The 127,884-nt window shown below is 38.3% G+C and overlaps 2 protein-coding genes and 1 pseudogene across 2 annotated transcripts; all 3 read right to left on the bottom strand.

Annotated features, from left to right (window-relative positions):
• Positions 1-14,654: 14,654 nt before the first annotated feature.
• On the bottom strand, positions 14,655-88,077 carry LOC139444902 (sacsin-like). The gene is made up of 8 exons (XM_071225908.1): positions 88,009-88,077; positions 86,862-86,929; positions 49,314-49,420; positions 47,169-47,288; positions 42,826-42,973; positions 39,490-41,010; positions 19,694-30,588; positions 14,655-15,343 (listed from the first exon to the last, which is right to left on the bottom strand). The coding sequence occupies exons 2-8, from the start codon at positions 86,869-86,871 to the stop codon at positions 15,044-15,046; spliced, it is 13,101 nt and encodes a 4,366-aa protein (XP_071082009.1). The 5' UTR covers positions 86,872-86,929; positions 88,009-88,077; the 3' UTR covers positions 14,655-15,043.
• Positions 52,389-54,530, bottom strand: LOC139444677 (uncharacterized). Its single transcript, XM_071225609.1, has one exon. The coding sequence runs from the start codon at positions 54,528-54,530 to the stop codon at positions 52,389-52,391; it is 2,142 nt and encodes a 713-aa protein (XP_071081710.1).
• LOC139445918 (uncharacterized) lies at positions 58,720-60,859 on the bottom strand (annotated as a pseudogene).
• Positions 88,078-127,884: the final 39,807 nt, after the last annotated feature.

The raw sequence follows: 127,884 nt of genomic DNA, 5'->3' as shown, positions 1-127,884 counted from the left end.
ATTACTTAATTATGGTGCACGTTTGTGGTTGGTGATTGTTCAGTAATGTCATATGTGTATGTTGCATCAATAATATGTAGGTATGATCTCCGATAATTAAGTAATTAGCCAATAACACTTTTGTCCGCCCGACTTTTAGGCAATGCCCTCAACTATTAACTATTGAACTGCATGGCAAGTATTTATAAAACGACCGAAGTTTGTGTGTGTGTGTGTGTGGGGGGGGGGGGGGGGGGGGGGGGGGGGGAGGGAGGGAGAGGAAATTTTCTGGGGGGAGATTTTACTTCGTAGGTGGGGGGAGAGTTTATTTCGAGAGGGGCGGAACTGTACCGGTATAAATTCGCCGGGGGGAGATTTTATTCTGGGGGCGAATATATTTCCTGACACCGGCAACAGTGTTCCTTAGAATAACACACCACTTCTACCCTAATTGTATCTAGACGTGTGATAGAATGGGCCTGATTCTATCAATCAGCTGGTCATGTCATGCCCTGTGCATATAATATGTTGCGCAAAATGTTGGTATTTTGAAATTGTTCTTGGCCAAACAAAACGTTTCATTTTAACTTTCTATTATGCGCCATACATTCTTAATTTTAATAAAGAGAGGATAGTTCATTTCGACAGTGAGATATGGCGGATCTGTCACTCGACAGGTCAGATCAGCCTTTTGTCACTGACGAAATGAAATGTTTTATTTATTATATATTTATTTAGTAGGGTAAGTGTTGTTGTTGTTTTTTTATTTTGTTGTTGTGTATTTGAGGTAAATCAGCGAATCTAAAATCTTCCAACTGTCTTCAGTAACAATACGTCACGTTGCTAGTTGAAACACACTTTGCTAGTTGATTTCTATCAGGTCTGCACTGTAAACTTGAACGGCAGTCGTTCTCCTTATCATGGTTGCAGTGACATATCACTTTTCTGTCATCGAGAATCCTCAGTCTCTCACTGCCAAGTATATTATAAAGTATATTTACAGCGTATATAGCGCATATATCTGCGTGCTCATGGCGTTTCTTGCCCCGATCAGATCTAGAGGTCCGTATATTTTGTATTCCAGAACTTCACAGCTACATGTGAAATATGCAACCAAAGCTGCCTGTCAGGCGCTAGAAGGTTACCCATTCACATTACCATTACCACATTAACTCCTTGGTACCCATTTACTGTTTGTGGACAGAGGCATGCCTGAACAAGATCACTTCTGATCGCCGCAAGTTTTTCAACTCGTGTTTCAGTGGAAGATATATGATTCCAACACACCATTAATCACTGCATTGTAGAAAATCACTGACGTGAAGTATTTACTAGTATCCAGCAACAATTCATAAATAAGTTCTCTGGCATGAATAACAAGTGGTAAGTCGGAATCGTCTATGTTTTCAAAACTAAACTTGTTCTACAGGATTCCTAAAAGCTTGTTTTCAAATAAGACACGTTTCACTCCAATTTCTCTGTCAAATATGGCATGCAAGAAGTTTGCTTTTGCCATTGCTGTTTGATCAATGTTTGTTAAATGGTGCAGTAGGTTATCTTTATTAATACTGCATTGAAAAATCTGAGGGATATAGGGGAAATTCTGCTATATAGCCATACTTCCCCCTTGTGTTAAGGGGGGAAATCTGACTCTAAAGCGGAAATATGGCTATGTAGTCATTTTTCCACGGGGGAAATTAGGCTATATAGCCCCTTTTCCAGGGGGAATTTAGGCTAGGGGGAAAATCCCACTCTCTGACACCGTCACAACTGCCTATATTGTCTGCCAGACTGAGTGAGTGAGTGAGTAAGGTTTTACGCCGCTTTTAGCAATATTCCAGCATTATCACGGCGGGGGACACCAGAAACGGGCTTCACACATTGTACCCATGTCGGGAATTGAACCCAGGTCTTCAACGTGCCGAGCGAACGCTTTAACCACAAGGCTACCCGACCGCCCCCTGCCAGACTGATCTGACATGGGTCAAGTGTATTCAACCCATCCCATCCGCTTCATTGGAAAAAACAGCTGTGCCAACTTCGTGACACCCCCCAAACCAAATGTAGAGATTGTCGGGTCTCAGACACCAGAACTGGTACCTGAACCAGAATCAGAAATTGTTCATTCAACAACGAAAATATTTTGTAATTAAGACAAAGGTAGGAACGAGAGCAGCTGCAAACACCACCACAAAAAAGCCTCTCTTTCATTGAAGTCCCCATACAGGTCCATCTCCACATAACACAAATAGGTGTAATACAAAGTCTTCCTCACGTTTGCATAATAAATCCACAAAACATTAAACCATGTAATTGTAGGAGTATTACGTAGATATGTAATTAAATACAGCTATTGATTCAAGATTTTATTGTGTTTTTTTGTCTCCAAGAAACCTACCGAAAAAACACAGATCAATTTGAGATACATCAGTTCAATCATTTATTTTCCCCTTCGGGTGATAAACAGGAGGTTCTTCTAGCCTGGTGGGGCAGGGCATAATCCATAGCGCTGTTCCATTTAACGGTTATCTTCAAACTGTTGCTGTCCGTTTAACTTTGTATATTGTGTTACATTATCTGTTGTTACAGAATACTAAATACAGGTCTGGAATGTCTGTAACATCTGGGGTTTGTATGACATGGATATTTGACAATGACTGGGTCACACATATCGGCAGGAGGTAATGAGGTTTAAATTATATTTATTTAGGAAAAAGTAATCCAAAATAGTTACATTAACAGACAACTAAATAGCTATATCACCCTTTAAAATAATTTGTATCGAATGGGGCCGAGGGCAGCTGGTGGGTTATTGTACCCAAACAGGATGATAATCATGAAAAGCTAGTCACAGATAGTTAATTGTTAATTGTTACAATAGCAAAATCAAAGGTGACGTTTCAAACATTTAGAAAAGTATGATTTATGACATCACTTCCTAAGTGAGTGAGTATGGTTTCACGCCGCTTTTAGCAATATTCCAGCAATATCACGGCGGGGGCCACCAGAAATGGGCTTCACACATTGTACCCATGTCGGAAATCGAACCCGGGTCTTCGGCGTGACGAGCGAACGCTTTAACCACTAGGCTACCCGACCGCCCCACTTCCTAAGAAAAGCTATGGGGACGATGTGTTCCATGTTCAAGGGTAGTTACCACAATAAAAGGGCAATAGAATACACTGGACAATCGTGTTTGGTAGTGAGTGAGTGGTAGTATTCGTAGTTTATACAAAAATATCGCGATTCTAGCGTAGAATGGAACCTTGCATTGGATTGTTCAGTGAAGGAAGGTGAAAATGGGTTGAACGTCGCACTTATATATCGACGTGCATGCACGTGTGTGTTTGTGTGTGTGTTTGTGTGTTTGTGTGTGTGTGTGTGTGTGTGTATGTGTGCATGTGGCTGCTTGTACTTTTACAGATGCTGATTCATAGTGCTAGCCCACTGAGATACAATGCCGCAGTTTAACATGAATACCCCACTCAGACACATTATACTGACTGTGAGCCGACCAGTCCTCGTTTTAGCCCCAGACAGGGTAACAGGGTCTGCCGAGCGCCAGGCAGGGTAACAACAAGTGCCATCTTTTAACGTCTTTTGGTATGACGCGGCCGGGGATCGAACTCCGCACCTTCTGCTCTCCTGGCGGACGATCTACCTCTAGACCACGGAGGCGGTTTGTTTGTTTGGTATTGCTGGCAGGTTGTACCATCTATGATCAACATAAAATGCAAATGAGAAGCAACATGCAAGTAGGGCCTGCCACATTCACACAACTGAAAACAACTGAAAATGACTCCATTTTGTTCACATGTTTGTAATGTGTAATTACTTCTCTTACCAAGGATATGTGTCATTTGCCTCAAACACACACTTGTTACCAAAAGAAGTAACTTTGTGCTCGACAGGTTTTAAAAGCTGCATTCATATTGAATGAGGTTAAATTTTGCATATCATCTTTCATCGGAAAAGGTACAGAATAGTACAGAGTTCAGCATACATGAGGTCAATGACATTATAGTCAGTATCTTGGCAAACCAGTGTTTGATATCATTTCCAATCCATGCCACACAATCAACCAGGTCAAACATTCTGACCCCACCCTTCTCCCCCAACTTATTCTCCCCAAAATACCAACATGGCCTTGTGGTTAATGCCTACTAAGCATACCCTCCATGGAAACAATGTATGTAGCCCATCCTTGGGCATCGCTCACTATAACTGAATAAAGCTAAAATTGCGTAAAAGGCACTCATTTCTTAGAAAGCTGTTTGATGTTTAATGCCGCACATAGCAACATGTAAACATACAAGGGTGGACAAGACAACCCTGTTGATTGATATTATGAGCAACATTCTATCCTATCGAGGACACCCAATCAGTAACGTCATGGAATCAGTGTACTCCCGATTGAAAAATGGACATATGGGAAATGAAACCCAGCCAGGCGAACCCTGCAACTGTTACGCTACCCTACCTCCCCTTAGTGCAATGTGATCATATAACAATATTGAGAAGACAAATAACAAAGATAAAAGCAAGTTTATAAACTTTTAATGAACAATAGGCTACAGAAAGAAAAATCAAACACAATACACTTAAAGTAAGAGTTAGAATGAATTACTTTACAATACATGTATGAATCTAGCTGTAACAAAATGCGCCAAGGCACCGTTGCCCATCAGATACATCCAACTGGGCTGAATGTTATATGAAGTGAAAAATGTAGCCACCTATTCGTCATGTAAAGAAAGGGTGGCCATCTTATGAAGGCTGTATGATTCCAATGGAATATTCTTTATGAATTTAAAGTCTTTAAAGAACATTGCAATGGTAACAAAACATCCATGTGCAGTATTGCTGCATTTTGGAAAAAACAATTTCTGAAAGTTAATATACAATATACAGAGAGGCGGGCGACACACCATGCCATAAGCTCAGTAGGATCTTTGGACCAAGTGTGAAATCTGACCATAATAGTCAAAATGACCTTTTGTTTACCGGGCAACAATGTGATCATCTTCAAAATATTAATTCAGTGATTAGTTATTAAAAAAACACAAAATCAACTCCAAAGACATGAAGCTATTGTGACCTACATCAAGATGCTGATGTTCATGCATGGTATCCCACAATAAACCCAATGACCCTGAGTGTGTAAGTGAGAATACATGACAACAATGACACGATTCACAATGGATTTCAATTTTTTGTTTTGTTAATCTCGAAATGAACCCTGTCCTTATCAGTATATCAAGTGCATTATATTCACATTCTAATATGATACATACCCTGGACCCATTCGCCACCTTAGCTTCGATTTGAGTTGGAAGGACACGATGCTAAATGTTCCCTTCAAATTAGTGACCGACCATTCGAAATCCGGGGGGTGGGCAGATGCTATTATGAGACATTCAGGTAAAGTGTCAAAACCATGAGCCAGATGTTTTTTAACAAAGACCATGAGCCTACGAACCTTGCAACAATGTCATTTTTGTTACAGAAAAAACCCTTGTAGCATGAATATTTTTACGAGCATTCTCCAGTACTCCACTGTTTTTGTTGCCCGTCACATAAATTTGATAATCTTTCTGAATACTTGTGAAATCATTTAGTCCATTGTTTCCATTGTAAGTCTCCCGATTTGATTAAAATATATCGAGGGCTCCCTCGGACGGAATCAGATGTATGCCGAATATTTTGGTTGTTGATATCAAGCTCATGATTGAGAGAAATTCTGTGCTGTGTTAGAGGTAGGAATAGGAGACTGAGATGTTACATTACTTCCCAAAAGAATACATGTATAATACACTAGGAAATCAGGATGTGATTGATACTACATTGTCTAACTGTCTTATTATCACACCAAAGAAAATAATCAACCACAAGATGGAATGTCAAAATGATAATAAACTATGCATCCCGCAATATTTTCTTTACATTAAGTCTAAACAGTAGTACACTGGTACTCTTCTTTTCCAGCTCTAATTATTATTACCTAGAACAGAGTTTTACAAGACCTACATGTAAATCTGTCAACAATAAAAATTCCAATGGTATGGACGTTTTCAATAATTAATCAAGAAAAGTATAGATTCCTGTGAGAATAACATATTACACTGCCTGACAATACAACCCAAGCTGCCTATTTGGTGCAGAAGGTTTCAATTCTACCAGGGATGAGTGTGTATTTGCTGCAGGATGAATGGAAGTAAGGAGACACCATGTGGTTATAACCTGTGTTTGCATGTGTGGCAGGACTGAGCCCTGCAACCTACTCACTGCTGCTGGTTCTGCAACTTCATGTAGATACTTCACTCTTTAACGTTACAAATAACATTCATATATGTTTAAAAAGCTTTAAATATAATACAAATACTTTAATATGCAACTACTTTAATATGTACATGTGGTTGGAGCTGATTGACTTAATTAAATCAACTTCATTGATATATATTAAGCTCACAATAAACAAGTGCAAAAGTGAGCGTGGCCAACTAATACCCCCGACCCGCCTAGTGTGTCAGTAGTTACAAATTAAATAGCTAGGATAGGGTTAGGCAGGGTTCCCCCTAGACTCCAATATCTGAGAGTCACCTTGACTAAGCCTATGAATTTTGGGGAGTTAAAAATAGTTTTTGAGAGTCAACTGTTTTATTGTATGATTAATGAAATTTAAAGTGTTCACTGTTAATGTTACACTTAAAGTAAAGTATCTTTTAAGTATTATATGTCTTTAGTTTAAGTTAACAAATGCTAATTAATGTTCTCAGCTGATTGTTCTGCAGAATAATAAAGGATATATGAATGAAAAACAAAGTTTGTTGGTTTTATTTTTCCACAATCTTTAATTACTTCACAGCCCATGAAACAATTTACAGTGACACTAATACAGGATGAATAAATAACCTCAGTCTCAACTGTGAGACATAAATTTTAATAATGGATGGATATTAAAATACAAATTTATGTAAGATTATAATTTAATACCACTAACTCATTTACATCTTTTATCTAGTTATCTTGTATTATCTATCAACAGTGAAGTTGAACTGAAGAATTGTGAACACTCGTAATATTTTCTGGTTGAATACAGTTTATTAGCAACAACAAACACGCTCAAAGCTTTACAATTCATATATACCATATTTATTCGTGTATAATACACACTCGTGTATAATACGCACCCCTAACTATGGGCAATTAAATCCTGAAAAAAGTACCCTTGTGTATAATACACACAGACTTTTCTTCAGTCTCATTTCAGGCTGTCATGACCCGTCATCGGAAATAGCATAACAAATCCGAATTGAATTACGCAAGTTAATCCTGTTGTTACACTATCTGGTAATAAAAATGTGTTCTCTGTATATCTGACCTTATGTTTGTCATCTATTTTATTAATTCTATTTAAAATTTCATTCAATAATGTTTACCTAAATTTCGGCAAAAACATGTGTCCCTCCGTTACTTACAACTTCCGTTTACCCCGTTCCATTGGTTCCGCTTAACCATATACCGTGACCGCGCCAAATCATATTATTTACCGCAACAATGATAATATTTTCTTTTGTTTCATTTTTTACGAGTCTAAACATCTAGATAAACATATGTTATGGTTAACTTTTAGAGAGAAGATATGCCGAAACGTGAAAATCTTTGTCCATTTGCGTAGTTTTCCTTTGTTTACATCACATGCTGTCATCAAAGCCACACAGAGTGTGAGAGTTACGATCACTTTGATGAATAAATATATTTTGTCTCGTAACTCACAGTTGCACAGTTTTAGTAGCTTATCTATATAATTATGCAAAACAATATGTAGAGCCCCCGGCTGTTCTGATGTTAGCGTTTGTTTTAAAACGAGAGAAAAGTCTGGTCATGTGACAAGCTATGCAAATTAGCCCGTGGCAGTAGTGTTATGCGGAAGTTATGTTACTTCTAAAAACGACGATTAATTAAAAACTAGACATAAATTTTAAGACGTTTGCATATATTGTCTTCGGAAAATGTTTATAAATTAAGCTGAGTAGTTGTAATATCATTCAAAAGCTGGTAAACAACAACATAGATATTTTGAAATTGCGTCAGTCATGACGCAGTCATTTATTTCTGGACGTATTTCCTTAATTGAGAGTCATATACACAAGAATCCTGCATCAGGGGAAACCCTGGTTAGGGTTTGAAAAATTCATAGAAAAATGGAAAATTCATAAAAACAAATTTGTTTCTTTGGACTGCACCTCTTCATATGACACAGATTATATGTACTAAGTTTGAGATGAATCCACTGAATAGTTTAAGACAAATCGCGCGGACTAAGTTTTCGGACGGACGTTAGGGTTTGAAAAAATCATAGAAAAAATGGAAAATTAATAAAAAAAATAATTTTCTTTTGACTGCACCCCTCCATATGACACAGATTATATGTACTAAGTTTGAAATGAATCCACTGAATAGTTTAAGACAAATCATGCGGACAAAGTTTTCAGACGGACGTTAGGGTTTGAAAAATTCATTAAAAAAATAGAAAATTAATAAAAACAGGTGTTACGCTTTTAACCGTATTCCAGCTATATCACGGCGTGTCAGCTTAATGTGGGAGGAAAGACTGAAGTGATGCAGGTCTTAGGCGTTTCCCACTTTGGTTAAACCCACGAGCACGGGTATGGTGCCGATAAACCAAGAAACATAATCGGAGCGAACTGGGATTCGAACCCACAATCATAGGTTTCTGGCATGCTCAAGGGACGCAACTCTGCATACGGAATCGCGGAGCCTTAGACGACTGGGCCACCCATGCCCCCTAAAATCTGGAAAAATGTCCACAATGTTAAATGCTTACTCCCCTCTATATTTACACACAAAATATACTTCTTCAATTCTTGAAACGCATACACAATGTTTTTAAAATTCTGAAAAATGTATGAATTGCTGAATGTTTAATTCAATTCTTATCTATAGTTATACACAATATATTATGTTTGCAAATACTCAACTATGTCCAAATTTAGGAATGTTTAATTCAATTCCTCTTGATATTAACACACAAGATACATTTTTCAAACCCTCAAATACATACACGTTTTAAATGTTTAATGTATATAAATTAGATGTTAATTCAGTGCCTCTACACAGGAGACAATATATCTACATAGATCAATAAATATTTGCAATTTTTATACACAAGATATAGTTTAAAGGAATGTTTAATTCAATTCCTCTAATTATTTACATGCATGTCACATGTTTCATATCCTCAAATACATACACATTGTATATATTTATTTCAATTCAAACATTTTTCTATACACAAAATACAATATTTGCATTTCCTGAAATATTTGCATGTTTTAAAGTTTAATCAAGTTCATAGCTCTATCAATACACATTTGATGTATTTAACAAATCCTAAAATACACAAATTGTTAAATGTTTCCATTTCTAAACTACAAGATGATTTTTTTGAAAACATGAAATATGTACACATTGTTGAAATGATATTCAAGTGTTTTCTATTTTTAAGACACAAGATTGTTTTCACATTTTTCAAATGTTAAAAATACGTATAAATTGTTACATATTTAATTCAATTCCTTTGTGTTTCTATGCAGCGGATAAGTCAAATAAATCAACAAATATTTACAATTTTAACAATGTCTAAACTTCAAATCGTATCTTTACATTTTTAAATTCTGAATTATGTACACATTGTTAAATGCTTAAAGCAATTCCTCTCTATTTTTATACACAAGACACGTTTTTCAAAGCCTGAAATACATGCACATTGTTAAATGTTAATTCAGTTCCTCTGTATTTCTGTACACAAGACACAATATTGGCAAATCCTGAAATACGTAAACATTTTATGATGTTTAATAAGGTTCAATATTTATTCATAATACCCTGTACATATGATTATTCCTAAAATGCATGGTTTATTTCACAAATCCTGAAATATACATAATTGGTTAATTGTTTGTTTCAATCTACAGGATGGTTGTTCCACATCCTGAAATATATATGTAATAATAATGATATGATAAATGTTTCATTCAATTCCTCTTTATATTTACACACGATACAATTTTTCAAATCCTGAAATACATAAACATTGTAAATGTTTAATTCAATTATTATCATCACATCTATTTCACAACACAAGATCAAATACGCAAATCTTGAAATATGTATACATTTTAAAATATTTAATCATGTTCATATCTTTATCAATACACATGATGTACTTTACAAATCCTGAAATTTAAATAGTTTTATTTCCTTCTACAAGAAGATTTATTTACACATTATGTATTTAATAAATCCTGAAATATATCAATTGGTTAATTGTTCCTGTTTCAATCTACAAGATGATTGTTTTCACATCCTTTAATATTTACACATTTTCTGATGTTGAATTTCAGTTCAAGTCTTACTGGGGATTTTTTCTACACAAGACAAATTGATTTGTTGAATGTTTAATTCAGTTCTTATCTATATCTATACACAATATGTTTGCAAATCCTCAACTATGTACACATATAAGAATGTTTAATTAAATTCCTCTTTATATTTACAGGCAAGATACATCAATATACGTATAAAAATCAACATGCATCATATACTTAAATGCTAAAATATATTCAAATGGTTAAATGTTTATTTCAATTCCCATCTTTACATTTTCTAATCCTGAATTATGTACACATTGTAAATACTTATTTCAATAACAATCTTATTCTATACAAAAAATAAAACATATGCACAGCCTGAAATATGTACACGTTTACATGTTCAATCAAGTTTATAGCCTTATCAATATATTTTATGCATTTAACAAATCCTAAAATATATACAAATGGTTAAATGTTTATTTCTCTTCCTACCTTTACATTTTTAAATATTCTGAATTATGTACACATTGTAAATACTTAATTCAATTACAATCTTATTCTATACATAAAATACAATATTTGCGTTGCCTGAAATATGTACAAATTTGAATGTTTAATTAAGTTCATAGCTTTATCAATACACTTTATGTACCGGGTATTTAACAAATCCTAAAATATATACAAATGGTTAAAATGTTTATTTCAATTCCCATCTTTACATTTTCTAATCCTGAATTATGTACACATTGTAAATACTTATTTCAATTACAATCTTATTCTATATACAAAATACAATATTTGCTTAGCCTGAAATTTGTTCGTTTGAATGTTTAATCAAGTTCATAGCTTTATCAATACACATTATGCATTTAACAAATCCTGAAATATATACAAATGGTTAAATGTTTATTTCAATTCTCATCTTTTCATTTTCTAAACCTGAGTTATGTACACATTGTAAATACGTATTTCAATTACAATCTTATTCTATACACAAAATACAATATATGCATAGCCTGAAATATGTACACATTTGAATGTTTAATCAAGTTAATAGCTGTACCAATACACATTATGTATTGAACAAATCCTAAAATATATACAAATGGTTAAATGTTTATTTCAATTTTCATCTTTACATTTTTGAAATCTCTACACATTGTAAATACTTAATTCAATTACAATCTTATTCTATACAAAAAAAACAACATATGCATAGCCTGAAATATGTACACATTTGAATGTTTAATCAAGTTCATAGCTTTATCAATATATTTTATGCATTAAATAAATCCTAAAATATATACAAATGTTGAAATGTTTTTTTTCTCTTCCTACCTTTACATTTTCAAAATACAGAATTATGTACACATTGTAAATACTTAATTCAATTACAATCTTATTCTATAAAAAAATTACAATATATGCATAGCCTGAAATATGTACACATTTGAATGTTTAATCAAGTTCATAGCTTTATCAATATAGTTTATGCTTTAAATAAATCCTAAAATATATACAAATGTTGAAATGTTTTTTTCTCTTCCTACCTTTACATTTAAAAAAATTCTGAATTATGTACACATTGTAAATACTTAATTCAATTAAATCTTATTCTATACAAAAATACAATATTTGCCTTGCCTGAAATATGTACACATTTGAATGTTTAATCAAGTTGATAGCTTTATCAATATATTTTATGCATTAAATAAATCCTAAAATATATACAAATGTTGAAATGTTTTTTTTTCTCTTCCTACCTTTACATTTAAAAAAATTCTGAATTATGTACACATTGTAAATACTTAATTCAATTAAATCTTATTCTATACACAAAATACAATATTTGCCTTGCCTGAAATATGTACATGTTAGCATGTTTGATCAAGTTTATAGCTTTATCAATATATTTTATGCATTAAATAAATCCTAATATATATACAAATGTTGAAATGTTTTTTTCTCTTCCTACCTTTACATTTTTAAAAACTCTGAATTATGTACACATTGTAAATACTTAATTCAATTACTGTCTTATTCTATACACAAAATACATTATTTGCCTCGCCTGAAATATGTACACATTTGAATGTTTAATCAAGTTCATAGCTTTATCAATACACATTATGTATTTAACAAATCCTGAAATATAAACAAATGGTTAAATGTTTATTTCTATTCTCATCTTTACATTTTCTAAACCTGAGTTATGTACACATTGTAAATACTTAATTCAATTACAATCTTATTCTATACACAAAATACAATATATGCCTTGCCTGAAATATGTACACGTTTGCGTGTTTAATCAAGTTCATAGCTTTATCAATACACATTATGCATTTAACAAATCCTAAAATATATACAAATGTTTTTTTCTCTTCCTACCTTTACATTTTTAAATATTCTTAATTATGTACATATTGTAAATACTTAATTCAATTACTGTCTTATTCTATACACAAAATACAATATTTTCCTTGCCTGAAATATGTACACGTTTGATTGTTTAATCAAGTTCATGGCTTCATCAATAGACATTATATATTTGACAAATCCTAAATACAAATTGTTGACCGTTTCGATTTCTAACAATTTTTTTTGAAAACATGAAATATGTACAAATAAATGAATTTTAATTCAAGTCTTATCTATTTTAATACACAAGATTCCTTTTAGATTTTTTTAGATTCTGAAATATGTATAAATCGTTAAATGTTTAATTTAATTCGTAACTATTTCTATACACAAGAAATGTTTAATAAATCAATATTTACATTTTTAGGAATGTGTTATTTCAATTACTATCTTTACATTTTTAAATCCTGAATTATGTACACACTGTTGAATGCAATTGATCTTTATATCTATACACAGGTCACGTTTTTTCAAATCCTGAAATACATACACATAGTTAAATGTTTAAATCCATTCCTCTCTATTTTTATACACAAGATACAATAAACGTAATTGCAAATCCTAGAATACATACACATGTTATTGTTTAATCAAGTTCATATTTTATTTATAATACACATGAATATTCATGATATACATGATGTATATAACAAATCCTGAATTATACACAAATGGTTAATAATTTCTGTTTCAATCTACAAGATGATTGTTTTCACATCCTGAAATATGTACATATAGATAAATGTTTAATTCAATTAAAATTTAAATTTACACACATAATACATTTTTCAAATATTATTATCACATCTATTTCTACACAAAAGATTAAATATTTGCAAATATGGAAATATGTACACATTCTGGAATATTTAGTCATGTTCATATCTTTATTAATAAATATGCTGTACTTTACAAATTTATTTCCACCTACAAGAAGAATTTTGTACAGTTCCTCTCTATTTTTAAACACAAGAAATGTGTACATCCAGAAATGTGTACACATTGTTATTCCTCTCTAATTTTATATACAAGACACATCTACAAATCTTGAAATATGTACACACTGTTTAATCTAAATATTTGCCATATTTCAATAATTCACATATTTAAAGATTCCATCATTGACATCTGTCATGCAGATAAATTTTAACTTTTTTATAGTTAAACCTAGACAATTACTGTATGGAATTAAGTTGTATGTAAATTCAAATGTACAATATTCAAGACTCATGATTTGGTAGTGATAATTTCACTAAAAAGGGTGTGAGCAGCTGCATTCTTGTAAAAATTCACACACACATTATTTGGCGGGTATGTCCGGATATCATGATGTCATAATGTTTCATGTGATGTCATTTGCTTGTCACATTACAACTTACACTGTTCAAACTTTCAAGTTGCCATATCACAATAAAATGGCATTCACATGATCAATCTATGGTATCTGTTCCACTGCTCGTGATATTTTTACATGCAAAGTATATTTTGTTTCAGATATAATCTTTTAAGGTATTAAAATTCATATGAGTTTCAATTTATACATATCCAAATATATATCCATGACATAATTAATTAAGTTAACTTTTTTTAGATCACACAAACAAATATATATCATGTTTCATTAAGTTATACTTGCACACACAGTTTAGTCATATCTCTAAAGGCAATAATGATATACATCATGCAATGCTGTTTCACTGGACAGAAATTTGTAAAATAGCTGTTGCCTTGACAGCTGGGTATATTTGTCCCAGTTGTACACTGCTGTAGCAGGGGACATGGAAATTGTGCAATAAACTTAAAAAAATTTACATGCAAGTAAAATTACCGCCCCCCCCCCCCAACCCCCCCCCCCCCGTTATTCCAGTCTTCACTATCGTGCAAGTAATGTACTTATTCTTAATGAAAAGGCTTTCAATGAAGATAAACACATTTTGTTCAATACGTATCATAGGTAACAATAACCTTCAGAACAACATTGTGAGACTAAATTGTTCATAAAGATTACAAAGTACTGATACTAGATATTATTCTAAAGCTACATCATCTGATCTTAATATTTACACACATAATAAGTGTCCTGGTAGGCATTTTGCAATTGTACTTAAGAAACATAACTTTTGAAAGAAATATATTTACAGTGAAACTGTTAAACAACAGGTTTCAAACTGTGACATGTTCAACATGTTTCACAGGCCTTGATGTAAAGATTTACAGGTGCATAAGAAACATCACAACAATTCACCTCACCACTGCATTTCACCCAGCAACTCTTTCACCAGATCAAGAATACTTTCTGCAATTTCACAAGCTTTCCCTGCAGTTCTCTCAGTGTATAATTCAGCAGGAATCTTTGGACAACTCAGTTTATCTGGGTAGTGCATTTGGTTGAAGTCACCAACAAGGTTTTGAAGCTCTGATACCAGCTCAGACAAACAGGAATTGTTTAGTCCTGCCTCTGTGTGGAAGAGGTTTTTACCTCGCAATGTGTCAGCCTTGTCAGCATTTCTGTTGTACCAGACTGATATGACAGCTTTCTCGGCAGCCTGGAACATGAATACTGGACTGTAAAAAGCTTGCTAGTGTCATTGCAAAATGTAGATTTGAATTATATGGGTCATAACTGAAAAGGTTCAACTCATGTTTGTTTTTGTCAGATATGCAATATTAGGAACAATCATAATTACTTTTACTAGGGGTGGTCAGGTAGCCTAGTGGTTAAAGCATATGCTCGTCACGCCGAAAACCTGGGTTCGATTCCCGAAATGGGTACAATGTGTGAAGCCCATTTCTGGTGTTCCCCGCTGTGATGTTGCTGGAATATTGCTAAAAGCGGCATAAAACCATATTCACTTACTCACTTGTAACTACCACATCTGTGTGAATTAACACATTCCATTCGTGACTTCAGTGGTAGTCAGAAATTGATATAATTGGGTTTTAAACCTAGCTTGTAGCAAAAAAACCAATATCACTGTACATAACCATACAATATAAAAAGGGCTGTAGAGCAACTTACAAACTCTGCCTATTATCATACTACAAATTTGTGAAACAATTACCTATGTACATACAAATTTAATAATCAATTCTTTTTCTTAAAATACAATAATTAAATTAATTATTATTATTAAAAAGTTCCTTTAAGGCTGAAACCTTTTGGTGGCAAAGTGAATACACTCAAGCAAAACATGCTTGACCATGTTGACTGTGAATCTCCAATCACAAAGGATACAAGACAGGGGACCCTCTCTTAAAATACATAATCATAATCATAGTATACCCAATACAACATCATCATAATATGACCTCTTCATATCTGACTGACAACCAAGTAGGTGTAACCAACAGTTGGTTTTGTTGCATGTACTTGTAATTTAATTATACCTCTTGGTTGTTCCACTTCTTTTGCATTAGATCCTTGATGTAACATCTAATGACAGGTTAATAATCACTGAATGGGATTAGAAGTGGTGTTACAGATTTGTGGGGTGCAGCATCAGCCATTGTGTTACTAACAATTCCAACATGGTTGGGTAACCAAAAAAAGACAATGTCACATTGGCCAGTAGCAAGATTATTATGTAGTTCAATGATATAAGTAAAATTGGATGCTGACACGAATTACATTAATAACCTGAAGACAGGACAGAGAGTCTGAAAAAATAATGAATTGGTCGTGTTTAGACTGCAACAGCGTCACCATCCTTAGATCTATCTGTAAACATAGATTTGTAAGTACTATTTTTACTTCTTAACTGATTATATTCCTGCTGATACTGTAACTGATTTGTTTATGATCTCTTTTGCTTGGTCAATGTCAGGTCCACCTGTGGCTTTAGGAAATTGCCAGGGAGGAGAAGATGGCAGGCGGAAAGGAGAAATGTTATTAAGTTCAATATTATCAGCAGAAATTAAAGGTTTCATTCTTTTTCCAAGAGGTGGAATAAGAAATGACTTCTTATTGTGAAGATCTTCATTAAGGGGATGAAGCACACAGTTGAATGCAGGGTTAGACAGGGTTAGAATATAACTTTGTGATGGACTGTAAAAAGAGTTTGATGAGGCGTTGTTTAAGAGATGGTTAAATGGCCTCAACATACAGATTGTCAACAGGAGATGTTCTGAAAGCTCCGAGACATAGCTTTAGACCTTTATGATGTATTGGATTAGGTAATTTAAGTTTGATTTTACATGTACAACCATCAATGATCAAGATTAGAACGGTAAAGTGATCTATACAAGTGAAGGGTGATCGACTGATCATCACCCAACATGGAATTAGAAGGGGGAGTGAGTTGGGTTTAACGCCACTTTTAACAGTATTCCAGTTATATTGCGGTGTGTCAGCTTAATGTTGGAGGAAAGCCCAAAGTGATGCAGGTCTCAGACATTTAACACTTCGGTGAAACTCACGAGCATGGGCATGGTGTTGACAAACCTAGAAACATAATCGGGGCCAACAGGGATTCGAACCCACAATCATAGGTTTAGGGTGTGCCCAAGGGACGTAACTGCACAGAGAATCGCGGCGCCCCAAACGACTGGGCCATCCATGCCCCCACATGGAATTAGAAACAACTTTTAACAAATCCAGTGCCTTCAGACATTAGCTTTAAAATATTTAATATGTGGTAAGAAAGTAAGATGATGATAAAAAACTATTATGATCAGGGTTTAGTTGTAATCTGTATAGAAATGTTCCAAACCTTTTCAAACCAAAGGCAAACTTGTGAAATGGACTTTTCGGATCAATGTTATTCAGTGATGTTTCATCCTATAGAAAACACTCCCATACCTGGTTGGCTGGTTTGTTGTTTAACACCGCACTTAGCAATATTCCAGCTATATGACGGCGGTCTGTAATAATGGACCAGACAATCCAGTGATTCATATCATAAGCATCGATCCACGCAATTGGGATCGATGACATGCATCAACCAAGTCAGTGAGCCTGACCACCCGATCCCGTTTGTCGCCTCTTACAACAAGCATAGTCGCCTTTTACGGCGAGCATGGGTTGCTGAAGAGCTATTCTATCTCCGATCTTCAAGGGTCAACTCCCATATCCACACACCTATAGGGGTGCATGGGTGGCCCAGTCATTTGAGCTGGTACAAGAGAAACTTCAATGGTCTTTGGTAGTGGTCAGTGCACAGCAAAACATATCTCCTTGCCATATGTTACTAATTACTTAATTACGTCACGGACACTGACACACTAAGAGATAGTGTAGACCCAGTTCTTTTACCAAACCATTGAAATAAATGTGAAACATTTTTTCGTTATGGCAATCTGTCATTTACCTAAAGCCAAAATTTAGATGTGTATGTAACATAAGATAAATCTGAAACTGGTCATATATACTCACATGCAAAAGAAACGCAAGTGGTTTTAAGCAAATAGGTAACAAACACGGAACCATAAATTGATACAAGTTTTAGCATGTAGTGAAGCCTGATGGTGTTATTAATATTTTTAATTGGCTGCATTTTGGAAGCCCCAAATAAAAATGCAACATAAAAAACGAATCGCCAAAACGCACCATTTCAATGAATATGTGGGTATCATGCACCCATTTCTCGCGAAATCGAAATGCACGAACTAAAACTGTGGCCTATTCTTGGACCTACCACTCCTTAGTCAACAATGCCACGCCTAACTCAAATTCAGAGAAACCAGACTATTGGACGTTTGGAAGCTGGAGAGTCTGTCCAAGATGTTGCCCGTCATTTTAACGTTAACATAACCACAATTTACCGTCTCCTGCATCGATACAATGCTACACAGACCACAGATGAACTTCCTCGGAGCGGTCGTCCTAGGCTCACCACACCTCGACAAGATCGGCAGATTACCTGTCAACACCAGTGACATCCGTTCCTAACTGCAAGTGAAAGGGCTTGACAGACCATAGGAACACATAATCGATACACATTAGCTGGGACACTGTGATCCGACGTCTCCGTTCCAACAACTTCAGATGTCGCCCACCAGCATGTCGTTCTGTTCTCCAACCACAGCATCGACAAGCACGACTTCAGTGGGCACAGGGTCATCACAATTGGCGTCATCGTGAGAGGAGGCGTGTCATCTTCTCTGATGAAAGTCGCTTTTTTGTCTCCCATGCAGACGGAAGAATCAGAATTTGGCGGCGTCAAGGTGATCGTTTCGCTGACAGAAACGTTGTGGAAAGGGATCCATGGGGTGGACCTAGCGTCATGATATGGGCAGGGAGTTAGACCCATGTGCTTTCTGAATGTTGGTCGAGGTCGGGGACACGGTGTCACTGCTCAGCTACCGGTATATCGACCAAGTGATCAGACCCCACATTGTTCCATTTTTTGCACAACATCAACAACACATTTGTCAGCAGGACAACGCTCGTCCCCATGTTGCCAGAGCTACCATGGCCTTTCTGCAACAACATAACATCCGTGTTCTACCGTGGCCAGCCCTCAGCCCTGAATTGAACCCCATCGAACACTTGTGGGATGAGGTTCGAAGGCGTCTGCACAATGTTCGCCCAGTCCCTACAACTGCCGATGAGCTACGCACAGCTGCTATGGATGTGTACAGGAGGACCCCTAGGGCCTTCACAAATCGTCTGATCCACCTAATGTACAGGAGATGTGTGGCAGTGATCACTGCTAATGGTGGTCACACCAGGTATTGACTGACATTTTGGGTATTGACCCGAAACTGTGTAAGCCCTTAACATTTGAAAAAAACAATTATGTCATCTGCCTTATAATCCATTAAACTGTCTTCAGTCCATTTTTTGTCAATCTTGCCTTATTAGTATTTCTTGTCTTTACAGTTGAAAATAAATAACATGTATACTGGATACTTGACTTGCGTTTCTTTTGCGTGTGAGTATAAAATATAAAACTTACCATGTGAGCTTTGAAGCACACCCAGTTAAAATCTCTATGCAGCTGAAGTGTGTCTCTGGCTGACCTTAAGTCACACATTGCCTGTCCAAGCCATCGTCTTGCTTCCTGTGGTTGAGAATGGGAATGATCTCTCGCAGAGTGATGGCAGTTTCTTTCTTCTTCATTCTTTTGTTGATACTGTTCATACTGAGCCCTTTCCTTTGAACATCTTCTGTTCATGTGTTCAAAGAAAGGTTGACGAGCTGCATACTCTGAAGTGCTTATGTCATCGTCACAATCAATACTCTGTCCAGCTTCAAGTTTAATAACATAGTTCCGAATGTGCTGACATACTTGAGTACAGAAGGCCTCCCTGCCAGGGTTCTTGTCTGGATGCCAAGAGAAGTACAACCTTTTCCTGATCCTGTTTCTCTCTTTCTGATGTGCACAGTTTGCCCATGCATCTTTCAAAATGTCTCGGATTCTCTTTAAAACCAAATTTATATCGTCATGCTCAGGCTGAAGACTGGGTTCATTTACTTTAGAATTTCTTCTTAGAATTTTGTACAGCATTGTTCCAGATATTTCCTTTTTTTGGCTCTCCCCCACATCCACAAGATACTTGCCTCTGATTGATAAGGAGTCCTTTATAACAACTTTCTTCACTATGGCATAAATGTATACAGGGATGGAATTTTTTACCCCACCAACCTGTGATTCTGTGTCCATGAGGGGATCAAAAACCTCCAGTCCAACATACTCCCCTTTATCAAATACATTGAAACTGTTGTCCAGAAGCCAGTACATATCTTCTGGAATGAATGATCCAGGTGGTGAAAATGCATTCTGTTCTTTCTCTGCCTCAGCTTTGCAATCATAATTATAAGGTCTTATTCCTTTCCGATCTAAGTAACTTTCATATGTTTCTGGTGTTGAATCCAGCAAATGATGGAGGTGAAGACTGGATGTCCTTAATTTGCCTGAGGTAAGACAATCAACCGTTGATACTAGACCACTATATAAATCACTTCCATGGATGTCATTGTCAATGTATATATAGACAAACCAAGTACTGGAACCTTTTCTATTATCCTGGTAATACATGCATTTGTTTTGACTCCCTTGAACCACATTTCCATCCATCCATAGTTCTGTTTGCATGTTCTCCACCTCTAGGATTTCTAATCTCGCAAGTTTTTCTTCTATGCTTTCCGCTTCAGATGTGTCCACACTTTCTTTTTTCAGTAAGTATGTTTCATGATTGACAAGTCTAACGACTGCCCTTACAAATTGTGGTCTTTTTAGAACATTCATGTACTTTTGGGCAACATCACCACTAATGGCTCTTGACTTACTTTCTGCAGCAATGTCTTCAACCACTAAAGATGTCAACAATTTCAGCTGATATTGTTCTGGCAATGCAGTTAAATTGGTTAGTGGATCTCTGTTGAAATGATCTAAGTTCAACATTTTGAATCCAAGAAAGTAGTGCAAATCCAGTGATTGGATCCTTTCATAGATTGGACAACTATCATTAAACACAAGTTGTCTTGACTCTCTTAATATCAAGTTCTTGTCAGGCAGATACAATGAAGGTACCTCTAGGGTGCAGTTATTTTCTTCTTTCTCCTTGTGTATATAACTGAACATCAGACTGATAGCCTTTTGTGCCACAGATAGTTCATTGTCATGCAGCTTTTGTCCATCAGCCTTTTTGTATAGTTTATCTAACACACAAGCATATAAGTTTGCGTGCACATACTCTGAGGCACCAAGTCCAAGAAAGACTGTGTGGAATTGTGCCAATTCATCTGGTAGTGCCCACAGATATCCTTTCACAACTTCATGTGGGTGAATGACTTTCACAACTTCTTCAGCTGGAACCATACATTTTTCAGCAGGTACATAGATTGTGCAAACATTTTTCAACTGCAGTTTCATCCAATCCCTAACTCCAACGCGCATTAAATATTTGTAGATTGAAGCCATGATCAACTGGACAATTTTATCCCATTTTGATAACTTCTCATTGTTCTGGTTTTGCAGTGTAAGAAGAGATAAGCATACATTGTCCATGTGCATTGCAACTAGTCGTGAGTCTGGGTCCATTTGAATGCCAAGAGAAGAGTACAAAACTTCAGTGGTGTTACTACTCTGCCAGTTACGTGGATCTGCAAACTCCTGAAACATGTGACAGCTTGTCCAAACACAGTTGCGTTGACGTGGGGCCAGTGATTCTGAGTAGGACACAAGATGTTGACCACCATCTCGTTGAGGACATATATCAGTTAAATACTTTCCCAAGTCTGTACCACTGACAACATGAGGTAACAGAAATTTAACCTTTCCAATCTGTGACAGTGCTGGTCTCCCAAAATGTTGATGATTATCAGCAAGAGCTTTTGTCAAAATCTCTGACTTTCTTTCAACATTTTCACCAATACCCTTGGACCCAATATGTTCAACTTTTTTGATAAATTTCAAAAACAGTTCTTCTGTCATATTTTTTTTCATACCAGCACACTCCAGGAATTTTTGCCACTCCTTTGTATCATACGGTGGTGGTGGGAAATCAGATGGGTTTAGCATCTCTTTGAAAACCTTATTATAGTTACTGTAAAAATGACTTGCACAACATAGTGTTCCATCAATGGCTTCAATGAATTGCAGTTTCTTCAACTCAACTATCAATAGCTTATTATGCAACAGATAGTTACGAATGTATCTCAGGTGCAATTGCTTTGCAGGAAGTGGAAAACATTGGAAGTATGGAAGAATTAAACTGACATACAATTCCTCACGGTTCTGTGTCTTAATGTTCAGATAGTCAAAAATCTTAAGACAAGATTCATGTTTCTTAAGACAAACTGTATCGGAAGCCTCAGTCAATTCTCGAAAACCATCATCAAAGTAAACCTGCCAGTGGTACTGAATTGCTACTACTTTAGGGCAGTTTTGTAAAGCAACCAGCTTTCCACACATTGACTCAAAAAGACAAATTCTTCTGAACAGCATTTGTGCTGTCTCAAATCCTAGTTCACCATTGATTTGGTCAAGATTAGTGCTACAGTACTCCAATAAAGCTTGACATTCAATGCTAGTTACAGTTTGATAAGCGCTGAAAGGTATGTTTGATAGCAACGTCATTATTGTGCCAGGATTCTGCCAGCTAGCGGCAATGTGTGAAGTTAATTCAAGACCACCTGAACAACGTTGAAACACTGATCTGTCAAGGATTGGAATTTCCAATTTCTTCAAAGCTGTTTTATGATCTTCCTTTAAAACAAACTTCATGTCGATGACACTTCTACTGTCCTTGATTGGATACAGAGTAAGAATACCGTCCTGTTGCCTGTTAGAAGGAAACAGTGACCAACCTTGCAGCTCAGTCAAAAACTTGTGAATGTCAAAATTCTGCTCTTTTCTTTCAGGTACTTGTGTAAAACAGTATTCCCAAAATCTCACTACCCATTGTTTTGATGGATATTCAGGTAATTCCTGCCAAATAACGTTACTACCAGTGTGAAAAATGTCAGCTTTCAGAGTTTTCCCTATCAAACATGCCAATGAACTTATGTCAAGTTTCTTCAAACATGGCGTGTCATCAACATGCTTTTCATACAAGTCAACTATATCCTCATGCATCACCAGATCAGGTGTGCCTGTAAGGAGATCTGTATACCTTGTGGCAATCAAGGGACTTTCTGCATGAAACTTGTTCAGTTTAAGGGATTTGGTCAGTGCAAGAGGCAAAGACTCCATTTCAGCACAAAATGCTTTATGCTTGCTGCAGAATCTTATCAGTAATTTCAGGGACTTGATATTCTTTAAAGCTGTATGCTGTAAGTTCAATGGCAATGAGCTGAGAGTGCAGCTGTCTTTAGTTTCAGAAGTATGCGATTTTAGAAAATGTATCACATTTTCTGGTGTCACATAATGCAACTCTTTGTGAACAGCTTTTGTATTGTCAAATATTCTAAATGGAACATCTATGACATGCATGTTCAAGTCTTTAAGAATCTCTGTTAAGTGCCATGCTATTGCATTTTCCTGTTTGAAGTCCTCTTTGATTTGTGGGAACAATACAGACACATGACCTTGTCCTTTCTCATCTGATTGTGAGAATGTCTTTTGGGTTTTTTCTAAGATGTTGAAAAAGCCAGGGAAACCTTTCAGACAAGTAGCTGGTACCCATATTACTTTACACCTCATATCTCCCACTTCTGTTCTGCTGACATTTGCAAACAGTCCTTCTCCTGGTTTCACTACCCCAAATAATCTTGTGTTGTTGTTTACTAAATCTAAGTAAAAGGAAACAACTACATCATGCCATACTTTATGATTTGTGCTGCTCTTGTCAGGAAAGAAACTGTAATAGTTGTTCAGAGATTCATAAATGCACCTTTTTGAGTTTTCCTGTGTTAATCCAATTCTTTTCTTCATTGAATGCATAGCCAAAATATAGGCTGGAGTTATGATGGCATCAATGATATGCCGATTCCAAACTGATCTGTAATCTTCATTCCCATGCCAAAGATGTCTTCTTGCTTCATGATCCAATGCAAAGTGGCCATTGACATGCACTGGTAGTCCCGTGGTGATTGGTAAAGGCAGAATACAAAATGCTTTACCCTGGAAATCTTTCATACCTTTCCCATCAGTTGTCAGTGGCACTGCAACACCGCCTCGTGGTAAAAGACAAATGTCCCCATCCTCCCAAGCTGATATGAGAGGTTCTGGAATGGGTGTTTTTTTAGAAAATCCAGAATGATGAAACACAATCCAATCCTGTTGTCTACCTTGAGAATCATTAACACTTAGCATTAATTCAGTTTCCAAGGGAGAAACGTCTTCAAGTCCAATACCAGCTGCAGGATCTTTAATCTTTTCACTCTGATTCTTCAAGTGAGATATAAATCCCTGATGTGCATTTTTATCTTTATCACTCACAGTTGCTTTAATACAATATTCTACATCGAGTCCATCTTTTTCTGTAATGCTGGCAATAGATACCTTTTTGAGATTGTGTAAGAATAGTAGACAGTCAAACAAATCAATCTGAAATTTCTTTAACAAAACTGTAACACAATGTTTTGTAATTTCACATGTTTTTATCTTTGATTGAGAAGCCATTTCTTTTGTTCTCAAAGGAAACCGAAACAGTGTTCCCTGTTTGTTAATTTTGACAATGTCTTCAAGATAGCCAGAAAACATATCTTTATAGCTTTCTCTCAAGTCATCAAGCTCTGATATCTGTGTTCCGTGTTTTGTAGGATTTTCCACAGGTACATACTTCATATGTGGGTCAAGGATATATATGGCTTTGTCCATCCCAGGACCAACATTGATGAAAGAGGGAACATCAGTGAGATGATAAACAGCATTAAACCCAACACCGTACTGCCCAGTCTTTACAGGATCGTCACTCTTACTTCCAACACCTAAGTTCTGAATACCTTCAATGTCACCTTCTGTAAAGAAACTATCATTGTAGACACATAGAGCTGGGCCTTGCAGTGAAGCCCATTCATCGCACATCAATTTTTCTGTTGGTAGATGTCTGAAATCCTTTATGAACATCAGTTCTGTTGCTCCAGCATCATCTGCATTCTGCAGCAGTTCTTTCATCAGTGAAGAATCACATGGGTATCCACTCAGAAGACGTTTCAGTCGGGTTGTCAATTTTTCACTTTGACCAAATTCAGAGAAATGAGAAATATGCGGTCTGAGATCAACATGTCGTTTTCCCACTGCACCTAAAAGTTTGGCTACCTTTGGATGAATATATGGGTGCACAAATCGCATTGATTGTTTTGAAATAACATGTCCATAATCATCAATACAAAGTGATGTTGCCTTGGTCATTTTTCCTTCAGCATCTGGAAGTGAAATATCAAAGTCTTCTGAAACAGAATAAGATGCATCAATCTCTAAAATATATTGAGAAGCTCTTCCAAACCATTTAAGCTGCTCTGCAGAAAGTGTGTTGGTCCCTACTTCTCTTGTGATGTCCTGCATAATTTCATTTACATCTGTCACTTGAAATCTGTCTCTCACCCCCATGGACTGAAAAAGTAGTTTGCAGCTGTTATTGGCTTTATCTGCTTCATACAAATAGGGTGATAAATCAGCTGGCAGATGAAAAGCAACTTGTTTGGGCCTTAACATCTGTTTTCCTTTTAGAACAGTCTCTTCATTTGCCAAAAGTTGATGTATTTCCTGTACATGTGTTGCATCCTTTTCACACCTACAGTTCATAAACCAGTATATATCTTGGCATATTCTTGCCAAATCAACAAATGATGATGAGTCCATGGTCAATGTATTAATGGCTCTGGAAACATACAACAACTGCCTTGCCACTACTTCAAGGTCAACATCTTCCTTGTTTTTAACACCAAGCCAGGAAAGAAGTTCCATGTCCTTTTGAAAGTATTTGTCAAAACGATGATCAAGAAGTAATTGTGAACAGGCTACAAAGGATGTAAGTTTATCATCATACAGTTCCTTTGTACAAGCAAATGGTTGTTCTCCATCTGCTTTCCACTCTAAAGGCCATTTAGGGGTGCGCTTCAGAACTGATAGAAAGGGTGTATTTTGCAATGTAGATCTAATGTTCACAGGACAAGTATGAAACCGTTTTTGAAACTGATAAATCAAGCTTCCACCAAGATACGTAAGGATCTGACCACCTCTCTCATGTGCGTTCGTGCTATCCTGTTCAGCTAATATTTTTACAGATTGTGCCCTCTCCACTAGGCGTTCCCATGGAAGATTGTCCTTGATCATCCCATGACAACAGAGAGTTTCCAATACTTGCCTTTCGCAGAACTCATTATCACCATGTTGAAATCCTTTTGGAAAGCACTGATCTTTCTCTGAAAACAAACCTGCACATTGACCCTTTGGATGAATTAACTCCCAGGGCATTTTCAGAATACCGAATGGCTCTGTTGGAATACATCTTGTACTTCTGATCAGATCATGGATGCTTTCATCCTGATATTTCAGGGCAAACAAAACCAAGATATCTCTCTCTGTAGGTGACCAGTAACTGTCATGAATGTTTGGGAAGAAAATTGTCTTGTAAAACTCTGATGTTGTGATAAGTACCGAATTAACTTCTTTCCCAAGCCCTGAAGAATAGAACTGCCTGAGAAGGTTTTGTGGAAGATCAAGAACTGTTTTATTGCTTGTACGTGTAAAGTGAGTTGTAGCTTTAAGAGCCATTGTTCCTATATCACCATTCCAGCGAAAGTTGGGTTCAAGAATACGTGTTCTTTGAAATGACAACCATTCCAGGTCACCATTGTCATCATGCAGAAACACATCATGGGCCTCATGTGTTATAAGCTCATAGAAACTTCGTACCATACAGTCCTGCCCACTTTGCATGGTAGGCCACAAGTCATAATATTGACCAACAGTGGAAGGGTCAGTGATCTCTAATTGTTCCAGACCAGCTACATATGCTCTACAAGTAGCATCTTTAAACAAAGCAGTGTTCCACTCAGCTTCAGAGTTTGTCTTGTCATCTTCTGTTTGTGTACACAGTTGTCTTCTGTCTGATGTCAAGGCAAATGGTGCATTGATATGTACTGGAAAAGGAATGTGCACTGGTAAAGGCAAAAAGCAAAAGTAATGTCCTTCTCTATAGAACCCTTCAGGACATTTGTCCATTTTATATATACATTGTCTTCCATCTTCCAAAGTCAGTGGAATTGCAACAGCTGCTAATGGAAGCAGCCCTTTAAGCTTTCCAGACCGAGCAAATTGCTCAGATTCTCCCTGACCAGTTACCCATGTTATGAGCCATGACACAATGGTCACACCAGCCTTTAGCTTTTGCATTCTAGTCATGTCTGTGTCACATATTTCAAGCTGTACATCACTTTTTTCACTTATTTTCAGGCACAGCCCTGTTTGCTTTTTCCATTCTTCCGCTGCATGTGACAGCACGTTAGGTCCATTAAGAAAGGAATTGGGAGGTGACAGGATTCTTTGGTCCCTTATTTCTTTTGCCACATGGATGAGAAGTTCTGGTTCATTTGGGTCTCCATTGTGTGGTAGATAGAAGAACTTCACGGATGACACATTCTGTGTGAAGAGGGTAAGATTTCCACATCCTTCTGCAAATTTTCGGAAAAAGTTCTCCATCTCATGCCTCGAATAGGACAAGTCTTTAATTTTACTTGCTGCAGCCTGTTCCGGTGTCCTCAAAGGGAACCTGAAAAGCGTTCCATGACATGTACTGTCACGTTCTCTCTTTTTCATGAACTGACAACCAAATATTCCCTCGAATGGTTTTAATTGTCCACTCATATTTCTCAACATCTTCTGATTTTTAACACTTTGGAGGTTTGCTTTCAGTCCAGGTCTCCCTAAGTATGACTTGTGCGGGTCAAATATCACCAAGGTATTTTCACTTATGAAGCTTGGAACATCAGTTAGATTGTAGACAGAATTGAATCCCAAACCAAACTTTCCCACCTTTGCTGTGTCTTCTTCTTTAGTGGCACCACTAAGTTTCTTTAAATTGGCAAAGTCACTTTGAGTAAAACTTGCATCATTGTAGGCCCAGAGGGCTGGACCTTGCAAACCAGCCATGTTCTCATTCATGAGGAAAGTTCTAGCATTCAGATTCTGTCTCTCATCATACATAAAGCAGACTTCTGTAGCACCAGCATCATCTGCATTTTGTATCAGCTCCTTTGGGACAGAAAATCCATCTGTGTACTCATGGAGCAAGTTTTTCAGTCTTCGTGTCAATGGCTCTGACTGATGATACTCCATATCAAAGTCTTCAGTGTCATCCATAACACGATCAGTCAGGGAATAAACTCCAAACTGTTGTGCAGTGTGCTCTGATATGTTAGCATGAACATAAAATATTTCCTGTTCTTCACCTTCTTCAGCACCAACAGAGATTTGATCCTGCAGCCAGTCTGCATTGCAGTAGGTGCAGTATTCTGCTGGCAACAAGAGAAGGAAATCATCAGATGCCTGGTGCACTGGCACCAACACATGATCAGGTCTCTGAGGGTGTTCTTGTAGTTCATTCAGTATCTGAAGAACAAGCTTCAGATCTTGTCGCACAACTGTTGGTTTCTTTAAGTTGGCAATTTTGAATTCATCATGCTTTTCTTTTATTTCTTCCAGGACAGTTGCTAACATGTCAGGTGTTTGTCTCTGGTGGCAGCCACAGCTACACAGTAATGAACCCCAGCCATGCAACAGAGATGGCAGCTGGTATCTGTAAGGCTTCAGGTCCAGGTCGGCATCAGATCTTTCACAATACACTGACCGGGGAGAGTGGAAACCTTCTTCTATTCCCACCCACACAGATTGTGATGACTCCATCATGTTCTTCTCTGTACTTGATACATCTTGAGAACTCAGGAAGCTGTAAATGTCCTTTAGTAAGTCCATACAAGGATTACATTCTCTACAGTCATAAGATGTCCCAAGATTATGAAGATGTTCCAGTACTGAACACACTTGAGGAACTCTATCAAGTCCTAAAATTGCTTCAACAGCAGTTGTTGTTTCTTTTGCAACTGGACTAACAGACCCAATGACAGATGAGTATCTTGAACTGAAAACCTTTCCTGATGATAAGATTTTGGGTCCTGATTCTCCTTTCCATGACAGAGACTTGGGATATCTGGATATTTTTTTCTGCATGCACGGGATGCATTGCACATGCTGAAGGTCAAATAGTTTGAGTGTATCCATTCTGTCTGTGCTCCTTTCCAGGAAAGTGATGAAAGCTGTTACTTTACGGCCTGCTTCAGATTCCATTCCCCTGATTACAAGCTCCTCAATTGTCTTTGCTGATGTTCTAACATCACTTTCTGAAACTTCTTTCTCTGTTTTAAGACCAATTGCTTCTAATCCTCTTCTCAGTCTGTCTGTTCGTGTGTGCCTGTCTGCTGGGAATTTGTCCTCTCCAAGAAACAACTCTCTCAGAGATGGATCATTTCTGCTAAACAGATCACAAGCTCTCTGTCCAGACAACCCTCCACTGGATGAAAGGAACCGTACCTCTGAAGCAATTTGCCTGGTCTCATTCACAATACGAAGGTGATTCTCCATGAGAAACTCCATAAAATCTACCATATGACTTTCTGTATATTTTCTTTTGTTGTGCAGCATCATTTGAAGGATTTGTTGACTGACATCAACAAATGGCCTTTCTGTTGCACCAAGTGTCATGGCCAGGTGTCTCACTGCAGCAGATGAACACTGGATGTACCTCTCTGGGTAGGGTACAGGTATTTGTTCATCAGGAGCCAGAGTACATAAGGTTTCCACTGAACAATCACTGTTGTCTGTCGCAGTAAATAGCTGTAACTTCCTCAACACTGCTTTACTTCCCTCGGACAACTGGCGCTGGCAGGTGCTCATGTAGGCCACCAAAGCAGACCTTTCCTGTTTGGAGGATTCGGAGTTGAACAGTTGTACAGCTGTGCTAAGGTTCCTGTATACTTTCTCTAATGCTCTTACAACACCAACTGGATTTGAGTACTGAATGATTGTCCCAAGTGTATGAGAATTTTTCAGCACAAAGTCAGGAACATACATTAAATGGACAATGCCTAGTTTCTGCAGCGCTGCACCTACATTTGGAGGTAAAGATTCAGAGTGCCTCACTGACTGAGCAATAAAGACATCATCGATGCGGTGGAGTCTTCCTCTGTCGAAAGCATCAATATCCGGCACAATGAGAAAACCACTGAACACAGATTCAACATCAAATCCATGGGCTGTAATATAGGTCCACACTTGCCTGAGCCAGCTGACATCCAAGGATGGGGAAGGGAGTTTAGCATTACCTTCTGGAAAATGCCTCAACAGACATTTCTGGAGCATGCCAGGGAAGGCAGCAGGTGACATCACGGAAAGGCCTTTCCATCCTAAAAGGAAAGCATTAAAAATCAGTCAAATCAGATCAGTGTCATCACACATAGAGCCTCAAAGCTGAGTGTAGTTTCACTGATTTCTTCTGGAATATGTGGAAGATCAGACCATGAAACAAGATTTCAAAATATGAACTAATGAACAATCAGTACTAGCAACATGTTTGCAAAATGTAATCTTCATTGGACTTGTGTCTCTACAGCAAACAGAATGCATATGGAGAGAATATCTTATGGGCACCAAAATGTTATGTTTGTTTGATTGTTGTTTAACGCCGCACTCAGCAATATTCCAGCTTTATGACGGCAGTCTTTAAATAATCGAGTCTGGACCAGACAATCAAGTGATTGATATCATGAGCATCGTTCCACACAATTGGGATCTATGACATGCATCAACCAAGCAGTGAGCCCGACCACCCGTTCCCGTTAGTCGCTTCTTCTGACAAGCACAGTCGTCCAACGTCCAAATGTTCAATATGGCATAAAATTTCGTATAGCTCAATTACATATTGCCTTGAACTACTGATTAAATTGGATGGAATGGAAACGAAACATGACAGACAACATTCAGTTCAGGTTAGCTAAAACTGGTAAAAAGTATCTCATAAAAGGTGGACAAAAACGACTGAATAATAAATAGGTTTTTCAATATGGCTGTGTGGTTGCAAAATTGAAAACTGTATTTGAATCTTTTGAACAATTTCAGTTGCCATCTTTGGTGGGATCAAGTTTCAGCATGCGTTAGTTTTTCGTTTTGATTTGTTTGTTGTTTCACGCCACATTCAGCAATATTCCAGATATTTGATAGCGGTATGTAAATAATCGAGTCTGGGGCAGACAATCCAGTGATTGACATCATGAGCATCGATCAATGCAATTGGTATACAATGTCATGTATGAGCCTGACCACCTGCTCCGGTTAGTCGCTTCTTTCGACAAGCATAGTCGCTTTTTACAGCAAGCCTGTGTAGCTGGATACCTATTCTGCCCCAGATCTTCATGGGTCACATGCTTAAGTACAAAGGTCAAAACAAAGATGTATACAGATAGAATAAGCAGTCTGCTCTGATTGCCTTCACGGATGTGAGACGTGCTGATTGCCAGAGCCGTGGTTCGTCAGTCGGCTGTGGCACGCCAAACATCTTGGCTAATTCACTATCTGAGTGAAGACATTGTGTTTTGAGTTATCATTACTTAGAATGTGTAAGAAAGCTACCAGTGTCTTGTTCTTGTGATTTTACTATTGTTCTTGGCTAGCTTCTCCTTTGTAGTATAGCCGATCATAACTCGTGACGCAGACTTCAAAACCAAGATGGTGGACACAGTCAACAAAATTGTAAATAATGTCCTATTTATGCATCAGTTTATGAAGAGGAGGATTAAGCAAGTCCTCAGTTACATTGGTCCGATTAAAAAAACTATGTGTGTTTAAAGTTTATGCGAATTAGTATCATTGAAATTTTCACCTGTGTATATCATGACATTTTTGGTTACATTGAATTATTAGTGAAGTATTCCATAATCTTCATGGGTTTTTAATCACGATTTCAAGAAAATCTACCAAACCAATTTTTTTCAGAAATAAGGATTTTAATAATTTTCATTCTACTGACAGAGAGTTGATTTTGGTTCATGTCAATTTTTCCGTCAAAACGTACAAATAAACACTTCATTTTTTTTACCTAGGTTCCAATTCTTACTGATCACCAATACCACCGATACCGATCCTTTTTCATATTTTTTTCAAAATAATATTTGTCATATTTTGATAAAAATTAGAAAAATCGAGATTACAAAGTGTTCTCTCCACAACATTTTGGCTCAATTCCTTGTACGGTTTCTTAAATGAATGTTTTTTTCCTACCTCACACAAATCTGGCTTTGCGTTTCTTTTGTTTAGGCGTTTATAATAAAATATAATTAATATGCTGAATACAATTTTAAAATATAGATCTATATGTGTGTTGTAATATTGTATACTATAATACATACTAAGATTGTTGTAGGAGATCATAAAATTTTCGCAATGTTATAAATGTTATACATCTGTAATAGTTTGGTAAAAATATAATTACATTTAGTACTAACTACTAAATGACTTTATCGCGCGTATCCAAACCATTGGCTAATTACGTCCGTAACCCAATCAACCCCGGGTCACCACTCTGCACCGTGCCCGGGGAATAAGCCCGTGCAAGCATCATCCCGCCTTTGTTTTTAAAGCCCGTCAATCGCGCACCGACCCTCTTCAAGTACACACGCGTTTCGCTGTATCTAATCGCTTTCGCTTTGTACGTTTCCTTTGCACCCAGTCACGACCGTTTCGCTGATTACGCTTGGAATAACATCTATTTCAACACTCGCCGTATCGCATTTATTTCGTTCTACGCCCGAACTTCATCCTCGGGACATTTTACACTTGTGGAATACCAACTCACCACCTCGACCTTTCGTGATGTCTCCCAAGAGAAGAGCAGCCGTCAACCACAAGCTTGTGAGGGGAGCCAAGCAGGCCAGGACAACCAGAAGACAAACCCCGGGAGTACACATTGTACAGGAGGCAACAGCTGATGGTGAGTCTTCCAATTACGGAAATATCGAAGGTGGCAACACAATTAAAGTGCAATCGGCGCAGCTCGTAAATGCCGCGCAGGCTGCCAACTCGGCTACCCAGGTAAACGAACAGCTGGAAAAAATACTCCAGTTGCTGGAAGTTGGAACATTCAGTGCCCGGCCGGTTAGCGCAAACCAACAGGTAAGGCTTGGTTTTAGTTCTCCCGCCATTTCGCCCAACATAGGGAGAATCCCCGATGCTCACAACGAGGCCGATGGTGACGCGGCTTGGCCAGCCAATCAGAATGCAGGATACGGGGATTCCCTATCTTTCCGTGCGGATGGAATAGACGCACACGTCAAACAACAGGTGAGGGAAAAAATCTGGCGTGGCGTGTTTGTCGACCTCGGCACATTCCTACCAAACACCGAGGGAAGTCACGAGGATGGTACGATTACCAGGTAATATAATTTTTAAACCAATAAAGCAGCAACCAAAGCGCCTGTCCCTGGCAAGCTGGACTTCAGCTTTCCACATTTTCATGTATATCTATGTTAGTAGGCACTCCGAGGTCCGCACGACCCAGGGGTTGCTGTCCTACATGGAAACCATAAGAACGGCGGCACTTTGATTCGAGGGGGAGGCCTGGTCAATCTACGACCAACAATTTCGACACAGAATGTCAAGGGACCCCTCACGACGCTGGGACAACATCGAGTTGTGGCTGAAGTACATGGTCACGCAGCCGGTTCGACAACCAGAATCAGGCGGACGGGGCGCAATGACACGCATACAGGGGGACATCACCAGTCAGGTATGCTGGGATTTCAATAAGTTTGGCTGTAGCAGGGTCAACTGTAAGTACACTCACAAATGGGGTAAGTGTGGTAAACATTCCCACAGCTCTAAGACCTGCTTTCGAGGGAATGGGGTCCAACCGACCCCATACAAGCCCAATCAGCCTTTCCCTAACAGAAAACCAGCCGTCAAGGCAGGTAAATTCAATGGCCCCTTCCCCTGTGGATCTCAATGAAATGGCACCCTGGTTAGGCCAATATGCTAGGGTCAATTACAGAGATGCAAATTATTTATGGGTAGGTTTTAGCTTTGGCTTTAAGCTCGAGTTCGCCTGGCACGAAACTTGCGATCAGCCACGCACCAAGACACGGCAGGCTACGTGAAACAAAAACTACAAAAGGAAGTCGACCTTGGCAGGATGGCAGGCCCCTTCAAGGCCACCCCCCTAGACAACCTCCAGTATCCCCAATAGGCCTGTTGCCCAAGAAGCAGCCAGGCTATGGTCAGCATCTGGGTAAGCATGCGGAGGAGTTCCGTCTAATTCACCATCTATCCTATCCCAGGGGTAAATCTATAAACGACTTCATAGACACAGAGGCCTATTCCGTTGTGTATGCCAGATTTGATGAAGCTACTCATATGGTTCAACAACTGGGGAAGGGAGCACTACTAGCAAAATTCGACATTCAGTCGGCCTTTAGAATTATACCAGTCCACCCATCCGATTTCGAGCTGCTAGGCATCAGATTCGAAGGTGAGTTCTATTTTGATAAATGCTTACCATTTGGCTGCTCCATATCTTGCAACATATTTGAAACGTTTAGTACCTTCTTGCAATGGTGCATGCAATCGCATCTTCCAACGTGTCCGATCATGCATTACCTGGATGACTTCCTAACGGGGGGCACAGCAGGCACTAGCCACTGCTCAGACAACCTCAATGGATGCGTGAATACACTAGAACAGCTTGGGGTCCCTATTGCGCACGACAAGACGGTAGGCCCCTCGACCAAACTGACATTCTTAGGGCTGGAAATTGACACCAATGCAATGCAGATCAGAATCCCAGAGTCCAAGATCAAGGAGGCGACAATGGAAATCCAAGACATCCTGTCAACTGGTAACATCAAGGTCACAAAAAGGGCCCTTCAGTCCCTCATAGGCAAGCTTAACTTTATGTGCAGGGCTATACCAATGGCAAGGGCATTCAGTCAAAGGCTAATCGATCTGTTTAGCAAAGCTCAGAAACCATTTCACCACATTAGGATTACCAGCTGGGTCAAGGAAGACCTACAAAGGTGGTTAATATTTCTTATGAGTTATAATGGCATTTCAGGACCAACTATGGGTAGACAGCGATTTCCTCCAGCTGTTTTCAGACGCAGCGGGTGGTGCCGGCTTTGGGGCCTACATGCAGGGCAAATGGTTTAACGGCGCATGGCCAACCCAGTGGGTGACGGATGGAACTACACGGGACTTGACGCTCCTGGAGTTGTTCCCCATCACACTGGCCATCCAACTTTGGGGCAAGCAACTCGCAAACAAAAAGGTCCTCTTTTACTGCGACAACCAAGCAATAATCAACAAACAGTCTACCAAGGCCCCCAGAGTGATGAACCTACTCCGTCGCCTAATCCTGCAGTTCCTCCGATATAATATCATGTTTAAGGCAAAGTATGTATGTTCCACTGCTAACACTATTGCCGATGCTCCAGCCGCGGCAAGCACCAGCCACGGACCAGAACCCCACACCTATCCCGTGCAACATATGGCCGATCTGAGGCAGGAAGCCAGCAGACTCCTACAACAATCTCTGTCTACAAATACATGGGCCACTTACCAAACTGGCATCAATGCCTTGCATCAGTTCCGGTCCACACACCAGCTACAAGAGGTGTGGCCAGTCCCGCTGGATCAGGTTGTAAACTTTATTGCTTATCTGTCAGTCACTCGCCACTCCCCTAACACAGTCAAGACTTACTAAGCTGTCTTCACAGCATAAATTCCGACTGTACAAACCATTTCCTGGTGGGCAAGATTTTAACAGGCTTACACAAATCAGCGGGCCGACCAGACACCAGAAAACCGATCACTGCAGATCTGCTGCAGGTAGTAACCAACAATCTGCCACATGTATGCTCATCAGCATATGAAGCCAGACTGTTCAAGGCAGTCTAATGCACAGCCTTCTTCAGTTTCTTTAGGATTAGCGAGCTGGTACAAACTGGACCCTCAAAAAAAGGAGGCGCCATCCAGAATTTAAGCTTCTCGGGCAACCCCCAGCAGCTTTCAATCCATCTACCACACCCAAAGTCTGATCAGTACAGGATGGGGACAACAGTTACAATGTCATCTATACCAGGTAATCCGCTATGTCCGGTAGTCGCCATCAACACTACCTGGAGGCTCGCCCCTCCGGCCGACAACATGCATTCGTTCATTTCGACCATTCCCCCGTTATAAGGTACCAATTCCAGGCACTCCTAAAAAAGGCCTTAGCACACAGCAACATAAACACGGCTTGCTATTCTTCACACTCCTTCCGCATTGGGGCAGCCACATCAGCAGCCATGAACGGGGTGCCGGAACACCTCATACAACAATACGGCAGGTGGAAATCAGATTGCTACAATGCTTTCATATGCTTACCCACAAATTTAATGCTGCACAATTAATTCAAATAGTCTTTCATGGTACTTACTACACTTCTTATTGTTTACAGTTTGGATGGTGGGATCCCGCTACATGGCCAGGGCACGTCAGTACTTGCTCCTGAACGGCACCAGTCTGAACCAACCGAGGATGCTATGGCTGGCACGAGGGGGGATGAGGTGGAAGGAGCTGGACACCATTCTGGATGCACAGGTCAAGGCGACACGGCGCAGCCCCAGAGCCCTCATCTTTCACCTGGGCTCCAACGATCTGTGCTCGGTCAAGGGCAGCCAACTCTACCTTGACATGGTGGCATCAATCTTTCGGATACAACTCCAGCTTCCTGACACCAAGATCATCGTATCCTCGATGCTGCCCAGGCGCTACTGGCACGATGCCAGGGATCCACTAAAGATCGAGGGGATGCGGAAGAATATCAACCGCCGACTGGCCAACCGAGTCAAAGAGCTCGGCGGTACAATAGTGCCACATCCCCAGATCCTGGCATCAGACAGGACATGGTACGCCTGGGAAGCCCCCACCTCAGTGACAAAGGACTGTGTGTGTTTACGGACAATTTATTGCATGCCATTTAACCCAATCTCATCTTCTGTTTTTATTATAGGCACGGGCATCCACGGCTCGGTGGCCCGTGCCTCTCTTGGCATATTGCGGGATAAATGGTAAAGGCCGAGATAAATCAAAATAAAATGAATATTCTGAAAACTTAAGTTCGAAATCTATATCTCTTTTCATATATATATATACTGAACAGCACTGAAAACGCACCAGGAATAAATCTTGAAATATTACAAAAACAACTTGAGCAATGACCGTATTTGATTAGAACAGACATAGACGGATTATTAAGAAAGACGACAAAGGAAACAGGAATACCACACAGTAATTACAGTGTAAGGAAGACACATAGGGTTAAACTGAAAAGTCAATATCTGGTATGTCCACCATTGACAGCAACACAGGCCATGCAATGTCTTCTCATTGATCGAATTAGTCTGCGAATAGTGTTCTGGGGCATTCCACTCTTGACGTAGTGTATCTTCAAGTTCTCTCAGGTTCTGTACTTGCGGACGATGTGAGAGGCGTTAACCCAGGTAATCCCATAGATGTTCAATTGGCGATAGATCGGTTGACAGGGCTGGCCATGGAAGCAGAGGCACATTATTGATCGCTAGGTACTGTGTTGAAACACGTGCTGTGTGCGCTCTTGCATTATCTTGCTGGAAGGTGTCCATATCCTGGTGCTGATGAAAGAGTGGGATGACATGATTTGCCAATATGTTATTCCTGTAGTAAAGGGCATTAACTCTTCCACGACAAACATTGAGCTCTGTTTGATGGTTATGACTGATGCCGCCCCACACCATGACACTACACCCCCCCACCCCACCCCAATCAATCTGTCTGTACAACGCAGTCATTGTGGTAACGTTCTCCACGTCGACGCCACACTCGCAGTCGACCGTCAGCATTCCGTAAATGAAAACGGGACTCATCAGAGAACAGCACACCATGCCACTGCCACAATCTCCAATGACGATGCCTTTTGGCCAAACGCAGACGTTCATTTCAATGTCGATCAGTGAGTATGGGTCCAACATATGGACGTCGAGCACGTAGCCCTGCTGAGCGGAGACGTCGACGTACGGTGTCAGCACTGATAAATTCCGTCGGCCTTGTATGGTTGCTGCTGTCCTGGTAGCCGGAAGTGTACGATCACGAAGATGCCGACAAACAATATGGCGATACTGACGTGGTGTAGGTACACGACGTTGACCCGGACGTGGTCGATCTCTGGTGGTTCTTGTCTGCTGGAATCTGCTCAGTAGCCTGAGGACTGTTGAATGATGGCATTAAAACTGTTCTGCAACGACTCTACTTGACGTACCAACTTGAAGCATGTCCAAGGCACCTTCACGTTCCTCTGCTGTTAATCTTTGCATTTCTTGTGTCAGTACCCTTTACATCTGCAGCAACAAGTGATGTGGCTTTTAAAAGTCTGTCTTTTATAGCCCTATTCTGCATGCTTCCCGTGAAACAAAACGTGTTTTCCATGATGTGGACGCAATTTGTTGCGTTTTGGCGATTTCGATCACAAAAAAATTAGGAATGTGTTTTTAACGAGCAGTTCTTCTTCATCCTTCGTCCATGACGTCGTATATTACTCATTCACTTATATATATTTTCATGTGACTTAAGCCCAGATAAAAATACATCCATTTTCATGGTGGTGCGTTTTCAATGCTGTTCAGTATATATTGTGAGTTGTGTTTTAACTACTGTTTGTTATCAGTTAATTAGTTATTAATTAATTAGTAATTTTTGTTGTTGGTGTTTTCATAACAGGCCATAAGAAAACTAGAAACACGTTTGCATTATATGGAAACACGACAATAGCCCCATCCCTACCTTTCCTGCAATGATCCAACATTTTCCACTTGAAACATGTATCCTAATCATTTGGACTTGGACCTCATGAATGTGTATCTATATCCTGGTCACTATTGTAGTCCTATGTATGGGATGTTGTATGAGTTAGGTCTGACAAGATCATTTTAAATGTTCGCATTTCCTTTTTAAATAATGTTGTCTTATTATTAGAATTTACAAATAATTGTACCATTGTCTTGCCACGCGTCATGCCATATCTGAGATGATGAAACCGTCAATGTACGATGAAATGATGGATTAATAGACATCAAATTATGCAAAGTGGAAAAAAACACACACCAACCTTCCATTCAAGAAAACCAAAATCTAAAGATTACCAAAGAAAACATGCCAGGATTTAAGCTACATGAATCTTTCTTTCAGGAGAACTAGAAACATCTACTGCTGTAATTGGTTGTATCAAGATAAAAGCAACCTACCGCCACCTGCCCGTTTCATCAGAACTTGTTGTAAATCTTCAGGAAGGTCCAGTGAAACCAACTGACTTTCCAGCCCTGGGAAGAGTTTGACATCCTCTGGCTGGTCACAGATGAACACAGCAGCAGGTGCTCCAAACGCCACAAAGTTGCCATCAGCCACTGGAAGAAGACACAGACCCCTCAGGTGCTTGTACTGATCAGATTCCAGGAGATATTTCAACAGCATGAGTTTCTTCTGTCTTGGTAATCTTGTAAAATGGCTGTTCAATCTCAGTGTGTCACAGACATCTTTAGGTGTCACTTCGTGAATGTGGGAGCTGAAATGTTTTTCTAAAGTTCTCATGAGTTTTGAAGGTACTGGGACGATGTATCTCTTGTAAAGAGTAAATATTTCAATGATTAACGAATAAGCGTCACTGGCCACATCCACAAGAAAGGCATCCTTCATCTTGATTCCCATCCTCTGGTCACTTGGTGTGAACAGTAAAGGTATGTTGTGTAGCTGCTTCAGCAATGTTGAAACAAGCGGCTTCCAATTCACATCAACATCATCAATGTCTGGTATCATTCTGTAGATTTGCTGAATGATGATAATTGAATTAGTATGCACCTTGCAACATTGAACAAGAGCATTTACAATGCTATAATACACCTCGGGCAGAACTTCACTCACAAGACACTTGTTCCACTCCATAGCCTTGTCGGTGTGAGCCTGATTTTGAAGCTGATCTGCTGTTGGCCACTTGACATGTCTCCGGTTCTGATTCAAAGCAAAGAAACCATTCACATGAACCTGCAGCCCTGTGGGACTGCGACTCTCCAGGGGGAGTGGGAGGAAACAAAACACATGACCTTTACACTGCTGACCCAGAGGAACAGCCAGACCGACATAAGGGGCGTAGGAAAGAGCTTTGTCACTGCAAAGATCTCTGAACCTTGGACTCATAGTTCCTCCTTTGTAGAAGTTGATGACAATCCATTGCTGTGAGGACTTAGGCCCTGCAACATCGCCTGTTTCCACAGTTAAAGTCAACTGACTCTCTACAGATGCTGCTGGTATTCCCCCCTGTGCCTGCTTCACTTTTCTCATGAAGTCTCGCTTCTCCATCCTCACATGCTGGAGACAGTCTTGAGACAGCTGCAGTGAGAACTGGACTTGTATCTTTCTTCTCAGTGTCTGGTACAATTGTATCTTCTCTATTGACTTCAGAAATAAGAGAGTGATGGACGCCTCAGACTTAAACGCTTGGAAAAGATCCTTGACTTTCTCCTCTGTGTAAAGGTTGTCCGACAGCTTTGAGATGTTGGTTCTGAGGGGGAACCAGAAGATGGTTCCACTGTAATAGCCCTTGTGTACCGTGTCTGATGTGAAATCAAAGATGCCACTGAAGACATTAAGGATCATCTTCTTGATCTCATTGGGAAGTTCTCTCAACTTCTTCATGTAGCAGACTCGGTCACTATTCTTCTCCTGAGGGTTGATGAACAACACAGTGTCCCCGCTTATGACACATGGGAAATCTGAAAAGTTATGTAAAAGAAAGTTGAATGATGAAATAATGTTTGTGATATCACTTGCATGGCAAATGTTCCACAACATAACAACTGAAAATTCAAATATCTGTAAGGAATCTTCCAAAATGTAAATGGCAACAGTTGTGGTAATAACTTCAAAAATATATTACAAGTGATTCTGTGGCATTCGATTGGCTAACGAAGCTATAAGTTTATGGGCGGCCATTCGGTCAAAAAATAAATGTATACTCGGACCCCATGGTACCGCGGCATTCATCGTATCGCGGCATTTGTGATTTCCGATAGTTCACGCGGCACACGCCTCTTATCGGCTGTCTATTAATGCAAATCGGTAACCAGGAAGTGTTACTTCGTAAACAATTTCAATTTCCACGGAATGTTCCATCTGCTGTAAGTAAGGAGTTATTAATCCGTTGATACACATTTCTGGCATCTGTTGTAATATTGCCTTACCCCCATCTATCAATGGCCAACGATATAACCCGCAGTTCCCCAAGTAAACTTTCTCTATCGACCTGAACTAGATCATCTGCATATTCATGGCGACTAATGAGGTAACGGAAGTTACGTAGTCCGCACATTTTTTTCCGCTCTGTGCCCAGAATCTATTGGGAGATCATAAGGGCCATAATGCCAAACTTAGAAATACGTTCTTCACTAGTAATCAATAGATAAATACATACTTTGGGCATACTAGAAGTGCTTTTTATATATTTATTGTTGACTTTTAACATTTTTCCATTTTGTGACAAATTATTGTCATGCAAATCTTTTTAGACAATCTTAAAATATCATTTCTGATATTTGTTGCTGACTTATAACAATATTTTTCTCTTACTTTTCGGTAAAAATGCATTGAATACCTATTGCTGAAAACACATTTAGAATTTTACTTGTGCTGTCTTTGCACTTGTTTGGACAAATCACTGATGTCTGGCATGATCATACCAAGTGGTTGGTAGAATTATGTCCTCTTTTTGTCCAATTCGGACCTCCATACACAACTTTTCTCTGTACCGCGATACGATGGAGTTCTCTCCCTTGTCAAACAGAGCGCGAGGCCCGGCTTTTACTTGGAGCTACTAAAGTAAATAATTAACTTTTATCAGTAAAATATGCATTTTTTGATAAAATAAATGATATCTGATACAGAGAGCACGAATAATCATAACGGTTAGTGAGTGCATTTTGTTCCGTTTAGTGTACATGACAAATACCGCGATACCCCGAGGTTGCAGGCTACACATTGTCCTTTCGTGCTCACTGACGTTCTTTATTGAAAACGTCCTTTCGTGCTCACTGATGTTCTTCATTGAAAACGTCCTTTCGTGATCACTGACGTTCTTTCGTACAGATTGTTCTTTCTTTTCTTGTTAAGACGTCTTTTCATAACATTTGACTATTAATATTGTATTTTGATCTTTAGTAGTTACATTTAGTGCTTTATTTGTCATATTTGACCTTAATTGCGTACTTTTGTCCTTTTTGCAACTTTGTATTTTTTGACCGAATGGCCAGCCATATAAGTTTGTGTTTATGTTTCAATAAACGGACAAGAATGAGGTTGCGCACGACTAACAGACAACTGAAATCTAAAAAGGAAACATTAAACTGTGTGAAAGCGAACAAGTTTAATCAGGACATAGTGTTCATGTTCATTTACTTGTCAAGAAGCCAATGACTTATCAAGTGACACTCATTTCATGCAAAGAACCTTCCAAAATCTAAATCCTAACATTTGTTTATGTTATCTTTCTCATTCCAACATCTGATCAAAGAAAACAATCACCAAGGTCTTACCAGTGACATGGAACACAGATTTAAATCCAAGCCCAAACCGTCCAACTTTGAGAGGTTCCTCTTCTTTGACGCTGTCATGTAGCATCTTGATTCCGCGCCAGTCCTTCTCCGTAAACAAGGCATCATTGTACACACACAGGGCTGGGGCCTGAAACATAGCAATATTCCAGTAATATCACGCCAGGGGACACCAGAAATGGGCTTCACACATTGTGCCCATGTCGGGAATCGAACCCGGGTCTTCGGCATGACGAGCGAACGCTTTAACCACTAGGCCCCACATTACTTGTGAACAAGGCAGCATTGTACACACGGGGTTGGGATCTGATACATAGCTCAGTACATTACTTGTGGACAAGGCAGCATTGTACACACACAGGGCTGGGGGCTGAAACATAGCTCAGTACATTACTTGTGAACAAGGCATCATTGTACACACACAGGGCTGGGGGCTGAAACATAACTTAGTACATTACTTGTGAACAAGGCATCATTACACACACACAGGGCTGGGGCCTGAAACATAGCTCAGTACATTAATTGTGAACAAGGCAGCATTGTACACACACAGGGCTGAAGCCTGAAAGATAATTCAGTACATTACTTGTAAACAAGGCAGCATTGTACACACAAAGGGCTGGGCCTGAAACATAACTCAGTACATTACTTGTGAACAAGGCAGCATTGTACACACACAGGGAGGGGCCTGAAACATAGCTCAGTACATCACTTGTGAACAAGGCAGCATTGTACACACACAGGGCTGGGGGCTGAAACATAGCTCAGTACATTACTTGTGAACGAGGCATCATTGTACACACACAAGGCTGAAGCTGAAACATAGCTCAGTACATTATTTGTGAACAAGGCAGCATTGTAGACACACAGGGCTGAACCTGAAACATAGTTCAGTCCATTACTTGTGAACAAGGCAGCATTGTACACACACAGGGCTGGGATCTCAAACATAACTCAGTACATTACTTGTGAACAAAGCACCATTGTAGACACACAGGGCTGGGGCCTGAAACAGAGCTCAGTACATCACTTGTGAACAAGGCAGCATTGTACACACACAGGGCTGAACCTGAAATATAACTCAGTACATTACTTGTGAACAAGGCAGCATTGTACACACAGAGGGCTGGGATCTGAAACATAGCTCAATACATTACTTGTGAACAAGGCAGCATTGTACACACACAGGGCTGGGATCTGAAACATAGCTTAGTACATCACTTGTGAACAAGGCATCATTGTAGACACACAGGGCTGGGGCCTGAAACATAAATCAGTACATTACTTGTGAACAAGGCACCATTGTACACACACAGGGCTGGGGCCTGAAACACAGTTCACTACATTACTTGTGAACAAGGGAGCATTGTAGACACACAGGGCTGGGATCTGAAACATAGCTCAGTACATTACTTGTGAACAAGGCAGCATTGTACACACACAGGGCTGAACCTGAAACATAGCTCAGTACATTACTTGTGAACAAGGCAGCATTGTACACACTCAGGGCTGGGATCTGAAACATTCTTCAGTACATTACTTGTGAACAAGGCACCATTGTAGACACACAGGGGTGGGGCCTGAAACATAGCTCAGTATTTTACATGTGAACAAGGCATCATTGTACACACACAGGGCTGGGATCTGAAACATAGCTCAGTACATTACTTGTGAACAAGGCAGCATTGTAGAAAAACAGGGCTGAACCTGAAACATAGGTCAGTTCATTACTTGTGGAGAAGGCAGCATTGTACAAACACAGGGCTGGGATCTGAAACATAGCTCAGTACATTACTTGTGAACAAGGCACCATTGTACACACACAGGGCTGGGGCGTGAAACACAGTTCACTACATTACTTGTGAACAAGGCAGCATTGTACACACTCAGGGCTGGGATCTGAAACATTCTTCAGTACATTACTTGTGAACAATGCAGCATTGTACACACACAGGGCTGGGATCTGAAACATAGCTCAGTACATTACTTGTGAACAAGGCAGCATTGTACACACTCAGGGCTGGGATCTGAAACATTCTTCAGTACATGACTTGTGAACAAGGCAGCATTGTACACACACAGGGCTGAACCTGAAACATAGCTCAGTACATTACTTGTGAACAAGGCAGCATTGTACACACACAGGGCTGAACCTGAAACATAACTCAGTACATTACTTGTGAACAAGGCACCATTGTAGACACACAGGGGTGGGGCCTGAAACATAGCTCAGTACATTACATGTGAACAAGGCATCATTGTAGAGAAACAGGGCTGGGATCTGAAACATAGCTCAGTACATTACTTGTGAACAAGCCAGCATTGTAGAAAAACAGGGCTGAACCTGAAACATAGGTCAGTTCATTACTTGTGAACAAGGCAGCATTGTACACACACAGGGCTGGGGCCTAAAACATAGCTGAGTTCATTACTTGTGAACAAGGCAGCATTGTAAACACACAGGGCTGGGGCCTAAAACATAGCTCAGTACATTACTTGTGAACAAGGCAGCATTGTACACACAGAGGGCTGGGATCTGAAACATTCTTCAGTACATTACTTGTGAACAATGCAGCATTGTACACACACAGGGCTGAACCTGAAACATAGGTCAGTTCATTACTTGTGAACAAGGCAGCATTGTAGACACACAGGGCTGGGGCCTAAAACATAGCTCAGTACATTACTTGTGAACAAGGCAGCATTGTACACACAGAGGGCTGGGATCTGAAACATTCTTCAGTACATTACTTGTGAACAAGGCAGCATTGTACACACACAGGGCTGGGATCTGAAACATAAATCAGTACATTACTTGTGAACAAGGCAGCATTGTACACACACAGGGCTGAACCTGAAACATAGCTCAGTCCATTACTTGTGAACAAGGCAGCATTGTACACACTCAGGGCTGGGATCTGAAACATTCTTCAGTACATTACTTGTGAACAAGGCAGCATTGTACACACACAGGGCTGAACCTGAAACATAACTCAGTTCATTACTTGTGAACAAGGCACCATTGTAGACACACAGGGGTGGGGCCTGAAACATAGCTCAGTACATTACATGTGAACAAGGCATCATTGTAGACACACAGGGGTGGGGCCTGAAACATAGGTCAGTACATTACTTGTGAACAAGGCATCATTGTACACACACAGGGCTGGGATCTGTAACATAGCTCAGTACATTACATGTGAACAAGGGAGCATTGTAGAAAAACAGGGCTGAACCTGAAACATAGGTCAGTTCATTACTTGTGAACAAGGCAGCATTGTACAAACACAGGGCTGGGATCTGAAACATAGCTCAGTACATTACTTGTGAACAAGGCAGCATTGTACACACACAGGGCTGGGGCCTAAAACATAGCTGAGTTCATTACTTGTGAACAAGGCATCATTGTACACACAGAGGGCTGGGATCTGAAACATTCTTCAGTACATTACTTGTGAACAAGGCGTTATTGTACACACACAGGGCTGAACCTGAAACATAGGTCAGCACATTACTTGTGAACAAGGCATCATTGTACACACAGAGGGCTGAACCTGAAATATAACCCAGTTCATTACTTGTGAACAAGGCAGCATTGTACACACACACGGCTGAACCTGAAAGATAGCTCAGTTCATTACTTGTGAACAAGGCAGCATTGTACACACAGAGGGCTGGGATCTGAAACATACTTTAGTACATTACTTGTGAACAAGGCACCATTGTACAAACACAGGGCTGAACCTGAAACATAGCTCAGCATATTACTTGTGAAAAGGCAGCATTGTACACACACACGGTTGGGGCCTGAAAAATAGCTCAGTACATCACTTGTGAACAAGGCAGCATTGTACACATACAGGGCTTGGGCCTGAAACATAATTCAGTACATTACTTGTGAACAAGGCAGCATTGTAGAAACACAGGGCTGAACCTGAAACATAGCTCAGTTAATTACTTGTGAACAAGGCAGCATTGTACACACACACGGCTGGGCCTGAAACATTGTTCAGTACATTACTTGTGAACAAGGCATTGATGGCAGTTTGTCTAGGGTCAGGGGTCATTCAACCATGAGAACTTAATATCTATTTCAGAGCAGTTATTAGTATCTGTCATATTTTAAAGCTTTTCATTTAACATCCATGTATAATTTAATAGGAATGTTTTCTTTTGAAACCGAAAACATTTATTCTTCTAATCCTGTAGTTAAATTTCCATCCATTTGGTTTTTAATGGCCAATAGGCGTATTCTCAAAAGCTGGTAAGAGCTACCCTATGGATTTAGTCTGATACTGCACTGACATTCTGTCAAGTAAGTTCACCTGTAATGAGGCTAGGTAACGCTTCTTCTTCAGTAGTCTGGAATCAGGGTCAATATGTCTGACATCATACAGTATTCTCATCTCACTGGCCTCGGCATCTTCAGCATTCTGGATCAACTCCTGGTAAAAATAACAAAGTCACACTCCATATTGATGTTGTAGAGACAGACATCTTTAAGGATAAATGCGTTTTAAAGTCTTAGGTGTGACAAGATTTGATTTTAGTCACATGAAGATGACATGTCATCTTAAAGTGTTAACTCATATTGAATATCTGTCCATCATCGGGGTACTGGTCCATCACTCACTCACCTTGAATATCTGCCCATCATCAGGGTACTGGTCAAGCACAGACTAACCTTAAGCATCTGTCCATCATCAGGGTACTGGTCCAGCATGGACTCACCTTGAGTATCTGTACATCATCTGGGTACTGGTCCAGCATGGACTCACTCACCTTGAGTATCTGCCCATCATCTGGGTACTGGTCCAGCATGGACTCACCTTGAGTATCTGTCCATCATCAGGGTACTGGTCCAGCATGGACTCACCTTGAGCATCTGTACATCATCTGGGTACTGGTCCAGCACAGACTCATCTTGAGTATCTGCCCATCATCTGGGTACTGGTCCACCACAGACTCACCTTGAGTATCTGTCCATCATCAGGGTACTGGTCCAGCACAGACTCACCTTGAGTATCTGCCCATCATCAGGGTACTGATCCAGCACTGACTCACCTTCAGTATCTGCCCATCATCTGGATACTTGTCCAGCACAGACTCACCTTCAGTATCTGCCCATCTGGGTACTGATCCAGCACAGACTCACCTTCAGTATATGCCCATCATCTGGGTACTGGTCCCGCACAGACTCACCTTGAGTATCTGCCCACCATCAGGGTACTGGTCCTGCACAGACTCACCTTGAGCATCTGCCACTCATCATGGTACTGGTCCAGCAGAGACTCACCTTGAGTATCTGTCCATCATCAGGGTACTGGTCCAGCACAGACTCACCTTGAGTATCGGCCCATCATCGGGGTACTGGTCCAGCATGGACTCACCTTGAGCATCTGTCCATCATCTGGGTACTGGTCCACCACAGACTCACCTTGAGTATATGTACATCATGTGGATACTGGTCCAGCACAGACTCACCTTGAGTATCTGTCCATCATCAGCGTACTGGTCCAGCACAGACTCACCTTGAGTATCTGTCCATCATCAGGGTACTGGTCCAGCATGGACTCACCTTCAGTATCTGTACATCATCTGGGTACTGGTCCAGCACAGACTCACCTTGAGTATCTGTCCATCATCAGGGTACTGGTCCAGCATGGACTCACCTTGATTATCTGTACATCATCAGGGTACTGGTCCAGCACGGACTCATCTTGAGTATCTGCCCATCATCGGGGTACTGGTCCAGCATGGACTCACCTTGAGTATCGGCCACTCATCAGGGTACTGGTCCAGCACAGACTCACCTTGAGTATCTGCCCATCATCGGGGTACTGGTCCAGCATGGACTCACCTTGAGTATCTGCCCATCATCGGGGTACTGGTCCAGCACAGACTCACCTTCAGTATCTGCCCATCATCAGGGTACTGGTCAAGCACAGACTCACCTTGAGTATCTGCCCATCATCAGGGTACTGGTCCAGCATGGACTCACTTGAGTATGTGCCCATCATCAGTGTACTGGTCCAGCACAGACTCACCTTGAGTATCTGTCCATCATCAGGGTACTGGTCAAGCACAGACTCACCTTGAGTATCTGCCCATCATCAGGGTACTGGTCCAGCATGGACTCACCTTCAGTATCTGTACATCATCTGGGTACTGGTCCAGCACAGACTCATCTTGAGTATCTGCCCATCATCGGGGTACTGGTCCAGCATGGACTCACGTTCAGTATCTGTCCATCATCAGTGTACTGGTCCAGCATGGACTCACCTTGAGTATCTGTACATCATCTGGGTACTGGTCCAGCATGGACTCATCTTGAGTATCTGCCCATCATCAGGGTACTGGTCCAGCATGGACTCACCTTGGGTATCTGCCCATCATCTGGGTACTGGTCCAGCACAGACTCACCTTGAGTATCTGCCCATCATCAGGGTACTGGTCCAGCACAGACTCACCTTGAGTATCTGCCCATCATCAGGGTACTGCTCCAGCACGGACTTGAGCTGCTTGATGAGGGTGGGCAGCTCCATGCACATATACCCATCATCATCAGACTCGGAGTCTGAAATATATACAAGTTAGAATAACATATTGACACTGTTGTGCTTTATTTCCAGTCATAAGTCATGTTTTTACAACAAATTCCCAACACTATTTGTCACAAGAGAAATGTTAGATAAATCAAGCATCATCATGTTTTTATTTAAATAGTTTCAATCATTGCAACACCCAACCTCTTTTGCATCCAATGGGACATGAATTGGATTGTAAGTATTTGTGGCCATAAGGATGAAAGTACTGATGATCCTGTAGATATCACCATCATTAAACAAATAGAAATGCTTTGAAATTAAATTTCACATTTTGATTTGTTAATAGTCAGTTGTGTACTTCCTTCAAAAAATAAATAAATGACAAGATTTAATCTTTGTCACAAACTGCATGACTTAAGAATGAAGCAGGTTGGACTGGAAAAACTTTTGAAATCAATTCACCAACCATTCCATTTGCAGACTTATCATTATGATCACAACCACAAGCTTCTTCGTCATCCCAAGGGCTTCTGAGTAGACTTGCACAAGTCTCTAGGGCAATAATTATTAGTTTGAATCATAAGTTCTAGATTATTAAAATAATAAGAACAAGTTGTCCCTATGGGAGACTGGAGTACATCTATATTTGCCTATTTGAGGAGGATGGAATTACTATGCATTCATCGACTTTTCTTTCAGTACAGCCTTGGAGCAAGGCTAGCTTGTGAGATGCAGTTGTAAATCTGAGAGAGGATGCAGAGCAAGGTGGAAGGATCTGTGTTGTGCCACCTTTGATTAGTATGCCACTTTGCAAATGTAGTGGCGACTGTGATCACATTTAATTGTCCCTTGCCAACCAAACAATTAGCCATATTTCAATAAATATAAAATTTGTTCTTTAAATATTCTGTTGTCACTGTGTTCAACATATGAGAATAAAGTATTGGAATAGATAATTGGCCTTGGTGAAGCATGTCTTAAAGAAATGCTGAAGAAGAAAGAAATGCATATTTTTTAAATTTCTTCACACGTTAGATTACCTATTATAATCAAGATACATAGTCTACTATGATAAGGTTATTTACTTAGTGTTATCTAGTGTTGGTTAAATACATTCCAGAATGTTCTTTTTTTCTTTATATATTTAGGTTGTGGATCATATTCATGCGAGATACAGGTTCTACTACATCAAATCAGAATCAGTTGTTCGACAAGCCATTTTTGTAGAGACTTCAGTGCAGATTGAATCATCTGGCAGCAGTGATTGGATGATTTTGTGTAAAGTTTTTATTTTCTAAATGCACATCCATACAGTAATTAACACTGACCATGTTTTTCTATATTTAGTGCTGTCTTTTGTAACATGATGACTTATGATAAATGTGACCAGAGATATTTTCAAGCAAGTGACATTTAGTGTGGAACTGGGGGTGGTGTGTTTAACTTCCTGTACTTGCAAAAGGAGCTGACAAAGCTGTTTTTGTTTTTATTGCTGCTTTAAGACCAGACTGTGCTCACATGTACGTGTAATAGCTGTTGAAGCCTCTGTTAGGTTAACCAAAAACATAACGTTACTATAGAAGCCTATGAAAAACTTTTGGTTGTGTGTTACCTATACTAGAATTTCATTCGATCGTGGTGGCCATATTGGATTTTAGGGGGCTGGCCCCCTTTCTAAAAATATTTTGTATGTCATTACTTACAACTGTGCCAAGTTTCATACTTTTATCACAAAGTGCACAACTGACCCTCAATCTGTCATGAAATGTCTGCACTAATCACAGCACTGCCAGTTAAAATCTGTCAGCCACATATCTCCAAAGGTATGCACATCTTTGCATATCAGTTTCATCTCCATCTTTTCATTTTCGTCAGATTTGTCTTTTGCTGACATGTTGTCCCTTGTTTTCATGCCAGCCATTATGCTTGTTGTCATGGGAACTACTGCTAAGGCCAACAAAACTATACAGCACCGAACATACAAGTCAGGCTTATCAATGCAAAGGTTAAAATAACCTCTTATGAACAATGCTAGTGATTGTCATACATCTCATGGGTTGCAGTTGATTATGCAATTTATCGCTATTTATTCACAACTGGTGATTATTTCACAGCCACAGTAATTGACAATCAATATTACCAACCATTGGGCAACACTTGACAAACAATATGTTGTGAAAGCCTAGTGATAGGGAAAGGTGCTTACCTTACAGCGTAAGCTTGATGAAGGGGAGATCGAGAACGTATAAGCTTCTGTGAGTTCTGTCCGTTCAGTTGGCTGTCTAGTCTCAATCTGTCGATTGTCACCTGTCAGATTTGGCGGGTAAGTTGATCACGTGCCTCGATCACACCCGGAAACATACGAGTAACATCGGGTGGCCAATCCAATGTAACCCAATATACGAGTGTGGAAGCACCAATCACTACATTCCTCCCTCTTTTCTGGACTTGCCCCCCCTTGTGGTCTCAGGACATGGAGGATCTAACAGGTGACCTTGCCAAAACATGAGAAAATCCCTGCAGGGTTGGGCAGCAGTTTTGTGCTATCAACCGAGACAGTTCGCGTAACTCATGGTTAAGATTAGTTATACGCCTTAAATAAGAAAATCCCCAACCAGATTGTTTGGTGGCAACCGAGTTGGTTCACGTAACTTAAATAGACGACAAAGCTGCTATGAGAATCCTAGAATCTAGACCGGATCGGTGGACTCAGTTCCAGTCCTGACCAAGTCAGATTAGGACAATGTTTCTATGAGAATCCTAGAATGTAGACCGGATCGGTGGACTCAGTTCCAGTCCTGACCAAGTCAGATTAGGACAATGTTTCTATGAGAATCCTAGAATCTAGACCGGATCGGTGGACTCAGTTCCAGTCCTGACCAAGTCAGATTAGGACAATGTTTCTATGAGAATCCTAGAATCTAGACCGGATCGGTGGACTCAGTTCCAGTCCTGACCAAGTCAGATTCAGAAATCCCATTCAGCTGGCGTGAATAATTATACTCTGTAGAGCTGCCTTGCGTTGACATAAGCACGCTCCAGGATGTTGGCGGTGGTACTCTGTCGGGCAGCGGCCACCATAGCTGCAACTTCACCCAGTAGTCTTGGGCTGTTAACTCCTCGGCGACCTGGGCGAGGCCACAGATATGGGGCATCAGTCTCCAAAAGGAAGCGCTTGGCGTTAAGGAACCGCAACGCTGATAGTTGTTGGTCGTCAAAGCTGGCAACCATCCCGGTGTATCCAAACCACGTCTCAGGGAAGTGCTTGGTCCACAGTGCCACTTCTTTAAATGACCCAGAGAAACAATGGAGATGGAATCTCTGGGTGGACGGTACTCCAGCAGCCTTGGCAATTTGTAGGCATTCCTGTAGTGGAGCCTGTTGGTAAGTGTCTGCGGTTGTGCCCCTGAGGTGGAGGATGATTGGCTTGGTTGATGGTGCCAGCTTGAAGAGCTGCCCTAGGACTTGCCCTTGCCGTTCCCAGTTTCCCACAGTGAAGTCCAGGCCAATTTCCCCGAAGGCGATTACATCCTGGGATGATAGCAGGTGCCTTAACTTGTAGAGTTGGTCGGGGTCCATGGCCTGCACATTCTTTGGGTGGAAACCGACAGCTGTCTTCCAAAACTGATGGAAAATTGGTTGTTGGGGCCAGGTTGGTGGGTCGCAAAAGATCTGTAGCGCCTTCTGAAGGTTGATGGTTACCTCTTTTGGCTGGCCGGCCTTGTCCAGGACCTCTTCCAGGGGTGTGGCAGCGTCCAGATGGAGCCTGCTGCGCATCCTATCGGAGTGGAAATGGGTGTCAAAACCCCTGGGAAGTCTCTCTGGATTCGGCGGCGCTGAGGATGGAGTTGGCCGAGTGGACGGTCCGGGAAGCTCTGCTGTTTGAGTGGCTTGCACAGATGGCGATGGTCCTGGCAGTGGCAGAGGGTTCCCGAAGTTCCTGAAATGGTTTCGGACTCCATCCGAGGTGACATCCAGAAGGGCTACCAAGATCCTCCAATGTATTAGACAGGCAGGGCTATCTGGCGACAGGTTGACAGAATCCAATGGTAGCGGCCATCCTTTGATGTTACACAACTCTTTAATATGCCCGTAGCAGCTTCCTCTTAGGGGTGTGTCTTTGGGAACAAGGCTATTCCTTAGGACGAACTGGTGTAATTCCGTCCAGGTAGCTCCTGCTTCCAAGATCTGCCGGGCAAGGTCTTCTATGGCCGATATCATGTCAACTGCCGTTTCTTGTGACGCTGGTACGGAGTCACGGAAACAGGAGGGGAGGTGAGCTCCGTAGGCATGGTGGCGCAGCGTCCTGGTTCTTTTACCGCACGTCCTTATTGGGCAGCTCGATCCCATTCCGTGGGGATGACTACTCTGGAATCGAGCTGCTATTTTCGGGGCGGCCTTGTTAATGACAGAGACGCTCAGCCCTTGGTTGATTGACCTGACTTGTCGTGAGGGAGAAGCCTGGTGCCTTGGCTCTGGGGCTTGCCTCCTTGACATAAGGCGTCGATCCCGTCTTGGGGAGACATGTCGTTCCTGCCTTGGAACTTTCCGTCTTGGGATAGGTCTATGTGGCGAAGGTCGTCGTTCCCGTCTTGGAGAGCCATGTCGCCGGGGTGAAGAGCGCCGTTCCTTTCTGGGAGAGGCTCGTCTTACAGGGGAAGAGTGCTGCCTGTGTCTTGCAGTGTTGTAATATACAGACACCTGACGACGGGGTGATTGCCTGCGTGATAGTCGGTAAGACGGGCGTGGTTGGACTTTTGGCTCATAGCTGGCAACAGGAAGATAGACGACAGAGGCCACCTGCCGTCTATCCGGGCTCTGACAGGCTCGCTTCCTGGAGGATTTGATGTGATCCTCAGGGCTTCGTTTCCTGGAGGGCGCGGCCCGGAGCTGATATCTACCATCCTTGGATGTTGGGGATAGGTCTGGTACATGTCCCAGGGATACCTCTGGTTGATCTGACATTGATCGTTCATGATGAGGGGCAGGGGACCTTCTTCCGGGAGATGTGGGAGCTCCTAGGCTGGTCTGGGAGCCCGAAGACGTAGATAACATGTCTCCAGCCCAGTAGGAAGTAGATGCATCCCTGTTCCTGGCTCCATGGCGTTCGCTGGAGCGTCCTCGTCTTTGGAATACCATTTTTCTGAAACATTAGAGTTTTCCCTCTAGGATACTCTGTCCTTTCCTGTGGTGCAGTGAGGACAGATGTATTCATCCAGAGTGTTTGCTGTTCTCTTGGTGATTCCAACGCAGGCTCCATGAAACCATTGGTCACATCGGTCACAGCCTATCATTAATCGTCCATCATCGGGTTTATTACAGATACAATAATTTGTTTGCTTCTTGAAGAGCCACTCCAAGTTGAGATCCTCTTGAGTATCAGAAGTACTCTTTGTCTTAGATAACCTCTGGATCCAACTTGGAATTACGCGATCTCGACAAGGCTTGAGGCGATCATGGTGATGTACTGATGTTGTCTTCCTTGTCCAGACTTCATATAGTGTATTGGAAATCCTGGTAGTGATTATCCCGGGTCCTTTCCAGGATGGAGACAACTTCTTGCACTTTCCTTGTATGGAGGCAGTGTCCAGTATATACACCATCTCTCCCTCTTCAAACTTTCGGGACAAAATCCTCAAATCGTAATCCCTCTTCATTTGGAGCTGGGTAGTTTGCAATTTATTACGGGCAAGGCGATGTACCTCACCAAGAGCTGAGGCTAGCTGATGCACATATGTGTCAGGGTTCAAGGATGGAGATTCCTCCTGCGTGGCGCTGAAGACTAGCTCTGCAGGTTGATTGATTTCCCTACCAAGCATCAGCATGTTGGCGGTATATCCCGTTTGCCGATTAACTGCAGACCTCAATGCTCCTGCCAGTTGTGGTAAAACTTCATCCCACCTGGACTGATTTGCATCTATGTGGCAGCGAATGGCTTGCAGGAGGGTGCGATTAAATCGCTCCACTTGTCCATTAGCAGAGGGACGATATGGGGTTGTCCTGGTTTTATGTATCTGTAGTAGGATGCAAAGTTCAGTGAACAATTTGCTCTCGAAGTTTCTTCCTTGATCTGTAAATACTTGGAAAGGGCAACCAAATCTAGAGAAAAAACCATCTATGGCAGCTTTGGCTGTCACCTCAGCCGTTTGGGTAGGCAAAGCTATGCACTCCACCCATTTGGTGAATTGGTCAACCATCATCAAGATGTATTGATTACCCAACTTGCTTTTGGGCAAGGGGCCAATGAAATCAATATGAACTCTTTCCATGGGTGCCCCTGCATGAAAGTTGATCACTGGTGACTGGGCATGTCGTACAGGTCCTTTGTTTCGGCTACATGTTGAACATGTGCTGACATACAACTTGATATCTTGTACCATGCCATGCCAGTAGAAACGGGTTTTAACTCTATAGATTGTTTTTTCCATTCCCAGATGTGCCGCAGCCATGACATCATGATTCAACCTTAGCACTTCTTGCTGTAATGATTTCGGGACCACCAGGGATGCCATGCCTCGTGTTGTCTTTTCTTTTATGAGAGGATCAACACGTAACAATCCCTGCTTGTCAATCCGAAATAGAGTTCGGTTCAACCAATAGTGTTTAGCTGCGGGACTGGCCAAGAAGAGACTTGATTCACTCGGCTCCTCAGCAGTTTGAATCCAATCAATTATAATGGTTAAGTCTGGATCAGATCTCTGCTGATTGCATATTTCCTCGGATGAATACCCAAAGTGTTCTTTCTGCCCGTCATCAGTCACAACAAGACTTACGGCCACTGGGGTGGTGTTCATTTGGAAACCCGAATCCCCAATGGATTGTATTTCAAGACAGGAGACCGGCAGGCCACAATCATCAGGTGAGTCATCATCGGAGAGGCAATCCCGCCCAACATGGGCCAGAGGAATGGTGTCATCCACATCCCTGAAGAACCTACTCCAATTTTCATGAGCCCGAGTGCAATATTTGCATCCTCCACATGGCAAACTTTTCAACATTACTTCTGGTTTGTAGTTGTGGCAGTGGCCTCCTTGTGGAATACGTGATAGACCGTCCGCATTGGCATGCAGTTTTCCTGGGCGATGTTTCACCATGAAGTCATATTGGCTCAATTCTTCCAGCCACCTGGCCAATTGGCCATTTGGATTCCGGAAGTTTAACAGCCATTGCAGACTGCTGTGATCAGTCCTAACAATAAAACGCCGTCCCAGCAGATAGTGTCGAAACTGCCTTGTAAATCTGATTACTGCCAATAGTTCTTTTCTGGTTGTGCAGTATCGTTTCTGCTCGGCGGTCAGGCCAAAACTGCCAAAACAAACTACTCTCTCCTCTCCATTCTGAACTTGGATCAGTTCTGCTCCTATGGCTTCATCCGAAGCATCTGTATCCAGGATGAAGGGGTCCTCCTTGGTAGGTAATGCCAACACAGGTGTATGGGTTAGAGCATGCCGCAAGGACGAGAAAGATTGCTCCTGCTCATCTTTCCATTGGAATGCCTTCTTACCCGTTATTCGATACAACGGGACTGCCATAGAAGCATAGTCCCTGATAAACATCCTGTGGTAGTTGGCAAAGCCAAGGAACCTTTCAACATCCTTGGTACAGGTGGGGTGGGGCCAGGTAAGTACCACTTTGAGGCCATCGTTGTTGGCCTCAAGGCCATCTTGGCTAACTACGCGACCGAGAAACTCAACCCTCTGCTGAAACAGTTCACATTTGCGAGGTTTCAATTTGAGTTGATAACTTCGGAATCTCTCGAAGATGGATCGGAGATTAGTCAGATGGTCTTCCATATTGGCACCCATCACCAAAATATCATCCAAGAATGCCAGTGCAATATCCCAGGTTAATCCTCTCAACACGAGGTTCATTACCCGTGAATATGTTGCTGGAGCATTACAGAGTCCAAATCCCATTCGAATATGTTCGAATAGACCATACTTGGTGATGAAAGCAGTTTTTTCGCGATCCTTTGGAGAGATTTTCACTTGCCAATAAGCTGAGTTTGCATCCAGCTTAGAGTACCAGAGATTACCGGCGGGCGTATCAAGACAATCTTCCACCAGGGGCAACGGAAATACGTCTTTTTTCGTGATATCATTCAGACCGCGATAATCGATGCACCAACGTACTGTGTTATCGTGTTTGCGTATTAACACAGGGGGTGCAGCCCATTCTGATACAGAAGGTTGAATGACTCCGGCATCTAACATTTTCTTGAGATGTGTCTCTTCCTCCTTCTCGAATCCAAGTGGTGTTCTTCGCATACGCTGTTTAATCGGTTTAGCGTTTCCAGTATCAATGGAATGTTCAAGTTCAGTAAAGTTCCCCAAATCCAAGTCATCTTTGGCAAACACATCTTGATAGTCTGTGAGTAGTTGTGCCAGTTGATGCACATCCTGACCTTGCAGTAGCTTTGATGACCTTTCAAACAGACTTGTCAGATGAGCAGGGATGTTGGGTTGATCACCACTTCTAACAGCCGCAGATTGTTCCAAGGGGGATTCGACATGATTTATTTCCATGGCAACCCCTAAGACTTGACGAGGCTGTAGCACCACTTGATGATCCGAAGGATTGACAAGGCACACAATAGGTACACTTCCTCCAGTTTGGTAAGTCCTGGGCATCAGAAGATCATTACTTGTTAGGCGTGGCTCTATAATGAAATCTGAGAGTTCCTTTGGTATAGGACATTCAAGTTGCCGTACCAAATTCGGCGGAATGATGGTCTTCTTCCATACCGAGATTCTGGATACTTGCGGTACCTTTTGAGAATGGCATAGAGTCATTTCATTGGTATCCGATCCAATCTGTAGTAACTGTTGAGTCAAGTCAAGATGTGCCCCTTGGGGAACTAAAAAGTCCAGTCCCAGAAGAACATCATCTTGGATTGGGCCCACTACTACAGGAATCGAATAGGTTTTGGACCCTAATTGTAACTGGAGTGGTTGTGTTACAAATGAGGACATATGTAAGTCCCTGCCGGCAGTTCTCAACTTGATGTCCTGCTTCTTCTCAGGCTTCTGTGAAAGTGTTTTGTAAAAAGTGTCCGAAATAATGGTAACCTCAGCCGCCGTATCCACCACTGCAGTTGTGTGCTGGTCTTGGATTTGGACTGGTACCAGAAACATGGATCCACTTTTTAATTGCCTAACTGTGATTTCTGGAATTGACATATTGTCATCATCTGAAGTACTGGTTGACCCGAGAGCTGTAGGCTGAGTGTGGGAGGTCAGAGATGGATAATGTCCAGGGGGTGGCGACAATGGAGGGGGTGGTGACAAAGGAAGTTTAGGGGGGTGGCCTTCTTCAGTTTGGATCGAGGTTAGGCCTCTGTGCTCGATCCGGAAGTGTTTAAAGCCTCCTTTGGGTCTTGTCTGGCTTTGCTTTCCCTCCCCTGCTTTTCATGAGCACTGAACGTGACTTTCTTCTCTCCATATCCACCTTCATTGTAATTGTTTGGACAATCCCTTCGGAAATGACCTGTTTTCCCACATTTGAAGCACTCCCCCGATCTAGTTGGTGATGATGAGGGGCTTCTAAATCGTCGACTCACGATAGCCATCAGCTTTTTGATATCTTCTGACATCTCCTCAACCCGAGCTTCCAGGCGGGTCAAACGTTCCACCACACTTGACCTTACAGGTTGTGATGGAGTTTGCCGCTTATCCTGTGAAGGGGTATAATTTGAACGAGGTGTCATTTGGGCAACCATGTATTCTTCCTCAGACTCATTGGCCAAGTGCGATTGCCTAACATCCCGTCGAATGACTGGTCTACCATAGACTGCCTGGGTATTCTGGAAGTACTTTTGGACTGCGTCCATAGCTGCTTCCAGTGTTCTAAGTCCCAGGTTGGAAACATAGTGGGCAGCTTCTTTGTTTGCGCATCCTTTGCAGAATCTCCGCACCACTTGTTGTTCCACAAAGTCCTCGGGTAAATCTGTAAAGGCAGCCATCGCTACTTGGAGTACACGCTCCGCCCATTCTTCCAATGACTCGTCTGAGCCCTGACGAAGGTTCGGAAACTGCAGTTGGGCAGTCTCAGCTGGAGACCGTTTCCCAAACCGCCTTTCGAGTTTCTTTACCATTCCTTGGAAGGAGATGAATTCATCTCTCTCTAGCAATAAGGCGAAGAAGTCGGCTGCTTTCCCTGCAAGGCAGTAACACAGCTTGTCAAGTTTCTCCTCCTCATTCCAGGCCTGAGATCGGGCGAAGCGTTGAAATTTCATATAGAAGGAGGACCATCTTGCACTACCATCATATGATAACATCCGTGGTAGTGGAGCTGTTGGTTTTTCAACAACTGCTTTACGTCTCCTCTGAATCAGCTGTGGACGTACCTCATCTGAGTCGCTATCCGAAGAGTTACCTAATGGCTCTCTCCAGGCGACTGGTTGATGGTGAGGAGCCCTCCTGATTCTTTCTGTCCTGTCTTTACACATCCTTTGCCTATCTCTGTGGGCATGTGCCAGATCTTCTTTATAAAATCCAGATTGATCCCATAGTGGCTGGAGTTCCCCGTACTTGGCTTGTATGCGGGTCCCAGGATGTGTAGCATCCACCCGGCATTGGTTAGGATCCCGTACAGAATGATAATCCTTAGGGTCTTGTTCTTCATACATCAGGGACCAACGAGGACGGGAACATTGACGGCTACCAAATGAATGGCCATACGTATCCACATATTCTGGGTAATCCCTTTGGGCATGATTAACCCTAGGGTACCCCTCAGCATATGTGGACAAACCATGTTCTGTCCCATCGTTCTGCCTTATGTCCTCTCTAGGCCCAACAGGGGTGCTTGAGGTTGGAGGCCAAATGGGGACACCCCCCATTCTGCTTGAGCAGACGTGGATCCTCCTCCTCTGAGTCTAGGTATCCCCTGTACTGCAATGCCTTCTCTCCCGGACTGTCATCTTGAGCAGGCCTGGGATAATGAGACCTGGATGGAGTGGCCCGTTGGGTGGATGGGGTTTCACGTGTATCATTCCCCTGGGCCGAGTTACTTAGGATTGGTTGAGGGGCCATAGATTTAGTTTGGCCTGTCCTCTTCCGTTCCCTATGCCCAGGGGTTAGAGCTTGTCTCTGGTGGACATTCCCCTCAGCACCTTGGAGGACCCGAGGGTCAATCTCCTCAGTATTGGGCTTTGTCCTAGAACTCCGCCGTAACACTTCCGTACCCTGTACCTCAGAATGAGGGTTAGGCATGGGTGCCTTAGCAAGATGGCTGGATCCAGGATCCTTAGGGCTACTGGCTTCCAGGTTGACAAGAACCTCAGAGAAAACCTCCATCTCCCTGCTTAGATCGTGAGAGGCCGCCTGCCACCGGTCATAGAGAGCACTCTGACTCGGTGGAGTAAGTCCTCTACGCCTGGCCTGCAAGTTGATCTCCGCTTGTTCCAGTTGTTTTAGGTTTGAGTTGATAGCATCCACATCAGGGCTAGGAACTGCTTGATGGAACATTTTAGCTTGCGACAACCTACTCGAGGTACTTTCCGTAGCTGGAGTAAATTGTCCAAATGCGGATTTAGATGTCTTGGTTTTGGATGGTGCAGCTTGACTGGAAGCAGGTTGCCTCACCATCCCGGGAGACCAAGAGCCTGCAGTTTGAGTACCAGTGGCAAAGGAGATGGTGCTTAGAGCCTGTTCAGGGTTTCTGATAGAGGGGAGATTACGAAAATCCTCCTCCGTCAGTACACCTAAGGTTTCTCTGAGCTGAAGAATCTTCCGGGCCAGTTTCATCCCTATTCCCGGAATAAGCCTGAGTTCTTCCTCAGAGCACAGATTGATATAAACTGGCGGCATGATTGGATTATCTGAAATAATCCAAAAACCCGTCTTAAATAATTAATTAGAAAGTACAAGTTATAAAAACCCAATGTTTGGAACAAATACAATTGGGAAAGGAACAAAAGTGTCCGGGCCTTCCCTAAAGTATTCTTGCTCTTGTACTACAACCTAAGGTAAGACGAAGCTGACCTTTCGGTACCTACATGGTAGCTGTATAACATTAAACTAACGTAAGTAAAGACATGTCAATATTATGGATATGACAAATCAAGTACATGTCAAAGGATAGATGAATGGAAGTTGCAACCTGCATGGCGGATTACACCTGGGCTAGAGAGACCATGGCGGCAGAGAAAACCCAAGATATACCATCAACCCTACCCCCCACCAGTAGAGAACTGATACCAACCCAAACAACATTGTGCTACATGTTGCTAATAGGGTGAGGCACTGGCAGCCGACTGCGAAGCCCATCGTCTGAAGAAGGATAGAGCGCCAGTTGATCGTGAAGAATGCTCCACGTTGCCGAATATACTGACTGCTGACCAGTAGAATGATGCCGTTCGTATGAAGGACAGAGCATAAAAGTGGACGCATATTGTCAGCAACCGGACTTACAGGCTTCACAAACCAGAACCAAGTGAACGATATCGTCCCCCGGAGGACCGACTACTCAGCTGCTAAGCATTAGCTACCCTTACCTAACACTCCCAGACTTACAGATGAAAACACAACACTGCAGGCAAGATAACTGAACTGTACCAGCAGTGAACAAAGCAGATGGCATACCCCAAAATAATCTGTACGGTCAGCGGGTGTCTCAAACTGAAATGAAACCCGGCCATACTAGGGTGAAATACTTGCACCATCTAACGTTTGACCTATGCTAATATAACACAATCACATTTCATGCATGGCATAAACATGACCATAAAAATGACAAATAAATAAATATTCTTAACAATTGCAAAAGCTACCACACTTACCAAATGGATATAAATAATAAACAAATGGAATAAACACACCAGGTCTAGGTGACAGTTGACAGCTGTCAGTCAGTCTTATCAAGAGGAGTGAGCGCAGAAGTGTCAACCTAACACCTTGTAAAAATAATTGAAAAACCTAATATACATAAATATAACCCCAGTGTCATCCTAAAACCTTGTATAAACAATAATGCACAGTGAAAACATACCTGCAAACCCTTGCATTAATGGAAAGACCTGCAGAATACTTACCCACTATTTAATGTGCATTAATGTGAATACATAATTTATATACATATAATAAAAGTATAAGTGGATAAATGATGATAACACTACACATATATAAATATGCTGACAGAATTTATATTAAAAACAAAACACGCAAAGCCATGGGAGTTGTTACAGCGTTACCATGCACCCAGTGACAGTGATTGACAGCTAGGTACAAGCAACACTGCAATCAACACCATGAAATTTACACGTAATACGCCGGGTGAAAAGCATGCAGCTTCCAGCGGTTGACATGATCAAAACACATGGATAGTGGATACATCAACACCCTTTGATATTACTGTGCATTTAACATTACGAGTATGTTTTTACGGCCGAAAAGTGATAAATATAAAAACTAAAGAGCATTGGGGTATTACTCTAATAGCCAATGAAAAAGCTCAAAACGCTCCATACTGCGAGTTTTGCTCTATATAAGGACATCACGTGACCCATTCATCAGTCCTTTCCCATGGTCGTGTGACATATTTACTTTTGTCACCAATATCACAAATAGGCTTAATCCTGTTCACAGCGCCATTGTTGTGAAAGCCTAGTGATAGGGAAAGGTGCTTACCTTACAGCGTAAGCTTGATGAAGGGGAGATCGAGAACGTATAAGCTTCTGTGAGTTCTGTCCGTTCAGTTGGCTGTCTAGTCTCAATCTGTCGATTGTCACCTGTCAGATTTGGCGGGTAAGTTGATCACGTGCCTCGATCACACCCGGAAACATACGAGTAACATCGGGTGGCCAATCCGATGTAACCCAATATACGAGTGTGGAAGCACCAATCACTACAAATAATTACCTTTAGAATACAGTACCACAAGCCTTTCAAACACGTGACAGTATCCTATTACGTAATTTGTAGTATTTTTGGCAAGTCTCACCAGCGAAACAATGTCCTGTGTCATCACGGGTCAGCGAGTGTGCATAAGCTCCTCCCAGTGATCTATCATCTCTACATGCCAGGTCTTTGAATACGCCCAGCGGTGTTGAGAGTTTTGAATATTTGTTTACTAAATAGCCTGCAACCTCGGGGTATCGCGGTACTTGTCATGTACGCTAAACAGAACAAAATGCACTCACTAACCTTTATGATTATTCGTGTTCTCTGTATCAGATATCATTCATTTTATCAAACAATGCATATTTTACTGATAAAAGTTCATTATTCACATTAGTAGCTCCGAGTAAAAGCCGGGCCTCGCGCTCTGTTTGACAAGGGTGAGAACTCCATCGTATCGCGGTACAGAGAAAAGTTGTGTATGGAGGTCCGAATTGGACAAAAAGAGGACATAATTCTACCAACCACTTGGTATGATCATGCCAGACATCAGTGATTTGTCCAGACAAGTGCAAAGACAGCACAAGTAAAATTCTAAATGTGTTTTCAGCAATAGGTATTCAATGCATTTCTACCGAAAAGTAAGAGAAAAATATTTTTGTAAGTCAACAACAAAATATCAGAAATGATATTTTAAGATTGTTTAAAAAAAAATTGGATGACAATAATTTGTCACAAAATGGAAAAATGTTAAAAGTCAACAATAAATATATATAAAGCACTCCTAGTATGCCCAAAGTATGTATTTATCTTTTGACTTCTAGTGAAGAACGTATTTCTAAGTTTGGCATTATGGCCCTTATGATCTCCCGATAGATTCTGGGCACAGAGCGGGAAAAAATGTGCGGACTACGTAACTTCCGTTACCTCATTAGTCGCCATGAATATGCAGAAGATCTAGTTCAGGTCGATCGAGAAAGTTTACTTGGGGAACTGCGGGTTATATCGTTGGCCATTGATAGATGGGGGTAAGGCAATATTACAACAGATGCCAGAAATATATATTGACGGATTAATAACTCCTTACTTATAGCAGACGGAACATTCCGAGGAAATTGAAATTGTTTACGAAGTGAGCACTTCCTGGTTACCGATTTGCATTAATAGACAGCCGCTAAGAGGCGTGTCCCGCGTGAACTATCAGAAATCACAAATGCCGCGATACGATGAATGCCGCGGTACCATGGGGTCCGAGTATATAGCCTGCAGCGGCGCATTTTATAGCAAGCACTAGTTTACGAAAGCACTTTTATTTTATATACATTTTTTATTTTGTTTTTCTTGTAATTCAAGTGGCTAAAATGGTTACAAATGGGAACTAATATACATATATATTTTTTCGATTCATTAATTTTCATTATTATGCACAAGAATGCAGTGTATATTATATTGGCGCTGAACACATCCATATGTCGCCAGTGCATGATTAGATAGACATGCAACTGAGGTCACATTGCATGTAACAACTTTTAAACTCCACATAGAGATGCAATGTATGCTTGCTCAATAAACTATTGGCTAAGTTCATTCCCAGTAAGTGTTGATAGGAGTTTCCCCTTGTGTGGGTGTTCCTGCAGACAAACATGGATGCAAACCATTTGGCACCGCTCTATTCATATGTGATTTCTAAGGTTAATTCACTGAGCAAAATTATGTCTTAAACAAACTTATTTTAAGAATCACATTAACTGCTAAAGAGATTAATTATACCCCAATGTGCCTCCATACCATAAATATCATAATCATAAAAAATATGTCTTTTGCTCCCCAAAGGCTAGTATAATACAATTGTGATTGCTGATATATGGTATTTATGGTATGGAAATACCATAATCCTCTCTTTATTTTTTGCGGTCATGTTCTCAACTTTAACTCGTGACTTATATAATGGAACATTGTAAACACTTGAAAACACGAGGCCCATAGGCTCACCTGGATATTTATGCAATCATGACAAAATATGCATTTGCATTGTACATGTATATAATACTGCAAATATTTCGTAATTTTGACTCTGTCAGCATTTAAAAGGGGTGGATGGCAAATCAGACTGCATGAAAATGTACTTCTTATAATATTTATAAAGATCTGAACCGTTTCCATATTATGATCCAGGATCTAAGTTTCCAGCGGCAAGGCTGGACCCCAGGGCGAATCCTATTGGCATAAATGTATTATTCTCTTCATAACAAACAAATGTATACAATGTATTTGTTTATTATAGGGTGGGGATAATATGTTATTGTTATGTTTGTATGTTCTGGGTTCAGACCCTCCATTTCTCCAATTTGAATCCCCACCACTGGAGAATGCTTCAACCCAAATGTGGTTGATATCTATCTCTTAGCTCTAGAGGAGAAGTCGCTTAAAGCAATATAGCCAAATTACCCCTATTTGGCCCCGCCCCTCAGTCCCTTGGGGGGTCAGCCCTCCATTTATACAATTTTGAATCCTCACCAACGGAGAATGCTCCCAACCAAATATGGTTGATATCTTTCTCTTAGTTCCAGAGAAGACGCTTAAAGCAATATAGCCAAATTACCCCTATTTGACCTCAAATTTCATTTATTTCCAATTAGTGGTTCAAAAGAAGAAGTCGTTTGAAAAAAATGTTGACATACGGACGGACGGACAATGGATGGACGACGGACGGACAATGGACGGCCGACGGACGTCATGTTATGGCATAAGCTCACGTTGGTCCTGAGGACCAGGTTAGCTGACAATATGTCTCATGGCTTCTGAGAACAAGGGGCTGGTGTGAAGGCTGTATTTTTTTAAAAATAGCTGCTTTCTTAGCCATATTATATTTTTCAAAATGAAATGTCTTCTAATTAATATGTAGCCAAAGATATGTAGAACATGAACTGTGAACATCTATTGATAGGTTCAGTAGTAAATTTATGTGAAGAGATGTTAGTTTTCAGACGGAATGACTGATCCACTGCAAACACGAAAATGTCGTTTTTTTTCCGTATATGGTCATTGGACGGAAAAACGACGTTATTTAGACGCTTTCAAACCATCGTTTTTCCGTCCAAATAACGTCGTTATTTGACATCGGAATTTACTGGGAGAGAACGATATCATCCAGCTCCTCCCTTTCTTGATTGACATTGTCAATCAAGCAACAGCGTCTACCGGTATTCCTATTTCTCAGATTTCATTGGTCAGTTCTCGCGTGTTAGATTACATGCCCGAGTTTGACGCTGTACTCGAAGCGCTTAGCGGAAGTACTGAAATCAATTGTTTTGCGCATGCGGATTGCTTAATGCCTTGTCCAAATTTTCCGTTCTGTGCATGCGCGATTTCGCGTATTGTTTCCACCATATGTCACCACTATTTGACAGTGATTCATAAACACAGTCTCGTGATGAGTTCGGAATCGTACAATGTCGCTTTAATTTATGGCACGTACTTGATCGGCGCGTATTTCCCATTAACAAATACAATGATAACGGTAATAATTTTAGTCAAAATAATTAGGAAAGCGCAAGGCTCAGGAACGTCGGAGTATAGGAAAAGGATTTATACTTTCGAAAGTTATATAATCGTCAAATACGCAAAAGAATATCAACCGTCTTTTAAAAACTTATTTTTGTAGAAGGTGATCTTGGTGTTTATTGCCAGATAGTATATGCATATACATTTTCCCGATATTGCTTATTTTAATGTTTACTAATAGTTTTAAGGTTCGTCCGCCTAAATGACGGGATTCCACTTTCTCATTTGTACATGACACTTAAACAGTGTTCTGTTACTGTAAACAGATTAGTTTCAAATTCCAAACTGGTGATATCTATTCAGACTAATGCTTAGTCTCTAAAACTGTATAGTTTTGAAAGAAACAAGTAACTCCATTTACATTGAAGAGGAGCCCCAGTTATATGGGAGATTCCGAGAAGAACCTACTCTATGGATATATAAGCTGCCACCCAAACCGACCCAAACCGACCCCGAAAGCTTATTGTATGCTATATAGTCCCATGGAAGTGCACTAAAATTATACATTGTATTCCGGACGATTGTGTTCTTTCATCTACTTTTAAATGTTGCCTATACACTAATCTGGACGTACTACTCATTGTTCTATTTATGTCATCCTATTGTATATATATATTTATATCAGATATACATTAACGCATGTTACCATTCTAAAGTCATACTCTCATATAACCTTATATTGTTCATAGTATCAAAGTTCATTCAACAACATCAAGAACAGCAATTTAAACTACTGAAACACCCAAAACACAAGGCTGTTATCAAGCGCTGGTGCAGGACGTGATGCATCGTAAAAAACTGTATCGTGATGTCATCAGAAATACAATTTCTTGCAACATTTATACTACGAGATAGTAAGGCTAACGCTTACTCACAGGTGGAACGTAAACAATATCGCTAATACAGATATCACGTATTTGAATGTTAATACTAAAGACAACACTCATTATTTTTGCAGTGACGATATAACACTTATACACGTTTATTGGTGACTTTCATCAGTTTTGCTAATTATTAATTTTGATAACTTTGTTTTCACATATACAAGTAACAATACCCGACTAGCCTGTCAAATATACTTATGGGGCAGTTTTCAATCTTGTACTGACTTACTCTGGTGTTCCTGAGGGGAGGTTATTGGCTTGGGTGTTATACCCCGTTTTTCTGGTAATCCTATTATTACTTCATTTTTATCTAATGACACCCTGTTCTCTGGATCACGGCTCCGTGACTATCCATAACAATTAAGATGAACATTCAGATCAAGTACATGAATGAGTTTGTTTTGACGCCACAGTCAATCAAAGACCAATGCTGTGCGGTTTGATTTCATACTTCCACCAGGTCGAACATCGTGGATCTTTTTCTACTTTAAGAGAATCATAGTTCATATGCTAATCCATCTATTGCCTACGAAAACCGTCCCGCTCAAGATGACCTTACTTGTTGTTAAATCCATCATCTATCCCCCGTTCTCACCCCCCCCCCCCCCCCCCCCCCCCACACACACACACACGCGCGCACGCACACACACACAGCGGACCTAAATAACCTGGACAGGCAATACTGCTGATAGCCTCTGGTCAACACCGCCGCGAGCGCTACCACAGAATGTTCGTGGAACTCTGCAGGGGGCATTCTCAGTAGCTTCAAATGCGCTGAAATGTGCGTGTCAAGGACAGCTGATGTCCGATGCTGAAGAACCGTGTTCACAGCTGACCGACTTGGTATTTTTCTGCACAGACCGAAACTGGATATACTGACCCCCAGCTGTTATAGAAATTTAACTAACCCCTGATCAAATAGATGCCCTTCGTTAATCTTTAAGGGGAGTACCGTATATACCTGTGATAACGATACCGGTGGCGATGCTGATGCTGATGGTGGTGGTGATGATAATGATGGTGACGGCGATGATGATGGTGATGATGATGATGATGATGGTGGTGATGGTGAATCAAGAATTTTTATATTGTACAGAACACCCTCGTAGGGCAGGGTACAAGCTATCTACATATGGAATAAATATAACTATCAACATGAAAGGTAGATATACATAATGTAAATTATAGATATATATAAATATTACATATTATTTCATTCATAGTGTATAAACATATATATATATATATATATATATATATATATATATATATATATATCATGAGGTGGCTGGCAGCGTGTACTTTAATGATGCTGATACTGTATAAATAGGACATAATAACCATAAGGTCATATCTAGATGTTGTCTATAAGTGAGGTTCTTTTAATAAACATGTCGGAGATAATTTGTAAAACATATTTTGCTCTTTCAGGACAGGGGTTCAGGATATTTGCTAAGATTCTATTATCATTTTGGCAGTTTTGTAAGTCTAGTGTTCGAAGAAGTATCTGCCTTTGATTCTGATAATTTGGACAGTTCAAAAGGAAGTGTTTCTCATCTTCTATCTTATTTAGGTTACATAATTTACATATTCTCTGGTCGACAGGCGTGTTAGTGTATCGGCCTCTTTCAATCTCCAGATTATGGCAACTGAGTCTTAATTTGGTTAAAGCTAATCTATGATCTTTACATTTTACAGCTGAAACATACTTCTTAAGTTCAAATTTATATTTAATAAGTCCTAGATGCCTAAGTTTGTGGGGGTTATCAGTGTTTACTTGGTCACTTTCAATGAGAAATATATTTCTAAATTTTGTTTGAAGAGCTTCATAGAATTTTGAGCAAGGGGCATTTTCACTGTTGGACTTGGGAAGTAGGTGTGCCATCATATATTTGATAGAGGATGTCCAGGACATTTTTTGTGAGGCGAAGAGAATATCCTCCTGGTACGCATCGAATAAGAGCCCGTCATATTCCAAGCCTTTCAGGCGCTGGTAATATCTATACATGGACATATATATTTGTAAAGTAAGAGGGTACATTCCTAATTCACTGAGGCATCCAATATTACTTGACTTTTTTGGTACTCCTAGAATCTGCTTTGCTATTTTTATAGTGATCTCATTACATAGTTGTTTAGACCAGTTATGATACATTTCATGCGAGGGTCTTAGAAGACTGCAGCCCCATACCTCAGCTCCATATGAGGCAATGGGTACAATTAAGACATTATACAAGCGAATGAGAATGTCTGCTGGGAGATGAGGAGTTGATTCCAGTGAACTTTTGATCTTATATCATGCTCGCACTACCTCAACGATTTGATGGCCCAATTTAAATTGAAGTTTATGTTCTTTTGAGGAGCCCCCAAATACAATTATTTTAGTTTTGGATAAGTTAACTTTAAGTTTCCAATGTTCAGTGAAGGTCTGTAGGCTGTTAAGTCTGTTTTGCAGACCACGAGCAGAGCATGAAAATAGTACAAGGTCATCAGCAAATAGTAAGTGGGTTAGGGCCTTATCATTCAGTAGGGGGGCATTGTTAGAATTGTCTGACATGAGGTAATCCTGTAGGTCATTTACGTAGATACTGAAGAGGGTAGGGCTGCAGACACATCCTTGCTTGACACCAATATTAGAACAAATTGGGGTACTGGAGCCTTCTTGGGATTTCACAGCATAATAAAGTGTAGAGTATATATTATCAAGTAGATTATAGATTTTCCCATTAATGTTGTTATTTAGTAGCTTTTGTCTTAGACCATTTCTCCACACAGTGTCAAAAGCTTTACTAAAATCAACAAAGCAGGCATACAATTTCTTCTTAGACTTCTTATATTTCTGAATCAGAGTCCGTAGTATGAAGATGTTATCAGATGTTCTGAAATCGTTTCTAAAGCCAGCCTGTCTCTTATCAAACAACTTGGATGATTCCACGTGCGATATGATTCGCGAGTTGATAATAGCGAGCACAAATTTAGATAGGCAGCATCCGAGGGCAATCCCTCTGTAGTTATCAACATCGTCAACATCCCCCTTCTTGTGTATTGGAACAATGTAGGATGTTTTCCACTGTGATGGGAATATACCGCTGTCCAAAATCATATTAAATAACTTCAGGTAGTGGTCGGCCAATAAAGTAACAGAATTACAAATCATTTAATTCAGAATCAAATCTGGGCCAGCAGATTTGCCACGTTTCAATTTCTTCACAGCAGTGTAAAGTTCTGAGGCTGTTATTTGAGAATTACATATTCCAGGTTTATCTTCTTGTTTATTTTCTCTTGTGTCCTGATTTAATAGGGATTCTGAGATATTACAATGAAATTCTGTGCTATCTTGTACGTCGCAATTTAGCGTAGTGAAGTGATTTTCCCACTCCTCAGTAGATATCTCAGCTTGTTTTTCATCAACGTTATTTTCAGTCAGTGAGTTCCCTGACAAGCCTCCAGTATTCCTGTGGTTTTCTTGAAGACAAAGTTTCAAGTTTGTTTAGTAAATCCTCCGTATATTTCTTCTCTGTCCATTTTCTACAATGTTTGTACTTTTTACGGGCATTATAAAACTGATGTTGTCTATTTCTATCATATGGGTCCTTTGCTAGGTCCTGCCATGCGACTTGCATTATATCTTTTAATTCTTTACAATTTTTGTTGAACCATTTACTTTTTCTCTTTGTCATCTGTTTTACTTGGACAAGTCTTACAGCCCCCTGAGCTGCATATAGTAGAATACTGTTGAGGTTGGCTGTAGCATCACCAATACCACTTTGGGAGTTCTCATGCGGAGTAATGAGGAAATTGTTTGAAAGAATTTTGGAATTTACCGAAAGCAGATTATTACTAAAAGTAGTCTTTGAATCATCCTTCCATATGAACTTGAAAAGTCTTTTAGACTGAGTCTTCCTTGCTTTGGTTTTAATGACAATGTCATAGTTGCATACAGAGAGCAGTGGTCTGACATATGTGTAAGTGGATGTACTTTTAGACTTTTCAAAGATCCAAAATCCTCACACTTTGTTATGATATAGTCCACAGTGCTGCAGCCATTATATTGGAAGGATGAATAGTTTCCAAACAAGTCACCAATTATTCTACCATTTAGGATGCAAGTGTTAGTATTTTGACAGGTTTGAATAAGGTTGCGTCCAAATTTGTTTGTCACAGGGTCTGTGTTATTCCTGTTTAAGGGAAGAAAGGGGTAGTTAGTTAGCCAAGGTAGGGGAGAATGGCCATTGTTTCGCTCTGATGTAATTTGATTACTTAAGGTTCCCGTTCTTGCGTTAAAGTCGCCACCAACTATTAGTTTTCCTATTTGACCATAACTAGCTAGATGTTGTTCAAGAGAAGCAAAGGGGTCTTGTGATTTCACTTTCCATATGCTAGAATTTTCTGGAGGTATATATATAACTCCAATGATGATATCATGGGAACAATTTAGTGCCTTGCCACTGACTCTTATCCACAGCATGTCCCCATCAGTTCTGTCTAGAATTTGAATCGCAGACTGATACTCTTTCCTGTACATAAGAGCTGTGCCACCTCTAGATATGCTACTTCTAGTATTTACACCACACGTTCTTGGATTAACTATAACATTATAACCGTTAAATCTACTTCTAATATCTTCTATGTCGTCCTGGCAAATCCAGCACTCTGTTAAGCCTAGGAAATGTGGAAATTCTACACTACTAAGTACATTAGTCTTGTTGGCTAGTCCCTGTATATTCCAAAAGCCAAAAGTTAGTGAATTTGTCATTTTGGATTGTAACGTTGAAATAGCTAATCACTAGGCACTTGGGCAAATACAATATAGAGATTATGGTAAGCAATATATGATGTAAAAACATAAGTGGATACACTCTAACTATATCATATGGATATCTGAGTCCAAATATATCATCCAAATGTTTGCTGAAATAATAGTCAAACTGAGATTAATGCCAATAAGATGTATGAACAAAAATGCTGACAATATTTCACAAACAAGTCTGTACATCTCAGGCTCCACAATGAGGTCCCCAAGGATTCCACAAGAACAGTGACGCAGTCATGTTACTGGTAAGGGAGTTCACGTAGGGATTACCCATCCAGTATGGTGATATTCTTGGTGGTGAGTATCCAGGGGGTGGGGGCGGAATCATTGTGGGCCATGGTCGTGGTGGTTGTGCCCAAGGGAACATCGGAGGTGGTGAAAAAGTTGTCTGGGGGTTTATTTGTGATTGTATTGGTGGATCCTCGTTGACATCTGGTATCGAGGTATGTCTTGTCACAGCAGGTGGAGATGATCTGGTGTGTTCAGTAGTCTTTGTTGGATGGCTGATGCTAGGAGTTGTTGTCTCTGTGCAGCTCACAGCTTGAGCTGTTACATCATCATGTGAAATCCCTTTGCAACTAGTATTCCTGCTTTCTGTCTCCGAAGATGATGGAGAGTTAGTCAGATTTACAAGTTTATGCATTCTTTTTCCATGTTTGTATATGAATGTCTTCATATATTTGCCCATAACAGCAGAGCCAATGTATTTGGATGCACACTGTCTGTATAAAGATAGGTTTTGGCAAAATTATTTTTGTCAGTGAAGTAGCTATCGAGGGGTATAAAGTCAAAGCTATTTTCAGCACACATTTGTTCCACTATGTGATTGAGGTTCCAAATATTCCTGTTGTATTTGCGGCCTTGATCATTCAATCTGTGAGGGATACCACAGAAGGCTAGTCTAGCATTTGGGAACTTCTCTGTGTAAGCTTGTTGCAGTCGTTCGACTTGAGGGAGCATATCACATTTCCAGACGCAGGTATTGGACCCAACAAGGCATGTCACTGTTTCGGTCTCAAGGTGTCTTTGCTGCTGCTGCACAAATAATATTAAATCTTCATATGTGCCACCTGAGAAGGTCCTAACATGGGCATTTCCTTCACTGTTGATTTTCCTCCTACTTCAGGTTCTTCAGTAAGGAATCACCCACAATGAGATGCTGCACTGTAACAGGCAGTTGTCTGCTCCTGGGAGAAGGAGTATTTTCATGGTCAGTTTTGATAGTGAAGCTGACCACGTCGTCCGGGTCAGATTCCCCTCCTGCTGGTTGGGACTGTCTCCCTGTTTGTTCAGCTTCTTGTTGCGTAGGTGCAGGGGTAAGAGAGGGACCGCTTGAGCCTTGGGAGGGGATTCATGACATGGTGGGGTTGGGGGTGTGGGTATGGGTGTGGGTATGGGTATGGGTATGGGTATGGGTATGGGGGGGGGGGGGGAGGCTGCTGTGGTAGGAGGGATACTTGTGGCTTGGGGCACATTTTCTGCAGTATCAGGTGACATCAGCATGTGACTTTTGAGGTCAGTTATAATCCGCTCCAGATGGGATATTCTGTCTTGCAGGGCTGTGTTTTCTCTTCTGAGTTTATCCACCCCACAATTCACATCCTTTAGTCTATTTATTTCTTTACTCTGTTGTTGGATATGGTTTCCCATTGTTTTCATGTCTTCTTTTAGTTGTCTTACAGTTTCATCGGCGCCTTTGCATGTTTCACAACATTGATTTGAGCTTACAGATAGCTTTGACTCTAAAGAGTTATTCACTTCTTGTATTTGATACACCTTTGTTTGCAAGTTTTGGATGTCAAACGTGTTTCTTGCGTCTGATTTCGCAAAGTTTGACCGCAGTGTTTTCGTGCTGAAATATGGTGTTTTCCCTTTTGCTTTAATGATCTTTTTCTTCCGATGGAATATTGGAGTGTCCTTGATATCACGTGCACTTTGCTGGCTGGTGATATTCAGATTGTTGTTGTTGCACATTGTACATTTAAATTTCAGGGTTGGGTTTTGTACGTGCTCGGCATATTCTTCGTCTGTGAAATTGTCACAGGATTGATGGCACCATCCTCCACATGTGTCACACATGATCTGGTGATCCTCATCATCTTGTATATTGCAAACTGGGCATGGATTGTCATTTTTGGTTTGATTCTTCACAAGAAATTTTTGAAGCGCAATCGATAGCTTATTACCTTCTCTGGTGTCATCTTGTGATAATATGAGCAGTAGGTGAGTATATCGGAATGTGTCAGTGGCTTTTCCATTGACCAAAGCAGAACTGCTTGTGTGGTAGAGGTCGATGGTATACTGTGCATCACAACAGTTTACCTTATAGATTGTTTCTATTTTGGCCCCACTCTTATCAACACTGAGAATACTGTCGCTGAGGTGATTTGAGAAGAATGCATCACAATTGTGTCTGAATATTTCATAGGTACCAGTATTCATGTCCAAACAAAGACCCCCACCTGTTTCTCTGATCTGTACTGCCTCCCTCTCTGTGGCATCCATCTTGGCTCTGAGTGCCTTGGCCCTGTTTATGGTGTAGGGTTTCTCTCTTGTGGCGCCATCTTTGTCAGTTGTAGCTCCCTGGGTTGGCACTACCATGGAATGATTGTCCATTTTCTTGGTTGTTGACCTTATCCATCAAAATATTACTGAAGAATTGTTGTCTTGAGTTCCAGATGCTGTTTGTTGTATAGTCTGCACTTGCCCATGTTGTGCTATTTACTTGAAAAGGTACATTTTCTGGAGAGCAGAGTAAAGTGTGACTGTCTCTAGCTACGACCTTGACCTGTCCGTGATGATATGCTGATGTCCTTGGATTTTACAGTGGTGATAAATATCATCTGTAATTGCAAACTTTAACATTTGAAAAATGAAAACACATGAGTTGATCATATGATCAAGGCCGCTGGCGTTGCCTAGTGGTAAAAGCGTTCGCTCCTCGTGCCGAAAGTCCAGGTTCGATTCTCTGCATATCATAGGCACAATGTGGGAATCCCCCGCCATGATATTGCTGTAATATTGCTAAGGCGGCGTAAAATCCGACTCACATAAACTCTCATAAATCACTGTGCCATTGCTAACCAAGGTTCTGCAGATGGCACCAGAGTATGTCAAGATTCAACTCTCGGTTGGTCTTCTTCCATTATATCTCACTAGGTGGCGCTACTGGCCTCGCTAGGTCGTTCATTCATCCACAGGGCTGTGTACATGAATGGCGGCACTTTCTTAAAGCGGTTGTCAAGTAGGAGTTTATGTCATCGGGAGTTCACCTCAACCGATTCCAGCAGTCCTGCTTTTATCTGATCCATTGACCTAAGTTTGTGGCTCTGTGACAACATGTACAAAAGAAAGTCTTTGTACAGTAGATGCAATGGGCTATTCATGGCATATCACATGCTTTTACGGATTGTGAACCGGCCTCGCGATATCTAATCCGCTGTCCTCGCATAGATGTTAACATATCTTCGAGATCTGTCTGAATGAATGGCGTGACAACATTCAAGAAGTACGTTAACGGTTACGTGAAATATTAGAATGATTCCACCACAGAAGCCAAATCTTAAAGTTGTTTGATTCTTCGGTAGCATTTTCAATAAATGTTGTTCACGAAAGGTTCCTGAATACATTAATCGAGAGTACGCTATCCACATGGATGACCTATTCCTTCATAGATATTTCTAGATCGGTGACGCTAAGCCGGTGACCCGTACCCAGATCCGGACATACCAGTGAAACAGGCATTCACTCACTCACTCACTCACAATGTATCAATCTTTCAATCTATCAATCTATCAATCTAACAATCAAACAATCAATCAAAATGGAAATCGAGTGACGGATGCTTGACTCATTGTAAGTCTTTGTACGCCATTGTATCGTTGCTAGTGGTACCAGTTACCGGTTTGGGCTAGACGAAGCAAAGAGTTTAATCAGACGTCTCCTTGAGGGAGATGGTATCACACCTGTGATCCCTGGCGATAAGAAATATGACATTGCGTACCAGACCAGCAGTTAGACGTATCAACGTATAATCGTAACTTCTCCTCGGCGTAATATATATCTTGCATGTGTACGTAAACAGGATGTGTTTGGTAACTTGAGCAGGAAGCACAAGTGCACGAAGGGATGGTATTTCAGATGACAAATGAAGGAAGACAAAAAGATTGTGACCCAAATTTAGTGACTGGTGGCCGTGTCGCACACACGAATTTTTATTAAATGTATCCTCGAGAGTCAGTAAGAAACTAGAAATAACTGCCTTTGTTCTGTAAATCTCACCAAGTTTCAGCTTTCGCCTCTTCCTTTGTGGAATGAGGTTTCACATTTGTAAAATGATCTCTGTTATCTGTCTGTACCATCAACTTAACTGCCCTCACCCCTGCAGTTTTCCCGTCCCATATTGCTAAGCAGGTGACCCACAAGGAGGAATACGGCCCTCCCTCAGTCCAGACTCATGAGTTATACTGTGCCTACCACAATAAGTTGTGAATACGTAGCCTTGAATTGCTGTGGCCAAACATTTTGTAACAATTTGACAAACTTTGATATGTAAACAGCACATATAATTCAGTTTTTTTTTCATCTTAACATATCAGTTGAATCCCACTTGACCTTTGTAGATCCGGTTAAGAATAGATTTACAGCAACCCATGCTTGCCTTTATAGGCGACTATGCTTGTCATAAGAGGCGACTAAAGGGATCGGGTGGTCAGGCTCGCTGACTTGGTTGATGCATGTCATTGTATCTCAATTGCGTGGATCGGTGGTCGTGATATCAATCAATGGATTGTCTGGTCCAGACTCGATTATTTACAGACAACCGTCATATAACTGGAATATTGCTACGTGCGGCGTTACACAAAGAACAACAAAAACGAAAAAAACGGATCCTATTTTGAGGATACCATAACAATAAATCAAACCAATATATCGTTTGAGACAGCTAAATATAAAAAAATAGTCGATAGTCATATTTCCCTCTGTTGGTCCCACGTGAAATGTTCTTCATGAATACTGTAAATCATGAAATTAACGCAATATTAAGTCAGCACATTAATGCGAGTATAGAAGAACCCTGGCCTCAAATGCGTCATGACATTTATGAGAGTAGCCTCAGAATCAGAATCAGAATGCCTGTAACGGGTAGTATTTAAGAAAGAAATATTTGTCCATAAGTCCCATTTCTCAGATATGCCCTTCAGTAGTATTATTGTATATCTCCAAAGAGAGGTTTACATTGTAGTTATCATTATTTGTGGATAATTCAAAATGCACCATAGAAAATATATATGCTACCATGACGAAAGAATACAGAGTATACATAACTCGCAATTCTCCAAAAGAGATTTCAAATCACAATAACATATCTGATATAAAGAGAGGTGGTAATGATTTAATCTCTACATTGTGCCCTTGATCGTGAGCCCTTGTTCTATTCAGCAAACAGCCCCAAACCGAAACTCAATAACATATCCGATTACACTGATTCAGGATGTCCCAGTTCTCCATGCGATACTGACGCCCGTTCGTCTCCCAGACCATAGAGAATAAATTTAAAAGGAATCCAGCTCAAGTCTAGAACGATTTGGCAAGCCTAGATTGCTTCAATTCTATCCATGAAAGTAAGCATTAAAAAAATATTGTTCTTGTCTGCTTCAGATTATATTTTGTAGAGACATATTTTTAACTAGGAAAATTGTACAGACACCGGTGCTGTCCCTATTGAAGCTATTTATAAGAATTTCGAATCGTCGTCCATTGTTCGATGTCAATACATCGATGATAAGTGAGGATATCATAAAGTAATCGTTGATGCCGCGCTACACTATAATAAAATTTATAATCAAGTTGACTGGTGTGTAAATTACTACAGTGAACATGTACATGATCATGCCCTAATAATCAAATGCCGTAAAGTCAAATACTATTATATTATTGTGTGATGAATTTAACTGGATCAGTGGTAACATATGGTATTAATATTCCATCAATTTCTCTCCTGGTTTGTCCATGTCTACAAAATGAACATAATACAATTAAAATGGAGCCTAGAACAATTCTTAATTTCAGGCTAGGGCTGTGGAAATCTAGACTTTCCCAATCATTATAGACTTGAGTTGGTCTCATTTTTTACATTATTCTCTTGGGTCAACGCCACAGCTCATACCATACACTAACAAGACCAGATTGCCCCCCGCCGGAGCTCCTGGATTTTGGTTATATCATCTAGCATGGCCAACTCTGCTCTTAAGTAAACAAGAACCTAATCAGCGAGGGGTCCTTTATCATCCCTGTGACTGCTGATATCTGATATCTCTTCCCAAAGACCTGTTTAATAATATATTTTCTGCTGAATATTCGAAACAGTGAGTGAGTTGGTACTACATATGTTTACGGTTCTATTTTAAATGACTGCAGCGCTCCATTATGAAAACAAATTGTTTTAACGCCGCTCTCAGCAGTATTCCAGTGATATATGACGGCGGAGCACACATTTCCTACCCCTCTCCCTTCGGCAAACACCTCATGAGGGTTGCAACGAGGTCACAGGTCAGGCGTGCACACGTCAGTTGTCTAATGCGGTCAAGAGTAAGATCTTCCGGAAGACCACTGCACTAGAGGTATGTGGATTGTTGATGAGGTACTACGTGTTTGGAACTTGGAGTCGAACACTAAGCACTTTTAGAGAAGAGCACACAATATAACGTTATGGACTTGCGGACGGACTTGTGTTTTCATTTCAAGACTTACATGTATCAGGTTGAACTTCTACGACAGATGTAACTTGGTTACCGCTTCCTAACTGTAACATTAACTTACTTACTTACTTACTTACGTTTGGAGATTTAACGTGCGCTTTCCGACTGGAGCGTATTTCGCACACGGGCCCGGTCGGGCCATTTAGCGTGGTTTTGAAGGGAAAATAAAGGTGTTGCAACCAGAGGGGGGTTTTAGTGGTTGCTTATATAAGTTTTGGAGATTTTGAAATTTGGAATACATGCCTAGGGGTGTGGTAGTGTACTAAGGGAGTGTGTTGGTGTGTGTTTGTTTGTTTATGTGGTGTGGTTGAGTGTTTTTAGATGCGGATCATTAGATTGGTTTTAGTTAAGTATACGCCTAGTGCTTTAAATTTGTCTATATTGTTATGTGGATTTAGGATTGATTCTAGGGTTATGGCTTTATCTAGTTTTAGATTTGTTTGGAGTGTTGCTCGGTGGGTTTGGTAGTGCGTGCAGTGTAAGAGCGCATGTTCTATTGTTTCCAGGTGTGGGCAGTGTGGGCATTTCCCGGTTGCGTGTTTTTTTTATTTTTAGGAGTTGACTGTTTAGTTTGGTGTGACCTGTTTGGAGTTTGGTGATTATTCTATCAATTTTCTTGGATGGATGGAGGATTTTAGGTTTGGTTAGAGGTTTTTTGAGGATTTTGATTATCTGTGTGTTTGTTTTTAGGTATGTCTTATGCCATTTTTGGGTGATTTTACGTTTGTTAATGCTTTTGATCTCTGCTTTAGATATTGGTAGATTAAGGCTTATTTCAGGAATTTTGAGGGATTTTTTGGCGGCTTGATCGACGTTTTCGTTTCCATATATTCCTACGTGGGCTGGGATCCAGATAAATGCTATTTGTTTGCCTGCCTCTGTTATTTGCGCTTTTGAGTATTTGGTTAATGAGTTTAGGGCGGTTTTTGGTGTTTTTATTTTGGAGGGCCTGTAGTCCACTTAGTGAGTCTGTGAGTATTAGGATTTTTTTATGTTTTTTAGCATGTTGGTTATGGAGGGCGGATGCTATGCCCATTAACTCTGCAGTGAAGATGGATTGGTTGTTTGGGAGTCGATAAGATTGTGTGTTCCTATTTGGTCGTGCTATGTGGACTCCGAAACCTGTGCGATTTGTGATCGGATCGGAAGATCCGTCTGTGTAGATGTGGCACCAATTTGGCCAGTTTTCGTGTATGTAAGCTAGTGTGGTGGATTTAGCCATGTTTGGATCGGTTTGTTTGTTTATTGAGTTTGCCAGAGATGTGTCTATTTTGGGGATTTTTAGTTTTGGGGTAAATATATTTGATGGTTTGCAGTTTTGTTGGAGGTTATCTATTTGGTTTTCGTTTAGGTAGTTGAAAATTCGTTGAGATATTGGAGTATGTAAAGGGTGCTTCCTAGTTAGAGCCTGGATTACGAGGGCGGATATTTTCGTTTAGGAGGTTTTGGATGAGAGGGTTTGATTGGGACGAGGCCCAGAAATTAAGGGTTAAGTGTTGCCTACGTAGGTTTAGTGGCATTTCTCCTGTTAAGGCCTGAAGTGAAGTGAGAGAGGTGCCATGTTGGGGACGTGTGACTATTTTAAGAGCTTGGTATTGGATTGAGTCTAGTTTTTTGGTTAGTTTATTGCTAAGCGTATCATAGATCGCACATCCGTAATCTAATTTAGACCTAATTAGTGATGTGTAGAGAGAGAGTAGAGTATCTTTGGAGGCCCCCCAGTTGGAGCCGGTGAGGCATCTTAGTGCGTTTAGATCTTTGCTGCATTTAGTTGTTAAGTTTTTAACGTGGGTCTCCCATGTTAGGTGTTCATCGAAGATTAGCCCTAGGAATTTGGTTTGTTTTTGGAACTTAATTGGTTTATTGTTTAATTTAAGATTTGGGGTGGCGTGTTTCATTTTTCGGTGTTTGAAGACTATTCCTGTAGTTTTTTCGGAGTTTAGGGAGAAGCCCCACTTGTCTGCCCATTGCTGTATTTCATTTAGGGATTTTTGGAGTAGATTTTGGGAAGTTGACATACCTTTTGTGCGGATCCAGAGGGCTCTGTCATCTGCGAATTTGGATGTTTTAATTTTAGGGAATAGGGCCTCGAAGAGGTCATTGATCATTATGTTAAAGAGTGTTGGGCTAAGAATGCTGCCCTGGGGAATGTCGTTTTCTAGGGGACACTGGTCCGATAGAACCTGGTCTATACCCACTGTGATTTTTCGGTTATTTAGGAAGTCCTGGATGTAGTTAACGATTTGTCCTTTTAGTCCTATTTTTTAAAGTTTTTTAATTAGCCCGTTGTGCCAAACCATGTCGAATGCTTTTGAGAATTCCAAGAAGATGCCTGTAGTATAGTGTTTGTTGAGTTGTCCTGTTTTGATCTCCTGTTCTAACCGGGCGAGATTGTCTAGAGTCGAGCGGCCAGGAGTGAACCCGCTTTGGTCTGTATTTATGGTGTTGTTTAGAGTTAGGTAGTGTTGTAATCTATTTTTGGTCATAGATTCCATTACTTTACATAAGTTTGAGGTCAGAGGTATTGGCCTGTAAGAGTTAGCTTGGTTTGTAGGTTTGTCGGGTTTAGGGATAGGGATAACTAGAGCCTGTTTCCAAAAGGTAGGTACCTGGCCGTTTAGGTAGATTAGATTATAGAGTTTGAGTAGTGACTGGAGTAGCTTGGGAGGGAGTTTTTTGATTATTTGGTAGGATGTTAGGTCTAGTCCTGGGGCTGTTCCCTTTTTCCTGTTTTGGAGTACATAGTTTAGTTCTTCTATTGTGAAGGGTTGGTTTATTTCTAGGTTATCGTTTAATTCTTTGGTAGGTTTGGATTCTGTTTTGAGGTTTTGTTTGGAATTTATCACTGAAGTTTATGTTACTGCTGATGGTCGAAAAGTGTTTAGCTAGGTTATTTGCTTTTTCGCTGGGGTTGGTTGAGTTATTTATATAAGGAGTTTTTGTGTGTCTTTTTAGGCCTCTAATGGCATGAATTTTGCGCCAGACCGTCCTGGCATCTGTACGGTTATTTAATCCCTCGCAAAAAATTTTCCAGTCCCTGGTTTTGGCTATTTTGACTAGGTTTTGGACCTCATGGTTTAGTTTGTGGGCTATAGGTACGTAGTTATGGTCGCGTTTGGCTTTATTGAAGGCTTTTTTACGTTTTTGTCTGGTTTGTTCTATTTCCTCGTTCCACCAGGGTACTGAGGGTTTGCCTGATTTGTTTACTTTTCTAAAGGGTATTGAGTTTTTAGCTGAGGTTATTATGTATTCTGTTAGGTTTTTGCAGAAGGTTTCTGGGTCATTATGTTCTATCTCGTTTAGATTGGCTTGTTTGCAGATATTTTGGAATTTATCCCAGTTAGCCTGGTTATAGTTAAATTTGGGTTCTGAGTTTTCGGGTTGGTCGGGGACGTTAGTATTTCCTATGGTTATGTTTATTGGGAAGTGGTCACTTCCTAGTGGGGCGTCGTGAACTTCCCACTGAGTGCTTTGGGCTAAGTCTGAGGTACATATACTTAGGTCGATAGCTGACATGTCTCTATTGCTTTTATCATATCTGGTTGGTTGGTTATTGTTAAGTAATACGAAATCGTTGGCCTCTATCCATTCAGAGATTATTTTACCGTGATTATCTATTTTTTCCCCCGTGCCCCAGGAGGGGTGGTGGGCATTAAAGTCTCCTAGGAAAATTGTTGACTTTTTGCCTATTTGTTGAAGTATGTTTAGATCCTCTGCTTGGATTTTTTGTTGATGCCAGTGGTAGATATTTATGATGTTTATTTTGTTGTTGTTTAGGGTGATTTGAATACCGTTGGTTTCTAGGTTTGGGGTGTTTATTTTGATCTCTTCATAGTTTAAGTCTTCTCTAATTAGTATGGCTAAGCCTCCTGATGCTCTAGTGGTTTTGGTTTTAGGACGATCTGTTCTGACTATGTTATAGTTGGCTAAGTTAAATTTTGATTTATTTGGGAATTTAGTTTCTTGGATGCATGCTACATGCGGTCCTTTGTTTAATTTAAATTTTGCTTTTAGTTCGTGGCTGTGCGAGTTAAGCCCGCCAGCATTCCACTGAAAAATATTTAGTCCTGCCATTATTTGGGTTTTTAGTGTTTGGAGATTGGTTGTATTATGGGATTATTTTATATGTCTGAGATAATAAGTTGGTAACCTGTATTGAAGTCTTTATAGTTTTGGGTGGTGAGTTTGAGTTTGAAAGCTACTTTATGCAGGGCTTTAGTGCTAGCATCTGGATTTATTTGTTTTAGCATGTAAGCTAGAAGGAGAGTAACACTATTTAGCGTGTTTTGGGGGAGAGTTGGGGGTTTACGTTGTAGTTGTTTGGTTCTTTTAGGTGCTGTAACATTAACTAAACTTTACGCCTTTTATACACATTTGTGATGGGGCGACAATGCGACAACGAGACATATTTTGACCTTGAAAATGTCGCGTTACGGCATCGTCGCCCTTTTGTAAAATAAAGAAAAGGATTATTCAAAGAGCGACAATGCAAACACGCGACAATGCGACAAATGGCCAATTGTCGCGCTTTTGTTAATTTTGACACGTTTTGCTTGTTTTTGTAAGGGCGTCAATGCGACAATGCGACAATGCGACAACGCGACAATGTCCCTTCGATAGTGATCCCTGCAAATAAAACTGAGTTATGAAATAGAAGTCTGACATGCCAATTAAAAGATAAAGTGTTGCAGCTTCTGATTTCATAGCTCTTCAAGAAGGATTATCAATAATGGGATGGGTGATGAGTTCATCTGCATGCCGAGTCTATACGTTGTGATTAACAATAATGCTTCGAGTCAATACATTTTGTCAAAATGTATGACATGTATTACGTGAATGAACATATTGTTTATACTCGTCAATGTTTTTGACGGACAATATAATTTACATGCTCGGTAAAAGTGAGGACGGGCATCATTGTGTGTTTCCGTGCTTTGTTCAGGTGAACAATTGACTTGTCCTTGCATGTGTTTGTGACGGGTGCCACTTGTGTGGCAGGATAAGCTCACCTTTTCCCGAACACCCGTTGGATGGCCTGAACCAATTCGGATTTTAATCCCACATCAGTCTGTACACCGTGATATAACTGAAACACTGAAATACTGTAGAGTTGAAAATGGTGTTTAATGCGATTACCGTAGTGTGTTACTGCAACTGTTCAAATGTTGTGCAGTGCTGTTATGTAATATGTAAAAAAAAGCATATTCAATTATCCAATTGATTTGAATAGAATATACTTGCGTCAGTGTATTTTATTAACGCCCCAAACCGTAATTTAAACACATATAATAACAGATCATATACACGCATGGTGCCTTGACTTACTGCTAACTTTAATAGGCCATCCCGGAATAAAATAGTCCCCCCCATGTTTTAGTATGTTTACAAGAAATATATTCTAAATAATATCCTCATTAGATGAGAAGATCTTTTTCAGAATTACCTCAGTAAGTCAAATACAATGACAGAGCGTCGTAATACATTTACATCAAGTACAATACGTCAAAATGGCCGACACGATAAACGTGACGGGAGATATTTCCGAAGTTGTTAATTAACCTGTGGCTATTTCAAGCCTTTGTCATCACTGATCAATTGGCCGATCATTGAAAGGTGATTGTAAAGATGTGTTAAATAGATACTTAGGTAAATTCATAGATTGCTGTAGATTGTCACTACGATAGTTTGGATGTTTTTTTTGTTAATTTTTTTCTCTGGGATGGGTTGTAGCGAGGGTATCCTTAAACGGGCATGCAACCACGCTTCTGTATGAATTCGTACCAGGGAATTCCAAGGGTTTTCTCCAGGAATGTGGAAGTAGTCAGTGTTTACGCCATTTCAAGAATACAGTCACGTGAAGAACGTTATGTGACCGACCTCTCGTCCTAGCCGTATATCTTGTAAACTTCACATTAAAAAATTAGTTATTATTATAACCAAATGAAACACAACCCATTTTCCGATAGGGGTAACTGTTCATAGCCGAGGGATATGTTACCACAATAAACTTGGTAACATTGTTTGGTTTGACATCTTGGCGCGTGCCTGAATTCCATTAACATGTTACATATCCTAAAACTGGCTTATCAGCAAATCTCGCTGCACTGCGCGCGACAGATACTAGAGCAAGGCATGCCAGAAATACGAAACCTAAAGCTTTCGAAAGGAAGCCTTAGGAGTCACGTGCGTCGGGGAACAGCGCCATCTGATTGGCCGTTAACAGTTGTACAAGGCGGAGCAAAAACATCGTTTTTCCGTCCATTTTACGCTTGAAAAACTCGACCCTTTTCTGCACACTTTCTAGACGCTCACCAATTAATTAATTTTAATGAATTTTTAGTCGTTTTTCCGTCCAATGACCATATACGGAAAAAAAACTACGTTTTCGTGTTTGCAGTGTGATGGACGAACGCTAATCAGAGACACAAGCTCATGCGATGTGAAGGAGAGCTAAATTTGGAGGATATAAGTATAAGACATCTGACTGGCAAAGTTCAATCACACCTAGATTAGAATCAGTAGCATTGTACAGTACATACACTGGGTCTAATGGGCTCTACTGATGCATCAAACTCAAACACAGGGAAGTATGATGAAATAAGATTTGTTTGTTTGTTAATTAATGCCAGCTTAATTAATTACAGCTATATGATGGCAGTCTGTAAATAATTCCAGTGATTGATATCATGAGCATCGATACACGCAATTTGAGATCGATGACAAGCACCAACCAAGTCAGCGAGCATGACCACCCGATACGGTTAGTCGCCTTTTACGGCAAGCATGGGTTGCTGAAGACCCAGGTGGCAAGGGATGCCCTGCACTGCATCCAAGGTGGCCGTACATGGAGGGGCATTGTATCGAAAGCTCACTGTCGTAGGAATTCACTTGACTGGACTAAACCATTTAGATAGCAGAAGGAATCATGAATGTCTGATTCTGCCAGGTCTGTCACTTGCAGATGTGCACAATATTACACCATGATATGAAATGTGTTTGGTAAAAAATGGAATGTTGCGTTTTTCAAATCATGCATATCTACAACAAAGTCGAATTGAAATTATGAAATTAGCAACTGTCATCGAAAAAGTGAAACTTTCACGAACATTTTCCTAAATATAATGTCACTATCACTTCATCTGTGGCCATAGCAACATCCAACAAAATATGAAATTGTATGAATGAGTATGAAGAATGAGTATTTTAATTTTCTTTACAAATTCAGCACAATGCCCTGATTGTACTCACAAGATTTAGCTTAGTTTTCACTGGTATTTACATGCACGAATGCACGCACACACAATATTTATAATAAAATGATGGTCCAGATAAAGGTTAATTTTCTTTATAGATTTCAGACACAAAATATATTGTGAACTTGACATGCACTGTATCCTAAACACATTAAATAGATCAACTCCGCCTTTCACAGAAAAATACTGCGTGTTTTGAAGCAGAATATCAAATAGCGGGTCCCTTTCTATGAGTCAGCTAAACGATGTATCTAACTGTTGATACATAGGATGCTTTTTGAAATATACACTTCACAATAAATGTTTGGCACATAACCTGTCTAAAACTGCTGTCATTTTGACTAGACTTCCACCTACCTTGACTCATGGCTAGCCTCCCTGGATGGCTCACCACTGTGCTACATCAAAAACTTCACTCCTTGTATCTGAAATTCAAGCAGATAAATAAGATTTGTTTGTTTGTTGTTTAACGCCACACTCAGCACTATTCCAGCTATATGGCGGCAGTCTGTAAATTATTCGAGTCTGGACCAGACAATCCAATGATTAACATCATGAGCATGCAATTGGGATACGATGATAAGCATCAACCTTGTCAGCGAGTCTGACTACCCGATCCCGTTAGTCATGTTAGTCGCCTCTTACAACAAGCATAGTCACCTTTTATGGCAAGCATGGGTTGCTGGAGACCTATTCTACATCGGATCTTCACAGATTTTTGTGGGGACTTGTCAGTCCAGCCAAAACATAACTCAATAAGTGCTGTCTAGTACGGCAAGGGTGGAAACTGGATTTTTACAGACAGTTAACTCCCTTGCCTCAGGAAGATGGTCGAAAGTGTGTGTAGATTATGATACCACTATAATATAGAGCCTGCGATGATATAGAGTCATACTACAATTCCTGAGGCATTGATGATTTGGGCATTGTGACATGGTAGATATGTCAGTGTGACATGGTAGATATGTCAGTGTGACATGGTAGATATCTCAGTGTAACATGGTAGATATGTCAGTGTGACATGGTACATATGCCCATATGTAATAGAGTTGCACCAGAGAGAAATCTGTGTTGATGTTACTGAACTTTGCAATATATTTCGGCAAGCATGGTTTGTTAAAGACCTATTCTACCCCGGATCTTCAAGGGTCTAAAGTATGATATGAAAACTGCCATATATTCATGATAATAACCTCTAATTATCAGCAGTAGTCTGGATGCCATCTTGGATTTATTTATCTGATTACAAGACAATAGGAACACATTCCTTGACACTGGAATCCTTGAATAAAACATGAAAATCGCTCTTCGCGGTTGTAGACAAGAGCCCATATGTCAGTTTGTTCTACCTATGGATAATTCTAGTTCAACCATCTTGAATTTTAAAAAAAACCTTGAATTGTTAATGGTACATGCTGTTCCTTGCCATGTCTGAAGGACAGAACACCTTATGAACAAAAGGGTAACGTTACAATGTCCAAGTGCCCCCAACATGATATCTTACCTGTCTACCGCATCAAAGGTGCATCAATGTAATTCACTTCCGTGTCGGGTACATCGGGTAGGTGCTTCTACGCAGCTAGCACTCACAGCGTAGTCACAACAAATCCCGAATCAATACCATATATCACATGACAAGCTCAAAAGTCGTAATTCCGGGAAAAGGAATGGCACTTCCACGAAACAACAGCAAGTCCACATACGGGTGTTCTTCACAGTAACCATACATGCGCAATACACATCAGTTTATGTGCAGGCTGTTGGGAAATCTATTTCAGTGCAATGTACGCAATGGCATAGGAAGATTTCTTTGGTCGGGGACAATACTTGCGTGCTACAATTGTTTGCGCTGCAATGCGCACCAAGCGCCGTTGACACCTTTGTTCAAAGGAGGGGATAATATTTCAACAAATTATTTTTAGCGCGTTTCAAGTCGTGTTACTTTTGTTGAAACCTATTCAAGTGATGTTGTGTTAGTGTTGTTATACTTCACGCTGATAATACATTGTATATCATATATAAAACTGCCAATTGTATAAATGTGTGTTGCAAAGAGGGTAGGTGTACATGCACCCGTGCATCCCAAGTTGAATCAGGGTATGCACACACGAAGTGCAGATTTCGAGTATACTCACGGGATATATGTGTAAGATGCACTTTATGTGTAAAGGTGAGGTGTATTGATTCAGTAGGTATTTAGCGACGCAGTAACTGAGTAAGTCGAGCCGCACTCATATGCGGCAGTGCAGCAAACAAGCAAATATACACATTAAATAGTGCAGGCGCACTGAGGTTACCATGCCACAGTTTAACATTGATACGCCGCCCTGACAATGTATATGTATATTCATTATTTCCATGACAAAACTTCTGGGAAAGTGGTATAAGGGCACAACAAACGTTTTTAAGGAAAGTTCCGATATGCAATCCCTGCACCGACGATGCTGTTCCAAAGAGGAAAGACAAAACTAATCCAGAGAAATCACAACATTGATCATCGAAAATCTGCCGCTATTTTCGAATCTGTCCATTGTTCTATGTTCCCAGTTGTCAGAGAGACAAAGAGAAAATCAATGTCTTATTTGACGTTCACGTTTCGTGCGAACAATGCGATAGTGCAGTGGAACTCCCCAAAACTACGAGAACAAGAAAACCTATCCCAAATCAAGTTGGCAGATAGACTTAAAGAAGGGGTTGCCTAAAAGTCGGGCCAAGAAAAGTCGGGCCGGGCCGGGCCAGCGGGTAATACTAAAAATGGTAAAAATGGATTGCAGAATAATAAAACGAAACGCGCATGTCTAGGCAGATCTCAAATGTCCACAAACGTATAGTTTTGCTCATTTAATTGAGTTTGAATAAAAATGCACCTTCAACAATGTAATAAACTGATGATTATGACTACATACCGTGAGTCTCGTAGAAAAGTCAGTGTTTTGGTTGTGTGTATTCTTTGATTAGAATGCTTCTCACCGACCTTAGCGTGTAGGGGTATGATGTCCTGGGCAGGAAACGACAGTGTTTTGACTACTCTTCTTTCATTAATTAACGTGTTACGGTAATTAACCTTTACTAATTCGTGTAAAACCAAAACAGGATGTTTCCTGGAAGTGGATATTCGCGAATGTCAAAGGACTGACACGACACGTGTTAATAACTGTCCAAGCACTTCTAAAGTTCCTAACATTCTTTATATCTAAAGACTAGTATTACATTTAATTATATACCACTTTCTTCTTTCATATTTCAGTAGTTTAAGAAAACACAGAGATCAAAGTGAAGCCTTTTTCACTCCACATTCTCAACATAGTCTTTATCAGAAGTGTACATGTTTTACTTGTGTTGGGTCCGACTTGGCCCGGGCTGTCAAAATCAACTTTAAACAAACAAATGTATCATCAAATGTCTTTAAATCTATAGACTAGCATTATATCTACCTATATACCACCTTATAGTGTCTCAGTTCGCTGTATTTAAAGAAAACAAGGGGCTCCAAGTGAAGCCCTTTTCCCTCTACATTCTCAACATAGTCTCTATCAGAAGTGTTTTACTTGTGTTGGGTCCGACTTGGCCCGGGCCGTCAAAATCAACTTTAAACAAACAAATGTATCATCAAATGTCTTTAAATCTATAGACTAGCATTATATCTACCTATATACCACTTTATAGTGTCTCAGTTCGCTGTATTTAAAGAAAACAAGGGGCTCCAAGTGAAGCCCTTTTCCCTCTACATTCTCAACATAGTCTCTATCAGAAGTATTTTGCTTGTGTTGGGTCCGACTTGGCCCGGGCCGTCAAAATCAACTTTAAACATACACATGTTTCTTCAAATGTGTTTACATTTATAGATTAGTGTTATATCTACCTATATACCACTTTATAATGTCACGGTACATCGTATTTATAGAAAACAAGGGGCTCAAAGTGAAGCATTTTTACTGTATTTTCTTAAGAAAATCCAAGTCAGAAGTGTCCGGTCCGACTTGGCCCGGGCTGTCACAATCAACTTAAACCTCACAGATGTATCATCAAATGGATCCACATCTTTCGATTAGTATTATATCTACCTAAATACCACTTTATAGTGTCTCAGTTCGCTGTATTTAAAGAAAACAAGGGGCTCAAAGTGAAGCCCTTTTCCCTCTACATTCTCAACATAGTCTCTATCAGAAGTATTTTGCTTGTGTTGGGTCCGACTTGGCCCGGGCCGTCAAAATCAACTTTAAACACACCGATGTATCTTCAAATGTGTTTATATCTATACCTTGTTTTCTTTAAATACGATGTACTGTGACGGGAACATAAACATTATAATGATAATGATGATGATAGTTGTTTATGATGAGGATCATTACCATATTTTAACGTCTATGGTGTGATTAACAAGGAGGCCTTTCATGATTGAATTTAATCGTGCACTATTGCACATATTTATTTATCTGAAAATCCTCTTGTGAAGAATGTCAAGACTGAAAACAAGTCATTCATTGGATTTTCCTAAACGACCCATTGATGCAGTACTGAATATCAATGTTAATGTTTATTTTGTTGATGGTGCTGGACGGTACAGAAATGAGTGTCAATCAAGCGAAGTGCCATATCAAATCGACCCAGAACCAGTCACTTGCCACTCGAAAACGTCAATGTGTGGTTTTGTGTCAAAGTTGATGTCCAGCTTGACACAAACACAGTATCTTTGGCATGGTTCGATCCTCTTGTTACCGTAATGTGTGGTTTTGACTCCGAGACCATCAATGGTACGACCCAGAATATGCAGAGGGCGTCGTGGGAAAGGATAATTACATATAAAATTCTTTGGAATACGCCCACATACAGAGTCAGACGTATCCAAGCGAACAAACCTGATATGGTCCTTTTTGATAAATCTAATGAAAGCATTGTATGACCGATTTATCTGTTTCTTTTGAAACTAATGAGATTCGGGAGAAACAAGGCAAAGACAGTATGAGGACCGTACTAACGAAATGTCAAGCTAGCTTCCCAAGTTGTTATACTCGCCATTCATGACAAAAATGAAAAATCCCGTTTCCTGACGCTTAAAATAGTGTTTATATTAATTAAATTGCACACATTTCCAAATATTCGAAATATTCCAGTGTCCATACCGTCCACTGTCCTTGAAGGATAATGATGACGTAGACGACAAAAACGACAACGACAACAACGGTGTGCTGGATTGACTTTCAGAAAGCATATGATTCTGCCTGTTTGGGAATGTTTGGACATGTTGTAGAAATTTTCGTCAGTGTCCACATTGTCCACTATCCTGGAAGGTGTATCTTGCCACATATGTTTGCGGGTAGAGACACAAAACCAAATAAAGACATGACACATGTGTATGCATACAATTTGGAATAATATGGACAGTTTACAATCCTAGACACATTCCACATTAAGCCATGTTAGATCATGTTTACACTGCTGTTTTATGTATGAGAACACAAGAAAGTACGGATTTGTCAGTCATTCAAATCTCCGGTTCAGCAAAAGTTTTCGTATCTATTTTTAGTAAAAATCGTTAGGAGTTTTGCGATCAGGGTGTTAGTTGTCAATTTTAGGTGCTTAATATGCACTTTAATGAATCCTTGGAGTCTGTAACCTTGAGAAACGTTGTAATGTTATTAATACAAAAATCAGTAAAAGATAAAGCATATATTTTGTGACCGGAACTAGCATGTTCGAGGTAAAGCTTACGTTTTGTGTACCATCAAAAGCATGACAGTGATGACATTCCTTCAAAACATGACAAAATCCCTATCATCCACAACATGAGAGATATTGACCACGAATGTGTATACCGAACTCTCGAACCTATTCTCCGACCACGACCGCCTCACCATAAAAATACATATAGATTTGGACCTGTGAAGATCAGGGTTAGAACAGATCGTCAGCAACCAATGCTTGTATTAAAAGGTGACTATGGTTGTCGTTAGAGGCGACTAACGGGATCGAGTTGGTTGTCAGGCTCGCTGACTTGGTTGATTGGATGCATGTCATCTTATCCCATTTGTGTGGATTGATGCTCGTGATGTCAATCACTGGATTGTCAGGTCCAGACTTGATTATTTGCATGACCTCCCTCATATAGCTGGCATATTGCTGAGTGTGGCGTTAAACAAAAAAACAAACAAACAAAACATATAAATTTAACAGCTTATTTCAAATTCGAGATAAAAATACATAGCGCCATCTCGAACTCCCAATCTGACTTTACAATAGAACTGTGTACCATGATATCGAAGTTTGAATTTGCCACCGTGACAGCTTTAAGAAATCTTAATTAGAATTTTACTTAACTGTAAACAATTCTCCTCGATACAGGTTGAGGAATCCGTAATGAAGTCAAAGAAAGTGATCATTTGCAACATTGTCAAACTTAGTTTCTTCCACAGAAACCATCTACCTTTTTCGCAAAACTAAAATTCAACTCAATCCTTCACTTGTTTTTCTGTCACAATGTTTATTGATTATTACCTGCGAAATACATTTCAATTAGTCATCGAGATTCATTTCAATTAGCCACACCTTACATCTGTTGTATTCTGAATTGATCGTCTATGCAATCGTATTTCTATGGATCTATAATACACAGTCTGTTACTCAGTTTTATTTCGCTTATTGACTTTCTACATAGGTGAACAGGGACATTTATTTTCCATGCAAACAACATGTTATTCAGGAAAATATAATTACATGATAGGGGTTTGTGAACACACAAATAATTATTTATTCAAACACCTCTTCCTTTAAAAAACATATATATTAACACACACAAATGGTTTTTACAAACAATAGTTGATTTTATGCTTCCAAACAAACCACACGCAAGCTATTGTTGAATTTTAAAATATAGCCAAGGTAAATGTATCCACAATCATATTTAATCAGAAATATCGTTCTGTTCTATATAAATGTAACAAGTGAACTAACCATTTCAGTGGATCTCAACATGGACAAAACTGTTGGAGATGTTCAATGAGTGAATGTTTATTTAATGAAGTAAACAGGTAGATTCTTTCTTTTGGTAAATACATGTAGCTGTACATCTTATAGATGTTCCAAGAGAAAATAATATTATATCTGCCTATATACCACTTTATAGTGTCTCAGATCGCGGTATGTAAAGAAAACTTGGTGCTCAAAGTGAAGCCCTTTTCCCTCTACATTGATGATACATCTGTGTGTTTAAAGTTGATTTTGACGGCCCGGGCCAAGTCGGACCCAACACAAGCAAAACACTTCTGATAGAGGCTATGTTGAGAATGTAGAGGGAAAAGGGCTTCACTTTGAACCCCTTGTTTTCTTTAAGTACAGCGATCTGAGACACTATAAAGTGGTATTTTGGTAGATATAATACTAATCGAAAGATGTGGATCCATTTGATGATACATCTGTGAGGTTTAAGTTGATTTTGACAGCCCGGGCCAAGTCGGACCGAACACTTCTGACTTGGATTTTCTTAAGAAAATACAGTAAAAATGCTTCACTTTCAGCCCCTTGTTTTCTTTAAATACGATGTACCGTGACATTATCAAGTGATATATAGGTAGATATAACACTAATCTATAGATGTAAACACATTTGAAGAAACATCGGTGTGTTTAAAGTTGATTTTGACGGCCCGGGCCAAGTCGGACCCAACACAAGCAAAACACTTCTGATAGAGACTATGTTGAGAATGTAGAGGGAAAAGGGCTTCACTTTGAGCCCCTTGTTTTCTTTAAGTACAGCGATCTGAGACACTATAAAGTGGTATTTAGGTAGATATAATACTAATCGAAAGATGTGGATCCATTTGATGATACATCTGTGAGGTTTAAGTTGATTTTGACAGCCCGGGCCAAGTCGGACAGAACACTTCTGACTTGGATTTTCTTAAGAAAATACAGTAAAAATGCTTCACTTTCAGCCCCTTGTTTTCTTTAAATACGATGTACCGTGACATGACATTATCAAGTGGTATATAGGTAGATATAACACTAATCTATACATGTAAACACATTTGAAGATACATCTGTGTGTTTAAAGTTGATTTTGACAGGCCGGGCCAAGTCGGACCCAACACAAGCAAAACACTTCTGATAGAGACTATGTTGAGAATGTAGAGGGAAAAGGGCTTCACTTGGAGCCCCTTGTTTTCTTTAAGTACAGCGATCTGAGACACTAAAAAGTGGTATTTTGGTAGATATAATACTAATCGAAAGATGTGGATCCATTTGATGATACATCGGTGAGGTTTAAGTTGATTTTGACAGCCCGGACCAAGTCGGACCGAACACTTCTGACTTGGATTTTCTTAAGAAAATACAGTAAAAATGCTTCACTTTGAGCCCCTTGTTTTCTTTAAATACGATGTGCCATGACATTATCAAGTGGTATATAGGTAGATATAACACTAATCTATAGATGTAAACACATTTGAAGATACATCGGTGTGTTTAAAGTTGATTTTGACGGCCCGGGCCAAGTCGGACCCAACACAAGCAAAACACTTCTGATAGAGACTATGTTGAGAATGTAGAGGGAAAAAGGCTTCACTTTGAGCCCCTTGTTTTCTTTAAGTACAGCGATCTGAGACACTATAAAGTGGTATTTAGGTAGATATAATACTAATCGAAAGATGTGGATCCATTTGATGATACATCTGTGAGGTTTAAGTTGATTTTGACAGCCCGGGCCAAGTCGGACCGAACACTTGTGTGACTGTTGAGAGTATAGGGAGAAGAGGTCTACTTTAACCAACGTGTCTGCTTTAAATACGACGATCAGTGACATTATAAAATAGTATTTACTTATATATAGTACGTTCCTATAAATATAAACGCTATGCCGACAGATGGAAATTTGTATCACGATAGCTGGAGGTATTTGATACGTTTCAAATCTTATTTCGTTTAACGATTGCTCTTTTACATGTTACCAAGATCAGCGACGCTTACACACAGCTCCACTTTCTGGTTTTCAAGCGATTTTCTCCGAATTACTTATTTATGGTGCACTTTTTTGTTTGGTGATTGTTCATTAATGTCATGTGTGTATGTTTCATCAATTATATGTAGGTATGATCGCCGATAATGAAGTAATTAGCCAGTAACACTTTGGCCCGTCTTGGCCCGGCCCGGCCCGACTTTTAGGCAATCCCCTTAAAGAAGATGCCCCCTAAACAAAGGATACACCTACATGTACGTATGCAACATCGTGGTCTGCTATTAAAGATTCGATAACGGGAAAGCTACCAAGACGATTGCTGCAAAGGAAATAGCTGCGGGTTTACTTCACTTCATCTATATTTTTGGTGCTCCGCTTATTTTACAGTCCGATAATGGACGAGAGTTTCGCAATGGAGACTTGGAGGCTGTTGATAAAGAATGGGAAACGGTACATTGCACGGACGTCGCTATCGCCCACAGAGTCAGGGATGAGTTGAGCGATGTAATCGTACATGTATGTGTGATTTGGCTATGCTTACCTAGCTTTGGCATGTTTTATTGCCCAAATTTTGTGCAATGCCTACTTGTCTGAAACTCGTTTTGTGAGTTGGTACAACTTATCCTGGCTTACCAGTAGTTGGTCTGACCAGTCGGAACAGGTGGACATCTGCACGTAAAAATAATCAGGCATTGCTATGATTATCCAGTTATCTCAACATTATGCTTACAGTATGCATAAACCCCATAAAACAATCACATTGGATTAAATAAGGATTATGTGATTGAGTCAACAATCACTTATCACTACGTTAGGGTTTCAACCTTCACAATCATTTGATGAATGCCGTGACACTATATTCGTTATTGCTCTCTGGGGTTGGTTTGTTGTTTAACGCCGCACTCAGCAATATTCCAGCTATATGACAACTGTTTGTTAATAATCGAGTCTGGACCATACAATCCAGTGTTTGACAACATGAGCATCGACCCACGCATAGCGACCCTGACATCCAAATCCTGCTATTCGCCTCTTATGACATGAATCGTCTCTCTTTATGGCAAGCGTGGGTTCCTGAAGACCTTTTCTACCCCGCATCTTCAAGGGTCTTCTCCGGAGTAAAAAGAAAAGTATATTATGTTTACAGCAAAGGAATTCCCTTCATTGTCACGATACTCTTCAAATGCAGTTATCTATGCAAACTTGCTGTCGCCGTTTTCACAGTCTCAGGGTACCTCGGGTACTCCTAGTCGCGGACCACCCGCTACCCTTTTCTTCACAATGATACGCGCCTTTGGGCGGACCCCATATTTAGTCATACCGGGTTAATTGTCAGGTGATATCCTAACTTACCCTGGCTTACCATCAGAAGAGATTTACAACTCCTGGCAACAACGGGCTGAACAAGACTACCAAACCATTCACCCCGTATCACCTCAATTACAGACGGCCAAACTTTGCTGCCCCTCTAGATGAACGGGTAGGTACAATCTACATATAAGACGTTATTTATCTACATTGGTTGTACCCAATCAGTGCTCATGATGTCAGTCACAGGATTGTCTGGTTCAGACTCGATTATTTACATACCGCCATCATATTGGAATAGTTCTGAGTGCATTAAACAACAAACAACCAAACAAAACATTTGTTGTGTGAAAAAACAACAATAATGAACACATAAAATGGTTATGCCTTTTTGCATTTGCGTTAATATCGCAAGAAACGAAATGTGAAAGACATGTTTACCGAATATAGCATGTGTAGAACAATGTCTCCGATCAAACATATCTTAATCATGACTTTAGGCTTTTTGCATTTTAATAAATTAGTAAGTGAAGATGATAGGCTCTTAATCACAATATTATCGTTTTTGTAAAATAATTGATTAAGTAATCCATTTAGGTCCCTTACGTATGTCTGACGAAAGAGGAAAGAGGTCCTGGTTGTGGCCCATATTCATGTGGAACTGTGTGACGGACACAAGAGCAGTGAAGGGGAACTTGCAGGAGGACGCAGAACACCCGGAACCTGTAGACCTTCCAGGTGTTTCGATCTGGCAGTTTCGTTTGTCAAGTGTAATATATAATATTGTACTTTTTCTAGCAGATGTCGTATGAATATGTTATAGTTACTCAATAAACTTACCCGTGTGAGTATTCCAGGAAACGTAGTCCTAACCCTCAATGTGTTTGTGTGTTTATCAACAACGCACAGTGAAAAATATCGCTGCATTTGAAATGAAATAAAAGTCCTTGCGTTTCGGGTGTTAAATTGCCCGCGATATATTGGAATATGAAAGTTTGTTGTTAGTTGGGATTTCAGGACTACGACGACGAAACACACGTCTTATACAGAACAGACAGACGACACTGAGATGAACTGTGCTCCTAACCCTACAATGGTCTTAAGTCTACAATATTCATGAGTGGGCGTGGCTTATATGTGCACGTGACACTTATTTCGTACGCACTGCTTCTCACCTGAACCCGGAAGTGTATCGTGCTTCTGCCGAGTTGTGACAGCACACAGCGTGCGGTGAGACTGCATTTTTTGCGGTACAACCTAACCTGAAGAAACGTTCCTTCTTTATCAATCTGCAAACTATCATTATTTTATGCAAAAGTATGAGGAAATATCTCAAAATGTTTGTAAAACGTTGGTGTATTTGTAAGCAATTGTGTTTTTTAAGGAATTTAATTCTCAGCATCACCTTTCACTTTGCCATTGTGTCTTGCAAAATAAATACTGGGAATTGGGCATTAAAATAGGAATTATTCCTTCTCGTTGGCAGTATGCCATAACTCCCCTATAGCAACGTATATATCAAGTTCCATATCAACTACTTCTCATGCACTCCCTGTTTCCTTCAGCGTTTTAACTTGTGGTGTGTTTAGATGGGCTAAATATGGACACAATAACTTTCTTAAAAACATATGCAGTATAACATTAAATTCAAAATTTCAAACTCTAATGCAGGCTAATAATGTTCATATTTATTACATTAATTATGGTTAAATGTCAGTAGTTTTCCTTCCCCATCAGATAGTTTGAAAGAGGAGAAAGTTATGTGTCACCCACACACAAGATGATTGATCAATATCAGTTTTGTAAATCCATAAAAAAATAAATTGAATTCGTTTTCGTTTTGTTTGCAGATCTTCCCAGTTGGAATTGGTGTTTATGTTTTGGTGTTCATGTCAGGGTCAGATAAAGTATAATGTTTTTTAATCGATAAACTGGAATTTAGTTTTTTGCATTTTTGGTATGCATGAGAAGTATTGTATACAGGCTATAGTCTACTACTAGCCTTGCTCCAAGGCTGTACTGAAAGAAAAGTCCATGGATGTATAGTAATTCTATACTCATTGTGGGCAAGTCTAGATGAATCCAATGTCAACATGTTCTTACTCTTTACATGATCTCGAAATTAATATTTAAATCTAATAATTTTTGCCTGAGGGACTGGTGCAAATCTAACAGGTTACCCATTGTACAGGTTAGGCAAATTAAACAGTACAAATGTATCAGTTTGTTTATAAGACATCATTATGGGAAAACATAAATAAAGTAAAGTGTGGCAGCAGTGAGGTAGTTTGTTTTAATGCTGCTGTGAGCATAATGCCAGTCACGTCACGGTAGAGGGCACCGAGTATACACATTGGCATGAGGGCGGGGTGATCTCACAAGCTAATGATAGTACCAGTCAGCAGGACCAGTGCCCTACACCTGTGTATATTATTAGTTTTACACTCACATATATACATTGGCTGTGAAGCACATGTATTACCATGAATAGAACACGTTCTTGACATCAGATTATACATGCCTTTTGTCTGCTGTTAAATTGTGTGTTCAAATCTGAAGAAAGAAGAGAATACTCCTATGTAGGAACTAAATAATGTTTGTGTAATTAGAGATGATGTAAGCTTCACATTGGCTTTTTGTTTGTGACACACGATTGGACATTCATGCAATGATAACTTAATACAAGAATGAAGTGTATATAGCTGAACATAGATAAGCATGTTCAAGGTACATTTGTCAAGGTGGACATTTTCTAAGAAGTCAGAATGTAGACATCCATCACCTCCTGGGGTTAGTTGTTGATGTATTCACTTCACAGGGCACATTTCAGCATAGCGTGACAAAAGAAATGATGTTCATTGAAGATGTTTTATTACAAAAACAACAACCTTTGTATATTATTGATGATAAACCCAAGGCACATAAGAAAAAAAACCATATAAGAAATTGTTAGCTAACAGCAACATATGCATACTACATGATAGTTTATATTTGATATCTTTTCACTCTTGTTTAAAGCTGTATTCGGCCATGTTCCAGCCACCTGTATGTAAATCAAGACCAGACAAATCAGCCATTCCTATTATGAGCAACGATCCACACCATCGGGGTACGATGACACACAATCAATGAAATCATCAAATCTGACAGCCCAATATATTTAGTCGCTTGTTATGACTAGAATAGAGTGCTGGGGTCCTCCTGTTCTAACCCATATTGATTGCAATGAGGCAGACTAAATGATTATTATGTTAGATATTATTAGTTATGGTCTTTGGTTGCCGTATGCGATGTCATATTCTTTTGTTAACCTAAAATGACACTGTATACAGTGACTAAAGACACCATAACGAATATTATGCCGAAAAGTTTACACTATTTGGTTTCTTTGTCGCACAAGTCATGTCAAAACTTAAAACTCAAAACGTAACACTTACAACCTAAGGCGTTAAGGGTCAAAGGGAGACTACTCTTCAAACCTCCGAGGCCAAACCTTGTTGATAGTTTTAAGTTTATATAATCTTTATTAAAGTCACGAACGTGATCCAAAAAACATTAACGTCCTTGCACATCAAAATTAATGATATTAAAACACAAAACAGTGTCGAATAACGAATTTCTGTACCAGAATTTTCATGTGAAATATGTAAGGTGAGTGTTGGAAAATCAAAAATGGCTGTTACTGACGGTATACAGTCTCATATTAGGTCAGTAACAACCATCTTGGATTTTTACTGACGGCTCATATGGGGTTAGTAGTTCTGCTCTCTGATTGGTCAATCTCACTTTGGGGCATAGTAAAATAATATGTCAAAGTCAAAGAAGTTTATTGTACAAAAGGCTACCGGACCATATACAAGAAAGAGTTACGCATGTTGATACAATTATATTTGTTACACATTGGGATATACACGTTGCTTGATTAATTCATTTCTTTTGGCTAATGCATGCAAATATAAAGAGAAAGATTTAATATATTTGATTCGTTCTTTGTCGTCAGCATAACTACAAAGGCGTTTATCGGTGACATTGCTATTAAATAATCTTTTATATATTTCTTTCGGAGATCATTGTAAAATGGACAGACAAACACAAAATGAATTTCATTTTCTATGTCTAGATTACACAATGGACAAATTCTTTTCATTTTTTCAATGGACAGTTTTCTTCCTTCATTTACAAAAAGGTCTAGCAAACCAAGTCGATATTCAATTAACTGTTTTCTTAAGTTTTCCGTAGTGAGTACTGATAAATATATTTCTGGTTGAAGTAAAGTCTTGAAAGTTTTGTAATATTCATAACGTGAACTATCCTATAAAGTGGAGTGCCATTCTTGGTAGAACATATTTATAGACCGATTCCGAAATTCATTAAGAAACATATTGACATTTCCAACTGACCGACATAGCCATATAAAACCAAAACCATGCGAAAATAAAAGATTTCTTATATGCGATGTCCAAGTATTCTTTCCCATGTTATCTAAATGTAGAAGCATGTTATAAGCTAATTTGGGGAGACGTTGTTCATGCATATGAAGAATTTTAAACCAGTATTTTAAACATCTGATCTGAGAGTTAATATATAATGGGTATCTACCACATTCACCATAAACCATGCAATTTGGTGTAGAAGATCCGACACAAAGAAACATTCCCTGCTAATAAGTGAACCTTCTCTAAACAGTCATAACGTTGAAATCCCCATACTTCAGAACCATACAATAAAATTGGTTGTATCTGGGTATCAAAAAGCTTCAAGAAGATATTAGGTGACATCGATCCCACTTTATGAGAAATAGAAATTACACTTATTAAAGCTTTCTTTGCACGCAAGGACAAGTCAAGGGCACATTTTTTCCAATTCATTGTGTGTGAGAACCAGATTCCTAAATATGAGTAGTGATCTACTATATTGACAAACTGACCATCGAATGACCATCTCTCTTTCGACGCTATTGGACCACCTTTTCTGAAGATCACAATTTTAGTTTTTTCCAAGTTTACTGATAATTTCCATTCTTTCGTGTATGTACTTAAAATATTTTATTGCCTTTGAAGACCAAAAACAGTATCTGACACTAGAATGACATCATCTGCGAAAAGTAGCATTATAATATGTGGTATTCAAGCTCTTAATTTGGTAGACACAAATATTTTGTATGTCTGTTGAAATAAGTCAGCAAAATAATCTAACACACAAGAAATGCCAGATGAATAATTATATCCATTGGCTCCTAAACATTGAATGGACATATACCTGGAGGTTACATGTATATGACAAAGACCATTATACCCATCATTTTCATGGGAATAAAATGTTTCTAGAATGCAAACCAATGTAACTAGCAAATGTTTGAAGATACTTGCAAAATCAGGAAAAGTCTCATTTACTCAAAATGTCTAAAAATACTACCATGTATTTCGAGTCCAAACCATCGCAATTTCTTTATCCAAATATAACCCAGTCTTGCTATTACACAAGTAATACAATTAATACAACCATGTGTCACAATAACCTCCAATGTCACCTTCAACATTGACATATATAGAACCAACATTTAATGTGGCAGTGCTTGTAAAGACATATGTACATATATAGTTTCATGTCTACAGAGAAAACTATGCCTCATACAATAATTAAAATGTGTTTTGGAAATATCGGAACACTGACCTTAACCTTTAATAATTTTAACCCAAGCCTAAACAAAGCAAGTACCCATCTTAAAGTAGGCATATACAATTCTGATAAATGCATGAATACCCCCTTCTTGGAAAGCGTAACCACAGACGTTTTTGTCTTGTGACATGGACATTTTACCAAACCAATTCCCAAGGAACATTTTGAAAAAGTCCATTGAAGAATAATCTCCCAAGTAATTAATCTTTGTGTATTAGTCATAAAAATATAAACACTCTTACATGACAATTAAATTATCTTGTTCAATAGTTACTTTCATACAACCATTTGTATTACCTTCCATGACAATATGAAAATGTACAGCATAATGTCACACATCCGACATTCTGTGCATATATAAAATTACACATCAACAACTTTCTGAGTTGTGGCAGAAAGCAACAGTTTCCCACGCTTCCTATGGTAGACATGCATCGAGTTGGTGCAGTCTTCATGATCTACTGTCATGGGCAAAACTCTGCTTCCATGACAGTATCAGAACACTGAGGTGTATGACATAGACGAAATGTGGCATCATGATATTATTCCAATGGTCATTACATGGCAAAATCCAACATACACAAATATCAAACCATCTCTCTCAAATAATTGTACATACATTCTAGGGCTGGGACGAGTCCAAATTTACTACCCGGGTATCCACCCCCCTATTACCCGACCCTCCCACAGCACTTGCAAAACGTATTTAGATACATGTATTAAACGATCTGGTCATGCATACACTGCCGTTGACTTAAGTTATATCTTTATTCAACCATATGAAAAGTCAGAAGGAACAGGTGCTTAGTCAGAAAGAAATGCGAACATTAGTGGCTTGTTGTGTAACCATAGAGGTCTGGATACTTTTTGTTATTAAACAATATATCACGTGACTAACTAATTCTGCTCACAAGTTAGAAAGGGGATTTACTGTCAGCAGGCAAAAGAAAATCTTGAGATTACATTATTTGTCGAGTTTATAGGTGTTCTCCCATTTCTGGTCGAGGGGATATGAGTAATAATATAGTCAAAAATCTCTTAAAATTAGAAATATTGACTCAAAAGTCTAATTCGCGTAACTTTCGATCTGTCCGAAGTCGAAGCTCGCAAATACAGTACAGCACAATCTTCAAAGACACTAAACTACATGTTATATACCTGATGTGCAGATTGTGAGTGAAACATGGTATCATGCAAAGACAGCCAAGACAGCGATGCGTTCGTTAGACATCAACAGCTTTGGGGAAGATAGTGTCACGTGCATACACAAACCACGCCCACTCATGAATATTGTAGACTTAAAGGGGCACTGATCTAACGCAATTCCCCGACTGGTTGTTGCCTTTGTTATTGTTTTTTCCCCTGTGAGTACCCGGATGATACACAACGCAACTGAGCCTGACCAGAGACTGGGCTACCGTCTGCAAGGACAGCTAAATAAACTCGGAGGCTGGAGGCAATATTTGTTTTACGCATTTTTGCATAAACACTGATTGGTTAACTGTGATCTATAAAGATTTCAACAAAAGGCGCATGTTAATTAATTTCTTCAACCTAAACAAACAGACAAAAAGAACGGCGGAGCTCATCGGATGTCGTCATTTGGAAATACCCCAGATGGTTATAGCTTAATACTAAAAAAGTATCCATGCAGTGAAAGCATTTTCGGATTTCGGATTGCGTCGATAATACGATTACTACTCCCTTGTTGTCATCCAAGTTTTCTCGTATAACCCTACACTTGTGTATTTGTCGTCATTCACTTGAGGCTCAGTTAAGGAATTTATTACAGGTACAATTAGTGGTAGCACCACTTAGATTACCTGAAAAAGGTTCCCATTTGGCTTTTATTGTGTCTGGGGTAATTATTCAATCTAAATCCAGGTTTGAAGTGAGGTGAAATGTGTGTTATGTAATATGCACGTGGCAGACCAGCAAGAGATGAATGATCAGTTGATTTACTTTTTTTGGAAAATCAACGGATCGTTCGTAGTCATCAAAGGATTAACAGAAAATACGTTGATTGATTAATCACTGTTATCTTGCACAGTGGATATGTCAAAAGTGAGTGTTTACATGTCTAGGTTTACTAAAACAAAGGGAATACACTAATATCATGGCGTGAAGTGCCGATGTAAAAACAACATACTTTGTTCAAAGGGTTAACTAATAATACGTTGATTGATTGATCATTGTTATCTATCACTCAATGGATTTTTTAGGAACCGTGGACGTTATGAAAATAGTTGTCACGTGGGCTTTCTCAGCCGACCCTTGAGACTTGATACCTATGTGAAACACCTGAAACAATACAAGTGATCAGTTGAGAAACGAACACGGGTTATAATATCCCGAAACGATATAGATCTTTTAAAATATTTGATTGTTACAGAGACACGTAACATCGAATAAGTTTCTTTGTACAGCTGCAGACGAGTGGGATATTGTTCCTTTGTGTGGATATTCACGGATACATTCCTCGAACAAGGAAGCTGCCTAAAATTTATACACATACATTTGGTAGGTTCTAATTATAGTATTTGCATTTGGTTTTCCTTCATTTGAACCGATTCGTTCTTGTTTCCCTTCGTCTTGGTTGGGAAATTCTTCAATGCGCGATAGGCGTTGTTTTCACAGGTCTTTTCCTTTGTAAGCGTGTATATATTACCGTCAATTTGTAAAATGTAATTCTCTCAGTCAATTTATAAAATGTGTAAATATTTCAGTCATTTTGACTAACAAATCTGTCCAGATTGATTAAGACGATCAAAAGAGCCTACACACATCACAACAGATTATTATGTATGATTGGAAGCCAAACAACATAGAAATGAACTTTTCAACGTAACATTTTCAGTCTCTTGGTGATGACATTAAACATCCAAATGTTTGGAATTCGTTATCATAATAATACAGATGGAAATGTTTTTCAGTCACTTTGTAAAATAACTGAATATTTAGACGTTTAATAAATTTGAAATTGTAACACATTTTGACAGTAAAAAATATATACACACTATAAAAAAGGAAATGCTCTGGTGAAATATTTACTTTGTGTTGCAAGTCAAAATAGTGTAAATGAAAATCGCAAAATTACCAAGCAAGTGACTAATCAAAACTTCGTCACCATCACCGATGCTACCCACAAAGATACCTACATTTCCTTATTATCTCGAAAACTGTATTTCATTTTGTTGATCAATGTGACCATACGCCCTTATTACTACCCATAAAAGTGACTAATGCGCTTACGAATTGCCCAGCAGAGGTCGCGAACTAGTCTAGATTTCTGCTATACATCCGGGTACTCACTGGGAATAAACAATAACAAAGGCAACAACCAGTCCCGGGGAATTGCGTTAGATCAGTGCCCCTTTAAGACCATTGTAGGTGGCACAACAGACGTTTTCGAATAGTCTGATCGGTATTTTTATCCAAAAATAGGTTTATAAATTACTCCTTTTAATGATAAATTTTAGCAATAACTTCTTATGATTATGGAAACGTTTTTGTCGATTATATTTACAGAGACAAGAATGCATTTGAGAGAATGTAGGAGCAAGGTCAAAACAGCAATGTTAAATGAATGTTAATTCCAAATGTGAAAACATTAAAATATCAGAAGATGGTTTTACCGATGCAGCGATAGAAATTGGCACGAGTCCTGTAGTCCTTGCCAAACTGCCCAATAGTTTAGGTATTTTAAGGACTAATAGAAGTTTGCCATGTTTAAGGGTTTTGCTATATGTTATCAGTCAGTACAAGGAGTTGTAGACTAAAAATGATAATTTCACAACTTTTTGCACAACTAAGATCTATTTATAGTCTTTGGTGGTAATTTATACAGAAATAAATATTACCCCCCCCCCCCCCCCCCCCCCCCCCTCTGTATCCGCCCGTGCGTTACAATACGTTTACACCATCAGACGTGTGTTAGACTGGACTGTATTGTAAAATGGCGAACATGTCATGCGACTGACATCGAATATTTGTTTGTGTTATCAGTTGAGTACAAAAATCGTACTCAGGGTAAACACCCAGTCACGGACCCGGCGTTGCCTGGCGTTAAGACCAAAAAACACACGTGTCGTTTTTTATAAATTTAAACGTCGCATTTACATTCAAAATACAGATGTTTTTACTGTAATTCCATATGATTATCAACCGGAAATTAGTCAAACGTAGAAATCCAGGCCTCTTAATAGCAAAGAGATGCACTTAATACAGATAAATTCATGACTATATATTCATATTTGTTTTAGACTACAACGCCAGATATATACCAACTGACTGCATTATCACAAGTACTAAATATACTCACCAGAACCAACCTGTCAATTCACCTGGGCGCACTGGTGCAATGCAGCTTGAGCAACGACTATAAACGCCTGTCCTCAGCGCATTTTATGACAGCCTACCACGTGACTAGTTACAGAGGCATTTCAACAAGTATGTCTGTGATCCAAGCCCCACATATACGTGCATTGGGCTGAATTCAGAGAGAGAGAGAGAGAGAGAGAGAGAGAGAGAGAGGGAGACAGAGACAGAGACAGAGACAGAGACAGAGAGAGACGTCAACTTGAAGAGGTTAACATTGTAAGTTCAAGTCCCTATACTGAAAGGGGTCTCCCGATAACCTTGTGTTATATGTTGCCTATCGTGACGTCCTAAACAATAGAATAGTGTCATTTGCATTTCGTATTTCATTTGTAAAACAGCTGATTAGAGGATATTTAAAACATTAAAAAAATATTTAGTCCCTCTCGCAAAAGAGAAAAAGTAAAACTAAGAATGATAATAGGAAATTATGTTAGCAAAGTAACCCAAAATATAGAGAGATGTGTATCATCTTCCCGAAATGATTAGCATGTAGAATAGATTCTAAAACACCCACCGCCAGCCTGTATTGAACAACATCAACCGGTATCGTCAAAGCAAAGCGTACATATGATTGTTACAATAGGGCTGGCCGTGAATCTTAATGAAAAACACCTTGTTAAAAAGATACACCGAAACTGATTTGCATAACTGATGACCACAACATATTACAAACTATTAAAACAGTAAAAATGATACAGAATAACCTCATACTCAATCGCCAGCTGTCAATATACAAAACAGAATAATACATCAAGATGACAGTTTTCATGTAAAGATTAAATATTTCTAAGCAAATTTAAGTTGCTTAGAAATACTTAATCTTTACATGGAAACATCTTGATGCATTATAATGTATTGTATATTGACAGCTTGTGATTGATTGTTACCAGATGGCTCCAGCTGGAGTAGCAGACGACACACTTTCCAACAATGGGGAAAAGGGTAAAAATATGAGTAGGCTGGTTATCATCGAGCAGACGACTCACCAGTCTAAGATGTATTAAAAAAACACACACTTAATTCTCAACCTTATCTAATGTTAATTCAACAATGTATCATATACTTATCAGGGGGATATTCTGTTAATAATCTCTCATAATTCTATTGAATGGTTCTGTACATTCTATCATTGTTTATTTGTACAAAGCTGTTTTATGTATGTATAGAAGTGAGACATTAATAAGTTATTGCCTGTCTGTCTACAATGTATACCGTATAATTTAACCGATTACGCACAGGAGCTTCACTTTCAGCTCCTTGTTTTCTTTAAATACCGCGATCTGAGACACTATAAAGTGGTATTTAGGTAGACATAATACTTGTTTATAGATGTAAACACATTTTGTGTTACATCTGTGATGTTTAAGTTGATTTTGACAGCCCGGGCCAAGTCGGACCCAACACAAGCCAAACACTTCTGATAGAGACTATGTTGAGAATGTAGAGGGAAAAGGGCTTCACTTTGAGCACCTTGTTTTCTTTAAATCCGCGATCTGAGACACTATAAAGTGGTATATAGGTAGATAAAATACTAATCTATAGGTGTGAATCCATTTCATGTTACATCTGTGAGGTTTAAGTTAATTTTGACAGCCCGGGCCAACTCGGATCGAACACTTATGAGACTGTTGAGAGTATGGGGAGAAGATGTCTACTTTAACCAACGCGTCTGCTTTAAATACGATGAACAGTGACATTATTAAGTGGTATTTACTTAGATATAGTACGTTCGCTACGCCGACAGATGGAAATTTGTATCACGATAGCTTGAAGTATTTGATACGTTTCAAATCGTATTTCGTTTAACGATTGATCTTTTACATGTTACCTAGATAGCGACGCTTACACACAGCTCCACTTTCTGGTTTTCAAGTGATTTACTCCGAATTACTTAATTATGGTGCACGTTTGTGGTTGGTGATTGTTCAGTAATGTCATATGTGTATGTTGCATCAATAATATGTAGGTATGATCGCCGATAATTAAGTAATTAGCCAATAACACTTTTGTCCGCCCGACTTTTAGGCAATGCCCTCAACTATTAACTATTGAACTGCATGGCAAGTATTTATAAAACGACCGAAGTTTGTGTGTGTGTGTGTGTGTGTGTGTGTGTGTGTGTGTGGGTGGGGTGTGGGGGTGGGGGGAGGGAGAGGAGGAAATTTTTTTGGGGGGAGATTTTACTTCGTAGGTTGGGGGAGAGTTTATTTCGAGAGGGGCGGAACTGTACCGGTATAAATTCGCCGGGGGGAGATTTTATTCTGGGGGCGAATATATTTCCTGACACCGGCAACAGTGTTCCTTAGAATAACACACCACTTCTACCCTAATTGTATCTAGACGTGTGATAGAATGGGCCTGATTCTATCAATCAGCTGGTCATGTCATGCCCTGTGCATATAATATGTTGCGCAAAATGTTGGTATTTTGAAATTGTTCTTGGCCAAACAAAACGTTTCATTTTAACTTTCTATTATGCGCCATACATTCTTAATTTTAATAAAGAGAGGATAGTTCATTTCGACAGTGAGATATGGCGGATCTGTCACTCGACAGGTCAGATCAGCCTTTTGTCACTGACGAAATGAAATGTTTTATTTATTATATATTTATTTAGTAGGGTAAGTGTTGTTGTTGTTTTTTTATTTTGTTGTTGTGTATTTGAGGTAAATCAGCGAATCTAAAATCTTCCAACTGTCTTCAGTAACAATACGTCACGTTGCTAGTTGAAACACACTTTGCTAGTTGATTTCTATCAGGTCTGCACTGTAAACTTGAACGGCAGTCGTTCTCCTTATCATGGTTGCAGTGACATATCACTTTTCTGTCATCGAGAATCCTCAGTCTCTCACTGCCAAGTATATTATAAAGTATATTTACAGCGTATATAGCGCATATATCTGCGTGCTCATGGCGTTTCTTGCCCCGATCAGAGGTCCGTATATTTTGTATTCCAGAACTTTAAAGCTACATGTGAAATATGCAACCAAAGCTGCCTGTCAGGCGCTAGAAGATTACCCATTCACATTACCATTACCACATTAACTCCTTGGTACCCATTTACTGTTTGTGGACAGAGGCATGCCTGAACAAGATCACTTCTGATCGCCGCAAGTTTTTCAACTCGTGTTTCAGTGGAAGATATATGATTCCAACACACCATTAATCACTGCATTGTAGAAAATCACTGACGTGAAGTATTTACTAGTATCCAGCAACAATTCATAAATAAGTTCTCTGGCATGAATAACAAGTGGTAAGTCGGAATCGTCTATGTTTCCAACACTAAACTTGTTCTACAGGATTCCTAAAAGCTTGTTTTCAAATAAGACACGTTTCACTCAAATTTCTCTGTCAAATATGGTATGCAAGAAGTTTGCTTTTGCCATTGCTGTTTGATCAATGTTTGTTAAATGGTGCAGTAGGTTATCTTTATTAATACTGCATTGAAAAATCTGAGGGATATAGGGGAAATTCTGCTATATAGCCATACTTCCCCCTTGTGTTAAGGGGGGAAATCTGACTCTAAAGCGGAAATATGGCTATGTAGTCATTTTTCCACGGGGGAAATTAGGCTATATAGCCCCTTTTCCAGGGGGAATTTAGGCTAGGGGGAAAATCCCACTCTCTGACTCCGTCACAACTGCCTATATTGTCTGCCAGACTGAGTGAGTGAGTGAGTAAGGTTTTACGCCGCTTTTAGCAATATTCCAGCATTATCACGGCGGGGGACACCAGAAACGGGCTTCACACATTGTACCCATGTCGGGAATTGAACCCAGGTCTTCAAAGTGCCGAGCGAACGCTTTAACCACAAGGCTACCCGACCGCCCCCTGCCAGACTGATCTGACATGGGTCAAGTGTATTCAACCCATCCCATCCGCTTCATTGGAAAAAACAGCTGTGCCAACTTCGTGATACACCCCAAACCAAATGTAGAGATTGTCGGGTCTCAGACACCAGAACTGGTACCTGAACCAGAATCAGAAATTGTTCATTCAACAACGAAAATATTTTGTAAATAAGACAAAGGTAGGAACGAGAGCAGCTGCAAACACCACCACAAAAAAGCCTCTCTTTCATTGAAGTCCCCATACAGGTCCATCTCCACATAACACAAATAGGTGTAATACAAAGTCTTCCTCGCGTCTGCATAATAAATCCACAAAATATTAAACCATGTAATTGTAGGAGTATTACGTAGATATGTAATTAAATACAGCTATTGATTCAAGATTTTATTGTGTTTTTTTGTCTCCAAGAAACCTACCGAAAAAACACAGATCATTTTGAGATACATCAGTTCAATCATTTATTTTCCCCTTCGGGTGATAAACAGGAGGTTCTTCTAGCCTGGTGGGGCCTGGCATAATCCATAGCGCTGTTCCATTTAACGGTTATCTTCAAACTGTTGCTGTCCGTTTAACTTTGTATATTGTGTTACATTATCTGTTGTTACAGAATACTAAATACAGGTCTGGAATGTCTGTAACATCTGGGGTTTGTATGACATGGATATTTGACAATGACTGGGTCACACATATCGGCAGGAGGTAATGTGGTTTAAATTATATTTATTTAGGAAAAAGTAATCCAAAATAGTTACATTAACAGACAACTAAATAGCTATATCACCCTTTAAAATAATTTGTATCGAATGGGGCCGAGGGCAGCTGGTGGGTTATTGTACCCAAACAGGATGATAATCATGAAAAGCTTGTCACAGATAGTTAATTGTTAATTGTTACAATAGCAAAATCAAAGGTGACGTTTCAAACATTTAGAAAAGTATGATTTATGACATCACTTCCTAAGTGAGTGAGTATGGTTTCACGCCGCTTTTAGCAATATTCCAGCAATATCACGGCGGTGGACACCAGAAATGGCCTTCACACATTGTACCCATGTCGGAAATCGAACCCGGGTCTTCGGCGTGACGAGCGAACGCTTTAACCACTAGGCTACCCGACCGCCCCACTTCCTAAGAAAAGCTATGGGGACGATGTGTTCCATGTTCAAGGGTAGTTACCACAATAAAAGGGCAATAGAATACACTGGACAATCGTGTTTGGTAGTGAGTGAGTGGTAGTATTCGTAGTTTATACAAAAATATCGCGATTCTAGCGTAGAATGGAACCTTGCATTGGATTGTTCAGTGAAGGAAGGTGAAAATGGGTTGAACGTCGCACTTATATATCGACGTGCATGCACGTGTGTGTTTGTGTGTGTGTTTGTGTGTTTGTGTGTGTGTTTGTGTGTGTGTGTGTGTGTGTGTGTGTGTGTGTGTGCATGTCGCTGCTTGTACTTTTACAGATGCTGATTCACAGTGCTAGCCCACTGAGATACAATGCCGCAGTTTAACATGAATACCCCACTCAGACACATTATACTGACTGTGAGCCGACCAGTCTGCCGAGCGCCAGACAGGGTAACAACAAGTGCCATCTTTTAACGTCTTTTGGTATGACGCGGCCGGGGATCGAACTCCGCACCTTCTGCTCTCCTGGTGGACGATCTACCTCTAGACCACGGAGGCCGTTTGTTTGTTTGGTATTGCTGGCAGGTTGTACCATCTATGATCAACATAAAATGCAAATGAGAAGCAACATGCAAGTAGGGCCTGCCACATTCACACAACTGAAAACAACTGAAAATGACTCCATTTTGTTCACATGTTTGTAATGTGTAATTACTTCTCTTACCAAGGATATGTGTCATTTGCCTCAAACACACACTTGTTACCAAAAGAAGTAACTTTGTGCTTGACAGGTTTTCCAAGCTGCATTCATATTGAATGAGGTTAAATTTTGCATATCATCTTTCATCGGAAAAGGTACAGAATAGTACAGAGTTCAGCATACATGAGGTCAATGACATTATAGTCAGTATCTTGGCAAACCAGTGTTTGATATCATTTCCAATCCATGCCACACAATCAACCAGGTCAAACATTCTGACCCCACCCTTCTCCCCCAACTTATTCTCCCCAAAATACCAACATGGCCTTGTGGTTAATGCCTACTAAGCATACCCTCCATGGAAACAATGTATGTAGCCCATCCTTGGGCATCGCTCACTATAACTGAATAAAGCTAAAATTGCGAAAAAGGCACTCATTTCTTAGAAAGCTGTTTGATGTTTAATGCCGCACATAGCAACATGTAAACATACAAGGGTGGACAAGACAACCCTGTTGATTGATATTATGAGCAACATTCTATCCTATCGAGGACACCCAATCAATAACGTCACGGAATCAGTGTACTCCCGATTGAAAAATGGACATATGGGAAATGAAACCCAGCCAGGCGAACCCTGCAACTGTTACGCTACCCTACCTCCCCTTAGTGCAATGTGATCATATAACAATATTGAGAAGACAAATAACAAAGATAAAAGCAAGTTTATAAACTTTTAATGAACAATAGGCTACAGAAAGAAAAATCAAACACAATACACTTAAAGTAAGAGTTAGAATGAATTACTTTACAATACATGTATGAATCTAGCTGTAACAAAATGCGCCAAGGCACCGTTGCCCATCAGATACATCCAACTGGGCTGAATGTTATATGAAGTGAAAAATGTAGCCACCTATTCATCATGTAAAGAAAGGGTGGCCATCTTATGAAGGATGTATGATTCCAATGGAATATTCTTTATGAATTTAAAGTCTTTAAAGAACATTGCAATGGTAACAAAACATCCACGTGCAGTATTGCTGCATTTTGGAAAAAACAATTTCTGAAAGTTAATATACAATATACAGAGAGGCGGGCGACACACCATGCCATAAGCTCAGTAGGATCTTTGGACCAAGTGTGAAATCTGACCATAATAGTCAAAATGACCTTTTGTTTACCGGGCAACAATGTGATCATCTTCAAAATATTAATTCAGTGATTAGTTATTAAAAAAACACAAAATCAACTCCAAAGACATGAAGCTATTGTGACCTACATCAAGATGCTGATGTTCATGCATGGTATCCCACAATAAACCCAATGACACTGAGTGTGTAAGTGAGAATACATGACAACAATGACAAGATTCACAATGGATTTCAATTTTTTGTTTTGTTAATCTCGAAATGAACCCTGTCCTTATCAGTATATCAAGTGCATTATATTCACATTCTAATATGATACATACCCTGGACCCATTCGCCACCTTAGCTTCGATTTGAGTTGGAAGGACACGATGCTTAATGTACCCTTCAAATTAGTGACCGACCATTCGAAATCCGGGGGGTGGGCAGATGCTATTATGAGACATTCAGGTAAAGTGTCAAAACCATGAGCCAGATATTTTTTAACAAAGACCATGAGCCTACGAACCTTGCAACAATGTCATTTTTGTTACAGAAAAAAACCTTGTAGCATGAATATTTTTACGAGCATTCTCCAGTACTCCACTGTTTTTGTTGCCCGTCACATAAATTTGATAATCTTTCTGAATACTTGTGAAATCATTTAGTCCATTGTTTCCATTGTAAGTCTCCCTATTTGATTAAAATATATCGAGGGCTCCCTCGGACGGAATCAGATGTATGCCGAATATTTTGGTTGTTGATATCAAGCTCATGATTGAGAGAAATTCTGTGCTGTGTTAGAGGTAGGAATAGGAGACTGAGATGTTACATTACTTCCCAAAATAATACATGTATAATACACTAGGAAATCAGGATGTGATTGATACTACATTGTCTAACTGTCTTATTATCACACCAAAAAAATAATCAACCACAAGATGGAATGTCAAAATGATAATAAACTATGCATCCCGCAATATTTTCTTTACATTAAGTCTAAACAGTAGTACACTGGTACTCTTCTTTTCCAGCTCTAATTATTATCACCTAGAACAGAGTTTTACAAGACCTACATGTAAATCTGTCAACAATAAAAATTCCACTGGTATGGACGTTTTCAATAATTAATCAAGAAAAGTATAGATTCCTGTGAGAATAACATATTACACTGCCTGACAATACAACCCAAGCTGCCTATTTGGTGCAGAAGGTTTCAATTCTACCAGGGATGAGTGTGTATTTGCTGCAGGATGAATGGAAGTAAGGAGACACCATGTGGTTATAACCTGTGTTTGCATGTGTGGCAGGACTGAGCCCTGCAACCTACTCACTGCTGCTGGTTCTGCAACTTCATGCAGATACTTCACTCTTTTAACGTTACAAATAATATTCATATATGTTTAAAAAGCTTTACATATAATACAAATACTTTAATATGCAACTACTTTAATATGTACATGTGGTTGGAGCTGATTGACTTAATTAAATCAACTTCATTGATATATATTAAGCTCACAATAAACAAGTGCAAAAGTGAGCGTGGCTAACTAATACCCCTGACCCGCCTAGTGTGTCAGTAGTTACAAATTAAATAGCTAGGATAGGGTAAGGCAGGGTTCCCCCTAGACTCCAATATCTGAGAGTCACCTTGACTAAGCCTATGAATTTTTGGGAGTTAAAAATAGTTTTTGAGAGTCAACTGTTTTATTGTATGATTAATGAAATTTAAAGTGTTTACTGTTAATGTTACACTTAAAGTTAAGTATCTTTTAAGTATTATATGTCTTTAGTTTAAGTTAGGTGCTAATTATTGTTCTCAGCTGATTGTTCTGCAGAATAATAAAGGATATATGAATGAAAAACAAAGTTTGTTGGTTTTATTTTTCCACAAACTTTAATTACTTCACAGCTCATGAAACAATTTACAGTGACACTAATACAGGATGAATAAATAACATCAGTCTCAACTGTGAGACATAAATTTTAATAATGGATGGATATTAAAATACAAATTTATGTAAGATTATAATTTAATACCACTAACTCATTTACATCTTTTATCTAGTTATCTTGTATTATCTATCAACAGTGAAGTTGAACTGAAGAATTGTAAACACTCGTAATATTTTCTACAGTTTATTAGCAACAACAAACACGCTCAAAGCTTTACAATTCATATATACCATATTTATTCGTGTATAATACACACTCGTGTATAATACGCACCCCTAACTATGGGCAATTAAATCCTGAAAAAAATATCTCTCGTGTATAATACACACAGACTTTTCTTCAGTCTCGTTTCAGGCTGTCATGATCCGTCATCGGAAATAGCATAACAAATCCGAATTGAATTACGCAAGTTAATCCTGTTGTTACACTATCTGGTAATAAAAATGTGTCCTCTGTATATCTGTCCTTATGTTTGTCATCTATTTTATTAATTCTATTTAAAATTTCATTCAATAATATTTACCTAAATTTCGGCAAAAACATGTGTCCCTCTGTTACTTACAACTTCCGTTTACCCCGTTCCATTGGTTCCGCTTAACCATATACCGTGACCGCCCCAAATCAAATTATTTACCGCAACAATGATAATATTTTCTTTTGTTTCATTTTTTACGAGTCTAAACATCTAGATAAACATATGTCATGGTTAACTTTTAGAGAGAAAATATGCCGAAACGTGAAAAACTTTGTCCATTTGCGGAGTTTTCCTTTGTTTACATCACATGCTTTCATCAAAGCCACACAGAGTGTGAGAGTTACGATCACTTTGATGAATAAATATATTTTGTCTCGTACCTCACAGTTGCACAGTTTTAGTAGCATATCTATATAATTATGCAAAACAATATGTAGAGCCCCCGGCTGTTCTGATTTTAGCGTTTGTTTTAAAACGAGAGAAAAGTCTGGTCATGTGACAGGCTATGCAAATTAGCCCGTGGCAGTAGTGTTATGCGGAAGTTATGTTACTTCTAAAAACGACGATTAATTAAAAACTAGACATACATTTTAAGACGTTTGCATATATCGTCTTCGGAAAATGTTTATAAATTAAGTTCAGGTGAGTAGTTGTAATATCATTCCAAAGCTGGTAAACAACAACATAGATATTTTGAAATTGCGTCAGTCATGACGCAGTCATTTATTTCTGGACGTATTTCCTTAATTGAGAGTCATATACACAAGAATCCTGCATCAGGGGAAACCCTGGTTAGGGTTTGAAAAATTCATAAAAAATGGAAAAATGAATAAAAACAAATTTGTTTCTTTGGACTGCACCCCTTCATATGACACAGATTATATGTACTACGTTTGAGATGAATCCACTGAATAGTTTAAGACAAATCGCGCGGACTAAGTTTTCGGACGGACGTTAGGGTTTGAAAAAATCATAGAAAAAATAGCTTAATGTGGGAGGAAAGACTGAAGTGATGCAGGTCTTAGGCGTTTCCCACTTTGGTTAAACCCACGAGCACGGGTATGGTGCTGATAAACCAAGAAACATAATCGGAGCGAACTGGGATTTGAACCCACAATCATAGGTTTCTGGCATGCCCAAGGGACGCAACTCTGCATAGGGAATCGCGGAGCCTTAGACGACTGAGCCACCCATGTTCAGTTCCTCTACACAGGAGACAATAAATCTACATAGATAAATAAATATTTGCAATTTTTATACACAAGATATAGTTTAAAGGAATGTTTAATTCAATTCCTCTAATTATTTACATGCATGTCACATGTTTCATATCCTCAAATACATACACATTGTATATATTTATTTCAATTCAAACATTTTTCTATACACAAAATACAATAATTTGCATTTCCTGAAATATTTGCATGTTGTAAAGTTTAATCAAGTTCATAGCTTTATCAGTACACATTTGATGTATTTAACAAATCCTAAAATACAAAAATTGTTAAATGTTTCCATTTCTAAACTACAAGATGATTTTTTTGAAAACATGAAATATGTTCACATTGTTGAAATGTAATTCAAGTGTTTTCTATTTTTAAGACACAAGATTGTTTTCACATTTTTCAAATGTTGAAAATACGTATAAATTGTTACATATTTAATTCAATTCCTTTGTGTTTCTATGCAGCGGATAAGTCAAATAAATCAACAAATATTTACAATTTTAACAATGTCTAAACTTCAAATCCTATCTTTACATTTTTAAATTCTGAATTATGTACACATTGTTAAATGCTTAAAGCAATTCCTCTCTATTTTTATACACAAGACACGTTTTTCAAAGCCTGAAATACATGCACATTGTTAAATGTTAATTCAGTTCCTCTATATTTCAAATCCTGAAATACGTAAACATTTTATGATGTTTAATAAGGTTCAATATTTATTCATAATACCCTGTACATATGATTATTCCTAAAATGCATGGTTTATTTCACAAATCCTGAAATATACATAATTGGTTAATTGTTTGTTTCAATCTACAGGATGGTTGTTCCACATCCTGAAATATATATGTAATAATAATAATATGATAAATGTTTCATTCAATTCCTCTTTATATTTACACACGATACAATTTTTCAAATCCTGAAATACATAAACATTGTAAATTTTTATTTCAATTATTATCATCACATCTATTTCACAACACAAGATCAAATACGCAAATCTTGAAATATGTTTACATTTTAAAATATTTAATCATGTTCATATCTTTATCAATACACATGATGTACTTTACAAATCCTGAAATTTAAATAGTTTTATTTCCTTCTACAAGAAGATTTATTTACACATTATGTATTTAATAAATCCTGAAATATATCAATTGGTTAATTGTTCCTGTTTCAATCTACAAGATGATTGTTTTCACATCCTTTAATATTTACACATTTTCTGATGTTGAATTTCAGTTCAAGTCTTACTGGGGATTTTTTCTACACAAGACAAATTGATTTGTTGAATGTTTAATTTAGTTCTTATCTATATCTATACACAATATGTTTGCAAATCCTCAACTACACATACTGTACACATATAAGAATGTTTAATTAAATTCCTCTTTATATTTACAGGCAAGATACATCAATATACGTATAAAAATCAACATGCATGATGTACTTAAATGCTAAAATATATACAAATGGTTAAATGTTTATTTGAATTCCAATCTTTACATTTTCTAATCCTGAATTATGTACACATTGTAAATACTTATTTCAATAACAATCTTATTCTATACAAAAAATAAAATATATGCATAGCCTGAAATATGTACACGTTTGCATGTTTAATCAAGTTTATAGCCTTATCAATATATTTTATGCATTTAACAAATCCTAAAATATATACAAATGGTTAAATGTTTATTTCTCTTCCTACCTTTACATTTTTAAATATTCTGAATTATGTACACATTGTAAATACTTAATTCAATTACAATCTTATTCTATACACAAAATACAATATTTGCGTTGCCTGAAATATGTACACGTTTGAATGTTTAATTAAGTTCATAGCTTTATCAATACACTTTATGTACCGGGTATTTAACAAATCCTAAAATATATACAAATGGTTAAAATGTTTATTTCAATTCCCATCTTTACATTTTCTAATCCTGAATTATGTACACATTGTAAATACTTATTTCAATTACAATCTTATTCTATACACAAAATACAATATTTGCTTAGCCTGAAATTTGTTCGTTTGAATGTTTAATCAAGTTCATAGCTTTATAACAAATCCTGAAATATATACAAATGGTTAAATGTTTATTTCAATTCTCATCTTTTCATTTTCTAAACCTGAGTTATGTACACATTGTTAATACGTATTTCAATTACAATCTTATTCTATACACAAAATACAATATATGCATAGCCTGAAATGTGTACACATTTGAATGTTTAATCAAGTTCATAGCTGTACCAATACACACTATGTATTTAACAAATCCTAAAATATATACAAATAGTTAAATGTTTATTTCTCTTCCTACCTTTACATTTTCAAAAATTCTGAATTATGTACACATTGTAAATACTTATTTCAATTACAATCGTATTCTATACACAAAATACAATATTTGCCTGGCCTGAAATATGTACACGTTTGAATGTTTAATCAAGTTCATAGCTTTATCAATACACATTATACATTTAACAAATCCTGAAATATATACAAATGGTTAAATGTTTATTTCAATTTTCATCTTTACATTTTTGAAATCTCTACACATTGTAAATACTTAATTCAATTACAATCTTATTCTATACAAAAAAACCAATATATGCATAGCCTGAAATATGTACACATTTGAATGTTTAATCAAGTTCATAGCTTTATCAATATATTTTATGCATTACACAAATCCTAAAATATATACAAATGTTGAAATGTTTTTTTTCTCTTCCTACCTTTACATTTTAAAAAATTCTGAATTATGTACACATTGTAAATACTTAATTCAATTACAATCTCATTCTATACAAAAATACAATATTTGCCTTGCCTGAAATATGTACACATTTGACTGTTTAATCAAGTTCATAGCTTTATCAATATATTTTATGCATTAAATAAATCCTAAAATATATACAAATGTTGAAATGTTTTTTTCTCTTCCTACCTTTACATTTTCAAAATACAGAATTATGTACACATTGTAAATACTTAATTCAATTACAATCTTATTCTATAAAAAAATTACAATATATGCATAGCCTGAAATATGTACACATTTGAATGTTTAATCAAGTTCATAGCTTTATCAATATATTTTATGCTTTAAATAAATCCTAAAATATATACAAATGTTGAAATGTTTTTTCTCTTCCTACCTTTACATTTTAAAAAATTCTGAATTATGTACACATTGTAAATACTTAATTCAATTTAATCTTATTCTATACAAAAATACAATATTTGCCTGGCCTGAAATATGTACACATTTGAATGTTTAATCAAGTTCATAGCTTTATCAATAAATTTATGCATTAAATAAATCCTAAAATATATACAAATGTTGAAATGTTTTTTTTCTCTTCCTACCTTTACATTTTCAAAATACAGAATTATGTACACATTGTAAATACTTATTTCAATTACAATCGTATTCTATACACAAAATACAATATTTGCCTGGCCTGAAATATGTACACGTTTGAATGTTTAATCAAGTTCATAGCTTTATCAATACACATTATACATTTAACAAATCCTGAAATATATACAAATGGTTAAATGTTTATTTCAATTTTCATCTTTACATTTTTGAAATCTCTACACATTGTAAATACTTAATTCAAATACAATCTTATTCTATACAAAAAAACCAATATATGCATAGCCTGAAATATGTACACATTTGAATGTTTAATCAAGTTCATAGCTTTATCAATATATTTTATGCATTACACAAATCCTAAAATATATACAAATGTTGAAATGTTTTTTTTCTCTTCCTACCTTTACATTTTAAAAAATTCTGAATTATGTACACATTGTAAATACTTAATTCAATTACAATCTTATTCTATACAAAAATACAATATTTGCCTTGCCTGAAATATGTACACATTTGACTGTTTAATCAAGTTCATAGCTTTATCAATATATTTTATGCATTAAATAAATCCTAAAATATATACAAATGTTGAAATGTTTTTTTCTCTTCCTACCTTTACATTTTCAAAATACAGAATTATGTACACATTGTAAATACTTAATTCAATTACAATCTTATTCTATAAAAAAATTACAATATATGCATAGCCTGAAATATGTACACATTTGAATGTTTAATCAAGTTCATAGCTTTATCAATATATTTTATGCTTTAAATAAATCCTAAAATATATACAAATGTTGAAATGTTTTTTCTCTTCCTACCTTTACATTTTAAAAAATTCTGAATTATGTACACATTGTAAATACTTAATTCAATTTAATCTTATTCTATACAAAAATACAATATTTGCCTGGCCTGAAATATGTACACATTTGAATGTTTAATCAAGTTCATAGCTTTATCAATATATTTTATGCATTAAATAAATCCTAAAATATATACAAATGTTGAAATGTTTTTTTTCTCTTCCTACCTTTACATTTAAAAAAATTCTGAATTATGTACACATTGTAAATACTTAATTCAATTACAATATTATTCTATACAAAAAATACAATATTTGCCTTGCCTGAAATATGTACACATTTGAATGTTTAATCAAGTTCATAGCTTTATCAATAAATTTATGCATTAAATAAATCCTAAAATATATACAAATGTTGAAATGTTTTTTTCTCTTCCTACCTTTACATTTTCAAAATACAGAATTATGTACACATTGTAAATACTTAATTCAATTACAATATTATTCTATACACAAAATACAATATTTGTGTGGCCTGAAATATGTACACATTTGAATGTTTAATCAAGTTCATAGCTTTATCAATATATTTTATGCATTAAATAAATCCTAAAATATATACAAATGTTGAAATGTTTTTTTCTCTTCCTACCTTTACATTTTCCAAATTCAGAATTATGTACACATTGTAAATACTTAATTCAATTACAATCTTATTCTATACAAAAAATACAATATTTGCCTTGCCTGAAATATGTACACATTTGAATGTTTAATCAAGTTCATAGCTTTATCAATAAATTTATGCATTAAATAAATCCTAAAATATATACAAATGTTGAAATGTTTTTTTCTCTTCCTACCTTTACATTTTCAAAATACAGAATTATGTACACATTGTAAATACTTAATTCAATTACAATATTATTCTATACACAAAATACAATATTTGTGTGGCCTGAAATATGTACACATTTGAATGTTTAATCAAGTTCATAGCTTTATCAATATATTTTATGTATTAAATAAATCCTAAAATATCTACAAATGTTGAAATGTTTTTTTCTCTTCCTACCTTTACATTTTCAAAATACAGAATTATGTACACATTGTAAATACTTAATTCAATTACAATCTTATTCTATAAAAAAATTACAATATATGCATAGCCTGAAATATGTACACATTTGAATGTTTAATCAAGTTCATAGCTTTATCAATATATTTTATGCTTTAAATAAATCCTAAAATATATACAAATGTTGAAATGTTTTTTCTCTTCCTACCTTTACATTTTAAAAAATTCTGAATTATGTACACATTGTAAATACTTAATTCAATTACAATATTATTCTATACACAAAATACAATATTTGTGTGGCCTGAAATATGTACACATTTGAATGTTTAATCAAGTTCATAGCTTTATCAATATATTTTATGCTTTAAATAAATCCTAAAATATATACAAATGTTGAAATGTTTTTTCTCTTCCTACCTTTACATTTTTAAAAATTCTGAATTATGTACACATTGTAAATACTTAATTCAATTACAATATTATTCTATACACAAAATACAATATTTGTGTGGCCTGAAATATGTACACATTTGAATGTTTAATCAAGTTCATAGCTTTATCAATATATTTTATGTATTAAATAAATCCTAAAATATCTACAAATGTTGAAATGTTTTTTTCTCTTCCTACCTTTACATTTTCAAAATACAGAATTATGTTCACATTGTAAATACTTAATTCAATTACAATCTTATTCTATAAAAAAATTACAATATATGCATAGCCTGAAATATGTACACATTTGAATGTTTAATCAAGTTCATAGCTTTATCAATATATTTTATGCTTTAAATAAATCCTAAAATATATACAAATGTTGAAATGTTTTTTCTCTTCCTACCTTTACATTTTAAAAAATTCTGAATTATGTACACATTGTAAATACTTAATTCAATTACAATATTATTCTATACACAAAATACAATATTTGTGTGGCCTGAAATATGTACACATTTGAATGTTTAATCAAGTTCATAGCTTTATCAATATATTTTATGCTTTAAATAAATCCTAAAATATATACAAATGTTGAAATGTTTTTTCTCTTCCTACCTTTACATTTTTAAAAATTCTGAATTATGTACACATTGTAAATACTTAATTCAATTAAATCTTATTCTATACAAAAAATACAATATTTGCCTTGCCTGAAATATGTACACATTTGAATGTCTAATCAAGTTCATAGCTTTATCAATATATTTTATGCATTAAATAAATCCTAAAATATATACAAATGTTGAAATGTTTTTTTCTCTTCCTACCTTTACATTTTCAAAATACAGAATTATGTACACATTGTAAATACTTAATTCAATTACAATCTTATTCTATACACAAAATACAATATTTGTGTGGCCTGAAATATGTACACATTTGAATGTTTAATCAAATTCATAGCTTTATCAATACACATGATGCATTTAACAAATCCTAAAATATATACAAATGTTTATTTCAATTCTCATCTTTTCATTTTCTAATCCTGAATTATGTACACATTGTAAATACTTATTTCAATTACAACCTTATTCTATAAACAAAATACAATATATGCATAGACTAAAATATGTACACATTTGAATGTTTAATAAAGTTCATAGCTTTACCAATACTCATGATGTATTTAACAAATCCTAAAATACATACAAATGGTTATTTCTTTTCCTACCTTTACATTTTTAAAAATTCTGAATTATGTACACATTGTAAATACTTAATTCAATTACAATCTTATTCTATACACAAAATACAATATTTGCCTTGCCTGAAATATGTACATGTTTGCATGTTTGATCAAGTTTATAGCTTTATCAATATATTTTATGCATTAAATAAATCCTAAAATATATACAAATGTTGAAATGTTTTTTTTCTCTTCCTACCTTTACATTTTCAAAATACAGAATTATGTACACATTGTAAATACTTAATTCAATTACAATCTTATTCTATACAAAAAATACAATATTTGCCTTGCCTGAAATATGTACACATTTGAATGTTTAATCAAGTTCATAGCTTTATCAATAAATTTATGCATTAAATAAATCCTAAAATATATACAAATGTTGAAATGTTTTTTTCTCTTCCTACCTTTACATTTTCAAAATACAGAATTATGTACACATTGTAAATACTTATTTCAATTACAATCGTATTCTATACACAAAATACAATATTTGCCTGGCCTGAAATATGTACACGTTTGAATGTTTAATCAAGTTCATAGCTTTATCAATACACATTATACATTTAACAAATCCTGAAATATATACAAATGGTTAAATGTTTATTTCAATTTTCATCTTTACATTTTTGAAATCTCTACACATTGTAAATACTTAATTCAATTACAATCTTATTCTATACAAAAAAACCAATATATGCATAGCCTGAAATATGTACACATTTGAATGTTTAATCAAGTTCATAGCTTTATCAATATATTTTATGCATTACACAAATCCTAAAATATATACAAATGTTGAAATGTTTTTTTTCTCTTCCTACCTTTACATTTTAAAAAATTCTGAATTATGTACACATTGTAAATACTTAATTCAATTACAATCTTATTCTATACAAAAATACAATATTTGCCTTGCCTGAAATATGTACACATTTGACTGTTTAATCAAGTTCATAGCTTTATCAATATATTTTATGCATTAAATAAATCCTAAAATATATACAAATGTTGAAATGTTTTTTTCTCTTCCTACCTTTACATTTTCAAAATACAGAATTATGTACACATTGTAAATACTTAATTCAATTACAATCTTATTCTATAAAAAAATTACAATATATGCATAGCCTGAAATATGTACACATTTGAATGTTTAATCAAGTTCATAGCTTTATCAATATATTTTATGCTTTAAATAAATCCTAAAATATATACAAATGTTGAAATGTTTTTTCTCTTCCTACCTTTACATTTAAAAAAATTCTGAATTATGTACACATTGTAAATACTTAATTCAATTTAATCTTATTCTATACAAAAATACAATATTTGCCTGGCCTGAAATATGTACACATTTGAATGTTTAATCAAGTTCATAGCTTTATCAATATATTTTATGCATTAAATAAATCCTAAAATATATACAAATGTTGAAATGTTTTTTTTCTCTTCCTACCTTTACATTTAAAAAAATTCTGAATTATGTACACATTGTAAATACTTAATTCAATTACAATCTTATTCTATACAAAAAATACAATATTTGCCTTGCCTGAAATATGTACACATTTGAATGTTTAATCAAGTTCATAGCTTTATCAATAAATTTATGCATTAAATAAATCCTAAAATATATACAAATGTTGAAATGTTTTTTTCTCTTCCTACCTTTACATTTTCAAAATACAGAATTATGTACACATTGTAAATACTTAATTCAATTACAATATTATTCTATACACAAAATACAATATTTGTGTGGCCTGAAATATGTACACATTTGAATGTTTAATCAAGTTCATAGCTTTATCAATATATTTTATGCATTAAATAAATCCTAAAATATATACAAATGTTGAAATGTTTTTTTCTCTTCCTACCTTTACATTTTCCAAATTCAGAATTATGTACACATTGTAAATACTTAATTCAATTACAATCTTATTCTATACAAAAAATACAATATTTGCCTTGCCTGAAATATGTACACATTTGAATGTTTAATCAAGTTCATAGCTTTATCAATAAATTTATGCATTAAATAAATCCTAAAATATATACAAATGTTGAAATGTTTTTTTCTCTTCCTACCTTTACATTTTCAAAATACAGAATTATGTACACATTGTAAATACTTAATTCAATTACAATATTATTCTATACACAAAATACAATATTTGTGTGGCCTGAAATATGTACACATTTGAATGTTTAATCAAGTTCATAGCTTTATCAATATATTTTATGTATTAAATAAATCCTAAAATATCTACAAATGTTGAAATGTTTTTTTCTCTTCCTACCTTTACATTTTCAAAATACAGAATTATGTACACATTGTAAATACTTAATTCAATTACAATCTTATTCTATAAAAAAATTACAATATATGCATAGCCTGAAATATGTACACATTTGAATGTTTAATCAAGTTCATAGCTTTATCAATATATTTTATGCTTTAAATAAATCCTAAAATATATACAAATGTTGAAATGTTTTTTCTCTTCCTACCTTTACATTTTAAAAAATTCTGAATTATGTACACATTGTAAATACTTAATTCAATTACAATATTATTCTATACACAAAATACAATATTTGTGTGGCCTGAAATATGTACACATTTGAATGTTTAATCAAGTTCATAGCTTTATCAATATATTTTATGCTTTAAATAAATCCTAAAATATATACAAATGTTGAAATGTTTTTTCTCTTCCTACCTTTACATTTTTAAAAATTCTGAATTATGTACACATTGTAAATACTTAATTCAATTACAATATTATTCTATACACAAAATACAATATTTGTGTGGCCTGAAATATGTACACATTTGAATGTTTAATCAAGTTCATAGCTTTATCAATATATTTTATGTATTAAATAAATCCTAAAATATCTACAAATGTTGAAATGTTTTTTTCTCTTCCTACCTTTACATTTTCAAAATACAGAATTATGTACACATTGTAAATACTTAATTCAATTACAATCTTATTCTATAAAAAAATTACAATATATGCATAGCCTGAAATATGTACACATTTGAATGTTTAATCAAGTTCATAGCTTTATCAATATATTTTATGCTTTAAATAAATCCTAAAATATATACAAATGTTGAAATGTTTTTTCTCTTCCTACCTTTACATTTTAAAAAATTCTGAATTATGTACACATTGTAAATACTTAATTCAATTACAATATTATTCTATACACAAAATACAATATTTGTGTGGCCTGAAATATGTACACATTTGAATGTTTAATCAAGTTCATAGCTTTATCAATATATTTTATGCTTTAAATAAATCCTAAAATATATACAAATGTTGAAATGTTTTTTCTCTTCCTACCTTTACATTTTTAAAAATTCTGAATTATGTACACATTGTAAATACTTAATTCAATTAAATCTTATTCTATACAAAAAATACAATATTTGCCTTGCCTGAAATATGTACACATTTGAATGTCTAATCAAGTTCATAGCTTTATCAATATATTTTATGCATTAAATAAATCCTAAAATATATACAAATGTTGAAATGTTTTTTTCTCTTCCTACCTTTACATTTTCAAAATACAGAATTATGTACA

Source organism: Haliotis cracherodii, unplaced genomic scaffold, assembly GCF_022045235.1.
Source record: "Haliotis cracherodii isolate W230 unplaced genomic scaffold, xgHalCrac1.p SCAF_6, whole genome shotgun sequence".
Lineage (NCBI taxonomy): Eukaryota > Metazoa > Mollusca > Gastropoda > Lepetellida > Haliotidae > Haliotis > Haliotis cracherodii.
This window is presented reverse-complemented; position numbering and strand designations above follow the sequence as displayed.

Bases quoted from the DNA above. Each gene is read 5' to 3' on its own strand.
- LOC139444677 (XM_071225609.1), bottom strand. From the start codon at position 54,530: ATGGTATTCCAAAGACGAGGACGCTCCAGCGAACGCCATGGAGCCAGG.
- LOC139444902 (XM_071225908.1), bottom strand. The intron at 42,974-47,168 runs GTGAACTTACTT...GCTATGTTTCAG, and splicing joins GTTACCTAGCCTCATTACAG to GCCCCAGCCCTGTGTGTGTA. The intron at 15,344-19,693 runs GTAAGTTTTATA...TTCATGTTCCAG, and splicing joins TGTGCTTCAAAGCTCACATG to GCTGCCGAGAAAGCTGTCAT.